Source organism: Lutra lutra, chromosome 16 (genome assembly GCF_902655055.1).
Source record: "Lutra lutra chromosome 16, mLutLut1.2, whole genome shotgun sequence".
In the NCBI taxonomy this organism is placed as follows: Eukaryota; Metazoa; Chordata; class Mammalia; order Carnivora; family Mustelidae; genus Lutra; species Lutra lutra.
Window position 1 is genome coordinate 19,669,828 of NC_062293.1, and position 121,896 is coordinate 19,791,723.

At 49.7% G+C, this 121,896-nt stretch overlaps 10 protein-coding genes and 1 long non-coding RNA gene across 34 annotated transcripts in view; 3 read left to right on the forward strand and 8 right to left on the reverse strand.

Annotated features, from left to right (window-relative positions):
* G6PC1 (glucose-6-phosphatase catalytic subunit 1) overlaps positions 1 to 444 on the reverse strand; it is a 9,754-nt gene extending 9,310 nt beyond the window's left edge. The window contains exon 1 of one of the 2 annotated variants that reach the window (XM_047708609.1): positions 188 to 444. In XM_047708609.1, the coding sequence (XP_047564565.1) occupies positions 188 to 231 (44 nt within the window). In that variant the 5' untranslated portion in view covers positions 232 to 444. Of the gene's footprint in view, positions 1 to 17 lie in introns of both variants that reach the window. The other variant, XM_047708608.1, reaches the window with a different exon arrangement.
* A 161-nt stretch (positions 445 to 605) lies between these two features.
* On the forward strand, positions 606 to 3,632 carry LOC125087873 (uncharacterized). Its single transcript, XR_007123532.1, has 3 exons — positions 606 to 735; positions 2,508 to 2,672; positions 3,421 to 3,632. It is a non-coding gene; the product is annotated as an uncharacterized LOC125087873 (long non-coding RNA).
* An 11,648-nt stretch (positions 3,633 to 15,280) lies between these two features.
* AOC3 (amine oxidase copper containing 3) lies at positions 15,281 to 36,543 on the reverse strand. Of its 6 annotated transcripts, none has more exons than XM_047706943.1 (5): positions 35,277 to 36,543; positions 21,969 to 22,451; positions 17,152 to 17,437; positions 16,294 to 16,423; positions 15,281 to 16,050 (listed from the first exon to the last, which is right to left on the reverse strand). In XM_047706943.1, the coding sequence occupies exons 1-5, from the start codon at positions 36,391 to 36,393 to the stop codon at positions 15,775 to 15,777; spliced, it is 2,292 nt and encodes a 763-aa protein (XP_047562899.1). In that variant the 5' UTR covers positions 36,394 to 36,543; the 3' UTR covers positions 15,281 to 15,774. The 6 variants fall into 6 exon arrangements, 5 of the variants coding, with proteins under 5 accessions (XP_047562899.1, XP_047562898.1, XP_047562902.1 ...); XM_047706942.1 differs by having other exon boundaries at positions 21,969 to 22,365; positions 35,191 to 36,543; XM_047706946.1 differs by lacking the exon at positions 35,277 to 36,543 and adding an exon at positions 24,416 to 24,458 and having other exon boundaries at positions 21,969 to 23,527.
* A 542-nt stretch (positions 36,544 to 37,085) lies between these two features.
* On the reverse strand, positions 37,086 to 43,378 carry AOC2 (amine oxidase copper containing 2). 2 transcript variants are annotated; one of them, XM_047706947.1, is made up of 4 exons: positions 40,548 to 43,378; positions 38,415 to 38,700; positions 38,047 to 38,176; positions 37,086 to 37,725 (listed from the first exon to the last, which is right to left on the reverse strand). In XM_047706947.1, the coding sequence occupies exons 1-4, from the start codon at positions 42,133 to 42,135 to the stop codon at positions 37,459 to 37,461; spliced, it is 2,271 nt and encodes a 756-aa protein (XP_047562903.1). In that variant the 5' UTR covers positions 42,136 to 43,378; the 3' UTR covers positions 37,086 to 37,458. The 2 variants fall into 2 exon arrangements, with proteins under 2 accessions (XP_047562903.1, XP_047562904.1); XM_047706948.1 differs by lacking the exon at positions 37,086 to 37,725 and having other exon boundaries at positions 38,048 to 38,294.
* A 141-nt stretch (positions 43,379 to 43,519) lies between these two features.
* PSME3 (proteasome activator subunit 3) lies at positions 43,520 to 50,386 on the reverse strand. Of its 2 annotated transcripts, none has more exons than XM_047706949.1 (11): positions 50,142 to 50,386; positions 49,411 to 49,443; positions 49,227 to 49,289; positions 48,914 to 49,018; positions 47,749 to 47,797; positions 47,085 to 47,197; positions 46,780 to 46,848; positions 46,558 to 46,625; positions 46,404 to 46,458; positions 46,193 to 46,279; positions 43,520 to 45,309 (listed from the first exon to the last, which is right to left on the reverse strand). In XM_047706949.1, the coding sequence occupies exons 1-11, from the start codon at positions 50,181 to 50,183 to the stop codon at positions 45,229 to 45,231; spliced, it is 765 nt and encodes a 254-aa protein (XP_047562905.1). In that variant the 5' UTR covers positions 50,184 to 50,386; the 3' UTR covers positions 43,520 to 45,228. The 2 variants fall into 2 exon arrangements, with proteins under 2 accessions (XP_047562905.1, XP_047562906.1); XM_047706950.1 differs by lacking the exon at positions 50,142 to 50,386 and adding an exon at positions 49,546 to 49,635.
* A 7,992-nt stretch (positions 50,387 to 58,378) lies between these two features.
* BECN1 (beclin 1) lies at positions 58,379 to 69,520 on the forward strand. 9 transcript variants are annotated; one of them, XM_047706453.1, is made up of 13 exons: positions 58,379 to 58,515; positions 58,784 to 58,912; positions 61,781 to 61,848; positions 62,676 to 62,734; positions 63,162 to 63,230; positions 63,381 to 63,471; positions 63,578 to 63,714; positions 63,870 to 64,064; positions 65,106 to 65,252; positions 66,658 to 66,807; positions 67,321 to 67,381; positions 67,834 to 67,976; positions 68,721 to 69,520. In XM_047706453.1, the coding sequence occupies exons 2-13, from the start codon at positions 58,786 to 58,788 to the stop codon at positions 68,887 to 68,889; spliced, it is 1,416 nt and encodes a 471-aa protein (XP_047562409.1). In that variant the 5' UTR covers positions 58,379 to 58,515; positions 58,784 to 58,785; the 3' UTR covers positions 68,890 to 69,520. The 9 variants fall into 9 exon arrangements, with proteins under 9 accessions (XP_047562409.1, XP_047562411.1, XP_047562414.1 ...); XM_047706454.1 differs by having other exon boundaries at positions 58,383 to 58,548; XM_047706455.1 differs by lacking the exon at positions 63,162 to 63,230.
* On the reverse strand, positions 68,903 to 77,265 carry CNTD1 (cyclin N-terminal domain containing 1). 4 transcript variants are annotated; one of them, XM_047706464.1, is made up of 7 exons: positions 76,915 to 77,265; positions 73,962 to 74,037; positions 73,526 to 73,694; positions 72,434 to 72,560; positions 71,628 to 71,772; positions 70,910 to 71,006; positions 68,903 to 70,334 (listed from the first exon to the last, which is right to left on the reverse strand). In XM_047706464.1, exons 1-7 carry the CDS (start codon positions 77,081 to 77,083, stop codon positions 70,164 to 70,166), a joined length of 954 nt encoding a protein of 317 aa, XP_047562420.1. In that variant the 5' UTR covers positions 77,084 to 77,265; the 3' UTR covers positions 68,903 to 70,163. The 4 variants fall into 4 exon arrangements, with proteins under 4 accessions (XP_047562420.1, XP_047562419.1, XP_047562422.1 ...); XM_047706463.1 differs by having other exon boundaries at positions 72,434 to 72,596; positions 76,915 to 77,263; XM_047706466.1 differs by lacking the exon at positions 76,915 to 77,265 and adding an exon at positions 76,483 to 76,661 and having other exon boundaries at positions 72,434 to 72,596.
* Positions 77,266 to 77,405: 140 nt separating this feature from the next.
* Positions 77,406 to 78,522, forward strand: LOC125086873 (cytochrome c oxidase assembly factor 3 homolog, mitochondrial). The gene is made up of 2 exons (XM_047706470.1): positions 77,406 to 77,660; positions 78,011 to 78,522. The coding sequence occupies exons 1-2, from the start codon at positions 77,447 to 77,449 to the stop codon at positions 78,115 to 78,117; spliced, it is 321 nt and encodes a 106-aa protein (XP_047562426.1). The 5' UTR covers positions 77,406 to 77,446; the 3' UTR covers positions 78,118 to 78,522.
* A 560-nt stretch (positions 78,523 to 79,082) lies between these two features.
* Positions 79,083 to 94,006, reverse strand: WNK4 (WNK lysine deficient protein kinase 4). Of its 5 annotated transcripts, none has more exons than XM_047706450.1 (19): positions 93,233 to 94,006; positions 91,621 to 91,793; positions 90,416 to 90,636; positions 89,910 to 90,067; positions 89,313 to 89,401; positions 89,010 to 89,226; positions 86,501 to 86,768; positions 86,134 to 86,255; positions 85,848 to 85,906; positions 85,633 to 85,750; positions 85,246 to 85,362; positions 82,078 to 82,215; positions 81,471 to 81,524; positions 80,758 to 81,369; positions 80,618 to 80,678; positions 80,107 to 80,512; positions 79,824 to 80,023; positions 79,561 to 79,658; positions 79,083 to 79,453 (listed from the first exon to the last, which is right to left on the reverse strand). In XM_047706450.1, exons 1-19 carry the CDS (start codon positions 93,848 to 93,850, stop codon positions 79,451 to 79,453), a joined length of 3,732 nt encoding a protein of 1,243 aa, XP_047562406.1. In that variant the 5' UTR covers positions 93,851 to 94,006; the 3' UTR covers positions 79,083 to 79,450. The 5 variants fall into 5 exon arrangements, with proteins under 5 accessions (XP_047562406.1, XP_047562407.1, XP_047562405.1 ...); XM_047706451.1 differs by having other exon boundaries at positions 80,758 to 81,365; positions 81,470 to 81,524; XM_047706452.1 differs by having other exon boundaries at positions 79,333 to 79,453; positions 79,603 to 79,658.
* Positions 94,007 to 94,940: 934 nt separating this feature from the next.
* VPS25 (vacuolar protein sorting 25 homolog) lies at positions 94,941 to 99,707 on the reverse strand. The gene is made up of 6 exons (XM_047706469.1): positions 99,556 to 99,707; positions 99,196 to 99,341; positions 98,447 to 98,500; positions 97,857 to 97,945; positions 97,011 to 97,086; positions 94,941 to 95,586 (listed from the first exon to the last, which is right to left on the reverse strand). The coding sequence occupies exons 1-6, from the start codon at positions 99,606 to 99,608 to the stop codon at positions 95,474 to 95,476; spliced, it is 531 nt and encodes a 176-aa protein (XP_047562425.1). The 5' UTR covers positions 99,609 to 99,707; the 3' UTR covers positions 94,941 to 95,473.
* Positions 99,708 to 103,715: 4,008 nt separating this feature from the next.
* On the reverse strand, positions 103,716 to 105,570 carry RAMP2 (receptor activity modifying protein 2). The gene is made up of 4 exons (XM_047706467.1): positions 105,304 to 105,570; positions 104,760 to 104,876; positions 104,288 to 104,396; positions 103,716 to 104,159 (listed from the first exon to the last, which is right to left on the reverse strand). Exons 1-4 carry the CDS (start codon positions 105,401 to 105,403, stop codon positions 103,904 to 103,906), a joined length of 582 nt encoding a protein of 193 aa, XP_047562423.1. The 5' UTR covers positions 105,404 to 105,570; the 3' UTR covers positions 103,716 to 103,903.
* Between the last annotated feature and the right edge of the window lie 16,326 nt (positions 105,571 to 121,896).

The following is a 121,896-nucleotide window of genomic DNA, read 5'->3' on the forward strand; positions in this document are numbered from 1 at the left end:
GTCTGGCTCTTACTCACCACTTAAAGACGAGGTTGAGCCAGTCTCCAATCACCGCTACCCAGAGGAGCTTGATGCCCACAGCTTCACGGAGATGGAACCAGATGGGGAAGAGGACATAGAAGGCATTCCTGAGGTCTGCGATCATGGACACCAAGATGAACCAATCCTGAGAGTCCTGGTAATTCACCTGGAGGTAGTGCGTTGACTGGATCCCAAAGTCATGAAGGGCATTCATTCCTTGCTCCATCCTCACTCCTGACGCCTTGGGCAGCCTTCAGCTGAGCCCTTGCTGCGATGACGGACTTGGTGGTGATTACTCTTCTATCAGCCCGCGCCTTGCCCCTGTTTTTATACACCCTGGATCTGCCCTGCAGGTCAACCCAGCCCTGATCTTTGGACTCAAAAACCACTTTTGTCTAAAATCTATTGATCAAAGGTGCATCACCGGTAGGTTGATGCAAACATGTCCGGGGTGATTTACGTAAAATAGAAAAACGGGCACACAAAAACAGCCTGATCTGCCATGTACTCGGCCGGGCCAATTATTAACTTTGGCACGCTGCTTGGGGTAGGGCTGCCCTCTGGCTCCGAAGCCAGCCCAGGGACCCAGGACAGAGTCTACATCTGCCCTGGTTCTTGTAGAGATTTCCTGTCTGCAAGTGCACTTATTTGAAGACAAAGACAAGTCTTGGTGTTCTAGCTATCATGTTTTAAGAATATTCCTTTTAAAATGTGGTAAGTTCTATCGTCCGGGGAACCATCACCTTGCTGGGCCTCTTTTATCTGCAGAGGGATCTCTGGAGGGCCCCTGGTCTGGGAGCTCAAACCCTCTTCCCACGGTTGTCTCGGTAGCTCTTACGGCCAGGAAATAATCATCTTTGAATGCACTGATTAATTCCCTTAATGTCCTTCAGGTCGGGACCTTTGGGGTTTTAACAGGCAAGTTTAAGCAGTAGAATGAATGTGTGTTCATGCAAAAACAATGTGCTGACTATGTAGTTCTTCGTAAAAACACCAGCAAGCTGGTGACTGGGAACTCCGGAAAGGGCTCCTGTTTTTTTTTTTTTAAATGCCTTTGAATGTAGCTGATATACAATGTTGCATCAGTTTCAGGTGTATAACATAGCAATTGGACATCTCTACACATTGTGCTATGCTTGTCACCATGCAACGTCACTGTGCAACACTGTTTCAATACCATTGACTGTACTCCCTGTGTTGTACCTTTCATCATGGTGACTTATTCATCCCATGAGATCTGGAAGCCTGTATCTCCCACTCTCCTTCCCCCATTTTGCCCCTCCTCCCCGCTTCCTTCCCTCTGGCAACCATCAGTTTATTCTCTGTATTTATTGGTTTGATTCTGCTTTTCATGTTTATTCATTTCTTTCTTTTTTTTTTTTAAGATTCCACATATAAGTGAAATCGTGTGATATATTTGTCTTTCTTAGTCTGACTTATTTCACTCAGCATAATCCCTCCTGGGTCCATCTATGTTGTCACAAATGACAAAAACCTCACCCTTTTTTATGATTGAGTAATATTCCTCTGTGTGTGTGTGTGTGTGTGTGCGCGCGCGCGCGCGTGTGTGTGTCTATTCTTATCTCTATATGGACACCATCTCTTCTTTATCCATTTATCTATGGATAGATGGTTGGTTTGCTTCCATATCTTGGCTATTGTAAATAACGCTGCAATAAACAGAAGAATGTATATATCTTTTTGAACTAGTGTTTTTTTTTTCTTTGGGTAAATGCCCAGAAGTGGATTACTGGGTCATGCAGTAGTTCTAATTTTTAAAAAGATTTTATTTATTGATTTGAGAGAGAGTGAGCAGGGGAGCAGCAGAGGCAGAGGGAGAAGCAGACCCCTTGCTAAGCAGGGAGCCCACCATGGGGCTCGATCCCCAGGACTCCGGGATCATGACCTGAGCCAAAGGCAGACACTTAACCGACTGAACCACCCAGATGCTTCTGGTGTTTCTATTTTTAAATTTTTTGAACAAACTCCATACTGTTTTCCACAGTGATTCTACTAATTCACATTCTCACCAACAGTTCATGAGAGATCCTTCTTCACCACATCCTCGCCAACACTTGTTATTTCTTGTCTTTTTTATTTTAGCCATTCTGACAGGTGTACAGTGATATATGTTTTTAAAAATATTTATTTATAAAAAAAAATAAAAATATTTATTTATTAAGTAAACTCTAAACCCAACATGGGGATCGATCTCACGACCCTGAGATCAAGAGTCATACGCTCCTCTGACTGAGCCAGCCAGGCGCCCTGTAAGGTGATATTTTATTATGGTTTTAATTTGCATCTCCCTGAGGGGTTTGTGCTTTCTTTCATTTGTATTTGGAGATTTTATATATATCTATATACCTAATCTCCAGGAAGTCCATTGCATGGACTTCCTGGAGACTAGATATATAAAGGACAAGGAATAAATAGAAGTAACAGAAACTAAGTTATGAGAAACAATGCTGCCCGCTTTCCTGCAGGAGCCGAAATCATCCTGTAGCCATGCAGAGACCAAAGCCTCACACACCTGGGTCACCTAGACCTCTGAAGGGAGTTGGGGGTGGAATCAGGTGACAGACTAACATTTTCAAAGATCAGAGCTCGTTGGAATAGAGTTTTTCAAAACCTGCTTGGATTTTCCATCGGTAAGTCCATATTGCCTTGTAAGGAGTGGATTGGGGACAAGGAAAAGAAACTCAGAGCTAATGAATGGGTAGCAAAGGTTGACAACATTCCATGCTGGAAATGATTACAATGTCATCCAGGAGGTATGACCTGGAGTCTCACCCCCACCTCCCCTGGGCTCCCACCCAGCTCAAGCTGATTCTAACTGCCCTTGACCACATTGTCTCTGCTGGTCCAAGCAACCCCCTCCCCCCCACTTCTAGGCTAGAGAGCGGCTAATGGTCGGGGAGCTGCCGGTGGGGCTTGTGGTTGGCAGGGTTGTGGAGGGCAGGGCAGTGTTCTGCATTGTCAGGACTGCAAGAGCACGGGTTGGAGGCCCCAACCAAAGAGATGGCCCCTTCCCTCTACTAGATAAGCCCTCCTCAAAAGTATTCAGTAACTATTGTGGTGATCCCTGGGGACTGGAGCTTTTATGGTCTGGGGTGAGTGGAGGGTGAACAGAGCAGATCCTTTAACAAAATATCCAGAGGCCACTGTCTAGGTCTCCACCATGTGCTCGGTAGGTGGGGAACCGGTGGAGAGCCCTATCTTCTGGAAGAACCGCAGGGAGAGGGTTCATGTTGATAGAGACACATGATGGGGCTGATAACCCTTTCGGGGCATACTGGGCAGCCTTCTGGCAGGCTGCCCTCCAGGGAGGGGGACCCTCTTGGAGCAACTGTGTACATCACGAGACCATTTACTCGTCTTTACCTTTCCACCCTCCAGCTCCATCCTGCCGCCTCCAGCAAATTTTTATCGTGTGCAGAAAAGAATGAGGCCCCAAAGGACCCGAGTCTGTTAGAAAGCTGAAGAGAGAAAATTAGAGTTCTCAGATCCTCAAAGGACTTGTGGGTATTTGAGGTGAATATTGTGGACAAAGCATGGGAGTGGCTAGAGATTTGGGTGAGGATCCGATCACTTAGAGACGCGTCTCCCAGAGGCAGCTCCTGTCAGCTTCCCCTTCAAGAAGTTTTCCAGTTTAACTCAACAAACATTTCCTGAGCAAAGCGCCTCGCGCGACTCCCTGAGGATTCAACGTTAAACCCCCATGTTCTCAGGGACCTTGACAATGGGGTGGGGCTGAGAGGCCCGGTCTTCGACAGTTAGGTCAAGTGGACCTTTAAATTAAACTTAATAATAATAAAATAATAAAATAAATTTAAAGCAGAACTTTAAATTAAAGCTGAATCCATTTGTCCAAATATAAATGACTTCTTTTTTATTTTGTCCTCAGTGAAGATGACTCAAGACTTACTAATGCCCTCTGGGGAGATGAAGTATGGGAAGCAATGAAGATGGAAAATTATAGAGGCCCCCCCATTTTTTTTTTTTTTTACAGGTACACTAGCTGGGCACTCCTCGGGCACTTTCTCCACAAACAGAAACTCAAAGGCTTGGGGCTCTTGGTTCGGGAGGAACATTAAGGAACGTTAAGGAAAGGGTCCAGAAAGTACAGTCTGGTCTGTTATTAAGTAAGCACAGCTGGTTCCAGTGTCCTGGTGCCTCCTTCTCCAAGAACAAGTTTGACTCACTCACTCGAACAAGTTTATTTGCCGACAGGAAAGTGAGGAGGAAAAGGAGCCAGAATTTGCCGCACACCTCATCCAAAAATTGCATTTCTTACCAAAAAGAAATTCTGACTTCACCTGCAGCCACGTCCTCTGTTCTGGGTGGGGCTCTGGGTGCTGTTGAAGGAGCTGCCTTGCCTCACTCAGCTGTCATCACCGGAGAGGGTCTTGTCTGCACATGAAAGCAGGCATGCAAAACCCAGCTTGGATCTGGGGCTTTGAGCAGAGTAGATTTCTCTGAAGGATGACAGCTGAAATTGTACAAGATACAGTTTTACTTTTTTTTTTTTTAATTTCTTTATTTGCTTTTTTTTTTTTTTTTTTCCTACCTGGTGATCAGTGGGGGTAAGGTGTTCAGGGGTAGACAGTAGACACTGGCTGGATGGATGACTGTCACCTTTTCGATGAGTGACCCTGTTGATTTTTTACAAAAACAGATTGGGGAAAGCAGGTGGAGGGAGAGGTGGGTTAATCATTGTTAGCCGGTGAAAATGGCTGATTTATCGCTGGCGTGGTGAGAAAGTTCAGCTTCAGGACCTTGAACTGTGCATCTATTGACCAGGTGGGGGGAGCGTGGTTCATGTCTCAGGATGGGCTGGACATTTTGTCCACAGAAAAACCCCGGAGGGCATTTGCTTCACTGTCAACAGTGAACAGCTGCCTGCTCACTACCTTCTCCTTCCACCCCAGGGTCTGCCTTCTACCAACATCAGGTGGACAATGGGAACTTTGACAGGAAGCATGGACAGGCCATCCTTTGCCTCCCCCCACCCCCCATCTTCCTTCACTGTCCTCCCTAGAGAAGCTGTTGTTCCCTCCAGAGAATATCCTGTTTCCACAAATGGTCAACCAGTCCCCTCCCCACCAGATGGTAGACAGTTCTCCTGCTCCTCGTCAACCCTTGGGCAATGCCAAATCACGTGAGCCCTCAGGACACATTCTTGCTGTCAAATTTCATCCTTCCCGCCAGGAGTTAAACTTTGTCCATGGTGCACTGCAGAGGCAGAGGCACGGGAAGTAAGTCTCCAATATAGTGGTTGGAACCATTTGCAAAAAGCTCATTTTCCCCTTCGTTCTGGTCTGTACCCCGGAGGCAAAGAGGGGCTATCCAAGGTGAGACAGGAAATGTGACTCAAGCTAAAGATGCCATCCCTTCCTTGCTTCAATTCAAGGCTTCTTCGAAATTCTTTGAAAGAATTGGGACCGAGGAAAGAAGAAGGGAAACTAAGTCCTGCAGCCGCAGAGCTTAGCCCGGTGGGAGGTGGAGTGAGGTGGGGTCTGCGGGAGTTGGGGGGGTAAAGGTGGGTGTGGGACAGAAGGAGGGTCTTGATTTCCCTTAGAAGATTCTCAGAGACACCCTCAGGCCTCCCGCAGGCGGCCCTGAAGACCACCCCTCCCCCACCGCTATTGCCAGGGTTTAGCAGGAAAATAAAAGATTACAAGGGAAGATGAAAGAGCTGTGTGACCTTGGCTGAGTCACTACAGTCGTCTGGGTTTGACTTTTGTCAACAGTTTTGATGAGACTTGGTGACCGTCACCCTTAGTCCTGTGTTAACACTCCCGAGTCTTTGGTGCTCCCTTGAAAAGTAGCTCCCGTGACGTGGTTCCTGACTTTTAATGACCCAACAGAAGTCAATGATTCATTATTGCTAGAAGGAGAAGATAAATGTACTCATATCTTCTTCATTAAAATATTTTCCAAAGTCCTGTAGTTATGGAGCACCTGGCAGGCTCAGTTGGTGGGGGGGGGGGGGGGCTCTTGATCTCAGGGGTGGATCTGAGCCCTACACTGGGTATAGAGATTACTTAAAAAAAAAAAAAAAGGCAACATAATCACATAGTTTTTAAAAATTCAGAGTTCAGGGCGCCTGGGTGGCTCAGTGGGTTAAGCCTCTGCCTTCGGCTCAGGTCGTGATCTCAGGGTCCTGGGATCGAGCCCCACGTGGGGCTCTCTGCTCAGCGGAGAGCCTGCTTCCTCCTCTCTCTCTGCTTGCCTCTCTGCCTACTTGTGATCTCTGTCTGTCAAATAAATAAAATAAAATCTTTTAAAAAATAAATAAAATAAAATAAAAATAAAAATTCAGAGTTCAAAGGAATATTCAGTGAAGCCGGTTCTTCCTCCCACCTCTGGGCACCTTCCAGATACCAGTATGCAGCCCAGAGCTGCCAGGCATCAGGGGTCCAGGAAGCCCCCTGAGGGTCTCCAGTAGAGGGGAGCTCCCTGCATAGACACTGGAAGCCAGTCCAGATGGAGACTGGAGGAGAGGGGGCAGTTCCCCCTTCCCTTTCCCCCTCTCTTTCTCCCCCAGCTCTGCCCTGCAGTCTTTTAATCAACTCTTTCCTTAATGGCCAGAGCGCTTTTGTCCCAACCAAAACACCACGCTGCACAGCCAGTTATGAGCCCTTCCCTCTTCCGGAGCCCAGCTGGGGGGAGATAATTAGGAAATCAGTAGTCTTGGACCCTTTGAGCCCACACCTTACCCCCTCTGAGAATTCCCCAATGAGGACCACAATGCAGAGAAAGAGGAAGAGGTGAAGCCTGGAATTGTCCTGAAAACAAACAGTGAGGTTTCCCTGCCCCCCAACCCCCACCCCCAAGCCTGCAAAGGGCCAAGGAACTATTCTGAGCTATGAAAACACGGCAGGGCTCTGCTAGGAAGTAAACAGCCGTCTGTCCCGCCAACGCCTGTCTCCTTGGACACGAGTCCTGACACTGCTAGATCTCTGGCCAGCAGGCAGGAGACAGAGGGAGAAAGGCAAGGAGAGTCTTGCATGCCTCCCTCCTCTAGGATGAAAGGTAAAGACAGTGTTTGCTCTATTTTTAGGATTTTAAAGATTTCCTTCACTGTAGTAGGGCTGAAGTGGAAGGAGGGTGACACTGGAGTCCCGGAAGTTCAGGGGATCTCTCCAACCTTGAATTCCAGAAAGCAGGACGCCTGCTGCTCCCTCCTCAGCCCGGTCCAACTTCTGTCTCCTCTGCTCTACTGGGAAGTCCCCATGACCTTCTCACTGTCATATCTGCTGGTTGGCCTTTTCTCATCCTTCTTCCTTGATCTTTTGACTACATCTGACACTTCTGACAGCTGTTTTGAAGGGTTCGCTCTCTTTGTGTTCAGGGTTGCTCCAGCAAGCTCTCCTCTCCTCTCCTCTCTCCTCTTCCTCCTCCCATGGCATGATGTTGGACGCGGCTTGGACACCACTTGGGTGTCCCACACATTCCTCAAATCCACGAGTTCTTTCCAGACCTGTTCCTCCTCTGGACTTTCTTGATTTGTATACACCTCTCTTCTTCCTCCATCCTTTAGACACTGAGCCTGGTAACCTTTGAGTCATCCTTGATGCTGCCTCATTGGGTTCTGACCATATATTTTCTATTCTTGCTGCTCCTTGTCAATCTCTCTGCCTAGACATGTTAGTTAGTCCCTTATTGAATGATCTCCTACTGCCCTTCTCGCTGACAGCCCAAGCCCTCCAATAGACTACTGGCAAAAGAGTCTTCTGACAATACAGTTCTTCTCACTGGTCACCTAAAAAATATCCAGAGGCTCCCCATTGCCTCCAGAATGAAGTTCAAATTCAAGCTTACTCACAATCAGACCCCAGGTTATCTTTCTAGCCTTATATTTCCAATCTCTCCTTCATGGATCTCTCACTCTAGTTCTATATTAGATGGGTTTGGATTTCCCTGATACACCTTGGTTTTCCTAAATTTGCTCTTCCCTTCACCTGGAATACAATTTTCCCCATCCCCTCATGTCCAGATTCTTTTATTTTTTATTTTTTTATTAACATATAATGTATTATTAGCCCCAGGGGTACAGGTCTGTGAATCGCCAGGCTTACACACTTTACAACACTTACCATAGCACATACCTTCCTCAATGTCCATAACCCAACCACCCTCTCGCTACCCCCCTCCCCCTTCATGTCCAGATTCTAACCATGTTCAAGGGCAAACTAATAAAGCCTTCCCAACCCACTAAAGCTCACCCCTCCTCAACTGTAAAGGAACAAACTGACCTGAACTCCCCTAGCACTTCACTGTTCTGATCTTGGGGCACTCCTCATGTTCAAACCTTGCATTACAGTTGTTTTTCCTATGTCTCAACATTTTCCCTGCTGTTCTGAGCCCTGGGGGCCATGAAAACATCTCTTCCAACTTTCAGAACTGAACTCTGAGTGTTTATCATGGTGGCCTATGTAGATGGCTGTGACAGTTCTCAACACGGCCCCCTGTCCTTTTGCATTGTGACTTTGCCTGTCTTCCTATCAACTTGTGAAGTTTACATCTCCATCCTTTGACTCTGGGCTTGATCTCAAGCCTTGACTTGGAAAACCTCTGCTCACTAGGGCTATCCTTTTGGGGCTGGGCCACAAAGGGGAAAAGTCAAGGCTGGTCTGCTGAGACTCACTGCTGTATCATGTGACCTGATGGCCAGGCCCAGCCACCAGACATGTGAGTGACACCAAATTACACCATCCAGCTCCAGTCCTACTGCCAGAGATCTGTGGCTGTGTGAGTGATCCTGGGTGATTCCAGGAGAAGAACTTCCCATCTGAGCCCAGCCCCGATAGCTGACCTATGGAACAAATAACAAATAAAATGGTTTGCTGTTTTAAGTCATTAAGTTTCAGGGCGGTTTTTTTGTTTTGTTTTTTTTGTTTTTTGTTGTTGTTTTTTTTTAATTTTATTTTTTTTATAAACATATATTTTTATCCCCAGGGGTACAAGTCTGCAAATCGCCAGGTTTACACACTTCACAGCACTCACCATAGCACATACCCTCCCCAATATCCATAACCCCACCCCCACTCTCCCAACCCCCCTCCCCCCATCAACCCTCAGTTTGTTTTGTGAGATTAAGAGTCCTTATGGTTTGTCTCCCTCCCAATTGTTTTTTTGGTTTTTTTGTAGGGCGGTTTTTTAATGCAGTAGCAGAAGTGCCCAGTAGATGCTGGTTAATGAACTATGAAATACTGGCTAGTATTCATTGAGCACTTACTATGCATCAAGAACTGGTTTTGGAAAATTACATGGATTAACTCATTGAATCCTCTTAAAAATTCCAAGGTAGGTCTTATTTATTTATTTATTTATTTATTTTTATTTATTTATTTATTTATTTATTTTTATTTGACAGACCGAGATCACAAGTAGGCAGAGAGGCAAGCAGAGAGAGAGGAAGGGAAGCAGGCTCCCTGCTGAGCAGAGAGCCCGATCTGGGGCTTGATCCCAGGACCCTGGGATCATGACCTGAGCCGAAGGCAGAGGCTTCAACCACTGCTTCAACCACTGCGCCACCCAGGCGCCCCCCAAGGTAGATCTTATTACTGTCCCCATCTTACAGGTGTGGAAAGTGAGCTACAGAGAAATTAAATTCCTCTAGGGTGACATTTGCCAGATCCAAATGCCAGCAATCTAGCTCTAGAAACCCCACCATGAACACTATGCCATGTTGTGGAATGAGGAAAACATGAACTCATTGGGGATGTTGCCTCACAAACACCTTTCCCACATGCATGCCCCATTCTACAGCATTTGGGGGGTCAATACTCAGCCTCTGCCTCTAACTCTCCCACCCCATGCTTCTTGGGGTCCATCCCAGGCTCTGGACCTCTCCTGTCTGTTTCAGGAAAAGCCCAGTGTGGAAAACTGATTTCAGATCTGCCAATGTTCACCTACTCAGAAACCTTCTGTGCTATCTCCCCCTCTTTCTGTGACCTTTGCTTGATAATGTTTCCAGCGGTGCAGGTCTCATCTGGAGAGGGAATGCTCAGGCTCAGCGTGTCAGTGTCGCCCTTTGGCCCCATGTCCTGGCCTAACCTGTACGGCCTGGGTGATTTTTCACTTGAAATCCTGGGGCTTTCTTAGATCTTCCTTTCTGAGGTAGTCAAAAAGGAAAAACTGGATATGAAATGGCTTCTTATAAAGCAGAGAATTACTTGACTATAGCAATAGTTATTGTTTGTTCAGATTTCAAGAAAGATGTATTTAAGCACCTGTAATGGGCAGTATGGGTCACCCATAATGCTAGGCACCAGGCCAGTGAGGCCAACAGGACATGGGTCCTGCCCCAGAGAGCTCAGTCTCAGATGGGGAGCGAAGGGAGGATACATGGAGAGAGTGAACTAGAATTCAGCACTGAATCTCTTTGTAGGGTTCTGTCCAAAGTACCAAGGCAACAGGGAGAACAAAGCAACTAGGTTTGCTCGGGGAGTGCTATTTGAGGATGAATAAATGCAGGAAGGAGTAAGGGAGGGGGAAGAGGGAGGAACCAGAGGAAGGAAAGAGGGGGTACAGAGGCACGAGTGGATGGGAATGGACTGGGGAAGGCCACATGGTTGGAGCATCTGGAGTGTGGGACATCAGGATGGCAGGGGGTGCTGAAACTGGTTTGTGAATGATCCCATATGTCTGGCAGAGAGTAAGGAGTTCTGAGGATTTATTTTCACTTTTATTCTTTTAGAGAGGGAGAGAGAGAAAGCGCAGGTGCATGTAAGCTGGGCTGGAGATGCAGAGGGAAAGGGAGAATCTTAAGCAAGCTTAAGATTCCATCCAGTGTGGAGCTTGATGTGAGGCTCCATCTCACAACACTGAGATCATGACCTGAGCCAATATCAAGAGTCTGATCATTAACCAACTGAACCACCCAGGCGCCCCCAAGGAGCTCTGAGGTTCAGCTGGCCAAGGAAAAACTGTAGGAGAAGGGAAGGAAGGTGAGGATTGGCTCACACTGAGTTTCTGCTCTGGAAGTTAGATGTGAAGTCTAGGCAAGGCTGGGTGAGTTGTAGCAGGAGAGTCTGGCTGATGTCTCCAGGACACCCCATGATGGTTTCTTGGTGAATTCACCACAGTCCAAGGGAGGGACCTAAGTCAGAAATCAGATTCATCAGATCACCCAGGGGTGATCTAATTAAGATCTAAATTTATCAAAAGAACACCTGCAGGTGAATCTTCATTTATGGTAACTGTCAAAGCAAAAGCAATTTTTAACAGAATTTTAAAACAGAATATCAATTAGTTCATGTATACAAGAGATATAATTGACTTGCCCATTTTCCTTCCATGACCAAGGTGTGGTGGGAAGCTGGCTCAAGGAGCTGGGAATCAGAATCAGAAGTTGATCATGGGCTACGCTTGACAGTGTCTCATGCCTCCAACCAAGTGGCTAATGTGCCTCCAGGGCTGGACATGCCCGGGCTTGGGCTGGCTCCTCTGCTCTAGACGTGATCAGATTGTCCCACTGGGTTGGATTCACTAATGCTCCTTTCCTGCACCTTTTTTTTTTTTTTTTAAAGATTTTATTTATTTATTTGACAGACGGAGATCAGAAGTAGGCAGGCAGAGAGAGAGAGGAGGAAGCAGGCTCCCTCTCTGCTGAGCAGAGAGCCCAATGCGGGGCTCGATCCCAGGACCCTGGGATCATGACCTGGGCTGAAGGCAGAGGCTTTAACCCACTGAGCCACCCAGGCGCCCCTACTGCACCTTCTGATGAACATATTATTTATATATTTTAGAAACATTCTTTGTAGATCTTTATGTATCAATATTCCTCCGGCAAGCTTAGAACTGAACTGCTGTCCCAGAGTCTTCTCAACCTTGGATACATGTTAAAATCACCATGGGGAAATTTAAGAGCTGCTAATATCTGAGCCTCACCCCCCAGGGACTCTGATGTGATTGGTCTGAGGTACAGCCTGGTATGCAGAGTTTTACAAGTTCCACCAATGATTTAATACACAGTCAAGGTCAAGAGCCTTTGCTTTAAGGCGACTGTGCATATTTCTGTTCTGGTCCATTGCATGTTGATTTTGCTCTTAGAGGGTCACTTACCATGGATCAGGTACCAAGTTCAACAATACTTCTCAAACATCACCTTGTTGAATTCTTTAACCAGGCCTGCCAGGCAGTGAGGAAGTGCAGTGGGATAGGAGAAAGCTGTCAGCTATAATTCCACAAAGGCTTGGGTTCAAGCCCAGCCGCCTGTTTACTAGCCAGATGACTTGGGGCAAGTTACTTAATCCCTTGGAATCTTAGTGTTCTCATCTGTAAAATGGGAGTGATAATAATATCTGCTTCTCAAGGTTGTTGTGAGGCAACAGATGGAAATTACCTCACCTGGGTTGGTCTTCATCATACTGGCTCCATTTCAATGAGAGAAGCAGGAAAGACTGAGACTTCACTTTTCTTGAGGGTGTTTAAGAAAGGGGGAGTCCCCCCCATCATATTCTGGCACACAGATATAAGGTCAAGGAGTATAAGGAACATGCCATGGGCAGATGTCTGGGATAAAAGCCTTAAAATTGATTTCCAGTCACAGAGTCCAGATGTGGGGAGGAAGAGGAAGAATTATATAGAACGTGCAGATACCTGCCTACAGAACCTGAGTGGACCAAACATGGCCAACCATCGGCCATGGGCCAAGTATTGGAGGGGGGACCTGAAGCAGGTGCCACTAAAAGACCAGCTCGTATGGATAGTGTGTGTGTGTGTGGTGGTTGAGGTCCTTTCAGTGGGGTCTGTAGGTCCAACAGTCCCCGGAGACCCACATTCCCAGAGTTCTTTCCCACTCACCAGGTTCCCCCTATAACTCTGACCCTTTGGATCTCTCTGGGGTATTCCTCAGGGTCCGGTTGCTCTTTTTCTTGTAGCTGGAAGCGTGTGTTCCCAGGAAGGTCTTCCAATGAGGCTGCCTCAGGGCTTTTCCTGAGTGCTCCCTGCGCACCCACTCCTTCGGAGTGGCTCAGATTATCTCCTCTGATTCCAGTGGGGAGCCTATTGGTTAGCAGGTGAGCCACAGTAGCAGAGCCCCTCACACAGACCTCAGCCTGGGGACACGTGTCCCCTCTCCCCATTCTTGCAAGAGGAGAAGCAAAGCTGGAACAGCCAAGAAAAGCATTCTTGGCTCCTCCCCGCATTTCCTTGGTGCGGGCTGGGGGGAGCCAAGAGGAGAGCATCTATACCCATCATGGTTTAAATTTTTTCACACAAGAAAACACAAGAAAGCCCAAACAGGGTATTTATCCGGGCTGAGAGGATTAAGAGACACTAAACTGCTGAACTTAGAAACAAAATGGAAGGAAGCATCAGTTTAATTGTCTTAACCAGCTCTGCCTTCACGCCTTCTCCATCTGAGAGATTTCACCATATCCTGCTGCTATTCTTAAATCGAGTGTGGCTCCCATGGCTTTTAGTCTTTGTTTGAAGGTCCCTTTGCCAGAACTTAGTTCCTTTCCAGATTACCTGGTTAAGCCTGGGGGTGTAAGGCCATTCTCAGAACCACAGGATTTCCACGGTGTCTTGGCATTTCTCTCTGCTCTCAAGTTGAGCTGGACCCAAATCTCTGTGCCCTCAATTACCCTCTTGCCATGGCTTGCCCTCCCCTAGGGCTGGTCAGTTGCCTGGCCTTCCTCCTGGGAAAGGAAGCCCCTCTCTTCCTGACCCCACAACCCCGTTTTCTAGAAAAGAGACTGACACAAGTAGGCAAGCTATCCAAGCAGAGGTGTGGACACCACTTTCCCCATGGGTTTCTCTAGTCTGGAGTCCTCTCCCAATCTTACTCTTGCCCCCACACTCTTTTCTGGAAACTCTTCTAGTTCTTATTTATGCTCATCCACAGTATACACCCCAGGAAGGCCAATGGGGATGGGAGGCCCTGGAGGCTGTTGCCTGACCAGGCCAGGCTGGTTCCCACTGGGACACCCCTGGCTCGTTGGCATGCCTGCCCCTGATCAGACGGCACCAGGCCTTAGGGCCAGGCTCTGGATGCTTTCTGGTTCCTATCTTCAGTGACGTTCTGGTCATGGGGGCTGGCTGATGGAACGGAGGCCACTGTCACTCATGGCCCTTAGAACATTCCACCCACAAAACCCCCTGAATTGCTTCTGTCACGTGACCATCCTATCTCAAAAGCATATTCCCTATGGTCTCCATCCATGTCAGGAACTCAGAAGACTATTTGGCAGAGGAGACAGATGACAAGATGACAGGAGGAACATTTTTATTCAGGTACCGAGAGGAGGGAAACGCCAGGGAGCAGAAGCTGAAGTAGGAAGAGGAGGAGGAGGAGGAACTCAGGGAGGAGAAGGAATGTGCTGGAATAAGAAGGCCACAGGCCTGGTGGGGACGCTGCCCTGGTATTCGAGAGAACAGCTGGTCTCTGGAGGCCTCGTCTTCATTCCAGACCCAAGGACAGAGGAGGAGCTGGGAAGGCCCCAGAAGGCTTCTGAATGTTAATGACACTCAACTGTACATCTAAAAATGATCAGTTTTTATAAACTGAAATTTTGTGTAATGTATGTTTTAGTTCAATAAAAAAAAAAAGAAGAAGGGATAAGTAATGGTGCAGTCGTGTTGGGCAATGGTCTGTGATTCCTCAAAAGGTTAAGCCTCAGGCGACTATACGCCTCAGCAGTTCCACGCCCGGGTATGCTGAAGAGAAACGAAAACGTCTGTCCACGCAAGAGCTTGTCCACGAAGGTTCACTGAGGCATTGTCCACGAAGTGGAAACAAGCCATGTGGCCATCAGGGAAAGGATGGATGAACAAAGTGTGGTCTACCCCTGGGGTGGAACGGGACTGAGCCATTAGGGAACGAAAGACAGACACCTGCTCCAACACGTCTGCACCTCAGACACGTGATGCTGATGGAAAGAAGCCAATCACAGAAGGCGACGTACTGTACAAATCTCTTTATACGAGATGTCCAGAATATCAGCAAATTGACAATGACAGAAAGCTGAGTGGTTGCCTAGAGCCGGGAAGGGGTTGGAGGGAAAAGAGAGTGCTAACAGGTCCGAGGTTTCTTTTCTTTCTTTCTTTTTTTTTTTAAGATTTTTATTTATTTGTTTAACAGAGAGAGATTACAAGTAGGCAGAGAGAGAGAGAGAAAGGAGGAAGCAGGCTCCCTGCCAAGCAGAGAGCCCGATGCGGGACTTGATCCCAGGACCCTGAGATTATGACCTGGGCTGAAGGCAGAAGCTTAACCCACTGAGCCACCCAGGCACCCAGATCTGGGGTTTCTTTCTCAGGTGTTGAGAACGCTCTGGAAGTGGATAGGGTGATGGTTGCACAACTTTGTAAATATACTAAAAACCCCTAACTTGTACATGTTTAATGTATATGCGATTTAATGGCATGCAAGTCATATCTTGTTAACAACAAAAAAAGTAAGATTAAAAAACTGTTAGAAGAAACAGGAGTCTTCTGGGAAAAGCTTGGCCATCAGTCCGGGCATCAGCTGGCCATTCTTCTCTCTGGGAAAGGAACCCAGCAGGTCTGGGGTCTCCACCCCTTCCCCAGTGCCAGGCATCACAGGCTCAGGATGCTCCCAGCAGGGAGGGGGTGTCAGGGAGGGCCATAGAGAGGGGGCCTGGGGGGAAGGGGAGGTGGGGAGCTTCCAGGTGGAAGGAAGGAAAAGAGAGCATCAGGCCCCCTGGCCCAGCACCCACTGCTCCTCTCCCCACTGCCTGGCCCTGGGGTCCCTGGCACATTCCCCATCCCGGGGACCCCTTAATTGTGAGAGAAGCCCCCGTGGGAGAAGGCGGGGAGGTCTGGGGCACAGGCAGCAGCCTGGGGAAGGCAAGCCAGGGGGTTGACCTCGCAGGCCCCAGCATCCTGATCCCCCTGGAAATAGACAGAGTCTGCAGACTCGAAGGAGGGGTCCTGATCAAAGAAGTTGTAGGGTCGGAGGAAGAAGCCCACACTGTTCCCCACAGTCACCGTGTTGGGAACGTCTTCCGCGTGTGGGATGTGCAAGAAACCAGCTGTCACCCAGGCCACCAGGTCCTGGCAGAGGAGAAGAAAGAGGATCCTGAGGCCTGGCTTCATAAGGGACAGGCCTGCCTCCTACAGCAGCCGTGGATGTGAGGATTTAGCTCACTAGCCCAGGAAAAAGGTGAAATCACAAAGCTTTCTTTCCCAGTAGGTTCTAAAGACCCCCAAGGAATCCGGCTTAGGAGTGAATGAGGCAGCTCATCCTTGCTCCCCTTCCCTCCTCTTCTTGCCTTCCCCTCCTCCCTCTCAGCTCACCTGCCCTGCGATGGTCTCGTTGTTGATGAAGTCAGCGAAGTCCACGGTGGGAGACCAAGGGTCGTTCAAATTGTAGATGCTGGTGCTGCCGCGCTCCTCTTCCTTCCGCTGGGTCACGGCCAGTTGGTACCTAGGGAGATTGGATTAGAGCATGAGGTGAGCAACCTGTCCTACTGCCCGAAGCCCCACCGAAGAGGGAACACAAAGGGGAAATGAGCACAACAGTCTCATGGTGTCGAGCCTCATTATCATTCTCTGTATACTTGTTCTCTTTCTGTCTCTCTGTCCCACAGAGTTCTGGAGTTTGTTCCATATCCCATATCTCCGACATCCACGGGCGCACCGTTCAGACCTCAGGTGGGAATGGCATCCTCACGCGTCCATCCGGATCTGAGCCTGCACCCTGGATGTGTGCGTGCAGACGAGGCCTGATTCCCATCCTCAGTCCATCCCAGGATGTCGACTGCCTGGGTGTTAGGACAGTATATTCCCTCCGATCCACGTTCTTCTCTTCCTCTTGGTGTTTTCCTCCGACTTTCATTGTGGACATTTTAAACATGCAGAAAAGTTGAAAGAATGGCACAGTGCAGTCCCGTGTGCCCGCAGCCTGGACTCCGCCTTCCACATCTCAGTATGTTTGACTCAGCACGGAACTCTCCATCTCTCCCTCTGTGCAGAGGGCTGGCTTCATTTTGAGCAGCACTAAGATTGTGGCCACAGGAGCGTGTGTTTGTGCGCGTGCATTTGTGACTGTGTATGTGCACGCACACCTGCGGGAGGTTGGGACAATGTAGCTTCTCAGCCACATGGGCCCGTCTTACAGTCCACCTCCTCCAGCTGTGACACCCCACCACTCACCTCCCCCAGCTGAAGGCTCTCTCCAAGGAGCTGTTCTGGGGCAGCGGCTCCCCTGCAAAGCTGAGCACCTGGATGCGGTAACCCCGCGGGTGACCCCACTTGTTGCTGTGGTTGCTGGCCAGGTACACGTAGCGGGGCGGGGCGCCTCCCAGGGGGAAGGAGGCCTGCTCCTCGGTCTCCAGCAGCTTCCGGGTCACCTGCAGCCTCTGCACCTGGTGCTCGGGGCTCCAGGGGACCGCCGTGGGGACATAGGTCATGTCCTCAGCCCAGACCCAGTTCTCCAGTCCTGCAGAGAGGGGTGGGGATGTAGGGGGAGAGGAGGGAAGGCCAGTCATGCAGCTGCCCTGTTCCCTCTGGACTCTGTCCCTTCCCTGCCACTCACCGCCTCAGAGTGGAGCCAAGGAGAAACCCAGGATGGAGTGTGACCCTGCTTCCCTCCCTCTCCCCAAGATATCCCAATCCAGAGATCTGGTGATGGTGTTTCTGCCTGATGTCATTTCTGGGAATAATCTCAGACACCTTGTGACTGGGCCTCCACTGACCTCGTCCCTTTGAGGGCTGGCCAAGAGGATGGTTGCCCTGAGGTTGGAGCAGCCTAGCAGGCCATGTGCAGAGTCTGATTCCTTCTGACCCAAGGAAAGGGTCTGTGGCTCATGAATGAAACCCCATAGCATCACCGGAACTGCTTTATTATGACCATAATAACAGCAGTAGCTCACGTTCATTACCCCTCAAGGAGCTCTGCACTGCAGGGCATTGGTGCTTTACTCATACTGCAACCCTATGAAGGAGGAACTACCCTTGTGCCCATTGTAGAGATGGGAATGTAGGGAATTTAAGTAACGTGTAGGGAATGTAGGGAATTTAAGTAACATGCTCAGGCTTGTCACCAAGTGCAGGAGGTTAGCATTGTGGTGATGCTGGGGACCCCAGTCTCACTCTGGCTCTGCATTGCCACACAGCAGCACACAGAGGAGAGCCACACAGAGTGGGCACACGACACACAGACAGCAGACAGACAAGCCAGAGGGAAGGCAAATCAGAGCCAGGCCCAATGCTGCCGGAGCTTGACGGTGCTTCCTATCGTTTGGGGCTTGGCGAGGAATTAAGAGCAGGGCCAAAGGCAAAGTCTGTTCCTTGAGCTCCGGGAATTTTGAATGATTTTCATTAGAATCTAACTAGGTACCCTTTTGGGAGTCAACTTTGCCCTGAGACCAAAGAGCAGTAAGGAACATAGGCCAAAGTAGAAGTAGACTCTCGCTTTCCTTTTGGGGATTCACTGCCCCCAGTCCACAACACAGGTGACAATGAAAGGCCAACCGTTATTTCTGGAACATCCACACAATGGGCTCATGGGGACCATAATGACAGCAACAATGGTTAATACTTCTCACTACGTGTCAGGCATAGTTCAAAGAGCTTGAAGAGCCATCCTTGCTTAGGTGTGGAGATAGAGAGATGTGCATGTCAGGTAGAATACATAACGCAATTTTCTAGCTAAGTCCAAGGAGCGAGCCTAAAAGCAATGACGGTCCGGTGCTACTGAGCACCCTGGGTGCCCTGGGCTTGGTTTCTAGAGAGCATCCTCCAGTAAAAAGGAGCCAGAGCTCCTTGGAGAAGTGGTTGGATTCCAGGGCTGGAGCAGGGAAAATACAAGCTCAAACTGGAACATCTTGGGGCACCTGGGCGTCTCTCTCTCTCAAATGAATTAAAAAAAAAAAAAAAAAAGGGACATCCCATGGTGCCAAAAAGAAAGAAGCACTCAAAAAAGGATGGCGGCATATCGAAAGGAACAAGAACCAACTGGATGCATCTCCCAATGGCCAATACTGGGATAGTGCAAGGAACAGAATAAATGATACTGCTGGGTTGTAACCCTTAGAATAAAATAAATATCCATGAATCTGTGCAGTTATGAATAATTGCGTATATAAATCAATGTCAATGGAGGATAATTTTTCCTTGCTGAGAATTCTAATTAATTAATTAATGTATAAAGAATAAAGAAAAAAATTTGAAATGATCAGTAGGGAAATGTTGCAGTAATAATTCTTGCAAAAAAAAAAAAAGTCTACCAACAGAGGATAAAAATTAGTAGGCAAGAATTTAAGAAGAAAAGAAATAGGATATTTGTATAGCATCAAAGTAATTGCCCCAGGATATTTATTTTTTTAAGGTTTTTATTTATTTACTTGACAAACAGATCACAGGTAAGCAGAGAGGCAGGCAGAGAGAGTGGGGGAAGCAGGTTTATTTCTGAGCAGAGAGCCCGATGCGGGGCTTAATCCCAAGACCTTGAGATCATGACCTCAGCTGAAGGCAGAGGTTTAACCCACTGAACCACCCAGGCACCCCGCCCCAAGATATTTATTAATTGCAAATGGAAAAATACTAACTTTTAAAAAAAATAGTTTATTTATTGGGGCACCCCCAACACTCCCCTGCTTGTGTTTCTGCTCTCTCTGTCAAATAAATAAATAAATAAAAACTTATTTATTTGACAGAGAGAGCAAAAGCAGGCAGAGTAATAGGCAGAAGGAGAGAGAGAAGCAGGCTCCCTGCCTTGCAGAGATCCCAACATGGGGCTTGACCCCAGGACCCTAGATCATGACCCGAGCTGAAGGCAGATGCTGAACTGACTGAACCACCCAGGTGCCTGGGAAAAGTACTAACTTGTAAAATGGAGAAAGTCAGAAAACGCCATCTTAATCAAGTGCTTGAGGTCAACATCACTGGTAATAAGACATATCAACCTCACATACCTCTTGATATGATGCACTGAGAAGGGCATAATGTTATCTCTCTGGTTTTCTTGCAAAAAAAAAAAAAGTACAATCTCAATCTTATCATGAGAAAATAACAGAGAAACCCAATTTAAGAGCCACCGTACTACATAATGACCAAAATCTTCCCTAATGTGAAGGTCATGGAAGACAAGAAAAGCCCAAGGAGCTGTCTTAGATTGGAGGAAACTAAGGAGAAAAGTCAAATAAAAGCAGTGTGGGATCCTGGATTAGATCCTGGAACAGAAAAAGAAAGTTAATGGAAGAACTAATGAAACTCTAATAGGGTCTGTAATTTAGATAATAGTACTATAATAATATTAATCTCCTGGTTTTGATCACCATACTGCAATTGTATAAGATGTTAACATTAGGGGGAGCTGGGTGAAGGGTATATGGGAACTGGACAATGTTTGCAACTTTTCTTCAGTCATAAAATTATTTCAAAAGAGAAATTGTTTTGGGGGCCCCTGGCTGGCTCAGTCAGAAAAGCATGAGGCTCTCAATCTTGGGGCTGTGAGTTCGAGTCCCATGCTGGGTGTAGAGATTAGGGAAATAAATAAATAAATGTTTTTAAGAGATGTTGCTTTAAAGTACTCATCATTAATCCTCTAGTAGTCTTACTAGGAATGCACTCTTACACCATTTTTACACTTGGGTAAACTGAGGCACAGAGTAGTTAAGCATAACAATGTTTCTATCATACACATTTTTAAAGGCACTCCACATGTTGCCCACTCCTCCATTAGAATGTAAGCCTCTCGAGAGCAGGGTTGTTGTTTCATTTGTTAAATTGCATTAGGGATGTGACTGGCACAAATACCCGTTCATGGGATGCTGGAGTGGCCAGTCGGTTAGGTGTCCGACTCTTGATTTCAGCTCAGGTCATGGTCTCAGGGTCGTGAGATGGAGCCCTGCTTTGGGGTCTGTGCCTGGTGTAGAACCTGCTGAATATTCTCTCTCTTCCTCTGCCCCTCCCCCTGCTCCCTTTCTTAAAAAAAAAAAAAAAAATGCACTCAGTAACTATTTGTTGCTTGCATGAATGATACATTGTTATGTGAAAAAAACAGAAGTGGCAAAATATAGATATGTTATGATCCAATTTTGATAATGAAAATTCAAAATATTTACATCAGTATATGATACTTACAGATAGTATACAATATAACAAATGTTATAATTTATTAAATATTGCAGATGCTATATTTAAAAATATGGAAGAATTTTTTTCTTAAGTATGGGAGAATAACTGATCTGCTAAGAGTGAAAATCTCTGAGGAAACTGACTTTCACTTGTAATCTTTTAATCCTTCAGTGACAATTCTTTTTTTTTATTTTTTATTTTTATTTATTTATTTTTTAAAGATTTTATTTATTTATTTGACAGAGAGATCACAAGTAGGCAGAGAGGCAGGCAGAGAGAGAGGAAGGGAAGCAGGCTCCCCGCTGTGCAGAGAGCCCAATGCGGGGCTCGATCCCAGGACCCTGGGATCATGACCTGAGCCCAAGGCAGTGGCTTAACCCACTGAGCCACCCAGGCGCCCCCTTTTTTTTAAAGATTTTATTTATTTATGTGATATATAGAGAGAGATCACAAGTAGGCAGAGAGGCAGGCAGAGAGAGAGATGGGAAGCAGGCTCCCTGCTGAGCAGAGAGCCCGATGTGGGGCTCGATCCCAGGACCCTGAGATCATGACCTGAGCCGAAGACAGAGGCTTAACCCACTGAGCTACCCAGGCGCCCCTCAGTGACAATTCATTTTTTTTTTTTAAGATTTTATTTATTTATTTGACAGAGAGAGAGCACAAGCAGGTAGACAGGCAGGCAGAGAGAGAGAGGAGAAAGCAGGCTCCCTGCCAAGCAGAGAGGCTGATGCGGGACTCGATCCCAGGACCCTGAGATCATGACCTGAGCCGAAGGCAGAGGCTTAACCCACTTAGCCACCCAGGCGCCCCCTCAGTGACAATTCTTAAAGCAAGACATGGAGACCTCAGTCCCCTCTGCTGGAATCCTTGCTTCCCCAGGGATGTCTTACCTCCTACATCCAGATCCACCTTGAAGTGGGCGCTGTGGGTGTGGACCGTGCCCAGCGTGTGCTCCCCAACCCGGTTCCCATACCTTTGGGCGGCACCAAAGAGGAAGGTTGAGCTGATGTAGCCAGTGGCATGGAGTCGGACCTCTATGGCCCCGTTGGGGTGGAAGATCATATCCCACACGTAGTCATAGTTGAGCATGGTCGACACAGATCTGACCACCAGCACTGTCTCTGCAAGGCCCCCAAAATAGTGGGAGTGGATATCTGAGTGATGTCGCCTCAGGGGGAGGCCCTGGTTCTGTTCAAACACACAAATGGCATCGCGTATTGTCTTGGGGGTGTGTGATTCCAGAAGGAAGTGCCAGTCCACATAGGTGGCCCCATAGGGGCAGTCCACCCCCCGAGTCAGGGTTGAAGAGAAGTGACCCAAGCCAAATCCACCATCTGTGTACCGGCTTCGCAGAGCAGAAGGAGAATTTCCACCATAGACAGCCAAGGCCTCCTGGAGGCTGATCTCATAAGCTAGTCGTTCTCCCCGGAAGCAAATGTCAAAGATCCTGGGGCCACTGAAAGCTCCAAGGCCAAAGGAGAAAGTCCACAATGAGGAGGTCACTCGACTCCCCTGGACACCGAAGCGGGGGCCCTGGGGATAGAACTGCAGAGGAGGCGGTGGACCGGGGGGGCCCTGGGGCTTGAGGGACCAGGACCCACCTGTGCCATTGTCTGGGACCAGCACCACGTTCACCAGGCCAGCCTCAAACTGGTCCTCCAGCTGGGCCAAACTCTCATAGTAGCGGCCTTGAAAGAACACCTTCTGGATGGTCCAGCGGGCAGGGTCCAGAGCCTTGTGGTCTACCAGCAACTCCAACCCCACGGGGTGCAGGAAAAACCCGGCCCCTGAGATGTTGTAGTAGAGACCAAACCAGGTGGCCCGGTCCCCTGACTGTTGACCTCGGGGAGCCGTGTTCATCGTCACCAGGTTCTGTCCTTGGCGTTGGTAGAAGCAGCAGTGGTGGAGGAGGCCGGCAGCCTGGGGCAGCTCTCTGTCGAAGATCAGCCGGTCTATGTCCAGGTACTCTCGGAGCAACACGGGGCGGCGATGGTAGGGGAGGGGGCTCCCGTAACGATCCACCGTCACATCCCGCAGGTAGGAGGGCCGTGGCAGCGGCCCCACCACCAGCTCACTCACGTTGGGCTGGGGCTGTCCGCCAAAGAAGACGATGGCCAGTGCCTCCCGGGCAGGTGGGGGGCTCCCCCTGTCCAGGTGGGCCAGGGCGGCGGCCTTGGGGGGCAGGTGCAGCTCCACCGAGAAGATGCAGTTGTCCGAGGGGCGGGCCTGGGCTGCATCCACCAGGTCTGGCCCTAGCTGCTGGGTCAGGAAGCTCATCACGGCTGTCAGCTCGTCTCGGCTCAGGTCTGCAAACAGCTGGCTCTGGCTGGGGTGTGTCCAGGGCTGGGCACTGTGGGACATGAGGGGGCAGCGGGGAGGCTCGCCGGGTTCACCTTCCCTTTCCACTCCCTTCTCACTCCCACCTTCACCCAAGCCTGTCACCAGCATACTACACAGGGAAAAAATAATGAAGATAGCCATAGTTAAGTCTTGTGGACGGTCCTTAGGCTCCTGAATCATTATGCAGAATGGGAAATACAAAGAGAAAAGACAGGACCTGGGAGCATGATGTCTTTGGGTCTCTGGAGTGTCCTGGTCTCTGAGTAGTGCTGCTGGGCAGGAGGCGAGATGGGCACATTGACGATAAGCCTCCGAGGGCAGATGGAGGTAGGGGTGGAGCTGGACAGGGCCAGGGGTCAGACAAAGCTCGGGAGGTGGAGCTGGAGTAGGAACCTGGACTTTAAGTGGCCCACGTAAGCCTCTGTCCCCTTGTTCCAAATCAAACACTCAGGGTCAGGGTCGGGGAACCAAGCTGGGGGAAGGGTAGGTTTTGGAAATAATACAGCTGGGGGGAGGGAAGAGGAAGAAGAAACGGGAACAGAAAGGGACTGTCCTTGGGTTCTTCCTCCACTCTCCAGGTAGAATCTTTTTCCTCGGTATGAGCTTGCGAGCGAAATGCACCTGCCCACCCCTACCAGCAGGCTCGAGAGTAATGCTGAGAACACAGAGCACCTGGGGGGAGCTGGGAGGCTGAAGTGCGGAGCCAGATCTACAGTGGGGAGGCTCTGAGCACCCTAGATCACTGGAGGGCAGTGCATAGGGTGTGGAGCCAGTCAGAAATTGAGGTGGTGGGGGGCAGGTGCAGAGTGTAACAGAAAACTCCTCGTCTCCCCTTTAAGTCAGAGTGATGGGTCAAGTCAGAGGTCAGGGGGCTTGGCAAACTGGCTGTGGAATTAATTAGAAGCCCACAGCCCTCCACTTCCAGGAAAACATTGCAGAGGCAGAGGGGGAAGCCACCTCCCTTCTTTGCTAGGTAATGGGAGGAGGCCACACTCACCTGGGCAGCCAGGTCCCCAGGGGAACAAGAAGAGACTGAGGGTTCCCCGGAGGGCACGTGCTTCCCTCATCAGCCTGGGGGAGAATCCTTTCCAACATGGACCTGCCCAGGAAGATTTGCCTGGGAAGACATTAGATCAACCCTGCAGGCAGAATATGTTCATCAATGGGAGGTGGTGGGGAAGAGGAAAGATACGACAGCCGAAGGAAACAGAAGGTTCAAGATGTAGAGAAACTCGAAACAGCCCGGCATGGGCAGGAAAGGGCCAAAAGGTCTGTGTATTTGGTGTGAGGCGGGGACAAAATGGGGGGAAGAAGAGATCAGATCAGGAAGTTTTGTGTGGTACGCGTTTCAGGCAAGGTCCTAATTGCGGGTAGACGGTGAGGCATCTCAGAGCTGGGAGAGTTGGCACAGGAGAAAGTGGGTGTGGGTCATCCCCCAGGGCAGATCCCCCCTCCCCATCACTGCCCTAGCAAGGCTGGTCTCGGGGCCGCAGAAAATGAACATAATAGCAGTGACTGCTGTCACCTGAAGACTGGCTGACCACCACCCCCCAGATCCCAGACTACAGTCTTCCCTAACCCTGAAGATGAATTGAATTTCCCGCCAACCAAGTACCAGGGCACCGAGCTTGTTGCCTAACATAGACATAAAGAAACATGACCTTTAATACCTACCCCTGAGTATTGGGGAGCAGAAGCCATACCCAGGGCTCCCATCCACTGAGCAGTAACATGGAGATGAAGGACTAGAGCACTTGCATCAAGACAGGGACAATAGGATTACTACCATGGAGGCAGGAAACAGGCCATGAGACCTTTAGAATATGAGGTACCAGAATCTTTTTGTTTTGTTTTGTTTTTGTTCTTACCACTGGCATTACAAGATACTATTGACTTAAAAAAAAAAAAAAGATTATCTATTTATTTGACAAGAGAGAGCACACACAAGCAGGGGGTAGCGAGAGAGGGAGAAGCAGGCCTCCTGCTGAACAGAGAGTCCAATGTGGGGCTCGATCCCAGGACCCTGGGATCGTGACCTCAGCTGAAGGCAGATGCTTAACTGACTGAGCCACCCAGGTTCCAGATACTGTCAATCTTAAAATTCTTTTGATAATGTTCATGTAAAAATATAGTATCTCATTATTTCATATTTACTGTACTACTAGAGACACTGACCATCTTTTCATATGTTTATTGGCTATCTGTAGATCTTTCGTGAATTGCTTAGTCATATTTTTGTCCTGCGCACAAAGATAAACCATTTATTCTCCTCCCCGTATTACAGGATTTTTTTTCCTTCCGTGACCACAGTTCTTGGTCACGCTGCTTTGAAGAATGAAGAGGTAGACCAGACAAGAGTGGTGGGAGGCAAAGCGAAGTTTATTCGGCGATAGTAAAGTTTATCAAGCGACAGTACAAAGTTACCAAGGAGAGAAAGGACCTGAGAGGGTTGCCCAAGAGGGACCAGGATCTAATGTCGAGGGTTAGCTCTGGCCACAAGGCAGCACGCCAGCCAGGGAGCTTGAATCTGGGCTCTTGGAGAAGTTACTGTCTCAGCTCCCAGCTAAGAACACATCGTTTTGATGGCTGGGGTTTCTCTGACCAGTATTGGCAAGCAGAGGTCAAAAATGTTCGCTCTAGTGAGGTATCGTCAGACCCTCATATGGGAAGGTGGGTCACGATCGGGGAGAGCCCTTTGTCTTGGCTGGTGGGAGAGCTTGAATGTAACAGAGGCCACCCCTGACACCTTCCCTATGTGTCTTGCTGTCACATTGTCCCCTCTGATATCATTTCATTCAAATCTTCCCAGCTGTCAGGTCAAAGACCCTAAAAACTTGCTGAAAAGGTGGCCCTTTTGAAGAATTACTCAGGAGGCAGGACCACAGCCCTGCTCCTCTCCTTGGGTCATATTTCCCTTTGAATAAATGTGGCCCCCGCCTCAATGAATGGGATGAGTTTATCCCTGGGAGCCAGAGTCCACTCCCAGTCTGCAGGCTGAAGACTGGGCCCCAGAATGCTGTGTCTCAGCGGAGTTGCTGCCCCAGAGGCCCTGAGCGGTCAGCCGGGCCCACCTGGTGCGCACAGCTCATGCTCCTCTCAGATCTGCTTTGTAGGGAGATAGCTCTGGCTACAGTGTGGAAGGGCACCTGGGTATGGGACAGACCAGAGACAGAGGGCCAGGATGAGACCAGCGACCTTGAGGACAGAGAAGAAAGCAAGAGTCTGAGATATTTAAGGGCAGGTGTGATGACCGGGTGCCTTATTGGGTGTGGGTAGGTGAGAATGAGCCCAGTATCTTAGGTGACACAAAGGTTTCCTATGACCTGTTGGGCTTTTCACTAGAAAGGATGTACTTGCAGAACAGCAAGTTTAAGGGGGAACAACAAGGTTGAGTTTGAGGTGCTCCTGGGAAGTCCCAGTAGAGATGCCTAGAAATAAGGCGGTTGACTCTGTGTCTGGAGCATAGGAGAGATGTTCTAGAATCCAGATTTGGGCCAACAGCAAGCATTAGCAGTTAAAGTAAGAGAGGCCGAGATTGCCGGCAGAGGACTTTGGGACAGAGAAGACAGGAGACCCAAGACAGAGTCCTGGAAAAAGCCAAAGTTTGGGGCTATGTGGGCTGGTAGGGGAGCAGAGGTAAAGGAACCAGCGTGGAAGATGAGAAGCAGCAAAAACGGATGAGGAGGGGTCAGAATGCGGGGAAGTCAAGGCAGAGAATTTCAAGAAGGGGGTGGGTGATGTTGTCAAATGTCACTGAGCCATCCAGAAAGTAGGCGGCTGGAAAGGCCCATTGATTTTGCATTTAGAAGTCACTGGTGACCTTTGTCAGGGCAGCGTCTGGCTGTGGGCCAGCAGAGGGAGGGCAGTGGGTGGAGGAGTGACTGCGGGAGGAAACTCCTTGGAGGAAGGAGTTTTTGCAAAGGCACAGGCAGAGCAAAGACCTCCCCCCGCCCAGGAGATTCAGGGTCCCTGTGGAAGGCTTGGCAAGATGAGAGTGGAGAAGAACCAGTCAAGAGAGAGGGAGGGAAAATACAAGCAGAAGAGCGGATGGATAACTGAAGGAGAACCTTCTAGAAAGAGCCTGAAGGGCGGGGCTCCCCCTTAACCAGATAAAGAGGCTGTGGAATTACTGAGCCCATCCTCATGGCCAAACCCAGTCAAAGATGCTGTCAGGGGTAGGCAAGGTACTTTCTCTTTTATAGGGGTTTAATTTTTTTTCAAACCCACTTTGCACCATTTAAAGTCTACAGGGATGATCCAACCAATTACCACATAACCATACCAACTTCAGAAGAGCCTGATTGTTGGGTGGGATTTTTCTTCAGCAACTGACTTTCCCAAGCGATCCCATTAAATGAACTATAACGCTCTTCCATTAGGAGGTAATGGGCTGCTTGGAGAAAGCCCAGTCAGGGGCCAGAGATCCCACCTCTCTTTCCCAGCAACCTCAGCAGAAGGTGGGAGGAGGGAGGAACCCAGATGTGGGATTCTGATGGGGGCGCTCTGAAACAGGAGGCCAGACTCCCCAGAGGAGCCCTCCCCGGGGCCCCGGGGCCTGAAATGATGTCCAGGCCACCATCAGTTCTTAATTCTGACACTGCCCATGGTCCGGTCTTCTGTCAACTCCTTTCTTTGTCTCTGGGCAAGAGGGAATGTCCTGAAAGGCAAATCTGACTCTTCCTACTCCCTTGCCCCAAATCCTTTCATGGCTCCACATTTTTCTTTAGGGTAACCGTGGCTTGCAGGAACATGCCTCATCTGTCCCCTGCCTGTCCCTCCAGGCTCTCCTTATAGCCCACATGCCCGGCAATGAACTTGGGTACTTCGATGGTGCTGCTTTGTCACCTCTTGGCCTTTGATCATGCTGTTTCCCCAGCCTAGAAAGTTCTCTCCATTGTCCTCCTTGTCCCCAGTTTAGACATTTTGTCCCACAGGAAGCCTTCCCCAGCCCCTAGGATTGAGTCAGGAGACTCTGCTCTTGGCCTCCTCCCCCTTCCTTGCAGTCCTGACTGCAACTGTCATTTACTAGCCTCGCTCCTCCGAGGACAAAACCTGTGCATCTAATTCACTAACGTATCCTCGTGCCTCGCGTGGGCCTGGTCCTTAGAAGGCACGCTGGACATCTTTGCTGAATGCACGAAGGAATCCTCTTGCACTTGGAGCTGGAACCCTTCACAGGGGAAAGCAGAGGCAGGAGAATACATGTTGTGCCCCTTCCAGAGCATTCTAGTGTCTATGTTCCTAGAGAAGTCCCAGCTATGCCCTCTGAGCTAAGCCTTAGGCTCCCCTCGTCCAGCTTCTCTTAGAGCAAGGAGCCCATGTCCTAGTCTAGCTTTGGGGGCACTGGTTCCTTCAGAACTTAACATGCTTGGTGAGTATACACTCTTGTCACTGGGTCACAAACACGAAGCCAACATTTGAAGCTGGCCTCAGTAGTCAAAGGAAGAGACTGTGTTGGGGAAGGGGGCTGGGGGTCCACCTTGCAGCCATCCTGACCCCCGCTGGGCAGGTGTTCTAACAATCTGCATGTCCCTCCTGCCTCCTCTCATTTGAGGCTGGGGCAGGAGTGGTAGTCCCCCTGGGGAGAAGTAGAGACACAATCACACACAGTCACATTTTCCGACAAAAGCTGGTAAACATGCACACCCACTCACACATAAGACCTCATACAAGCACTCATGTGCTTTGGTGTGGACATGGGTTTCAAGATCATGGGATTCACATGGGAAGGAGTGGGGCGGACACCAGCATTACGTCTCTCCATTTCCCCCAGCTTCCCCCAGCACTGACTGCCCTGCGGCTGGCCATAAGGAGGAGCCACACGAGGTGGAAAATGGATCTGCATGTAACAGAGAAACTACTCAGGTCAGGGAGAGAGGAAGTACAAATTCAGTGTTAGAGTCACAGCTGGCCATGGCATCCATCGCTTTTCTATTCTGTCCCAGTCTCTAGTCCCTCCTCTCCCTCAGTCTGTTCTGTCACTCCTGCTTCCAGCCCAGGCCATGCCGTAACTGAACTGGCCATCCCTGCCCCGTTCTCCTCGCTCCAGTCTTCCTCCCTGGAAGGATCCTAGTTTGGATCCTAGTTTCTCTCCAGCTCTCTGACTTGTCCCCATCCACTGTTTCATTGACCCACAGGTGAGCTTGGGCTTGGAGCAGCTCAGAAGGGAGCAGAAACTTCTGTGACCTACGTAGGACCTCCTTCTGGTCAGGAGCTGAGTGGAATCCCAAATCCTTTTCCAACACTTCACCTCTTGACCTGGCCCAGACTCCCAGACTTCTCCCAGGCAGAAGTCACCTCTCTCCATTACTCCCTATTGTCCCTTATTTTAAGAGACACAGAGAGGAAACGAGAGAGAGACAGAGATGGAGACAGGAAGCAAGAGAGCACAACCGGGGCTTAACATTGTTTTCAGGGATGGACAGGGGTAGGAGAGAGGGCAGGGAAGTTACCAGAGGTTGCATCCGTTTCTCTGGGTCTCAAAAACTTGACCAAACTGAGTCCCTGGGTCCATATTCTCATCCCCTTTACCTCACCCCTACCTTCACCCCTTCCTAAAATACTTGTCAATAATAAACAAACAAACAAACAAAATCGGATCCTGTTTGGGCCCGTTTTTTTATTTATTTTGAACAGGCAATACAGTCACATGGCTCAAAATTCAAAATATACAAAAGGGTATAGAGTGTTAAGTCTTCTCCCTCCCCCATCCCCGCTTCCCAGTTCCCTTCCCCCCAAAACAACAGTCATCACTGGTTTCTTCTGAATATGCATATATAAGTAAATATCTAATTATAGTTTCCTCCTTTCTACCACACGAGGGAGAAGTGTGCCACCCACACTTCCGTGCCTTGCCATTTCACTGGAACATCACTCCCTATTAGTACACACAGAGAGAGCCTTCTTGTTAGAGCTGCACAGCACTGTGTTGTAAGACCATGAGGCAATTTAGTTAATCAGTCCTCTGGGAAAGGATGTTTCTCTGGTTTGCAATCTCTCACTTTGGGCACACCCGCCCCTCACCCAGGGCCCCTGAGACGCCATGGTGGGAGCCACTCCCCATTTCCTTGGCATGGCTACAAGTGGTGGCTCTTGGAGTTCCAAGGTCTCACTGCTTCCCACCCTTGGCGCCCACCTGCCATCTGGGTCTGCTGCTGCGGAGTACATGGGCTCATTCACACCCCTGGCATGAATGACCACTGCTCATTACCCCAGTACCCACACATCCGCCTCAAGGGCTCACTTGAGCTGCTGCTGTGTGGCCCTCCTTTTGCCAGAGGGTGCAAAGCAGGTGAATACAAAGGGGGCGGAGAGATCTTCCATGATGGACAGCCTGCCCCGGGACAGGGGTGGGGTCCACTCTACCTCCAGTTGTAACAGACACAGGGGGACAGACAGGGGCTGTCCTCTGAAACTGACGTCCTTTGCATTTTGAGACTTCCATGGGCAGAGAGCCAGGAGAAGAGACCTACATTAGAAATAAAGACTAGGGGAGCATTGGGACAGAGGAACGTCCTCTGAGGGATGGGAGACAAATCCCAGGCTATAAGAACAAGTAGGAACAGGAAGAGGAGGCAGTAGGCGGGGGAAGGGAGAGGGTGAGGAGGACTTGGATAAGAGGAATGTGGGCTAAGGAACCCCTTCTAGCTCATCCGTGGAGGTGTCGGCCTGGCAGGAACCCTGCCCTGGGGCTTCAAGGGAACTATCCAGGGTTTCTAGGGCACTATTCCCAGTGCAACAACACCATCCTCACCCCCCAAGGGAGGAAGCGAGGAGGCTCGGAGATGGGTTAAAAAGATTTGGGAAAACCAGAAAGCAAAAAAACAGGAGTCTTCTGGGAAAAGCTTGGCCATCCGTCCAGGCATCAGCTGGCCATTCTTCTCTCTGGGAAAGGAACCCAGCAGGTCTGGGGTCAACAAAGCCCAGTTGCATCTCTGCCCCTCCCCCAGTGCCAGGCATCACAGGCTCAGGATGCTCCCAGCAGGGAGGTGGTGTCAGGGAGGGCCATAGAGAGGGTGCCTAGGGGGAAGGGGAGGCGGGGAGCTTCCAGGTGGAAGGAAGGAAAAGAGGGCATCAGGCCCCCTGGCCCAGCACCCACTGCTCCTCTCCCCACTGCCTGGCCCTGAGGCCCCTGGCACACTCCCCATCCCGGGGACCCCTTAATTGTGAGAGAAGCCCCCGTGGGAGAAGGCGGGGAGGTCTGGGACACAGGCAGCAGCCTGAGGAAGGCAAGCCAGGGGGTTGATCTTGCAGGCCCCAGCATCCTGGTCCTCCCGGAAATAGACAGAGTCTGCAGACTCGAAGGAGGGGTCCTGATCAAAGAAGTTGTAGGGTTGGAGGAAGAAGCCCACACTGTTCCCCACAGTCACCGTGTTGGGAACGTCTTCCGCGTGTGGGATGTGCAGGAAACCAGCTGTCACCCAGGCCACCAGGTCCTGGCAGAGGAGAAGAAAGAGGATCCTGAGGCCTGGCTTCGTGAGGGACAGGCCTGCCTCCTACAGCAGCCGTGGATGTGAGGATTTAGCTCACTAGCCCACTTTCCCTCAAAAGGATCTTAAGTCGTTTTTTGTTTGTTTGTTTGTTTTTTTAAAGAAGGTGCCACACCCAGCGTGGAGCCCAACAGTGGAACCCAGCGTGGGCCTTGAACTCACAATGCTGAGATCAAGACCTGAGCTGTGAAAGGATCTTAAGTCTTTAAGCAGTTTTTCCTACCTGCCTAGGAGTCAAAGCCTGGTCAATTTTATATTGGGAGAAACCCCTCCTCCCTGTCCCAACCCGGGCCCTCTACCTCTGACATCTCTCATCACAGCGCCGCTGGCTCACCCACCCCAGAGGGAGGACACCCACAGGCGATTTCAGCTCACCTGTCCCTCACTCTCCTCCACCCCATCTATGACTGAGATGAGGACGGAGTAGGGAGATCAGGGTTTAAGAGGCAGAAAAGGCTGACATTCATAAATGAATCCTTCAGAGGTCAAGCCAGAAAGGAAAGAAGGGTTAGACACAAGAGAGCTCGCCTTTCAGCCCTCCTCGAACCCTGGGGCCTTAGCCAGTGTCTCAGCAAATGAGCTCCCAGCTTGGGAAGTCTCCCTCAGGAGGTAAAGATGTGGGAAGGCAGGAGTCAGCTCTAGGCCTTGGGAGGCCAGACGGTTTCGGGGAACTACAGAGGAGGTGGGGTTCATCTCTGTGCCCTGGTCTCCCTCCCAGGACCCTCCTAGGGTGAGCTGACCTCTCCAGCAATTGTCTCATTGTTGATGAAGTCAGCGAACTCCACGGTGGGGGCCCAAGGGTCATTCTGATTGTAGATGCTGGTGCTGCTGTGCTCCTCTTCCTTCCGCTGGGTCACAGCCAGCTGGTACCTAGGGAGGCACTGGTCAGGCCTCCACGGTCACTAACCCCGTCCTGCTGCCTGATTATGATGATGGAAGGGGGCTGAGTGCATGGACCCCGGGCTTCCCGTCTCATTCACACAATGACTCTGGTGCCCCCCCAGGATGGGTGGGCCAACCTCTTTCCACACCCTTCTGTTCGTCCCCTGGCCATCTCACAGGACAGCCTCTCCCCACACCCAGAATGGGGAAGGGTTCTCCCGCCCAGGCCTTCGCCCGGCACCGGGAACATATGCCCAGAGCTTGCGTTTCGATAACTGGGAAACCCTAATGTAGCTCTCACCTCTGCTCCAGTACAGTTTGAACCGAGCTCCCAACACGCCCTTCCCTCTCATTCCTCCCCCAGCTTCTCTCTGACACCCCATCACTCACCTCCCCCAGCTGAAGGCTCTCTCCAAGGAGCTGTTCTGGGGCAGCGGCTCCCCTGCAAAGCTGAGCACCTGGATGCGGTAACCCCGCGGGTGACCCCACTTGTTGCTGTGGTTGCTGGCCAGGTACACGTAGCGGGGCAGGCCGCCTCCCAGGGGGAAGGAGGCCTGCTCCTCGGTCTCCAGCAGCTTCCGGGTCACCTGCAGCCTCTGCACCTGGTGCTCGGGGCTCCAGGGGACCGCCGTGGGGACATAGGTCATGTCCTCAGCCCAGACCCAGTTCTCCAGTCCTGCAGGGGAGGGATGGAGGTGGGGGGGAGGGAGGGCCAGTCATGCAGCTGCCCTGTTGCCTCTGGACTCTGTCCCCTCCCCGCCACTCACCACCTCAGAGTGGGGCCAAGGAGAAGCCCAGGATGGAGTGTGACCCTGCTTCCCTCCTCCTCCCCAGGATACCTCCGGTCTTTCAGCCAAAGCTGTTGACCTATAAAGTATTTCTTCAGGGACTAATTCACTAACCCTTCACACTGGAGAGGACCAGGCTCAGCCCTGGGAGGCACAGGGGAGTGAAATCCCATCCCCTTCCTCCGGCTCTCACGGAGGCTGTGGACGATAAAGCCCTGAAAGGCGGCCAGTGTGAGAGCAGCACATTCAAGGTCCAAGGTCACAGGAATACAGGTGCAGGCCAGAAAAGGGGGCCTTCCTGGGTGCCTTTCAGGCTTGAAAGATGACCCAGCTTGGCGTTCTAGGAGGGGGTGACACAGGAGGAAAAGCAGGAAGCCTGACTGACCTGTGGCGCTCTGGGGACGGGGAAGGGTGTGGGCCTGGCTAAGGCCACACTGGGGTGGGGGGGTGGGGGAGCTGAAGGGCAGGCTGGAGCTGCGCTCGGAGGGGAAGGGCCTTCTGGGAAAGATGGAGCCAGACGGGGCAGCAAGATGGCAGGGGCGGGCAGGTGGCCCCTGGATCTGAGAGGGAGAAGAGTGGAAGGGGCAGAGAGAAGGCCGGCCCAGCAAGGCTTTGACTAATCTCAGACAGGCCAGAATAAAATGGGTGGTGGACTCAAAGCGAGGAGACGGACTCCAAGACATCATGTGTCTCTCTGTGTGACCACCAACCCCGGGAGCTGTCGGAACATTCCACAGCACCCACTCTACCACCTTGCATTTAAGGGTATGGTACCCAGAAAGACGGGGGCTCACTCCCAGAGGAAACGTATAACCTGGGGCTATATGACCAGTGTGCGTGTGCCAGGGACTTGGCAAGAGGCAAACAGGTCCTCCAAAACCTCGGCGCCACAGGCCAGACACAGAGGAATGAACTACAGAACATGGCCACCTCCCTGAAGTGGGGCCTCTGTGAGAACAAGGGAGGGACGAGGGCAAAGGGGATCTTGTGAGCCCAGATCCTTCCTCCTCCCTGAGCTTTGCCATTTCTCAAGATTTTCTGATGAGGTCACGTGGGGGGAGGGTGGCAGCTCTGTACCCAGCCAGTGAGCTGGGAGCAAAAGAAAATGCAGCAGCCAACCTTCCCGCTCAACTCGTCCTTTCCTGGATAACGTCCACAAACCCCAAAGCAAAGAGATACTTTTTCAGGAATCCTTGCTTCCCCAGGGATGTCTTACCTCCTACATCCAGATCCACCTTGAAGTGGGCGCTGTGGGTGTGGACCGTGCCCAGCGTGTGCTCCCCAACCCGGTTCCCGTACCTTCGGGCGGCACCAAAGAGGAAGGTTGAGCTGATGTAGCCGGTGGCATGGAGTCGGACCTCTATGGCCCCGTTGGGGTGGAAGATCATATCCCACACATAGTCATAGTTGAGCATGGTCGACACAGATCTGACCACCAGCACTGTCTCTGCAAGGCCCCCAAAATAGTGGGAGTGGATATCTGAGTGATGTCGCCTCAGGGGGATGCCCTGGTTCTGTTCAAATACGCAAATGGCATCACGTATTGTCTTGGGGGTGTGTGATTCCAGAAGGAGGTGCCAGTCCACGTAGGTGGCCCCATAGGGGCAATCTACCCCCCGGGTCAGGGGAGTGGAGTACTTGCCCATGCCAAAGCCGCCGTCCATATAGCGGGTCAGCATTGCTGCAGGGGAATTTCCACCATAGACAGCCAAGGCCTCCTGGAGGCTGATCTCATAAGCTAGTCGTTCTCCCCGGAAGCAAATGTCAAAGATCCTGGGGCCACTGAAAACTCCAAGGCCAAAGGAGAAAGTCCACAATGAGGAGGTCACTCGACTCCCCTGGACACCGAAGCGGGGGCCCTGGGGATAGAACTGCAGAGGAGGCGGTGGACCGGGGGGGCCCTGGGGCTTGAGGGACCAGGACCCACCTGTGCCATTGTCTGGGACCAGCACCACGTTCACCAGGCCAGCCTCAAACTGGTCCTCCAGCTGGGCCAAACTCTCATAGTAGCGGCCTTGAAAGAACACCTTCTGGATGGTCCAGCGGGCAGGGTCCAGAGCCTTGTGGTCTACCAGCAACTCCAACCCCACGGGGTGCAGGAAAAACCCGGCCCCTGAGATGTTGTAGTAGAGACCAAACCAGGTGGTCCGGTCCCCTGACTGTAGACCTCGGGGAGCCGTGGTCATCGTCACCAGGTTCTGTCCTTGGCGTTGGTAGAAGCAGCAGTGGTGGAGGAGGCCGGCAGCCTGGGGCAGCTCTCTGTCGAAGATCAGCCGGTCTATGTCCAGGTACTCTCGGAGCAACACGGGGCGGCGATGGTAGGGGAGGGGGCCCCCGTAACGATCCACCGTCACATCCCGCAGGTAGGAGGGCCGTGGCAGCGGCCCCACCACCAGCTCACTCACGTTGGGCTGGGGCTGTCTTCCAAAGAAGACGATGGCCAGTGCCTCCCGGGCAGGTGGGGGGCTCCCCCTGTCCAGGTGGGCCAGGGCGGCGGCCTTGGGGGGCAGGTGCAGCTCCACCGAGAAGATGCAGTTGTCCGAGGGGCGGGCCTGGGCTGCATCCACCAGGCCTGGCCCTAGCTGCTGGGTCAGGAAGCTCATCACAGCTGTCAGCTCGTCTCGGCTCAGGTCTGCAAACAGCTGGCTCTGGCTGGGGTGTGTCCAGGGCTGGGCACTGGGGGACACGGAGGTACAGTGAGGAGCTTGGCCGGGTTCACCCCCATCTCCTCCCCTGCCGGCTAGTAGGACACACACCAAGGCAAAAATGGTGATGACGGCTAGAGCGAGGAGCACCAGAGTGGTCTTCTGGTTCATTGTCCGTGAACCAGAGTAGAGACGTGTGTTCTCGGGTCTGTAGAGTGAGATCTCTCTTATCCTATATGGAGGGGAGGCGGGGGGTGGGGGGCTCTTGGACTCTGGCTGAGGTTCCCAGTGTTCAGCCGCTCAGGATACTGAGGGTGGGGAGGGTGGGAAGGACACGGGAAGGCTGGGGAGGGGGTGGGGCCGGCCAGGCTTGTGGGGCGGGCCTGAAGCAGGACGGCAGTGATTTCCACAGACCTTACATGGCTTTGTCTTCCAGGCTGCAAATCAGACTCAGCTCTCTGGGTCAGGGTTGGAACTGGGGAGAGCTGGGGGAGGCAGCAGGAGAGCGGGGTTTAAAAATAATGCAACTGACCAGTTGAGCCTGGAAAAGCAGCACTGGTAAGGAGCTAGGTCTGCGCAGAGCAGCACTTTGTCCCCCTCACCCCGGCTTCTTCCTCCAACCCCCACCTTCCAGGGCCAGATGTTCCCTTTCCTGTAACTTGGAACTATTGTTCTGCTTCCAAGGAAACCCCCACCCCCAGCCCCGAAGCTTCCCAAGCAGCATTCCTTGGCCTGGTCTGTCCCTCTTGCCCTCTCTTCTTCCCTTGCTAATTTCCTTGGCCAGAGTCCTTAATATTCTCCGGGGGATTCTAGATACTTCCAAAGTCAAATAGAAGAAACACAAGCAATAAAAAAAATCTTGTAGTACCTTTTATTATAAATCACACACACCATCTATTTTTACAAAATTCTACCTATTCTTCCATTCCAATGCACATGCATAAAGAAATGTCTGGTATGATGTTCACCGGATGTGAACACTAGCTATTTCTGAGTGGTAGAATTTGTGGTGTTTCACTTGAATTTTTTAATAATCATATCATTTGTATACATCCATCATTTAAACAAGAGGAACTGGAAATAAGAATTAACTGAAGGGATATATAGGGGTTCAGTGTGGGAGACTCTTTCCTAATGAATGTTAAGAGGGTAGGAGTCAAGGGAGCAGGAAGTGGGAAGAGAGAAAGGTACAAATGTCTCAGCAACTCCCCTCCATGTCCCACTACACCCTTGGGGCTACAAGTCCTGGTAAAAGAAAGGGGGCAGGTCCGGGACACAGGCCGCCAGGTTGGGGATACAGGCCACGGGGTTGACACTGCAGAGCCCAGCATCCTGGCCTTTCTCAAAGTAGACGCTGCCAGGGGAGAAGATGGAGGGATCTTCATCAAAGAAGTTATAGGGTCGGAGCAAGAAGCCAACTCTGTTTCCTAGAGTCACTGTATTGGGGACATCCTCAGCATGGGGGATATGCAGGAAGCTGGCTGTAACCCAAGCGACCAGGTCCTGCGGGAAGAGGGAGAAGCTGAAAGACTCTGGGGAGGCGAAACCCAGAGACCCATCCCTCCTCAGCCACAGTCCCCAACCTCTAGCCTCAGCCTCACTTCCGCCTCCACCCAGCCCCAGGTCCACACAGCAGGCGGGGTGACCTTGTGAGAGGGTGTTCACTGTCCCCTGGACTAATCTCACCTCACGAGGGATGATCTGCATTGGCCCCTGAGTCGGAGAACTGGAAACCTACCATTCCCTCCAACCTACAGTCAGGGGCTGGGCAGCCAAGACGTCAGGCTTCAGTTGCCCTTCTCTTCTGCCTCTAGGGCTACCAACCTCTCCTAAGAGGGTCTCATTGTTGATGAAGTCAGCAAAGGCCATAGTAGGGGTCCAGATGTCATTCTGGTAATAGATGCTGCTGCTCTGTGACTCCTCCTCCTTCCTCCGGGTCACCACGAGCTGGTATCTGACCAGGAATGTTGAAGGAAGGTGGTGTCAGGAAATGTCAGGGGCCATTCTCGGCCTCGAAGTCCTTTGGACCAGGTTCTGTGGGAGAGCATTTCCCATCCCATATCTACTTGGAGCTGAGGGGAGGCACAAGGGTGAATGGTAAACCAAGGGCAGTGAGTTGGGGTCTTCAAGAGCTGGGATCGGGGAAGAGGACCAGTCCTTCCCTACCACCCAGTGCCCGGAACCCTCCTCACCTCCCCCAGCTGAGGGCCCTCTCCATGTCGCTCTCCAGGGGCATGTGTAGGCCGAGGGGGCTGTGGATCTGGATCCGGTACCCGCGCTGGTGACCCCAGGCATTAGTCTGGTTGCCAGCCAGATAAAGGTAGCGGGGAAGGGGCTCTCCCAAGGAAAAAGCTGTGAGGTCCTCCCTTCCGAGGACCTGCCGGGTGAGCTGTGGCCGCTGCAGGTGGTGCTCTGGACTCCAAGGGGCTGCCACAGGTTTAAACACCACATCTTCAGCTACCACCCAGTTTTTCAGCCCTGCCGGGGGAGGGGGGAGAGGAGTTCCACACCAGGTGAGAGAGTCCCTTGTCCTCCCCCACGATGCCCACTGCGCTGGCCTGACAAAGGGCGGCAGAGCTCGTCAGAGAGCACCGTGCTGGGAGCCAGAAGGCCTGGATTCGAGCGCTAGCCCATCCTCTTTGAACCTCGCCCCGTTCAATACAGCTACGACCAGTCACAAGTAGCTAGTTCCATTTGAGAATTCAAGTTTCTCAGTCACACTGGCCACATGGGACTAGTGGCCAACACATCAGACAACGCAGATGGAAAATATCCATCACCGCAGAGCTCTGTTAGCACCGGTCTACCCGGTAGACATTGGGCCGATTCTTTACTTCTCTCTCTCAATCTCTACAGCGGACATAATAAAAGCTGTTCTGTGGCTGAGCTCTGCAAGTGGAAAAGCACACGCAGGTGGCTAGTTACATTCTTGGAACCATGAAAGAGAGATTTGTCTTGGAGAGGCTGGCTGGAAAAACCCAGTCTCCCTCCAGAGTGCCCTGCATCTTCGTCCCAGCTCTGAAACTTTGCTTTCCATCTCCACAAGGTGGGGACCACTTCGATGTTTTGTTGTTTTTGTTTTTTTCCGGGAGTAGATTTAGATTTTATATTGTCTGAAAATTCCCTAGAACTCGATTGCACTTGTAACGTACACCCATCTTCCCCACTTGGCACTTGGCGATGCTCTGCAGGTTTGGGGTGTCAGTGTCTTTAAACAGGACTGATGGTGAAGGCACCCAGCACCCTACAGAGCACGCCCTACTGAGGCCAGCACTTCTGCTGCCTGTCCCTCGAGCTCCACACTCCAGGGATCCAGGACCTGTGACTCAACTTCACTGCCCGAGACAAGGCTCTTTAATGCCAAAAGTGCTGAAGAGAAACTTCAAATCCAAGTCCTATTCCAAATATGTCAAAGAATAATCTAGGTAATAGGTTCATTCGGTCATTCTATTTTCTTAGTTCTCCTCCAACCCCAAACCGCATCTTTATGGTCTAGAGGGCAAGAAACCGTTTAACAAGAAAGATGCGCGGTTACAAAGCATTCTACCTGGGCAGCCACTTGCCCCTTCTCCCCCCATCCTCCTCAGCTTGGCGAGGGTCTGGTAGATTTCTATTTTTCGTTCTGGGTCTAATAGTCCATGATTTGTTTAAATTCATTATTTTGTTCTTGACGAAAATCCGTCAGGAGCAGGAAGTCCTCTCTCTGCTTTGAGGCCCGCTTGAGAAATCCCTTTCTACACTTGCAGCAAGCCTATTGCATGCCTGCTGTGTCCCCGGAGGTCCAGCGGTGAGGACATATGCTGGCAGGGGTGGGACGACCCTCCCCAGGACGACGGTGGGGCCACCATCCTATGTCCTATTTTATGAAATCCTGTGAAGCAACCCTCACTAGCACCCCCCACCCCCATGCCCCAGGACCACCTTTACGCTGAAAACCTCCTTAGGCTGCTTCCTACCTCTGCTCAGGCCCCTGCTTTCCCCTCCTCCACTGTCACCCAGAATCAGGAAGAAAAGTCAAGAGCCCCAAATCCAGCCCCAATTGCCGGGGCAAATTCACTAGCCGCAGAGGCAATCAAGACGAAGGCCGCCTGGCCTGGCCATTGCATTTAAGCCAAGTTTCACAACCACCCCTGCAAGGCGGAGGGTAGATGCCCAGCACGCCCAGGATTTCAGGCCGACTACAGCCGAATACGCTCCAATCAGCCCCTGCTGTTCCAAAGTATGTTGTCGTGCTGGCCTGTGCCCCTCTGCTGCTTCTGGCTCCATCTGGGGGTCTCCCTTCCCTCTGCTCCACCCCGAGTCTCAGTCCTCACCCGAGCACTCACCTGCCACATCCAGGTCCAGCTTGAAGTGGAAGGCATGCGTGTGCACTGCCCCCAGCACTCGATCCCCCACACGGTTTCCGAAGAGGAGGCTCTCCTCACTCCCACTCAGGAAAGCCGTGTTGATATAGCCTGTGGCATGAACCCGCCCTTCCAGCGCCCCATTTGGGTGCAGTACAAAGTCCCAAATGTAGTCATAGTTGCCTACAGATGACACAGACCTGACTACAAGGGCCGAGCCAGCCAAACCACCATAGAAATGACTCTCGAGGTGATTGTGGTGCCTCCGAAGGGGTAGTCCTTGTGCCTCCTCAAATACACACACAGCCCCTGGGAGCAGCTGGACTGTCCCTGTGCCCACTAATATGTGGATGTCCACCATCGTAGACTGATAGGGACAGTCAACGCCCCGAACCAAGCCCCGGCTGTGACGGCCAAGTCCATAGCTGCTATCCAAGTATCTGGTCATCATTGTCTTGGGTGAATCAGCACCATAGACGGATACACACTCCTGGACACTGACTTCGTAGGCCACTCGCTCGCCCTTGAACCGAATATCAAAAATCCTCATGCCACTGAACACCCCATGACCAAAGGTAAATGTCCAGAGGGAGGATGCCACCAGGTTCCCCTGCACACTGTACTGGGAGCCCTGGGGTGAGAACTGAAGAGGGGGGAGAGGACCTGGGGAGGTCCGGGACTTCAAGGATGAAGCCCCATTTGGCAGGGGGAGAGGAACCCTAACCACTTCCAGGCGGCCAGCCTTAAACTCCCATTCCAACTGTCCCAAGTCTGCATAGTAGCGCCCAAGGTAGAAGACCCGTTGGACAGCCCAGCGGGCAGGGTCCAGGGCCCTGTGGTCCAGCAGCAGCTCCAGCCCCACTGGGTGAAGGAAAATCCCAACACCTGAGATGTTATGGTAGAGGGCTATCCAGGTAGCACGATCCCCTGAGCGCAAGCCACTGGGGGTGGCATGTAGAGGTGCCAAAGTAGAGCCATTGTAGTTTAAGACAGAAGCCAGAAAGCCTGGGGCCTTGGGTAGCTCCACCTCCTTCAGATGCTTCCACATCTGGGCAAACTCAGCTCCCAACATGGGGCGGCGGTGGTAGGGGAGGGGGCCCCCGTAACGCTCCACCGTCACATCCCGCAGGTAGGAGGGCCGTGGCAGCGGCCCCACCACCAGCTCACTCACGTTGGGCTGGGGCTGTCCGCCAAAGAAGACGATGGCCAGTGCCTCCCGGGCAGGTGGGGGGCTCCCCCTGTCCAGGTGGGCCAGGGCGGCGGCCTTGGGGGGCAGGTGCAGCTCCACTGAGAAGATGCAGTTGTCCGAGGGGCGGGCCTGGGCTGCATCCACCAGGCCTGGCCCTAGCTGCTGGGTCAGGAAGCTCATCACAGCTGTCAGCTCGTCTCGGCTCAGGTCTGCAAACAGCTGGCTCTGGCTGGGGTGTGTCCAGGGCTGGGCACTGGGGGACACGGAGGGGCAGCGGGGAGGCTGGCTGGAGCCACCTTGGCTGGTCAGCAAGACATAGGCCAGGGCAAAGATGGTAATGAGGGACAGTGCCAGGAATACGAGGACTACCTTGAGATTCATGGTGAATGCGGAGAGCTAAGGAGAGTCCTACCAGCGGCTCCTTCCAGTTACTAACATCAAATCAGGGCTTATATTCAGCAGGATGGATAGGGATGGAGAAAACTCCACCCTGTGGGCTGGACAGGAAATTTCTGACCTTAATTTATATAATTCTGTTCCAATTTTCTGTTCCGTGGTTTGGCTCCAGGCACTCCTTCCACGTGCATAGGCTCTCCCCTGCCCCTGGGCTCCTGGCGGCCGCCCGGCAGGAGTCCTGACTGCTGTCATTCAGACCAGACTAGAGGGCCATGTGGATTAACTCTAAACTCCACCTTGCACTCAGAACAGGTCTGAGGGAGAATGCAAACCTCAGACGCCCAGTTAAGTGCTGTGTGCTGCAGGCAGGCGCCAAAACTATCCATTTCCCTGCCTCCTCGCAGGCACCACCTGCCAATATTCCCACAACCCACCGCCCAGTTCAGCAGTAAGTGCTTGGCCTGCTGCCAGAGGCCAAGTCCTTGCTTGGTATAAGTATCAGGTCTCTTTTAGCTAGTCAGAGGGAAAGGAAAGGTGAGCACCTGGGCTCAGCGGTCAGATCCCTATGCTGTGGGACCTAGAGGAGTTACTTCTCATGAATTTCACTGTCCTCACCCATAAGGGAGGAGTCACCTACCCCAGAGTCATGAAAATTAAATATGGTCATTCACATAAAGCACTTAACAGAGCCCAACACAGGGGAGGCATTCAAAAATTGTTAGCTACTGCTACCGAGCTCTGAAACAGAATACAGCAGACGTTCCTCCACCGTTTCAGACCTTAAATCTCTTTTTGCAGAGAATCAGTGAGGGGATCACTGGGTATCAAAAGGCTACTCTGCAAGGTTGAAGTTGAGGAAGCTTTATTTCAGAGAGAGCTAGAATCCTAGACAGCCCTCCCAAGTCATTGGAAAAACCAAAGCAGGAATCCCTGGCATCTCCTCAAGAAATTTAAGACACTATTCAGTGGGGAGAATTCGTCGAAGGTCAAGAAAGTGAGCTGGTAGGCTGTGCCTCAAACCAGGTGATCCCCCAGCCACGGAACTAGAGCAGCCTCTACTGGCAGTTCCTGGGTATCAACGGGCAGAGGGAGCAAGGCACTGCCATCTGGGCAGGTTAGACAGAAGCAGCTTAGGTTTGGGAAGAGCTAACTTTCACATAATTCAGACTGACCACAAATGAAGGACCCACCCCTGCCTCTAGGTAGGCAGAAGCCTCAGCCTTTCCATTATTTGAGAGAAAAGAGGCAGCTCAACTGGTATAAAAACACCCAATAGGGTGGCTGGAGGTGTACGTGGAGGTGGGGGGTTCCACAGGCACGCACCTGAGTGTGGGCATATCCCCAGCCACCAGAGCATCGCACCAGGGTCTGCAGCTTTAGAAAGAGGTCAAAGTACCTGCATTTTTAATAATTTCTTGACATGGTAAAAGAATTTTACATTACGATCCGAGGGTGATAGAGTGAGAAGGGGCAGCAGGATAATCCAACAAACAAAAAGGGAAACTGAGAAACACATGGTGGGGAGGGGGGGAGGGTTTTAGCTGGAAGGGGATCTGGAGGGTAGGTAGGGGCACTGCCCAACTAAAATGCAATTGGTTTGTTACTGAGTACTATTCATGGGAAGACAGCATCCTGACTCCTTCTCTATAGCATACCGGGAGTAAAAATGATGCAGCTGGGTGGAAATGTGATTGGGGTTAAAGGCAAGAGGAAGACAGGGGAAGAATTAAAGTCCGAAACAGACACAGAGAGAGTCACTGGCAGGCTGACCGCAGATACGGACCCTCCAGTAGCGGCAGAATGAAAGTGGGGCTTTGATGAGGGTTAGAAGAAAAGCTGTAACAAGTGAGAGCTCAGGAAGATTTGAGGAACAGGAGGCAACTCTTCCGTGGTTTTGACTTGCCCAGCGGATTTTCACATACACACAATGCATACACGCAGGTGTGCACACACACACACACACACACACACATATACGCAGGTGCTGCTTTCCTTGGAAGCACAACACTATAAATAAGAGAACTATTTGTCCCACAGGAAAGCCCAGCAGAAGCAGCAGCATCTGGCCTTCACAGCGGCAGACAACCCACCCCGATTTACAACTGGCCTAGAAGAGGCACCCAGGAGTCAGAGGACCAGCCTTTGCAATGACGCCCCCAAAGACCCGAGTCACAGAGGGAGAGGCCGTCCCCCAAATCCTCTGCTTCTCATCTCTCCTCCAATTCATCAGCCTCTGGGCACTGAGAGGCTATATATGTAATAGCAGAACGATGGGCCCCGGTAGGTGAGGACTGACTACTATCAGCTTCTGAATGATGTGTGTGTGACAGAATTCATGGGATGGGGGTGACGGGACACAGGAAAACAACAGATGATGGGATGGGGAAATCAGATGATGGAGTAGGAAGGCATGTGCGTGCATGTCTGTATGTATGTGTCTATCACACACATATATGTATGTGAAAATCCTAGTTATAAAAACATCTCAAGGAGCTAGGGACTTGGCAGAAGGCCTAAGGTGTTTCTTGTCATGATCAGGTTCAAGGTGGGATGTATGCAGATGGGAGACCCTAAGTTATCATCAGGGAAACTGGGGGGAGAATCCAATGTCCCACACAGTGGCAAGAGACACTAACCTTACATCAGAGAGGAGCTGGACAGCATCCCCCAACACCTAGCACTTTCCTTCCAGTTCCCTCAGCTTCTAATCAACTAGTCAACAAAAGGGGGAAAAAAAAAACGACACAAAGCTCAAGACACAGGAGGGCGAGGGCAGGGAGAGAAAACACAAGTTTTCTTGTGCCAACGCCCTGCACACACAAAGCTGGACTGCTCCAGAAATTAGGACATGTCGGGTGTGGGGCATTAGGGAAGGAAATAGAAGAGTTCCTGAGGCCTGAAAAAAGAGGTAAACACGTCACAGAACTACATGAGAGTTTCATTAGACTCTAACTAAAAACAGAGAGAGGTGTGATTACTATTTCCAGCCAGTTTCCCCATCACGATAGTCATGTAACAAACCAAGGCAATGTCGGTCTTGAGCCAGACTCACAGAGTCCCCTGGCCCTGGCCCTGGCCTCAGTACAGTGTCTCTGCATTGCTGCTCCGGGGCCGTTTGATCTTCTCGATATTTTTCAGGATCATGTCATGTAGAGTGACCTGGGAGAAGAGGCCAGGGAATCAAATTTGTTCCACCCCAACCTCCCAAAGAAACCAGATACCCCCACAAAGCCCCAAGCAATCATATGCAGAATCCCAATCTCACTCACTGGAACCCCAGCCCAAAGTGGCTGCCTCTGCTCTCTATCCCCAGCACACCAGGGATCCCTGGGAGCTTCCCAGGCCCCAGGTGTCTAATAACAACTAACATTTGCTGGGCCCCTATCATAACCAACAATTGGTACTGGGTCTTTCAACGTGCTATTTTACTTTTTTTTTTTTTTTTAAAGATTTATTTATTTAAGAGAGAGTGCACGCATGCACATGAGTGAGGGGAGGGGCAGAGGGAGAGAACCTCAAGCAGACTCCAGACTGACTGTGGAGCCCGATGCAGGGCTCAGTCCCACTACGCATTATCATGCCTTGAGCAGAAATCACAAGTTGGATGCTTAATGAACTGCACTACCCAAGTACCCCTACTTCACTCGTTTTTAAAAACCATCTCTGTAAAAAACAAAACAAAACAAAAAAACCCATCTTCATGCCATAGATACGATGTTCCATCTTACAGATGAAAAACCTGAGGTTTAAGGTTCAACAACTTGCTCAAGGCCAGGTTATAGGAAGAATTGGCTCTGAACCCAAGCCTGTCTGACTCCACTGCCCACACCTTCATAACTACACTGCACAGCACTCCCTGCCATCCAGACAGAAAGCCACACACTCTCAATGAGCTCCTAATTCTCAACGCTCAGCTGATGAGAATTTACCCTCTTCATTTTATCCCACTCCATCCTCCATCTCAAACCCCAGGGAGCGGCAAGAGAATGAGAGGCAGGACAAACAGCCAGGGTGACTGTGGGCAGGGGCCAAGGCTACTTACATACTGATTCCTTAGCTCTGATATGATGAGCCGAAGGCTGATATATTCTTTCTCATCAATCTCTGTCACGGTGCGACGATAGTCCTCCTGAAAGGAGGGAGGACAAGGCTAGTTCTCGAGGCCACCCTGTCCATAGGCAGCTCTTGCTGGGAAATGGCCACTCCTCCCTTTCCCTTCCACATCCACCCTCAGACCCCAAACCCTTACTTACCACATGGGGATATTTAGCTATTTTAGAAACCAATTTGGCTCTTGTAATATAATATCTAAAAGGAGAGAGAAGAGGAGGAAGCTGCAGGAGACCCTGGACGGTGCTTGCCACGTCACCAGCCCCCAATTCCTGGGCTAAGCCCAAGAAGCCCTACCTAGATATCTGGTCCAGATAAGATGCAGCTTCACTCTCAACAGTTCTTAGTTCTGCAACTGTCTCCTCCTAAAAAAAAAAAACAAAAAACAAACCCAGGTGTTGAGGTCAAGTCATTTCCATGTCATCCAAAGAGCAGACCAGGGGAAAACAAACAAAGCAGGTTGAAAAGGAGAGTAAGCCTTCTGAACCTTCCTCTCCAGTTTGTATGCAAGCACGTTACCTGAATGGATACCCCGAAGTTGTTCCCATCTTCTATCCTGGGAATCAAGAGCTGTACCCACATTTTGACCTGAAGGGTGAGAGGACCAATATGTACATATGAGGACCTTTGCTTTTTCTGCCAAAGCCATGAAGTATACAGCCCATGCTGCTAGCTAGGACCAGATGCCGGGAACAAGGGAGCCAAGATACTTCATGTGCTAACTCCTCTATCATCTCCACGCTTCCTGCCCCACATCCAACATTTTTCATAGTTCAAACCAGGCTTTTGGGGGTCAGCCCACAGGTCACTAGCCCCTGCCTCACCGTGTTGCATTTCTCAATCAGCAGCCGGATCTCAGGTTTCACTTTCTCAATAATGTCCACTAGCTGCTGGTTGCTTTTTAGCATCCCATTGGGCATCACGAACACCTTGGTTCCTGGCAGGGACATGAAGAAGGTCAAACGACTGGGGTGGAGGGCAGGACATTAACACCCCTACACCCCACATTTCTCTCTCCTTCCCCAGAGCCATGAGATGCTAGGAACTCTGCCTTTTATCTGCCACAATCCTACCTACAAACCATGACCCCACCAACAGAATCAAAAAAAGAAAATGTACGGATTAACAAATGAGTGTCTAAAGTATGCCAAAAGTCTGAAGAACAAGGAAATGAAAATACGCTCTAAAGATTTAATGTACCAACGATTACTGAAGAGAAAATAATGTGGAACTTGGACTTCTGTGAAAAACCTGAAATGTGCAGCCACCTCCAACCTCTCTCCCTTGGCAGTCTGCACTAAGCAAAGCCCTCCCTGTTTACTGGGACATTAGGTTTTGGGTGCTAAATAATGACCATGTTTGGAGAACGCGGGAATGCGAACTCTGGAAAATCAAGTCTGATCTTATTTCCTGATCAGAGACTGCCAGATCAATCCCCCTGCTCAGGGCTGCAAACCAGGGAGTAGGTGGGGTAGGGCTGGCTCTTACCTTGGAAGGCCTCTTCACACTCATCCAACCTTCGCTTCTTGTAAGTGGGCTACGGATAGAGACAGGAATTAGCCTGCTCTTGACACCCATATCCCCATCACAAGTTCCCCTTTGGGTAACTTTGCCCCATAGGTTGTTTTAATTTATACACAATTTTCTAAGCACATACAGGGCTTTAAGGAAAGATTCTTGCCACAAAGCAACTTACGCTCTAGCTGGGAAGATCAACCTTTCAACTGACATATTAAGCACTTGGGGGGAGGGGTGGATACTATAAACAACAGGAAAAATGAACCAGTCAATGAAGGGTGAGGATCATTAAGGGAATAGGTACACATCTTCTGGTTCCACAAAGAAGCACAATATTCAATCAACAAACATGTGCTTAGCACCTGTTATGTGCCAGATATAGAACTAGGTGCTGGGGACACAAAGTTGATTATGACAGCTTCTGCTTTCCAGAATTGCAAGCTCTATCAATGAGACAGTAACTCAAACAACAATACAGTGTTATCACTGTTATTATAAAATGTGGTCATGTAACTGACAAGCACTAGGTGCTAAAGATATGTAACAAAGACAGGGACTACAGTCCAATACACAACAAAAACTGCTCATCCTGTAACAATACTCAAGACACTGACACAGGGGCGCATGGGGGGCTCAAGTCGTTAAGCGTCTGCCTTCGGCTCAGGTCATGATCCTAGGGTCCTGGGATCAAGCCCCGCATCGGGCTCTCTGCTGGGCAGGAAGCCTGCTTTTCCCTCTCCCACTCCCCCAGCTTGCACTCCTTCTCTCACTGTATCTCTCTCTGTCAAATAAATAAAATCTTTAAAAGAAAAAGAAAAATAAGACACTGACATAGGTGAGAAAACTCTTGCTTAGAGCCATAGGGACAGACCAGACAACCTGAGGGAACCTGCAGCTATCAGTCCTATGTGGCACTCACTCTAGGACAGAGTAGCATCAGGTTATACACTTCATGCTATAAATGAAAATCAGGGTCTAAAAGTGGTATACTGGAATCAGCATGTCTGTAAAAGCCCTCATTCCTAGACCCTAATCCCACTGTTACCTCTGTACATGTTCAAATTGACTAGGAAGTAGAGAACAGAGAATAGAGAACTACTGCTTCAGAATACAAAGAAAAATGCAGGACACTCACACCGTCCAGTCCATCGTGGCTATTGGTGAGAAGAATGGGGTCAGGGACTGGGAGATTCATGTCTGAGTGGATCTGAGTTAGGTCATGGATGTTTAGGATTGGTTCCTGAAAGAGAGACACCCACCCCCAAAACAACATTAGTCTTTTCAAAATGAACAAAGAAGTATTTCATTTGAAGGGCAAGAAATAGAGTGTTTTACTGTACAAAACAAAGTAGAATCAACACATGATTTCTCCCATTTGACAGAAAGACCAGAGCCAAAAAAAAAGGGGGGGGGGTGGAATTTGAAAAAAAGAAAAGGGTCTCTCTCACCTTCAAAAAACTATCAAGTTCTAACAACTTCTTTGGGAAAAAATTTGCCACCAAGTCTTCTGCCTAAAGATGAAGGAAAATACACTTCAATTAATAACTGCGGGAAAGTCTCTCTCTATAGATCTCTTCTCTGGGAAATTCCGAACTATCAACCAACGCTTATTTTTCTATTTATTGCACTCACCTCACTTGTGATCCGCTCCCTGAAAGAATCAACCTAAAATTAACAAAGAGAGCAATTCAGTAACAGCAAGTCAGTACCTGGCAACAGGGGTACCGGCAGGATGGGAAAACCCAAATCCAGCTGTCTTCCCCTCACCTTATAATTGTAATGAGAAGCTGAGAGGCCCCCAGACTGTAAATACTTTATCTTTTTGAGGATCCATTTCTCCATCTCAGGAGAGGGAAGGGGGGCTTGAGAGTAGCACCCACCTGTCTTCCCTCTCACCCTCCCTCCCTGAGTCTGAAGCTGTCTGAATTTGAGAGCAAACAAAAGGCAGGTAGACAGGGGAGATATGAGCTCACAAACGTGCCAAGCCCCCATCCAGACCTAGCCTTTGATATCAAGCAGGTCTGACACCAAGGGTAGGGGCAGAGAGAGTAGTAGTAGCATCCGGAGGCGGGGACGTTGCTGAGCTGGGGGACTTCCAGCTGTCACTGGCCTAAAGTGCTGAGTCCACCACGTGTCTGCGGAGGTCTCACCAGGGCTCTCCACCACCAGACGCGGTTCAGAAGGCCACCCTATATTATCCTCTCCCCCGATGCCATCTCCGGGAGTGGGGGGCTGGGCTGAGCTGAGCGGAAGCTCAGAGCTGATGTCCCCAGGGAGACAAAGACGCCATGGGGAGTGGGAAGCCGGTCGGACTGCTTGGGGATCGAAGCGAGGGGTTAGGAGGCCCGGACCGGTGCCGCTACCTTGAGCTTCACTTCCTGATCCACCTTCAGCAACGAGGCCATGGCCGGGCCGGGCCGTGTCCGCTCCACAGGAGACCGGAGGCGCTGTGGGCTCCGGGGAGGGGATCAGAGGGACGGGAAGAATCTCGGCTGTTCTAGGGACGCGGCCGCCCTCGCTGGCTCACTCACTGCTCGCTCGCTCTCTCCCTCCCTCCGTGCCGTCCGCCCGCCCGCCTGCTGCCTGCTGCCTGCTCGCTCTCTCGCTCGCCCTCCCGGCTTTCGCCGCTCACGCCGGAAGTTACGTCACAGCCAATCGCCGGGACCCCGGAGAAGCGCACGTGCCCTGCGCAGCCGCGCTAGGGTCCAGCACTGGACGCTTGGGGCTGGACTCGTATCCCCTGGCTTCTTGTGCCGGGTAAGGGCGAAGTGGGAGGAGGGTGGCAGAAGGTGGTTTGCTGAAAACTGAGCATTAGAGAGACTCGAGTATTGTTTGACCTTCTATTAGCTCGGCGCTCGCCCTCGCCGGGGGGAACCTTCTGAACCGCTGCCGCCTCGGGGACGGGAGGACCACGCCGTCGCGTCCCAGTGACGTCGGCCCGAGGAAGCCGGAGGTCCCGGCGCGGGACTCGGGGCTTCTAGTCTGTGATTTTTGCTGCCTCCTCCCGTCGACCGAAGCCCTAGTGTTAGGATGGAGCCAAACAGAAGTCTAGTCCTGTTGTACCAGGCTTCCCCACCTTTCTCCGCCACTTACTCTCCTAGACTTCGAGACCTCAGAGATTAGCTGCCCGATGGGCAAATTGACACCTAGAGTGGGGCACTGCTTGTCCAAGGCTGCATAGTATTTCCAGTAAACCTGGACCAGAACCCAGATCTCCTGACTTACAGGATAATGCCATATTCTATTTTCCTAATAAGAGGCAGAGACCATAGCTCTTCATTCATCCGGTCTCTTAACATTGGTTATTTCGCGCAATAAAATAGGGGCAGGACCCGGTACTAGGCCCTGGAACAGCATTGTCCCAGAGACTAGAAATACGCGAGGCACTTATGTGAATAAAAATTATCTAGTAGTCACGTTAAAAGGCAAAACAGGTGAAAATAATTTTAATCATAAATTTAACCCGGTTTATCCAAAGATTATCTTTTCGATATGTAATCAATATAAAAATATGGATGAGATCTTACACATTCTTTTCTCAAGCCAAGTCTTTGAAATCGAGTATGGATTTTACACTTATTGTAGATCTCGATTCAGAGGTTCCTCATGTGGTCAGTGACTCCTGTATTGAAAAGCACATCTCAGGCACATGGGTAGCTCAGCCGGTTAAGCCTCTACCTTCCGCTGGGGTCATGATCCCAGGGTGCTGGGGTTGAGTCCTGCATCAGGCTCCTTGCTTAGCAGGGAGTCTGCTTCTCTCTCTGCCTCTGCCTCTTCCCCCTGCTTGTGCTCGCTCTCTCAAAAGAAACAAATAAAATCTTAAAAAAAAAAAATAGAAAAGCACATCTCAGGGAAGTCAAAAGTTAAACAAGACTCAAGTTCTCTGGCCTCCTGGGTCTTAATACTGGCGAAAGACACCAGAAAATAACCTGACAACATAACTGCAAAATTTGATGAATGTTAGGAAATGACTGAGGTAGAGAACACCAGGGGCCTATTTTATTTTTTTTTAAGATTTTATTTATTTGACAGAGATCACAAGTAGGCAGAGAGGCAGGCAGGGGCTGAGGGGAACCAGGCTTCCCACTGAGCAGAGAGCCCAGTGCAGGGCTGGATCCTAGGACCGTGAGACCATGACCTGAGCCGAAGGCAGAGGCTCAACCCACTGAGCCACCCAGGCGCCTCTTTGAATTAAGTAGGAAGGCAGGTTGTCTAATCTACATTTTGGAGTCATTCTTGCTGCTCAGCATTTATCCTGGGAACGCCTCTGTGCTAAGCACAAGGGAAATGGCAGGAATACACAATTAAATAAAGTGCCATTGGGGCGCCTGTGTGGCTCAGTGGGTTAAGGCCTCTGCCTTCACCTCAGATCATGATCCCCGTGTCCTGGGATCGAGCCCCGAATTGGTCTCTCTGCTCAGCAGGGAGCCTGCTTCCCTTCCTCTCTCTCTCTCTCTCTCTCTCTCTCTCTGCCTACTTGTGCTCTCTGCCTGTCAAATAAATAAGATCTTTAAAATAAATAAATTAAGTGCCATTGACTATGGCCTTTGGAATCAGAGACCTGGGTTAATCCTACCTCAGTTCCTTTCTGTGATATTTTTGGGAAATGACTGAAATGCTGGGTCTCAATTCCCTCATCTGTGAAAAGGAATTTTGATTATAAATAAATAGTGTGCAATTCTGTGGACTGTTTGTGAATATTAGAAATCATAAATATGTAAAAAAAAAAAACAAACAACTAACACAGTGTGTGGACACAAGGCAGGGACCAGATAAATAGCAGCTATTGTCAACTAAGTTACCTGTTGGTGCTTAGCATGAAGAGATTACTCCTTACACTATATAATTATTATCATCGCTGCTTCCAAACTCCAGGTCTGTTTCCATTTCTTCAAGACTATATGCAATATAGTCCATATTACCCGTCTTCCTTATTAATGTCTATTAGTTTTCTCTATTTTACCTCTGCTTTCTGTTAACACTTGTACCTACTGTACAGATCAGTGTAAACTCTGATCTGGAAGTTAACTTCAGGAATGCTTTCCCAAATTAACTTCATCCTATCTTAAGTATGTGATTACCCTGCATTTCTTTCAGAATTAATAACTTTAAGTTGAAAACTTCGTATGTTTGTGTTTGTTGAAATATGGCTTTGTTTTCAAATAATTGTGTTTTATTTTTAGGTAGGTTGTAAGACGACAGATACACATTCGTTCTTTATTTTCCTTCCTCCTTCCCTGTCCAAACGTTTTATATAACACTCCACTCATTTATTTATGTATTCAGTGAACAATTGTTGAGGGCCACTACATTTACCAAACTCTATTCATTTCTGGTGCTTGTGAATCAAACGTGATTACTGATGACTGGTACCACTTTAAATTCATGTCCACATGGGTGCACAACACTGCAGAGAACCTATTACTTGTCCCTGACAAGTATACTCTCACACACTCCAAATGACTGTGGTGCTTTCTCATTTCCTTAATCCTGGACAATTCCTCCACCACCACATCCAATTTATGATTTTGGCTGATTCTTCATTGAGAAGACAGAAGCAAATGAGAACTTCCTCTCCCCACTAAGTTTGCCAACCCATAAGTACTTTCTGCCTTTCCTCCTCTTTCATTAAAGGAAAGACCCTGTTCCCATCAAAAACCAACTCTTCGTGCATTGGGTCCCATACACTTCACTTTCTCTAGGTCTCTGCTCCTGTGATTATCCATTTTTTCCCCATGTTAGATTTATCCCTCTCTGTTGGATCATTTCCAAACATGATAGATTTCTCCCATCTTGAGAAAAATGGACCCAGATTCCTCTGTAGCTATCACTCCATTTCTCTGCTCTTCTCCATGCTAAGATTTCTTGAATGATATTATTGTCTCTTACTTTACTTCATCTCCCATTCATTCCAGTCCACTCCAATCAGGCTCTCCCACCCCATGTTCTCACTGAGATAGTTCTTGTTAGGTTACCAGTTGCCATACTGATAGCACCAGGGGTTACCTCTCTTCATCTTGCATTTCTGGGTGGTACACATTAACCACTCCACTTTAAAAAAAAATTTTTTTAAAGATTGTATTTATTTATTTAGAGAGTGTGTGAGCAGGGGAAGGGCCAGAGGGAGAGGGAGAGATACAATCTCAAGCAGACTCGCTACTGAACTTGGAACCCAATATGGGGCTCAATCTCAGAACCCTACCATTATGACCAAAAATCATAGGCCAAAATCAAGGGTTGGACACTTAACTGACTTAGCCACCCAGGCACCCCTAACCACTTATATGGCAAGCTGTTCTTCCAACATTCCTCCAACCTTATTGATGACCTATTCCCTTTGCTGGGTCTTCCTCCACTGCTTACTTCCTAATGGTGGCATGCTCCAGGGCTTAGTCCTACATCCTTTATTATTCTCCTCTTACACTTTCTCCCTAAGAGGTATCACCCATGTTCATAGCTATAAATACCATCTGTATGCAGATGGTTCTAAATTTGTATCTCCAGTCCTGACATCTTCACTGAGCTCCAATTGTCTATTTGACATTCCTATTTGGGTAACGAATAGACATCTGAAGCATGATGAGGCCAAACCAGGATTCTGGATTCTTCCATACACCTGTTATTTTCCTGCCCTTTCTCATATCAGTAAAAGACAACTATCCACTTAGTTGTTCAAACCAACATTGAACTGTCAACCTTGATTCCTCTCTTTCCTTCCTCTTGCCACATCTAATTCATCAGCAGGTCCTGTTAGCTTTACCTGTATAATGCATCCTATATGAGTATGCTTTTCTCCATCTCCTCACTTGTTGTGGCTGTTGTTTGAAGATTTTATTTATTTTATCTTTTTGAGAGAGAGAGAGAAAGAGAGAGAACACAAGCAGGGAGGAGGGGGTGAGGGAAGAGTGGGAGCAGGGAGCCTGATGAGCAGGGAGCCCAATGTGGGGGTTGATCTGGGATCATGACCTGAACGGAAGACAGATGCTTAACCAACTGAGCTACCCAGGTGCCCCTCCACTTCCTCACTTCTTGTCCTAGTGTCCAACTCTTGGTTTCAGCTCTGGTCACGATCTCAGGCTCCATGATCAGTGGGGAATCTGCTTGTCCCTCTCCCTCTGCTCTCCCGCGCTCGTGCTCTCTCTCCCACTCTCTCTCAAATAAATAAATAAAATCTCAAAAATTTTAAATTTCATTTTAATATTTATTTATCCCATGGAAACAACTTTCTAAACAATATAAGTCACTGAGAAAAAAAGCAGATTTGGGGCGCCTGGGTGGCTCAGTTGGTTAAGCAGCTGCCTTCGGCACAGGTCATGATCCTGGAGTCCTGGGATTGAGTCCCGCATTGGGCTCCCTGCTCGGTAGGGAGCCCGCTTCTCCCACTGACCTCTCTCCTCTCATGTTCTCTCTCTCAAACAAATAAATAAAATCTTAAGGAAAAAAAAGCAGATTTGACTTTATAAAAATGTAAAACTTTCACACATCTGGAAAACACCTTAATTAAATAGAAGTTGCATAAATTGATGGAAAATATTAAGAAAAATATTAAGAACCTAGCAGATAAATGAGCAAAAGATGCAAACAAAATTCACAAAAGAGAAACTACAGCAAGCCAATATATACAAGTAACCAATAATGCCAGTGAAAATAACAGGGAAGTGCCATTTTTTTTTTTTTTTGGCCCTTATTCATCAGATATATGATATCTAATACTGGCCAGGATATTGTGAAACAGACTCTCTCATATGCTACTGGGGGGAGAATATAATTATGTGCAACCGCTTTCTAATGCAATTGCTAATGTTAGTCAATAGACATGAAATACCCATGCTCTTTTAATTCAATAATCCCAATTGTGAGACTCTAACACAAGGAAGCAGTCAGCTTTTCATTGCAGCATTATTGTAATCACCCAAACTGGAAACAATGGAAATTTCCAGCAAAGAAGAAATACATTAAAGCCACTCATTTGATGTAACATAATGCAACATATGAGAATGGCAATTACAAAAATTGTGTAGCAAAATGAAAAATATAATATGTAACATTAAATTTTAAAAACAGGATACAAAAATTACATACAGATTATAAATACAAATACAACTGTTAAAGTACACAGGAAAAATACATCTGAATGGAAACCATAAAAGTTACAGTGTGGTGAGATTAAGGGTAACATTATGACACTATTCCCTAACTTCCTGTATTTGTTATTTTATCTTCCTATAGGGGCACCTGGGTCGCTCAGTCAGTTAAGTGACTGCCTTCGGCTCAGGTTATGATCCCAGGGTCTTGAGATCAAGCCCCAAATCAGGCTCCCGGCTCAGCAGGGGGGCCTTCTTCTCCCTCTGCCGCTCCCCCTTCCCGTGCTCGCCTGCTCCTTCTCTGCTAAATAAATAAATACCTTCTTTTAAAAAATCATCTTCCTATAAAGGTTTGATCTTGTAAATGAATTGTAGGCTTATTTAAAAAAAAATCCAGCAGTACAAACTTGCCTTAAGTAGAAGAAAAAGTCTCTGTCCCATTGTCCACGTAACATAGGTCATATCATATGTCATGTTATTTTTTTATACAAATAAAATCATACCATGTATACTGCCTATAATTTTTATTTCGATTGACACCTCTTGGCTCAATTCATGGAGAAACCTCTTAGCTAGTCCCCCTATAGCCACCTTTGCCCTTCTTCTGACTATTATCAAAGTGGCCAAACTGACCAAATAAAAAGCAATTTTAGGGGCGCCTGAGTGGCTCAGTGGGTTAAAGCCTCTGCTTTCGGCTCAGGTCATGGTCCCAGGTTCCTGGGATCGAGCCCCGCATCGAGCCCCACATCGGGCTGTCTGCTTGGCGGGATCCTGCTTCCCTCCTCTGTCTCTGCCTGCCTCTGCCTACTTGTGATCTCTGTCAAAAATATGAACAAAAAATCTTTAAAAAAAAAAAAAGCAATTTTACTTTATTCTTTTTCATGGCTACATAGTACTCTGCTGAATGAATAATACCATAATTTATTTAAACAATCCTCTATGGCTGAAGGACATTGAGCAGTGAACAGTCTTGGACGTATATATTTGTGCACTTGTATATCTATTAGGTAAATTCCTAGAAAGATATTTTATGAGTCAAAGAATATGAACATTTAAGAATTTGATAGATGTTTCCAAACTGACCTCTGAAAAGATTATACTAATTTACATTCCCAGCCGATGTCATTTTAGAGTTTCATGAATGCTCATCAGCATTGAATGTTATCAACTGGTTTAGCCTTTACCAATCTCATAAATCAACAATGCTGCCCCATTTAACTTCCATTGACTTAATTACAAATGAAATGAAACATCTGTTTCTTTATCAATCATTTGTTGTTCTCGAGCTCACTTTTTCATATATTTTGCCCATTTCATAACTGGTCTTTGGTGGTTTTTTTGAATAAAGTTCTGTATTTTGATCGAATAGATCTCTGTATATTGAGGAAACTCACCTGTCTTATGAGCCACAACTATTTTCTACATTTTTCTTCTGTAAATTTTTTTTACAGTGTCATTGACAGTTCAGAAAGCTTTAATTTCTAAAGAGTAGAATTCCATATTTTCCTCTTTGCTTTTGATTTTCATCATACTTAGATCTCCAAGATTATAAAAAATATTCACTAATGCTTTCATCTAGTACCTTTAACTATTGTGTTTTTGATTCTTAAATTTGTGACCAACTTGGAGCTTCTTTCGGCGTAAACAGGGAGGTAGAGATTCAGCTCTCTGCTCTCTACATGGCTGTTTGGATCCAGTCATCACTTATTAAGTAGCTCCTTTCCCCACTGATTTGAAATACGAGCTTTTTTTTTTTTTTTTAAAGATTTTATTTATTTATTTGACAGAGAGAGAGAGATCACAAGTAGGCAGAGAGGAAGGCAGAGAGAGGAGGAAGCAGGCTCACTGCTGAGCAGAGAGCCCGATGCGGGGCTCGATCCTAGGACCCTGAGATCATGACCCGAGCCGAAGGCAGAGGCTTAACCCACTGAGCCACCCGGGCGCCCCTGAAATACGAGCTTTTACAATATACTAAAACCCCTGTAAACTTGGTCTATTCTTGAACTATATTATGTTCCATTGATTGTGGTCTATTCCTGCACCAAGACAAAATATTTTAGTTTTATAATTTCAATAACTGGATATTTGATATCCGAAACGCTTTATTTTCCCTAATAAATAGCTAAAATTTTAAAATATAAAATAGAACAGGATAAAATTTACCTCCTCACCTTCCCCTCCCAAGTGTGTCTACCACTTTTTCAGGGGCATTTGAAAGAGAGCCCAGCTCTCCCAAGGAGAAAGTTTTAAAACTGATACTTCAAGAAGAATTAAAGTAGTTCCGCTCAGAAGTAACAAATCTAAAGAAACGTCACAGAGTTACAGATTGGGTGAGGCTCCTCTTTCTTTTCCAACTCGGTCCTTGCCTCTTCCTCACTACTATTGCCCACCCGCTAACGCCTGCCGCGCTTCCCAGCTCAGCCTCTAGGTGGCGCGGCGGAGCCCGTAAGCAAGTACTGCCCGACCGACCACCCAAGCCACAGCAAGGCGGTCATGACGTCACGTCCGGTCCGGGCGGAAGTCCTCTGCTGGCCGACAGGGAAGTATCAGAAGGCTGTGCTATGGCAGGTCTGGAGGCGTCGCTCCCGGAAAGACCTGACGCCACGGTGCCCCCGCGGTAGACCGACCAGGGTTGCGGGCTCCGAGTCCCGAGGTGACGCTCGGGGGCTGAACCGGGGCTTTAGAAGTGAGCCTGGGAACCCTGACGGCCCCTGTCGAAGCCGCTCCCAGACTCTGGGCTGGTAAACTGGCTTTGCCAGGGCTTTCCCGGAAACGGGTCCGCCTGATATCCGACCGCTGCTACAGGGAATGGCGTGGGCGAGGATTTCCCCCCTTCACTATACCAGCAAGGCAGGTGGTAGCCCCGGACCTAGAGTTCAAGGGCGCTGATTCAATCTAACAACGCCTCTCTACCGCCGCAGGGATGGAGGGGTCTAAAACTTCCAGCAGCACCATGCAAGTGAGCTTCGTGTGCCAGCGTTGCAGCCAGCCCCTGAAACTGGACACGAGCTTCAAGATCCTGGATCGTGTCACCATCCAGGAGCTCACAGGTCAGGGAGACCCTTGAAAAGAGGGTGGTCAAGATCGTGGGAAAAGGGCAGCTTTGGAGCTCTAGGTCTTAAGGTGGCTGTTTTTGTAATCTGCCACAAACTTGCTGTGAACTTAGGAAAGACATTTCATCTCTCGGGCTCCCTGTTTTCTAGTCGGGAGCATGGAGGAGTTCTGACAGTGTGTGCTTCTGAGAGCTTCCTATTTTAAGGAAGGGTCCTTAGTTTTCTGCTCTTACTGTTTCAGAGTAAAGGAATATGTATATATAATAATAAACAATGTTTGTTGAGGCCTTACCATATAATAAGTGCCTTACATGCATTATATCACTTATCCCTGCAACAACTCCAATGGAGGAGTACAGTCATCATTTTACAGTTGAGGAGTTGAGGCTCAGAGAGGTTAAGTGACTTATCTGGTAGCCAACATTAGGTAAATGGAGGAACAGTGTCTTAAAGTCCAAGAAGTGAGATGAAGTTAGAGACAAAACAAAGAAAAGACTGAATAGGTAGTTTAAATAAGCTCTTGGGTCCAGAGTCAGCCTGTTTGGATTTAAATCATACGTGTCATTTACTAGCTGGATGGCTTTTTGCAAGTTACTTTTACTTTTTCAGCCTGGGTTTCTTGGTTTCTTTATCTGCAAAATGTAAAATGACCTTAGGGTAATTGTAAGGATTGGATATGATGAAGAACATAAGTACTTAGGGATATGCTGGGCAAATAGTACTCAAGTGTTAGCTGTTATCATTGCTACCAATTTCTCTTTCTCTTTTTTTTTTTTAAAGATTTTATTTATTTATTTGACAGACAGAGATCACAAGTAGGCAGAGAGGCAGGCAGAGAGAGAGGAGGAAGCAGGCTCCCCCCTGAGCAGAGAGCCCAACATGGGGCTCAATCCCAGGACCCTGGGATCATGACCTGAGGTTAAGGCAGAGGCTTTAACCCACTGAGCCACCCAGGTGCCCCCTAATTTCTCTTTCTGAGTGGAATTAACTCTTTTATATATATATATATATATATATATATATATATATATATATGTATTTTTTTTTTTTTAAGATTTTGTTTATTTATTTGACAGAGATCACAAGTAGGCAGGGAGGTAGGCAGAGAGAGAGGAAGGGAAGCAGGCTCCCTGCAGAGCAGAGACCCTGATGCAGGGCTCGATCCCAGGACCCTGGGATCATGACCTGAGCCAAAGGCAGAGGCTTTAACCCACTGAGCCACCCAGGCGCCCCTCTTTAATATATTTTTAACCTTTCACTACAGAAAATTTCAATCATTCGGTCAAGGGAATAGCATAGTGAACTCCCTCATATCCATCACCCTGCTTCAACGATAGGCCACATTCGCCATTCTTATGTTCTCCATATCTTCAAAAATGACATGCCTTTAAATGTATAAATCTTAGCTGTGCATTTTTGACAAAACGGATACACTCGTGTAACTCAGATCATTGGGATGTAGAAAGGTTTCATCTTTCCAGAAAGTTCCCTCGTATTCCTTCCAAGTTATTCTGGAGGAGAGGAGATGTTAATTTTTGTTATGGAAAACTTCAGAGTATAAAAGGAACCTCACATACCCATCACCTATCCTCGACAATTAATAATGCATATTTAGGGGTGCCTGGGTGGCTCAGTGGGTTAAAGCCTCTGCTTTCGGCTTAGGTCATGATCCCAGGGTCCTGGGATCGAGCCCCATGTCAGGCTTTCTGCTCAGCAGGGAGCCTGCTTCCCCCCCCCTCTCTGCCTGCCTCTCTGCCTGCCTCTCTGCCTACTTGTGATCTCTCTCTGTCAAATAAATAAATAAAATCTTTAAAAAATAATAATAATAATGCATATTTAAATCCTGTTTCATCTATACCCCCATCTATTCCCCTCTCACCCCTAATTATTTTGGAGGAAATCCCAAACATAGAGATACTGTAAATATTTTGGTAAGTATTTTTGAAAGATAAGATGTCTTTTTGTTTTTTATTTTTATTTTTTAGGACACAAAGTTTGCTTTAAATATTTTGGAGGGGAAAGGACACTATACTTCTGCTCAAGAGAAACATTTTTACAGTCTTGAGGTCTTTTATTTTGCTTACATTTATCATGCCATGAATTCATAGGGAATAGGTTCCAGCAGCTCGGGCTCCTTTCCGTTGGTTCTCACAATGTTTGCTTCTCTGGGTGAGGCAGGCTGATGCTTCAGTTGAACCCAAGTACCTTTGTCTTTGACTGCTTTCCTTTTCTGATCATTTTCCGCCACAGCCTTCAGGAAGCTGTCTTGGCTCTTTGAGTGTTTAATATGCTCAACACGTACATTAATTCTCTTAGCAAGAATCTTGCCCTTGTTTGTTTACAACAATGCCAACAGCATGCTGAGTAGCATTGTAGACTCTTCCAGTTTTGCCATGGTAACGTTTTGGGGCAGTCCTTTCTGAACAGCGCCCATTCCCTTGATTCCACTGTATCACCTTTCTTGTAAATTCGCATGTATGTCGCCAAAGGAACAACTCCATGTTTTCTAAAAGACCTAAAGAACATACAGTGGGTACCTCTCCTCTTTCCCTTTGTGTTGGTCATTTTAGCGAATTACTGGAAGATGGCAGTTCTGCTAAGATGTCTTTTTAAAAACACAATTGTGATATTACATTGGGAAAAATTTTTTAAATTCTTTAATCTAAAAAAAAAAATTACTTAACCTGATTTAATGGGGGCAAGGGGAGGAAGACAAAAGGTTTATCTATGTGCAGATGGTACTTAAAGGAAAAGGTGGAGGTGGGAGTGGTGATGAGGCTTTTTTTTTCTCGTTTTCCCATACTTTCATACACACTCCAGCTTTGTTAAGACTCTTTCTAATTCTGATATTTTCCTTGTCCTTAGCTCCATTACTTGCCACTGCCCAGATGAAACCAGGAGAGACCCAAGAGGAAGAGGCTAACCCAGGAGAGGTATGAAACACTGGAATGCATGCCTGGTTTATATCTATTGTCCTAGCTAATTATTAATATCCACTCCTCTCCATTCTCAAAAGTAGCTTAGTTTGGACTAGAATATGATTACTCTAGCCAGAAAGGATCATCAGTATTAGAGAACATGTCATTTTTGTTTATTTAAAGATTTTATTTGAGAGACAGTGCGTGCACATGAGCGGGGGTTGGGGAACGCAGAGGGAGAGGGAGAAGCAGACTTCCCGCTGATCAGGGAGTCCACCTTGGGACCCTATCCCGGGACCCTGAGATCATGACTGTGAGCTGAAGGCAGACACTTAATTACTGAGCCCCCCAGCACCCTAAACATGTCTTTTTTAAACTGTGATAACATCAGTGATAATTTTCTTTGTCAAAGGTAGATGTCTAAGTATTTGATCACACATAAATTATATCAAAGTATCAAAAGCATATAAATTATCTACTTTGTTGTATGCCATGGCAGACTTCATTGCAGTCTGATATGGCTTTTTCCTTGTGTGGTGTTTCAGGGCATTCTTCCCCCTAACTGGGAAGTGTTGAGAAAATGTAAATTTAACTACAATGGAGTATAACAATTGGGAGATGTCTCCCACAAAAAGTCACGTGGGACTTGGGGTTTGTCTGTACCGGGGTCCTCTCTTAGTGCACATATCTGAGGATGGGCTAGGTAATACCTATTTCTTAAGTGTCTGGTTTATCAAGTCCGGCAGTTATCAATCAAGGGTAAAACCAGATAGTTCTGAGGCTGTTTGGGACTCCCACCTCCAAGCTGCCAAAGTTCTAATGCCCTCTTATTTCCTTCCCAGGAGCCATTTCTTGAAACTCGCCAGGATGGTGTCTCTCGCAGATTCATCCCCCCAGCCAGGTGCCTACCACTCCCCAGCCCCCTGTTTCTTGCCAGAGGCCAGTAGAATTTTAATGGAACCCAGAACTGAGACCTGGAGCCAGGTAGTAGAGATAAATCACCTAACCTTTTGGCTCTTCCAGAAAAGATATATTCTCTTATACCTGGCCCAGCCCTTTCCAGTATTGGTTTCCCCTGTAGCCATTCACACAGTGGGAAGGGACAGAGGAAAGTCTGAGGGAGTGAATGATCATAAAAGAGATGGGCTCTTGAAAAGCTTTAGAGTAGCAGGTGTTGTTAGATGTTCAGGTTCTTAGTTGTTGATGCATGTGAAGGCTGCTGGTGAGGGGTATAGGATTTAAAAATGGTCTTTCCTGATTCTCCTTCCTTTTCTGCTGTAGACACACACCCACATGTCAGTTTTTGATGCCCCCTCTCCCCTCCTTAGTCCATCCAGGCCAACCTTCGAGCTGAGTGCCCCTGTGGAAGACCAGCATGGCCTTCCCTTGGGAGAGAGGTACCCTTGGGAGGTCAGTCGGGCTAGGAGTGCGTATGCGCCTTGAGACCCCTCAGCCGGTGCTTGAGAGTCCCTGCCACTGACACAGCAGTCGGTGGAGGAGGCCTCTCTGCTCCCTCATGTGGCCCGTGGGCGGGGGGCTGTCTGCAGGATGATGTCTACCGAAAGTGCCAACAGCTTCACTCTGATCGGGGAGGCATCTGACGGCGGCACCATGGAGAACCTCAGCCGAAGACTGAAGGCAAGTGGGCAGCGTCGCAGCGGCAGGCCTGGCTCCTAGAGCGGGTGGCCTGACAGGTCACGGGCGCCAGGCCCTACCCTGACTCTCCCCCACCCCACCCTTCCAGGTCACTGGGGACCTTTTTGACATCATGTCAGGCCAGACCGATGTGGACCACCCTCTATGTGAGGAATGCACAGATACTCTCTTAGACCAGCTCGACACTCAGCTCAACGTCACCGAAAATGAGTGTCAGAACTACAAGTGAGTGCCTCTAGAGCCGGCGCCGGGAACCCGAGGTCTGGATGCTAGAGCTGTCCCTACGCTGAGACGGCCTGGCTCTGACGCGGGAGCTGTGCTCAGGTAAACAGCATAACGGGCTCCCTGCGGTGAGTATATTCTACCTGTGCGCTCGGCAGGCGCTGTCTGGAGATCTTAGAGCAGATGAACGAGGACGACAGTGAACAGCTACAAATGGAGCTAAAGGAGCTGGCATTGGAGGAGGAGAGGCTGATCCAGGAGCTGGAAGAGGTGGAAAAGAACCGCAAGATGGTGGCGGAAAATCTCGAGAAGGTCCAGGCTGAGGCTGAGAGACTGGACCAGGAGGAAGCTCAGTGAGTGGTCACCCTCTTCCTCTGTCTTCCTGGCCTCGAGGCTCCAGGACAAGTGGCTTCTAACTGAATGTGTCTGTGTACTTTGTAAGCTGCAGTCACCTGTCTTTTGGCAGCTTGTCTGCTCCAGATCTGGAGATTCCCACATTTGACAGAGATCACAAGTAGGCAGAGAGGCAGATAGAGAGAGAGAGAGAGGGGAGGAAGCATGTTCCCCACTGAGCAGAGAGCCCGATGCGGGGCTCGATCCCAGGACCCTGAGATCATGACCTGAGCCAAACCCACTGAGCCACCAAGGTGCCCCTCAGGCCCTGTTTCTTGAGTTCTGTTGAGAGGGTTCTATATGAGGGGGCATGCCCAAGTAAGTGAAAAAAGTGTTTGGGTTAAATAGGGGAGAAACGAGGGTTCTAGTTACATTTCCATTGTGTAGGGAACCGTAAGTCAGCCACCCAATCCGCATCCTGCTATGGAAAGATGAGCTTGGTGGCCTACATTTGTTCTTTCCTAGCCCCAAAATTTCACTGGTGATCCTGCCCTGAGAAAACCCTCTGTCCAGGGGAGGAGACCCAGTGGTGGCACTAACTAAAGTGGGGGAGGTGATGGACAGAGAAAAAATTAATTTTTTCAAAGTTGTGAGCAAGTTCCCTTGGAAATGGTGTATCTAACTCTAAAGGACTGGTAGGTGCATAGAAGTGAGGTTCTGGTAGTTCAGTTACGGTCATTTCAAGGAAAAAGCCACTCGTAACCCCCTCACCTCCCTTCTGTAAAGGATCAGAAATATGAGAAGCGCTTGGCCCGGGTTTAGGAAAGTCCTGTTTTCCTATACCTTTTGCATGTGGGCAGCTGGAATTTGAGACCTTTCTGTCCCTCGTAGGCAGAACAACTAGGGCCTGTATGTTCCTTTGAATGGGATCTGTGCCAAATGGAAAGGATGCTGTAACTAGGTCTCCCCATAACCACCAGACTGAGCTGTTATGCCGGGTGGTGAGAGAGAAGTTTCAGTCCTGAACCAGCAGCCTTCAGTGGCCCCCTTGCTGCTCACAGGTACCAGCGGGAGTACAGTGAATTCAAGCGACAACAGCTGGAGCTGGACGATGAGCTGAAGAGCGTGGAAAACCAGATGCGCTATGCCCAGATGCAGCTGGACAAGCTGAAGAAAACCAATGTCTTCAATGCAACCTTCCACATCTGGTAACGCGGGCTGGAGGGTGAGGAGGGCCAGGGGAGCACTGCACGCCTGCACCTTAGCTGCTGACCGCCAGGCCGGGGTGTCCGCCTCCCACCATGTCGGACTGTACACAGTCACCCCATCCAGGCTGCTCTCGTTCCCTGTGATGGGATAGGCACCTCCGGGGTTGGAACTCTAGAGCTTGGTGACGTCCACTCCCCCAAGGAAAGGAAAAGATCTGAGCCCCGCAGTCCCACGAAAACCTTGTCATCTGCCCAGGTGTTCCCCCTAGGATCACTGATGTATTTATTCGACGTTTTTTCCATTTAACTAGTATCTGTTGGGCATCTTGTACATGGCGGGCACCTTGTTAAGCACCCAAAGGGCAATAGCACACAGCGTGCGTTCTGCCTTCTGGTTGCTTAGAATCTCGTGGAAGGGATGGCTGTGTGATAGCCTGTTGTGATGCGGCGTGGTGACTGTGACCCCCGGGGCGGCGTCAGGGGGAGCTCTGGGGCCGTATAAAGGCACTGGATGCAATTTGGGAAGGCCCCATGGAAAGTTTGCCCCAGGGGAGGTTGATGTTTAAGCTGAGACATGAAGGGAAGCCTGCAGAGGGGGATTGTTCTTGGTGGAGGAACATCATGTGCAAAGAAACAGAGGAACATGGGGGTGGTGAGTCCGGAGACCTGAAAGGAGCTTATTGTGACTGGAGATTGAGTGTGAAGGGGAGAGTGACAGGATATGAAACTGGAGAGTGACCAGTTCTCCAAGGAGCTCGTAGGCCTCATGAAGGGATTTGGGCTTCATCCAAAGGGCAGTGGAAACCGCTGAAGCACTTTAGGCAGGGAGGTGACTTAATTACATTTGCATTTGTGGGTGGTCGCTTTACCTGCGCTGTGGGAAGTGTTGGCGGTGGTGGGGGGGAGAGCAGTGCCAGTGGTAAGGAAACTTGTCAGTAGGCCTCTAAGTGGGAAAAGATAGAGCAGCGGCACTGAGTTTGGAAAAAAGTGGATAGATTGGAGAGATTTAGGAAGTCCAGTCAAGAGGGCTTGGTGTTTTTTGAGGGGAGGGAACAGAGAGGGAGCATTCAGGAATGATGTCCCCCTTTCTACTTTGGCATCTGAGCACAGGCGGAAAGATGACGACTCACGTTTGGATGTGTATTTAAAGTGCCAAGTAGAGGGGCTCCTGGCTGGCTCGGTCGGTAGGTAGAGCACGTGGCTCCTGATCCTGAGGTCATGAGTCCAAGCCCTGCGTTGGGCACGGAGCTTACTGAGTAAATAAAGTGCCCAGTAGAGCTGAGGTATGTGAATGGGGAGATGAGGAGAGAGATTTATGCAAGGGTTTAGGTGCGAGCCGGAAGCCTCAAATTGCTGAGTGTTAAGGTCTCCCTGTGTTTCCCCCCACCCTCCCGCCTTCCTCCAGGCACAGTGGACAGTTTGGCACCATCAATAACTTCCGACTGGGTCGCCTGCCCAGTGTTCCTGTGGAATGGAATGAGATCAATGCCGCCTGGGGTCAGACGGTGTTGCTGCTCCACGCCCTGGCCAATAAGATGGGTCTGAAATTTCAGAGGTAAGAAATGCCCCTCTCTCTTGGGGTGTGGCATGTCCTTGATGTAATCTGTATCTCCAGCGGGGGAGTCCTCTGCTGGGGCAGGAGCTCTTGCTCCCAGCACACTGAGGGTTTTCTGTCTATGGAGACTCTGCTTCTGATCATCCCCCTTACAACAGGGCTCTCTCCACTCAGCCAGCAGTCCTTGAACTGCATGACCAGAGCTATGGTCCCCAGCCCAGCTTCTCCAGAACCTTGTGGTTCCTCAAGCTGTTTTCAGCTTTTGTTTTTTTCAGCCTAAACAAAACCTACATGTTCCAATGAAAGGCCCCCTAGCCAATTATATAATAAATGTAGTTGGCTCAGTAAACCACATATTTTAAACACGGAGTCTATGGGGAGATGAGGGAGAGGGGTGGGAATAATAAAAGTTGTCCTTGGGAGGATGAAGCCTGAAAATCACTGGGTTCTAACATTCCAGTAATCACTTCAGCAGGAGTCCTGTATCCGTCTCCGTGTGCATCTCCATTTTAGGTATCGACTCGTTCCCTATGGAAACCATTCATATCTGGAGTCTCTGACAGACAAATCTAAGGTATTCTGGGAAGCCCCATTCTCACTGGAAGGCAGAATCCTTGTACCTCCTGAGGGAATGGTTTCCTTTTGATAACAGCATTTCTTAGTTTCTTTCTTAGAGGTATCTCATGATCCCATGTCTTGTTCGGGGTCTTGTCTAGGTCAGGATTAGCCCTTTGGGGCCTAGAGACACAAAATAGGTTCTTACAATCTGTTGAAAAGGGCTAAGGGCAGATCAGAGGAGATGTATGCTGGGGTGGGAAAGGGATCACCGTGAGGATCAAGGGTTTTATTTTAATTCATTTCCAGTGATGGTGAAGCAGTTCTTGGTGGCTCGTATTGGCCCAAGTTTACTGTTTTCCAGTGGAATACGGACAGAACACCACTCGAGGGATTGCTAGGCTTGGGAACAATCGCTGGTAGCCGGTCTCAGTGCCACCCCCTTAGCTGGTTCTCTCTCTTCCTGGCCAGGAGCTGCCATTATATTGTTCTGGGGGGTTGCGGTTTTTCTGGGACAACAAGTTTGACCATGCCATGGTGGCTTTCCTGGACTGTGTGCAGCAGTTCAAAGAAGAGGTAGAGAAAGGCGAGACACGTTTTTGTCTTCCTTACAGGTCAGTATCCCCTAATGTGGAATGAACATGGAGTAGGACCAAATTGAGCAGAATTGAAGGGACAGTAAGAATGGAAGCAAAACATAGTGTGTAAATGGTGGGAAAGCAGAAAATGCTGCAGAGTCACATGACTGATGGGCAAAGACGGATTCAACATTCCTAGCAGGACTGAATGTGACCACTTGGTCCCTGAGGAGAAAGAATATTCTCTTCGGGGCTTTGGGGGGATTTTCTTAGCACAGAGGTCAAACCAGTTCTCTAATTCCCGGAAGCTTTTCCCCTTAAGCCCTTGTAAATAAATAAGAATGCTTCTTTTGGTCAAATTTTATAAGAGCCCAGTGATAGACGGAGACCTTAGTTCAAGAGGGTAAGGCCAAGCTGCTTCTGTCACCCCAAAACAAAGCATTTCTTTTCTTCTGCCTCCCTTCTCTCCCCGTGAGTTCAGGGATGCCTAGGAAAACAGTCAGGAGTACTGTAACCCCCACGTACCCTCTGCTGCAGGCTTCTCATTTGTTTGGGTGTGTGTCCTGTCCCTGTACCCCGCAATGACAATGAGGCTCTTGTGACAGCCTTCTTGATGTTTGGCTTTCAAGCAAATCCAAAATACACTATCATTCCTTGCCAGGAGTTCTTTACTAGATAAAATGACGTGAATGGTCCCATGACCCAAGTCCCTGCCCATTTGCCTGAACTGACTTAACTCGAATCTCAGTTACTAATGAGCTCTGCTGTGTCCGTCTGCAGGATGGATGTGGAGAAAGGCAAGATTGAAGACACAGGAGGCAGTGGCGGCTCCTATTCCATCAAAACCCAGTTTAACTCTGAGGAACAGTGGACAAAAGCTCTCAAGTTCATGCTGACGAATCTCAAGTGGGGGCTTGCTTGGGTGTCCTCACAGTTTTATAACAAGTGACTTTTTTTTTTTCTGAGGAAGATAAGTTTGCCTTAAAGGCTTTAAATTTTGTTTTGTTTGCAAAGAGAAAAAAGTATTTTAAATTAAATTCGGGTACTATTAAACAGCACATGTTTACAATACCAAAAAAGAAAAAAAAAATCCACAAAAGCCACTTTATTTTAGGATATCATGTGACAGTTTCCAGAGCTACAACATGCCTTGTACAGCTACCAGCCTTTGTCATAGTTTTGACTCTTAACCCCATACCTCCCTTGCCCCCTTCCCCTCAAAATAATTTAAATTTGCTTTTGTTGTTGTTGTTAATGGAGTTGAATTGAGATTGATGTGTTTTCACTGGGTTTTCTCTCTCTCAACTTCCTGCACTTAAAATATGAACTAGAAACTTCTGTCTGCACTGAGACGACGAGATGTGTGAGACGCACAGTTGGATAATGTGAGAGAGTGACACATCAGCTTTGGTTACCAGGTGGTGTGATCAGAAGCTTGAGATTTAACACTTGTCCTGTCTTGGTTCTCGTGCTGACTGCCTACTCTGCTTTCTGTTAGAAATATGAAATGGTGTTTGATATTGTCTGAGACATTATGCAGAGATTTAATTATTTGTAATAAAAGTTTTAACTGCAGTCTGGTAACTGCCCAGAGGTGTACTGTTGGGCTTTTTTGTTGACTAAGATAGAGTACTTTATATTCTAGGAGTGTTGAGTTCAAGTGCAGTTTGTGGAAATTCTGTCGAAACATGTTTAGAGATGGATTAGTGTTATTCTTAAAAAAGACTCGTGGGGATAGTCAGCTGTAGAGGAAGCCCCATTTGTGTACATCTCAGTGACAGAACAGAGATGTTAAGCTAACTTGAAGGGGAGATAAAGGTTGCCTCCTTGATGATCAGTCAAGGTCACCCAAACAGTCCCGGTTTTCAAGCCCCTGGTTAATACTCATTTTCATGTCTGGTGTCCTCTCTCAATGAAGTGAACAGTTAAGGAAAAGCTATAAATATCTTGTTAAACAAAAACGAACCAACTTCACTAATGTTCTGTCTCCTCCCAGCTCCTTGACATTTTCAGTCTTGATAACGGTGAAAAGGACATGCTTGTCAACTTTAACTCTCTCTCTGGTGCAGAAAAAGGAGCATGAAGTTGGAATACAAAACATAGTTCAAAAAGATACTCGGAACTTCTGTATCCTGAGTCGGAGAGTACACAAAAGGAGGGCTGAGCGCGGTGAGGAAGGCTGTTTATACTTGGTGGGCTGAGCGCACCTGTGTTGGAGGCACCTCATGTGTTAGAGCCAGCGGAGGCCCTCAGAGCTCTGGGCTCCAGGTGGGGAGGAGCCGGCCGCTGTCGGGCAGGAGTGTTGGCTCCCACGCTGTGAGTCAGGATTGCGTAAGAGAGCTCAGCGATGCTTTCCAAGGCAATGCCTGTGATGCTGTGCAAATGCCCCACAACCTACGGAAGGAGACAGACTCCGTATTACTAAATAACCTCACTGTGTTTTAGCGCACAGACAGACACATCCCTTGGCCTGTTCTCTCAAGCCATATGTAAATTTTTTTGTTTCTCTGCATTTGCAGAGAAGATTAAATCCAGATCCCAGTGTTTGCCAATGGCCAGGTGACATTCGGATCCCTTTACCCTGATAGTGTGAGCCTGGAAAGTTTCTGCTAGACATTCCATTCTGCTGGAGATAAGGTCTATGAAATATGAAGATGGCATTGGGGCCTAGACATTGGCTTCTACTGGGGAGCGCATACTTACTGGACCTGACCGTAATAGTGGGTTGTCATCAGAAAGGGAGAGGAACAAGCTGAATGTTACCCTCCATTTCCAGTTCCATAAGGGGAAAACGAGAGGGCTTTTCAGGGCTGCCCTAGTGTTCCCGCCCCCCAAATCCTGCTTACTCATCCTCATGCTGGGTCTTGACTTATTTTTTATAAGTTGTCTTCTCTTTTCCCCTAACCGATGGGAGAATGCTTTCTATTGAGTGCATTCTGACCACACCAGTCCTGCTCAGTGGTGCGCACCTGGCTCCAGCACTCGTGGTTTTGGATGAAAGCACTCGCCGCAATGATTCCTACCGCCAACAGCATGAAGTCTTCCTTCACTGAAACAAACTTTTCCCTGAGTGATTAAAACCATATTAATTTTGGAGCTTGAATGGAACTTGACCTTCCAAATCCGAGGGCCATGGGACTTCACCTATGAGTTGTTTATGTTGATCATCTTGGACTTTTTTAGATATCGAAGGAAATGCCCAAGTGATGGCTAATTGGCCTCCTCCCCCAACCCACCTGGGATCAAAACCTGAGCCTTCTGACTGGTTTATCGGCCTTTGTTGTCCCATCTGCCTCCCTAACACATGTAACTGTGAGCCTTTTTACCAGTCTGACTTTACAGTAATCAAACCCTTTTGTCGAAGTCGCAACCCTGTGACTGTCTTTTTTTCCTAAGCGACTAAAAGGCAGTCCAGTAATCTCAAATCGAAACAGCAGTAAAGGAAGAACTATGAAAGAAAGCATGTTAATTACCTGCAGTCATTTAAATTTAAAAGCAAAATCCTTTCGGGTTTTTGCTGATGGGGCTCAGTCATCTGCATCCAAGCAACGTACTGGGAGTTCATTAAAACCAGTGACCTGTGCAGACTGGATGCCTTATTGGGTAAATTCCATTCCCGTGGTATGTTCTCGAGGTGTGCTTCAAACACTGTTTCTGGAAGGGGCCTACCCGAAGGAGTTGGCTTACCCTTGCAGCTGACTGGGTACAGAGTTTTCAATGGAAGCCCTCAGCAGGCTCTCATATATGGGTTCATGCAGGAGATAGACAAGGTCGAGCAGGGTCAGGCAGGTTGTGTGCAGCTGTGTGGCTGGGACCAAGCAGCCATTGTATCCTAGATGGAGTATGGGCATGGCAAAGAGCGGTAAGTGGGTCCTCTCTGATCACTATCACCGTTGACGTGTGACACAAAGCTCTTGAGCTAATGTTTTCTACTGTAGGAAACCTCTTTAGATGGAGGTCAATTTTTTTTTTTTTTTTTTTTTTTTACAGACAGATCACAAGTAGGCAGAGAGGCAGGTAGAGAGAGAGGGAAGGGGAAAGCAGGCTCCCTGCTGAGCAGAGAGCCCAATGCGGGGCTCGATCCCAGGACCCTGGGATCATGACCCAGGCTGAAGGCAGAGGCTTTAACCCACTGAGCCACCCAGGCGCCCCTAGTTGGAAGTCAATTTTAAAGGATAAAGGGGAAGATAGAGAAATCTCCATCTGCCGTGTACACACAATTAGAATATATTTGCTTGCTCCCCTCTTAATCTCATCCCTCTCTAGAAAATCACCTCGTTGATCCTGTAATAAGAGAGTGCCCAGTGAGACCAGCCAGACGCTGACACCTGAGTCTCCGTCCCTGACAGTTACCAAAGGAACACGGGATTTGGTCATCCCAGGCTTCCTGCCATTTCCCACTGGCCGGTTCTGCCCACTGCTTCCAAAGCCCTGGGCACATGCTTATTGCCTTCTACGAAGATGCCAACCCACACCCCTGACACAGTAGATACCTAACACCTCCAGAAGCATCTCCACATATGCCAGGGGAGTGGGCAGATTGATCTGGAAGTTCAGGGACTTCAAAACATCAAGCTCTGACTCCAGCAGTTCTTCTTTACTGTGCACATACCCTAGAGCCTGGAGGAAATTCAGGACTGTAACGTTGCTGATGATCTGAGCAAAGAAAAACAAAACAGTGAGAGAGAGAGAAGGGTGTCAGACTAAAGGTCACGCATCTTGGCGTAGCATACAAAGCTTTTCAGTCCAGCCCATGCCTTCATCTCGCCATCTCTCTTGGCAGTTGGCCCCTCACGCCCCATGCCTGTCACACAGGATTACTTGCAGTTCCTGAGACCGTCCAGCTCTCCAAGCCTGTACACATGCGGCTTCCTGTGTCTGGATCTCCCTCTCCCTTTCCTCTCTCCCTGCTTTCCTGAACCCCTCTCCCTCTTTCTTAGCATCCACGCCTACCTACCTCCCTTCAAGAAGTCGTTTTCTTTAAATACACTTGCTTGACTTTCCAAGGCCAAGGAGGTACACCATAGCTGTCTGTATTTACACTCATCAGCGCGCGCTCCCACGTTATCTGCCTGCGTGCCTTCTCCCATTGGATAATAAATTCCTTGAGGGTGCTGGCAATATTTTCACTTGTTGTACCCATGGCACCGAGTGCAGCCTCTGGCCACAGAAGACAGTGAATCCTTGTGGCAGGAATGATATTTTACCACACAGGCATCGGGTAGGGGTATGGAAACATTTTATCCCCTATAAATGTAACTGTTTGTCTGTAACACTGATAGGCCTGTTGGCAATTCAGGCACCTTACGTAAACTGTCCTTGAGTCCAAGGGGAGGAAAGGTGACCTGCATAAATGATGGCATCTGTCCAGCAATTACACTTTGGGAACAGAACCGCAGGCTATTAAAGAACTACCTGTGTGTGTGTGTGTGTAGGAGGTGTGCTTATTTAGAAAGCATAATTGCACTCTGGAATTTCTACAGGAGTCATAACACCTAGCTTAGGAGGAGGTTTCTCACAGTCGCCTGCGGACGAGCTGGTTTCTGCTACCACGCAGGTGCCCAGGAGGGACCCCCGCTCCTTACTTTGTAGTGGAAGGAAAGTTTGCTCGCCAGTTGAACACACGACACAAGACGCAGGATAAACTTGCTGGAAAGCTGCTCTTTCAGAGCTTTCCAATTCTGAGGCTCCTTCTTCTCACTCAGCTGGACCGTGGCTTGCCGGTACATATTCTCTGCCTGCTTAACCATAAACCTAGGAGGGAGGGAAGGGGAGAGTAGTCAATCCACACTCACTCAAACTAAAGGAAGTTTGTGCAGCAAGCTCTGCCCTATCTCCAGTCTCCAGTCTCAGTCCCTGGCTGAGAAACTGGACATTTGCAAGCAGTAGAGTGTGCCAAAGCAGGTCTCGTGCTGAAGGGCGACTGTCGTGTTTTTTTTTTTTTCCTTTTTAAGATGTTTTAAGGGTACGTTAGTCCTTCTAAGAGGTACCACTCACACAGGCCTACGCCCAGGGCTTTACCTTTCTAGGATTTCTACAGCCTGGTAGCTCACAGATTTCTCCAGACACCATTGTTCAGACAGGAGAAAAACAAACTCTGCCGAAACAAGAGAGAAGAGACTAATTCACAAGGTGCAACCAAAACCATTCTGTGAACTCCTGGCATTGTGTAAAAGCCATGAGGGGGCCGAGGGAAGAGGGTCAGGGGGTGAGAAAGGGGACTCAAACAACCCAAGCTGAGCTGAGTTCCCTTTCCTGCCAACAAGCAGATCAGAGGCATGAAAAGGAGACTGACTGAACGCCAAAGACAAGGGCTTCCCAAGCCCCCTCAGTGACCCTTGAGCCTTCCTGTGGGTCCCAGCTGATAAAAGCTTGGCCAGCTACACACAAACATACCAGCCTCTACACCATGCTGGGAACCTCCAGCTTCAAGGGAGATTCTTGGATGGATTAAAACCCCTAACCCCTATATTCTGTTTTCAGTGGAATGTTGACAGGAGCAGAAAAAGGCCCTCCTGGAGCTTCAATATTCTTTACAACAGTGTTTGTTTAGTAACCGCCCTCTAGAGAACTCCCATTGCTTTACAAACACGATTCACCTTACAGCTGGACACCATCTCCCTACCACCAGTTTGTTGGGTGAATCTGTGGTGGCTGAACTTCTCCCCAGGAGCAATTTTGTTACTATGGAGTGGCTAGTTTGGAAGAAATATCCCCTAGATCAGGGAACATAGCGCACTTTGGGGGAGGGGGGGCAAAGTCAATGGGAAGGTGGGAAGGGCAAGATACCTTGGCAAGATCTTAGGCTGCCTCTGTTTCTCTTTGGAAGAACAGCCCCAGATAGAATTCTGTTTAGTTTGCAATCTCATTAAGAGGGTGGAAACAAGGGTAAATGTTAGTTCTTAACAAAGGAAGCTCCTGTAGAACTTGGGACTTTTAGCACTGATCAGTAAAGAATTATGCACAGTCGAATGACCATGTGTCTTCAGAGAAAGTTCGACTTTCTCAGGTACATGGAAGTCATGCTAGCACAAAGCTGAACAGTCCGTTTGATGTGTTACACATATGTACAAAACTTTACTGTTACAGAAACTAAAACCCTGCTAGCAGTGGCCAATAAGAAGATTAGCTTAAGCAGTTAAGCAAAATACCCTAAAACACATAATTGTGTGTCATTAGTCCTTATATTTGCTGGAGTTTAGGCTTCCTTTCTGTTTTGTTTGTGAGTATACAGTTGTTTGGTTTTGTTTTGGTTTGGGTCTGAATTATCTGGGCGATTGTTTCTATTTTCTAGTTTAACTCGCCAAGAAAACTGAGGTAGGGTTAGGTGCAATGCAGAACGATTATGCCTCCCCGCCCTACTGGCTCTCCATCCTGCACTAATAAACACATCTATTAACTGAAAGACCCTCCCCTTCTATCCTCTTAAGCTACAGCTCTTTATCTCCCTAGTTTCCATCACTGTTAACCTTCTTGAAAGGCTGGCTTAAACCTGCTGCTTCCATTTCCTCGTGAATTCCCTATTGTTCTGCAGTTTGGCTTCTACTTTTCCCAATTTGCTACAACAATGATCTCAAAGGCCAGCAACTATGTCCAAATTATTAAATAACATCACCCTTTTGCAACCTTTATTCCATCATTCATATCCCTGAGGCATGTGAAATAGCTGACCGTCATCCTTCTGGAAACTCTTGGCTTCCCAAGGTGTCTGGGTTCTGTTCCTTCCTCCCAACCATATTTTTAGTTCCCTTCATGACTCTTCTTCCTACTCCAATTGCCTGAAAACAAAATGTCTCCTAGGGAACATTTTGACCTTGACCTGCTTCTCTTTTCTCCCTCTCAGACTCATTCTCGGCCAGTTTTCAACAGTATCATTATGAAGATAACTCCTAAAACTTTATCTCCAGTTCTGACTTCTCTTCTGACTTATTTTTTAAACAGCTCACCAGAAACCCTACTTTAGATGTTCTACAAGCACTTGAAACTCAGTAGGTCCAAAACCAAATCTGTTACTTTCCCAAACAAAGGTCACGTTTCCTCCTGTTTTTTTTTGTTTTGTTTTGTTTTTTAAATGAATGTGTGTGTTTCTCTTAACAGCACCATATACTCCCATTCTCTTAGGCTCAACCCTTTGGCACAGTCATCTTCGCCTTCTACACCTCTTAAATTCATCCACTGCAGAGCTCCAGATTTTATCTCTGAAATGTTTTTAATCCATCCTCCCTTGTCATTCCGTCTGCCCTGTTGCCTAACTACTGACACAGACTCCTCTGGTCTACCTCCCTCCTCTCTCTCTCTCTACTCCAAACCATTCTTTACATCAGAGCCAACATAATCTTTTTCTAGGGCAAAGGCTAAAGTCACATCACTCCCATATTTGAAAACCTTCAATGCCGTCCTGTTTCCCTAGTAAGCTATGTATAAACTCTTCCCTTTGGCATTCCACACGGAATGTCTCCAAACTTTTCTGGTCTTAATTTCAACTCTTCTTCCACACTCACCCCAAGCTTCTCTATGTCCATGCTTTACTCGGTTATCATACCCTTTTGGTAGAAAAGCTGTCCCCCTCCTCCACCTTCGCCAATCAAAATGTCATCCTTCCTCAAGGTCTACCTGAATTCTTCTTACCCTCACTTCTCCCTATCACTCCTTTCGATTCCCACAAAAGCTTCTTTTATCTGGCATGTCACTTATCTAACCATCCTTGTTGTCAGTTACAGATTTGTTCTAATCTGCATCTCCGTTCTACCCCGCTCTCCCCCAAGTGGTGTGGGTAAGCACTCTGTAGGGGCTGAAGTCAAGGGTGGGGTGCTGCGGGATCTCGTCCGTTACCACATCCCCTGGACCTGGCATCTGGTAGTTACTAACAACACTTATTTGGATGAATAAGGTAAACGGAATCTCCAGGTCGGTGACTCAAAGACGGGTGCCCCCGGTCTCCCATGAAACTCGTTCCCCAGCCCGGCGTCCACACCCACGATCCGGGTCTCCCTGAAGCTGCCCGTCCGGCCGGCAGCCTCCTGCACCGCTTGCTCATTCTGCTGCGCCAGGTGAAGCAGAGCGTCTTCGATTGTCTCTGTGGCGACAGCTCCGAACTGGAAATCACTGAGGGAGGCCAATCTTGACCTCACAGGTCTGTCCATCTTCAGAAGCCTCGGGGGACACCTGGGCGACTCACTGGATCCATAAACCCACCCCCTTAGCTTAGCTGCAGACAGAATCTTTCGCCTTCCGTGTGCTTGTCTTCACCTCAAGGGCGAGGAAAACCCAATGCCCACTGAGGCCTCGAGCCCTCCACAGCCTTTTCCCGCCCCAACGGCCGCGGACCCCTCAGCCAATCAGAATGCTCGGCCGCTTGCCACCTCCCCTTTCGCCCCCACCGCTCTTCCGCTAAGGCGAAGAGCCGCACTCGCATCGGGAAAGAAAACGCGGACTACAACTCCCAGGATCCCCTGCTATTCCCAGCAACCCTCGCGCCCTGGGAGTACAGAGGGCGGAACTGCAACATGGCAGCCCCGGGAGCTGGTGACCCTCTCCATGCAAAGAGCGGAAAGGGCCCTGTGGCTCAGCGCATCGACCCGACTCGGGAGAAGCTGACTCCCGAGCAGCTGCAGTTCATGCGGCAGGTGCAGCTCGCCCAGTGGCAGAAGAGTCTGCCACAGCGGCGGACCCGGAACATCGTGACCGGCCTGGGCATCGGGGCCCTGGTGTTAGCTATTTGTATCCGTCCAGACTGTAGGCTCAGTAGAAGGCATATGGGGACAAGGGAAGGGGAGCAGAGGCGCGTAGTAGGGCAATGTGGGGGTGCTAAAAAGAGCCCGAGCTGTGAAAGTCTTGGCCATTTCTGATGCCGAGCCAAGCGTTTAAGGTACCTTATTTTGTCATTTTAAAATGCTCTTTTAATATGACTTATTAGTAATAACGGAATCGGGGTCAGGGCTCAGAAAAGCAGAGGGCAGAAGATCGAATCACTGATTTGGGAGGGTGAGAGAGTAACAAGGGTGGTGGAGAGAGTCTGGGAAAAGGCAATATGCATACTCCCAAGAGATTTCCTGAACCCACTTTCCCAGATGGCTACACCTTCTACTCCGTGTCCCAGGAGCGTTTCCTAGATGAGCTGGAGGACGAGGCCAAAGCTGCCCGAGCCCGCGCCCTGGCGAGAGCATCAGGACCCTAAACCGGATGGGCACTGCACGTCTCCAACCTGCTGGAACCCCTTCACATGGTGAATGATGCCCCATGACCCTGTAGAAGTCAAAGCCTGCACCCAGCATTGCTGGCCTCAACCTTGGACGATGATTGAGCCCAAGAATTTTTTGCATTTGGCCAGGTCAAGGGAATATTGCCCACTTTACACAGACTGTGTCCAGTCACTGGCCCTTCTTGTATTTTGTTTCTTTGTTTGAGAGTTATACGACCTTGGCTTTTCTCAGGATTTCTGACTTTGTGGTTTTACCCTCTTTACCTCCCAGGGGTTTAGCTGTTGTGGGGGTGGGGGTGGCAGCTCTATGTAATGTTGGAGCCTAAAGTAGGAAAGATGGGAGTTAGGTTGAGAGTAATAAACTGAGTCACCTCTCTTGGAGCCACATGAGTGTGTTAAGGCTGACGAATGACATGACTGTTGGAAAGCTCCACAGGCCATAGCTGCAGCAGTGGTTTTGCCCCAGGGAGCTGTAAATGTTTAACTAGAATTACTTTTTCCGTGAGATCTTTTCCATTTGATTTAAGGGAGAGATCATGGTGGGTCACTGGGCCATGTGAGACTGAACCATGTCTTCGGGGAGGGAAGGTCACTCTTCTGTCCTCTACCCTTAAAAACAATACATCCTTACTCCAACTTTCCTGCCTTTTCCCACTCTGAGAGAGAGGGGTAGATGAAAGATGAGGGACAGTCTTCCTTCTTTTTACACTTGGACCTGCCTCTCTAGGCCTAAGTTGGGGTCTGGATGAGACCTTAGTTTGGTTGAGTGGATCATTGACCTTGAGGTTTCCTCACAAACTGCTGGCAGGAAGTCAGAAGGCTGGAGAGCTGCAAGCCTTGATTCCCATTGTGAGGAGAATCCCTTCTGAATTTTCCCCTGCTGTACCCCACAAGGCTTTACCTCCAGTTCTTAAAGGCACAACAGATACGGTGTCACAGAATCCTAGTTTCCAGCAGTTTTATTGGCTGTTGTGAATTCTAGTGTGAGCACACCCCCTACACTTGCTCAGCTAGAGTGTGCCCTCTAGAAGCATTAGGGCTTGAATGGGATTGCTTAGTGGTTGACTCTGGGCTGGGGAGGTGGAGGCATGAGGATGGTAGGCTGCAGAACTGACACCTACACACAGTAAATAGTTCCCGCATGTTTGGCTCTTCCCTACAATGGAACAGCACTCTCCATGCCCCTTTGGCCTTCTACTCCCTCAGTACTGGGGTCTTCTTGCAGAGTTGTGTTGGTCAGCAGATTCTGAGAGCACAAGCTCCATGGTGGGCCCTGGTGTGGGGGAGACACATGGCTTCTGTTCTGAATTCACTGGAGGGAAAAGAAAAAACACTGAAGAAACCTCCAGGATGGGAGGAGGGTGAAGCTGCAGTCAGCTACCATTCCCTGGGCTCGCCCTCCCTTGGGCCCGCCCTCACCATCCTGCCAACATCCCCGGCGAATGTCACCCCCTTGCTTGCCCGCTGCTCCTGGGAGCCGGTGCTGCTGCCACTCAGAGAGTTCCTTCGCATGATGCCTGGTGCAGGATGGGGAGGGAGAGCACTGAGTGAGGGAAGGGGCCATGGGGAGAGGGGGGCTAGTCCCCCCACACCAAGGGACAGACCCCCAGGGCCTGGAAGAAAGCCAGATCAGTAGGGAAGGGGACCCGGAAAAGATGGGAGCTGGGCCACTGCAGTCTCACCAGGGCCTGGGGGCTCAGAGCGCTGCAGGCTGTTGCGGCGGGAAGTGGGGAAGCTGCCCTTGGAAAGGCGGCGCTGGCGGCTGGACAGCATAGCAGCTGGGGCCACGATACCCGGTGGGGGCTGCTTCCCAAGCCGGCTGTACAAGTCCTCGATTTCCTTCTTCTGCAGTGTCTGTAGGGCCTCCACCTCTGACAAGTGCCTGAGGATACACCAGGAGCATGAGCGCTGGCCACACGCTTTGCTCTCCCGAGTCTACCTCTTGTCCTTCCTCCCCAGACTCACTTCTGCCGAAGACTCTGCAGCTGAGCCCAGAATTCCTCATCCTCCCCACTGCTCTCGGATTCCTCACTGCTCAGGCACAGGCTACTGTATGAGTAGTTCATCCATACTGGGCTGGGATGGCTCTGGGGTGGGGGGCTGCCCCCCACTCGGGGTTCCTTCCCATCGTCCCCTTCCTCAACTCCAGCCCCTAGGCCTTCCGCTGCACGGTCACTCTCAGCCAGAGCCTCTCTGGCCTCCGGCCCACTTCCAGCACTATCCTCTGTGTCTGAGCTCTCCGAGGTCAGCTGAGGGGTTGGAGGCTTCAGGGAACTGGAAAGAGCTGGGAATGCCGGTTGCAGGGGAAGAGGCTCAGCCGGTTCCTTGGATGAAGTCACTTGGAAACGCCCCACAAGCTGCGGCTTTCCCTCTGTAGCATGACAAGGAAGGAGTCATGGAAGGAGGGAGAGAAAGCAGGGGCAGGATATGAAATGAGAATAACGGGCGGGGTAAGGTCCATGATCAGAAGCCTCACCTTCAGAGATGGGCTCGAGTCTGGCTTCACCCAGAAGGGGCCGAGCAGGATTTGGCAGGGCCTACAAAGTGTGGGTCCATGAGGAGGGGCATGATCCAGAACGAAGTGCCCCTAACCACCCCTCTTGGTTTCCTACTCACCTCATTCTCCATCTCAGCCGCTGAAGGTGAAGGCCTATCCTGGCCACAAGGAGCAGCGGGGGGAGGTGGGGGCAGACTGGGTAGGGGAGCAGGGGGGGCTGCAGGAGACTGGGACAGGAGCCCAGGTGAGGGGGACAGCAGGGACTGGGCCACAGTCATCACAGCCAGTGAGAAGGCACTAGCCAGAGAGAGGAGAGGGGCGGCTGTGGTGGAGGGGAGGGGAGATGTGGAAGGGTAGGGGGGAAAGGAAGGAGGAGTCAGAGTGACCTGGGAGCCACTGGGAGAGAAGGCAAGTGGAGAAGGGAGGACAGAGCTCTGCAGAGTATGAGAGGCTGGGTCAGGGACCTGGGTAGCACTGGGGGAGAACGCAAGTGGAGAGCCAGGGGAGTGTGGCGAGAGATTTGAAGACACTTGGGAGAATAGAGAGGGGCTGGAGTATGGGGGAGAAGTGATAGGGAAGATGGGACTTGGGGAAACAGGGGTTCTGGGGGAAAACAGGTTTCCAGGGGAAAATAAGTTTCCAGGAGACAGAGGGGTTCCAGAAGAAGATGAGGAGGTGGAGAAGGCTGCCCAGCTCCTCTGCTCCAGGGAGGTGCAGCTCTGGAGCTCTGCGGGTGAGGAAGGAGTGTTGAGTTCCAGTCCCCCATTCCTTACGCCCTTCCCAGAAGCAATCCCAAGGATTGTGAGAGTAGGGACAGAACTCTGTACATACCACGGGATGGGTCTGGGAGGGGGCCCGAGAGGGCAGGCAATGATGCTGGCTCCTCCTGAGGGAGAGAATGGGGCCCATGGTCACAGTGGGGAAGAGCTGAGTCTTAGATGGGACATTCAGAGCAGGCTTCAGCTAGGACCCATGAACCTCTAGGAGTCCATAAAGGACTTTCAAGGGACTCAAAAGTGTATGTGTTAAAATATTTACAGGTAAAGGAGTATCATGTCTATGATTTACTCTCAAGTGGTTCAGAAAACAGTAATATGTGCACATACATGTAGAGAGGGGAGGGAGGAAGCCAGTGATAAAACTAATGTGACCAAACACTGACAATTGGCAAATCTGGGCAAAGGGTATCTAGGAGTTCTTAGCACAATTCTTGCAACTCCTCTCTGTGTCTGAAATCCTATCAAAATAATGAGTTGAAAAGTATGCATTCAACACATTTTTCTAGAACGAGGGCCCACAGCGTTCACCAGATTCTCAAATGGGGCAAGAGCCATTGTGTTAGGGTCCCAGAGATGAAGGAGTTACAGCCAAGGGCACTGGTGAAGGCAGAGAGGAGTAAGTCTGGAGCAGAGAGGTGGAGGTGACCTGAGGGGTCTGACCTGGGGGCCCAGAGGGTCCTCAGCAGCCTCCACAGGGCCAGTGTCTCTCTTCAACAGGGTCTCCACTCGCTGGATAATCTCCCGAATACGGCTCAGGAAGCCGGTTCGCTCCGAGGGCAGAATGAACTCGTTATACACCTGGCAAGGGGTCAGCAGGAAGGGGAGAGAGGGCTCAGTGATCCCACTTCTCCCTCCCCACTGCGCTGATCTTTAAAAGCCAACCCTTCACCACTGCTCTGCCAACCACCAACTTGCAGTGTAAGAACGACAGCTTGGAGAACAGGAGCTAACATTCCTAGGATGCATTCTACCCCAGATCTTTCCTTCCAGTGTCTTATCTCATTTAATGATGACAATGGCTCCCCAGGCTCTGTATTTACAGCCCCATTTGAGAGTTCAAAGATAACCAATGCTCAAAAAGGTTAAGTTCTGTCTGCCTAAAATCACAAAATTTGCACCCAAATTTGTCTAAAGCCAGAGCCCAAGTTCTCTGCACTGTCCCATCTGCTAAGTAAAAATAAGGCAATGGATGGTAAGTGTAACATTCAATTTCACAAACACTGAGCACACAGTATGTACCAAGCATTATTGTAGGTGAGGAATACAGAGAAGCATAAAACAAGATCCTGACCCCAAGGAAGCCCACAATCTAGTGAAAGGGAGACGTATACATAATATATGGCAAGTCAGCCTGTGGTAGGAAAGGCATTGTGATCAAGGTATAGAGAAAATGGTATCCCAGCAGGAAGAAAGGGAGAGTTAACGGTATAGAGTTTCTGATTTGCAAGATGAAGAGGTCGTGGAGATCTGTTTCACAACAATGTGAATATACTTAACCCCACTGGACTATATATTTAAAAATGGTTAAGATGGCAAATTTTATGTTATATGCTTTTTGCTGCAATTTTTTAAAATGCCATTCCCAAGAGAAAGCAGGTCATGCCATCCAGGAGGATAAGGGAAGCTGGGATGGCTTCACAGGGCTGAGCCTGGAAGGATGAGTGAGAAAGCAACCCTTCACTGAGGACTTATCATGTGTGGATACTTCTTACATAATTTCATTTCTCAAACATCTATCACCTCTCATAAATTATATGCTATATCAGAACATCTTGGCAAAATGAGTATATCATCTACATTACTGAGTGATACAAAGTTTATTAAGGCACAGTACAAAGCTCCAGAAGAGGGCGGGGACTGGAGAAGGTTGCCCTTGAACTCAGGTCTTATGTGAAAGCCCAGCCTTTCCTCAGTTCCATGCTGTTCATCGGGAAGAGAAGAGCAGGGAGAACAGCGTGAGTAGTAGCTCTGAGGCATGAAAGGACCTGGCACATTCACGATGCAGTGAAGACCACAGCAGAGCTGGGAGTGCTGTGGATTTCAAAGGCCATGCTCCAGAACTGGGACCTCACTCTAACCATAGGTGGTTAGCCATTAATGGGGTAGGGCCAAAAAAGCCAGAGCAGATCCAAGCCCCAGGAGAATTCTGCTGCAGAGGAGTGGAGGGTACAATGGTAGGGAAAGAAAAGAGAGCAGAGGACCCTGTGGTCCATCGGGGGGCTCACTTTGGCTGTGTGGGATCTGAGTGGGATTAAAAGCCTGGTGAAAGGAGCCTTTCAAGGCAAGACACCCCTGAGCAGATGGAGACAAAAGTGGAAAGGCACCCAGCCTCTTCAGAGGACCACTCAGAACCCAGTGTGGCTAGAGGGAAGACGATAAGCCTCTGCGCCACGTGGTATTTTGTCTTTGTGCTCGATACAAGGTGAGTGACATGACGAAGGAGAAGCTTTAAAGAGAGTTCCTGAAGCCTGATGCTTCTCTCATTCCCCTCTCTCCTTCACCATTGGCATCCATTGCCCCCACTCCACTGAAAGGTCTCCCACAAAGACCTTCTCCTGACAAAAGCCAGTGTGGTCTTGCCTCAGGCTTCATCCTATGTCACCTCCTTGAAACTCTCTGTTCACTCAGTTTTCACTAACATCTTCAGGGGCTCCTCCAGCCTCTCGGGTTCCACCCCTGTGTCTTCTGGGGACCTACTCCTCCCCATCCCAGAAAAGAGGGTATCTGCTGAGACCCACTCTCAGACCCTCTCTGCCTCTGGCTTTGCAAGCTCATATCCTCTCACTCTCCCTTCTGTACTGGCAACTCCTAGATCCACTTCTGGATCCTAGATCCAGCCCTGCCTGACTGTATCCTGCTCCTAGGGAGGCTCTTGCCTGCCCCTCTGTTATTCAAGCTCATCGTGACCCTTTCCAGATTCCCTCTCCTTTAACGGTCTGCTCCCACTACGACCACTACTATCTTCTCCACGCTACAAGTCACCCATGAAATCCCTTCTTCCTAACCCCCTATCATTTCCACTCAAGTGTTCACTGAGCATCTACTATATGCCCCATATTACATAAAAAAAATGACTGGATTACAGAGTAACGTATTTTCCTGAAACAACTCTCAGATCTACTCCTTTTCTTCTTCCTTTTCCCTATAATCCATTTTCTCCTTGAACCACTTGTAGTTTATCATATTCTTCTGCCAAATGGACTCCCTCCCACCAACCCTCTCCCACTTCCCCTAGCAGAATGGTCTTCTTAAAACCTATTCTCACCATACTACACTCTGTTTAACTCTTCAGACTGTCTCTAATCTGTGCCTCCTCTTCCTGCCCAACCTTGCTTCCACATTTCTTCTCTAGGAACCCTTAGTTCTAGTGACATGGGTTTCTTCATAACCCCCTCGCCCCCCACAAGCCCCACATTCCAAGTCACTCCCTACTTCCATGCCTTTCCATATGCTGTACTTCCTCCAGACTCGCCCTTTCCGGTCTTCACTGCTGTTGTCAAGACCCGGACTAAGTTCTGCCTCTTCCCCCCTGCTGCCCCCAGGCCACCCTTTACCCACAGACACAGGATCACATGTGTAGCGTGTACTTGACCATAGCACTTACGGATACCCTCATGTTATCGGACTGCTCCAGCTGAGGATCTGAAGCTCACGAAATAAATAAAAATCTCCCCCACCTTCCAAGGGCAGAGATGTCTTCAGTGTTCCTGTGCTTTAAAAAACCTTGCTGTTGGGCGGGAGGAAGGGGGAGTTCAGCACCAGGGGACATCAGACGGGAGATTCCTGTCCTGGAGCCAAAGGCTCTGTCCTCCTCTCTCTCCCCCTCACCATGGCAGCTGCAATCTCTTCTGGGCTGTCCCCATCCAGATCGAATCGGAAGGTCACCATCTTGCTATTGTGCGTCTGCAGCTGGCACTCAACCACTCTGTCATTCTGGTCTGAGACCTTCAGATTCAAAGTCAGCAGAGGGGAGGATGTCAGGCCCTCTGTCCTCATCACATATCCCCACCCGACTCCAACCAAGTGACAGTGGGCAGACTGGAATTGAGAGAAGCAGACTCTGTTCCCAAAGCCTGGTATCAGAAACTAGACTGGCTGCCTTTAGGGTACCAGTCACATACTACCCTCGCTTTTTTGGCTGGCCTCCCTTACCCCCCTGGCAGTTTCCATCCTGGTCCTGTAGGTTATTCCCCATCCCCTGTCCCCCTTTCTCACACTAGTGACCCGTAGCCGGGATCGCGGTCTGCGCCGGGGAGTTCTCCCTGGGGGTCTCCTCATGCGTCCCATCCCTTCTCCCACATCACTAAGGCCTGACGCTGCATCCGAGGCATAGCTGGAAAAGGAAAGGAGATAGGAGTGTCAAAGTGGACACTGGGACCCCAAAGTGCCATATGTGTCACTCCAGCACCCCAACTCCTACCAGAACCTACCTGTCTCCTGGGGAAAAGTCACTGCCAGGGCCAGAACGTGGAATGGATAGGGCAAAAGCCTGAAATAGGAAATTTTTTCCGGAGGTCAGAGGATGATAATCGTTGGGGTCCAGGGGGATGGGGTCAAGGGTGCTGGGGCACCAGGCAGAGGGAACTAAGGAAGATGAAGACAGAGTGCAGGACTTCCAGGGACATGGGGCCAGGTCATGGGGTTGGGTTTCACAGGGAGAAAGATAGGTCATAGGCTTGGAATAGCTGGGAGCCCCCCCGAGTGACCCCCTCTCACCGAGGGCAGGCAGAGATGGGACTCAGCAGGGCTGGATGGCACCCCCCCAGGGGGTTGAAAGGCAGGGTCTGAGGCATCCAGGAAGCCAGAGGAGCTGAGGTAGCCATCAGTCTCGCAATCCGCTGGTGGGGGAGGGAGGGGATCAAGAAAAGGGGAAATAAAGGGGAATGGTGGCAGAGCAGGGGGGCTGCCTGAGCAAGGAGGGGCCTGGCACTGTGGGAGTTCCTTTCCAGAAGGAGTTCACAGCTAGATGTGGAAGGCAGGGGAAGTGACGGTGCTGCTGGACCGAACTTCTGGGCAGGGGGCAGAGGCCAAGGGTTCTGGGACCAAGGTCACATCCCAAATCCCCCAGTCCGGGGTGACTTACAGGTGGTAGATGAGTAGCTGGCATGGCGGAAGAGGAAAGGCTGGTGCTGGTCCGCCTCGGGCTCCTCGGGCTCCGGGGGGAAGCCGCTGGGGGGACCACCAGGAGTCATGGGGACAGCTGCTGGTGGAGGTCCTGGTGCAGGGGGGTGGGCCTCCAACTCCCTAGCTTTGCGCAGCTTCTCACGCTTTCGCTGGATGGCAGCAACTCGTTCACGTACTGCGCGGGCCACTGGCTGGTAATCAGCTTCGCAGACTAAACCCAGGGCCACCTGGAGTTAAGAGGGGGAGGAACAAAGTTTGAGGTGAGGACTCTGCTCCAAGACACATCAGGATGCCTTCTTGGGGCCTCTAGAGTATTTCTCCAGGAGAAAGGGCACTAACATTCGTTGATGAGGCATTGTGCCCATTAACCAGCAATCCGTTACATCACCATCATGAAATCCTCCCCGCAACTTGCCAAGGGAGGTCTTAGCTCTGTTTTAGACATAAGGAAAGCTGTGACTAGTTCATGGGTATCTAGTAGGTCAGTTGCACTCAGGGGGGAAAGGGGAACATGTGGCAATATCTGGGGACATTTGTAGTTGTCAAAACTCAGTGTTACTGGCATCTAGTGACCAGAAGCTAGGGATTCTTCTCTACATCTTTACATTCTCTATAGTCCCCTAAAGATGTCACTGGTGTCATCAAGAATCCCTGTAAGTGATGGATCAAGGTCAGATCCCAAGTCAGGTGTGAGCTGTGCTATGGAGACCCACTCTTTCTTATGCCGCATTTCAAACACATTCTCAGTTTCCTGACCCAGACCCACCACAGATGATCCCTACCCTCTTAACTGCCATCTTTCTTTTTCTTTTCTTTTCTTTTTTTTTAAGAATTTTGTTTTTATTTTTTTTATTTTATTTATTTATTTATTTATTTATTTATTAAAGATTTTATTTATTTATTTGACAGAGAGATCATAAGCAGGCAGAGAGGCAGGCAGAGAGAGAGGAGGAAGCAGGCTCCCTGCTGAGCAGAGAGCCCGATGCGGGGCTTGATCCCAGGACCCTGAGATCATGACCTGAGCCGAAGGCAGAGGCTTTAACCCACTGAGCCACCCAGGCGCCCCTCTTTCCTTTTTTCTTTTTTTTAAGGTTTTATTTATTCATTTGAAAGAGAGAACACAGGCAGGGTGAGCAGGAGAGGGAGAAGCGGGCTCCCTGCTGAGCAGGAAGCTTAATGTGGGGCTTGATCCCAGGACCCTGAGATCATGACCTGAGCCAAAGACAGACAGACACTCAATGGGCTGAACCACCCAGGTGCCCCTCAATTGCTATTTTTCTATCAGGAATCTCATACTCGGGCGCCTGGGTAGCTCAGTGGGTTAAGCATCTGCCTTTGGCTCAGGTCATGATCCTGGAGTCCCAGGATTAAGTCCTGCATCAGGCTCCCTCCTTGGCAGGGAGTCTGCTTCTCCCTCTGACCCTTCTCCTTTTCATCCTTTTTCTCTCTCATTCTCTCTCAAATAGATAAGTAAAATCTTAAAAAAAAAAAAAAAAAGAAAGAAAGAAAGAAATCTCAAACTCTCTTCTTGCCTTCCTAAACCAGCTCTCCATCTTCTACCTCCCAGGTATGCCTCTCTTGGTCTGGCAGCTTCTGTTCACCATGTCCTTATTCATCTCAAGGACAAGCTTCGCCGTGCATGTAAGGGAGGTGGGGTGGGGTGCTCTGACTTAAAATCTAAACAACCCAAGTTTAAATCTAGCTCTGCCACTTACTCGCTCAGAACCTTGGACAAGATATTCAACCTCTTAGAGCCCTCCATCTCCTCGTCAGTACATCAGGACAAAATCACTCCACACAGGGTTGGTAACAACACTGACAGGCACGTGGAAGTGCTTGAAGCCATATACAAATGTGGGATTATTAATGAGCTCCAACCACGTGCCATGCACTGTCAGAGACGGAAAAATCAATAGAACACAGTCTCTGCCCTCAAGGAATTTACAGTCTAGTAGAGGAGAAAGACAGGAATGTCCTCTGGTATAAAACAAGACCGATGGTGGTGGGTCCTGTAATGAAAAACCTGTTGAAGTGGAAAGAAGCATTTAATTTTGACTCTAGAGGGAATGGGTTTCCTGAAATTCATGGTTCTGAGCATGGAGGAAGACAGCGGCAAGGGGAGGGGTGGACACAAGGTTGGTGGAGGGTGAAAAGGAGAAAAATAAATAGACAAATTGGAGAGAAGAGCATTCCAGGAAAATTGCATCAGCAGAAAGTAGAGCACTGGAGGAGTGGAGGCTGGAGGACCCAGGGTTTGCTCTGGAAAAGGAAATCTTTCAGGGAGTCTGCACACCGGGTGTGCGTGTGAGTGTGTTAAGATGGGAGGGGCCAGGAGATGCTTACAAAACACTCTGCGAGGGGTGAGCTGGGTGCTTGTCCCACCACCCAGGGACCCCACCCGGGGCCCTCCAGTCGACGCCCACAGCCCCGCCCAAGCTCAGCGGCAGGTCAGTCTGTCCTCTGCTCACCATCTCCTGCGCCACCTCCTCTGCGGCGTCCCGGCCCAGCTGGAACAGGAACTCTATGGCCTGGTTGTCCCGTGGGCGCCCCCCACGCCGCGCGTCCTCCATTCGCAGCCAGAGCTTCAGGCCCGGCTTCTCCCCATCGTCCTCCTCCGCTAGCTCCACGTGCACGCCGCGCTCTTCGCGGAAGAAGGCGTGAGCCAGGAGGTCCTGGATGGTGAACCTGAGGGCGGCGCCGGTGAGCCGAGCCTGGCCGCCGCCCGCCCTCCAAGCCTCCCTAAACACCCACCCTGCGCCCCTCCACCCCACCTCTCGTTCTTATCGGTGCGGATGCAGCCTTCGATGATCTCCTTCACCTCGGGAATCTTCACCTTATAGAAGCTGTTCGGCTTTGTGCCCTGGAGGAAAGGGGTTTGCATGAGGCCTCTGGACCTCTGCGCCCCAGCTCTCTGCTTCCCCCCCACACCCCACCCGAGGCAACAGAGCGTGCAATCGTCAAAGCCCCGCCACAGCTACTAGACGGTTCGATTCCAAATCCCCGTCCCCCCACATATCGACAGTATGACCTTGAACAGGTCTCCCTGAGCCAGTTTTCCCGTTTGTAAAGCGTAGGGCACAGCCGAGGACCTCCCTGCTCACCCTCCGCATGAAAGATCAGAAGTGAAACCGTTTGTAAATTCTAGGGATCGCTACACACATCATTATTCTAAACAGCTAGTACTGGGGAGGGGGGCCGGGGGGCGTGGGGTGGGGGGAGCGTGTGTGCATCCGCTATACTTCGGTGTTTACCAGAGCATCTTTGCGTCTAGCCTGTTTTCTTTAAGGGAAACGGCATTGACCACAGACTGACTGGGCAGGCAAATGGGAGGTGACCTGGAATTTTCTGTCCTCCCCACCCCCTCTCACCGAAGTGACCTTGCGGTAGATCTGCGCGGCATTCTGGCACTCGGAGTAAGGGTACTCTGAGGTGGCCATCTCCAGCATACACATGCCAAATGCGTACACGTCCACAGCCTCATCGTACTTTTCCTCGTACATCTCAGGGGCCATGAACTCCGGGGTCCCTGTAGGATCCACAGTGGGCATCAGGCTACGGAAAATTCCTCTGGCTTCCTCTCTCCTCTTGGGCTACCATCAGCTAGCCAGGGGGTGCCGAAAGGAGCAAACCCCCCCCACACCCCGAGTTCTGGAATACTAGTGAGGACCCTTCCCCACTGTGTGTGTGTTGGGTGGGGGGAGTTGGAGAGGATGCCATAGGACTCCCCATGTTCCCCATGCTCTCCTAATTCCGTGCAACTCAAAGGGCCTTTCTGGGAAGAGAGGGTCCCCGGGGTCTCTTCTGACGTTGTTGGGGAGGGGGAAGTTGGGGAGGGGAGAGGTAGGAATAGCAAGGACTTCCTGGAGGGACGCACCGATCACGCTCTTGGCAAAGGAAGCGCGTTTGAGCGTGGCCAGGCCCAGGTCGCCGATCTTGACCGAACCTGAAGGGCCCGTGATAAAGACGTTGTCGCACTTGAGATCCCGGTGCAGAATGGGGGGTACCCGGGAGTGTAGGAAATGAAGCCCCCGAAGGATCTGGCGGCTCCAGCGCTGAAGGACTCGTGGTTTCATCTCGCGGAACCGCCTCAGGTATCTGGGGGAAAGGCACGTTGCCAGGGTCTCGTCGGGAACACGGAGGCGGAGGCGGGGGAGTGGACCCCGGCTGGGAACTTCCCCGGCTCCCACGGGCACTGCCGCCTACACATCTTCTGCCAGCATTATTCTAGCTCAGGTCCTCACGGCGTTCCAGGGAGAAACTGAGTTGGGGGCGTGGTGGCTAGACGTGAGAGTACAAAAGGGATCCGGTGGTGAACTTGTAGATAGGGCAGCAGGGCAGCAGAGAAGGGGCTGGGGAGCTCGGGAAGAGATGACTAACCGCCTTGGGCATGGGGGAGGGCTTCAGAGTGGAAATAACTTTTGTTTCCTCTTGAAGGATGAGTAGGGGTTCAGGGTGAAAAGGGGAAGGGATGGAGAAAACTTTCCAGGCGGAGGGGACACTGGACTCAAAGGCACGGAGACTGCAACAGGGTGGGGTAGGAGGAGGTGCTGGGAATTCAGTTCCTGTGGAACCTAGGCTCAAGATGAGGCTAGATCCTAAGGAATCTGGGCATAGGCAGAGTGTGGACCTTAACCTGAGAGTGGTGGGAAGCCTTGAAGGAATGGAGAGATTCCCCAGACTGTAGGAAGATAGGGTAGGTTGGAAAGGTGAGGGCAGAGTGGGGGAAGGCCTGTGAGGGCACTGCGGCAGAGCTCCAAACCAGCGAGTGCCAGTGGATGGAACTGGGAAGGCAGAATGGGGAATTATAAGGAGGCCTTGGAGACAGACTGATGGGGGAAGACAGATGCACAGAGTGGAGATAAAGGAGGCATCTGGGGAGATCGAATTTTGGCTGCAACGCTGGGTGGACACTGCCACTCACCCAGGCAGAGATGCAGTAGGGGTGGGTGAGAGGTAGTGAACCCGGTCTGGAACCTAAATCTAGAGTTTGAGGAGCCTGGGAGAAGTTCCAGAAGCAGTGGGGACCTCCCACCAACAGCTCTCCCACCAGCCAACACTACCACCAGGCACAGAGCTCACGTCTTGAGGGTGCCGGAGGTCATGAGTTCGGTCACCAGCACGATGCAAACCTGGCCCCTCAGCACTGACTTCCATGAGTCATAGAAGCGGACGATGTTGGGGTGCTGCAGCCCCTTGAGCATCTCCACTTCCTCGGAGAATCGCTGTCGCTCGGTTCGAGACAGTTTCCGAGTCTGTGGGGTAGGGGATGGGGGTCAAGGTCACAACAGGCCCAGGACTCCCACGGAGAGGAGGAAGGGACACATGGGGAGGAGCTGAGGAGCAGTGAGGGTTGGAGCCCACAGATGAGGCTAGGTCATCACTTGCCCAACGGGCTCTATACCCTGAATTCTCAATCCGCCCCCTTAGGCTGCTGCAAGGACACGCCCATCCTGGGCCTGGGGCCACCCTTGGACCCCCTGCTGGACACAAGGGCCTTTATGCAGCCCGGTCCAGGAGTCCTGAGCTCAATAGCGCCTTTGTGGCCTCCCAGGCCAGCCGTGGGGCGGGAGGGGATGCCTGGGGGCTGGCAGTGGGCAGGCAGCAGGCAGGCAGCAGGCTGACAGCGGGCAGAGAATTGGGGCCTTCAAGGGGGTTGGCCCCAGAAACTGGGAACTGCTAGATCCAGACAGGAGGCAGGAGGGCTGCAGAGGGAGTTACAGAGAAAGATCCAGGACCAGGTGCCAGAAGACCGCCCCCTGCCCCATGGCTGTCCCGCCCACCTCTCTTCCCCACCCCCCATTTGGCTGCCTTTCTGTTCCTGGCTTAGAGCCTGGGGAGCGGCACTGGCAGGCGCAAGGGGTGAGTCCAGTGCCAGGGCTGGAGGGGAGGACCCTTACCCAGGCTTTGCCCCCCAGTTTGAATCCAAAGCTTTTGGCCCAGACTTAACTGGGTTCTTCCCTCAGAAGAAAGAAGGTCCTTCACACCAACATCCCCCTAGAGCCCACTGGGTTCAGTGCCTTTGGGTCTGGGAAGGGAAAGCCCAGGTAGACAGTGAGATGAGGAGCAGGACTGGACTCAGGCCAGGGCTGGAGTACTCTGTCTCCCCCTCCCCCAGCTATGGAGAAATCTAGAAGTCTGACTGCTCCCGAAGGGGCCTGGGAGGGCTGCCGCATCCTGCCACCACCACTCTAAATCTTCTGGAAGTGGAGAGGATCCTGCCCCAGCTCCAAGCCTCCATCATCCCAGCCTCCCACTCGGCAAAGATCCAGAGTGAAAGAGGAGGAGGACCAGGGTCATACTGAGGGTCTCAAGACTAAGAGGAAAGGGAAAGGGAGAGATAGTAACCACTGCAGGAGACTGGTGAGGCCAGTCACCCTTCAGACCTGAACTGACTCCCTAACCGATTTTGCATCCTATCTTTCAACTCTCAGAGCTGAGTATAGAGACTTTAAAGTTAGAACGTCCAAAACCCATAGGGGTGCCACCCTATGCCTCTGCCTCAGTTTATCCTTCTGCAGCCCAGAATCAGCCAGATCCATTGATCATCAGAGCAACGGGGAGTGGGCAGGAGTGTCCCCACCTTTGACAGGAAAGATAGATCTCTCCCTTGCTGCTGTCCCCTAGATTTCTCATCCCAAAACCTCCACAGGGTCCCATCCCGAGGTGCCACAGAGGGGGCACCCAGCCGCACCTGCAGCTCACACCAGGCCACCTCCACCGTGGTGTCGGTGTCCAGCCCTCGATACACCGTCTTGAACGAGCCACGTCCAATCTCGATGTCAAACTTGAGGTATCGGCCGTCTGGGGACGTTGCCACGGCCTGGGTCTCCGTATCCTCCTTTTCCTCCTGCTCCCGCTGCCGCTCCCGAGCCGCGGCTTCGGGGACTGTCGGCGGATCCCGGGACCCCGGGCCTCCTGCAGAGCCCGCGAGCTCCGGACGCGCGGAGTCTGCAGCCTTCACGGGGGCTTCCCCGGTCCACGTGCCCTCGGGGGGCTCTGGACAACTAGGCGGTGGGCTCCTCGCGGGGCCAGGACCAGCAGAGTCCGGAAGAGCGGGGGTCTCCGGAACGGGTGAGGCTGGCTGGGACCAAGAGCTCAGCAGCCCCAAGTCGACTGAGCTGCGGCGGCTGAGACGGGAAGAGCGCGGCCGGGGCTCAGCCTTCCCGGAGAAGCGGCGCACCCGGCGCGGAGGGGGCCCAAGGCGGGGCGGACCGGCGGCGGCGGCGAGAGGCGGCGGGGGCCGCAGGGCTAGGTCGGTCTCCGCCTGGGACATGGGGATCGCAGTCTCGGGGGTCGGGGGTGCTAGCATAAGGAAGGGCCGGCGCCGCAAGGCAGTTAGCCGGGCGGCTGGAGGCGGCGGCCTGACAGGCGGACTGGCCCGGTGCGCTGCGCTCCGACTGAGCTCCCGCGGCCCCCAGTCCCGGTCCCGCCCCCCCGCAGCCCCGCCCCCGGTCCCGCCCCCAGCCCCACCGCCCCCAGGGCCGCCCCCTCCCAGCCGCCCGCCGCGCGCTGAGCGGGGCGCGCAGTCCCTCACCTCAGCCGCCCCGCCCCCGGCCCTCCCAGCCTCCCCGCCTCCCCGCGCGCCCTCCTACAGGCTCATTGCGAGGCTGACAGGGTGCGAGACGGAGGTGTGTCCGCTCGCACTGAGTGCGCAAACCTGCTTGGGGGCGGGGGAGGCACGATGCTGGGTCTGGGAGAGGAAACGTGACCGCGGCTCTCGGGCTCTAAAGAGGGGAGAGGTTCAAGGAAAGGTTACCACCCGCCTGCACGCCCCAGATAAGGTAGCGCCACCCCCTCCTGTTTGTCCGGGGTAGCCCCAGGCCGACAAAACAGAGGTCAGTGGAAAGGTTTGGTTTTCTCCCAAGCTGCTGTCCCTCTGGGCGGCACAGGGATGGGTGTGTGCACCCCAGGGCAAGCCCCTCCCCCAAGCCAGGGACCCGGTCACCCATCCCCTCCACCTCCTACCTTGGCCGCAGCCTGGCCCTGGCCGCAGTAGCCGTTTTTGCTACGTGGGCCCTCCTTCCTCCTCCTTCTGTTTGCCAAAGTTCCCAATAAACCAAAGTCCATATCCGGTCTACACCTCTTCAGCTCCCCTAGGCCTCAACGACCCCACCCAGACCAGAAGGATGGGAGGGAAGGGGAAGCCACTAAGTTACTCCAATTCAGAGAAAGCAAGCAGTCTGTCCCCAAGCTGTGTTCCATCAGCACTCCCCCACACAGCCCACCCAGCAGATGTGAAACCACAGGCGCACTGGAGCCTGCCAGCACTGGAGGACCTTTTCATTTACAAAGGCCATAGGCCTCTTCCCTCTCCTAGGCTGGGATTGACTCAGGGGGCAACGCTTCAAAGCCCTCCCCATGCCCATTCCAGTAGTAACTTCCAACGGCAGGCAGGCAAGTGGGGTTGAGCTTTTTAATATCGTAAATCACATAAATCAGTGTCCAGCCTGGCCTCTCACTGCCAGGCCCCTTCCTGGGCCTCCTATCTTCATATTGCCGGGAAGGCTGCCTGCAGCCAGGGCTTCTCCCATCCCCTAGGAAGGATCCAGCACCAGCCAGAGAGGGGAGGCAATAGCAGCTAAGGGAGTGGGGAAGGGGGAGGGACAGAAGCTTGTGCAGGCGCATGTGTGTATGTACTTACGTGTGTGAACACATGTGGAGTTAAAGGTTTACAGACCCTGCCTGGCTCGGGGACAGTCGAGGATGGGAGAGGAGGTAGGGCAAAGAGAAGCACATCTTTTTTTTCCCTGGCGCCTCAGCCTCACCCTTCCTCAGGGACAGACGCACCGGGTAATTGGGAAACCCATCCCTGGACTGGAGCCCTTTTGAGTCTGGTGGAGTCACAGATCCAGTCTGTGGGGTCACTGGGTCTGTCTCCTTTTGAAAGCCCTGGAAGGGTGGGAGGTAAGAAGTAAAAGGAGACAGGTCTCCGCTAGAAGAACTTGACGCCCCGACCATCGCTGACGGTGATGATCTCAGCCTTGTGCTCCTGCTGTAGGGCCTGCAGAGCCCGAAGTAGGGTTGCTTCGTCCAGCCCATGAAACTCTGGATAGGGAGAGATGGGGATTAGGGACACTCTGCTTCTGTGGGCTCAAGGCCCACGAGGAGCAGAGTCTAGCTGGAAGCTGAGACCCTGAAGCCAAGGGAGACATGTGCCATCGATACTGCTGTGGCTGCTGCCAACCCCTCCTGCAAACTCCTTAGAGTAAGGGCTGAAAGCAAGCCTGAGTCAGCATGAAATGAGAATTCATGCTTATTCTCCCCGTCCAGGTTCTTCTGTCAGACTCAACCCTCACATGTATCCCCCACCCCTGCGCCATGAGTGTCTGATATACAAGAATGACACTACCTGCTTGTGGACCACAGAGTGGGGGACACTGAAGCCTAGGAAGGTCAAGGTCCTTGTCACTGGATTCTGACCCTAGTTGGACCGATCAGGGTCCAACCCTAGTGCTGCCATCAGGAGCACCTGTCCTAACACAAAGAAGTGTAGCCATACCTCTGACCAGGAGACTGTTAAAATCCAGCACAGGTATCTGCCCTTACCTAGTTAAAAGGAACAAAGCTGGGAGCCAAGGGCCAGCTGAGTATGTGAAGATATGGCAAGATACCGCAGGGAGAGGTGAGAAGCAGGTGGCAAGCCCGAACAGGTTCGCACACCTCACCCCCCCTACGGGGGCCTACCTCTTGAGTCAGGGAGCTTGCTTTCTGAGGAAGCCTTTAGCTTTAGCCCAGCATGAGTGGTGGGCTGGGCAAGACTGCAGCACTGAAGTCATGGGGTGATGGTGGGAGTAGCAAGCAGAGGCCTGCAGGGCAGGGGGGAACAGCCAAGAGCTGTAAACTCTGTTATGGCAGCCAGGGCCTGGCACAAAGGGGCGGTGCCCTTTTTTCCCCAGCTGAGATTGGAACTTTTGGTGAGCCTGGGGATCAGAATGTGAAGCCAGAGATAAAAGAGCTAAGAATATATTTACACTATGTAAAAATCAAACAGTATACAAATCCTTGCCTGGCCAGAAACCAAAGTATTTAAAAGGCCTGGGGGTGGGGATGGGGGTATTGGCCCAATCCCTTCAGCTGACGCCCACAAATGCTGAGCCCTCTATAAGTATAAAGGGTGAAAGAAAGGCCTGTGTCAGCAAGGAATGAGATCTTCAGCTTAATCTCCTGCCCCGGTTCCTCATTCAGCATCTACACCAGTAATTCTTAACTTTTCATGGGTCACAGATACCCTTGAAAATCTTTTAATATGGACTCTACCCCTAGAATAATGCACATACAGTCCCAAAGGCAAAATTTGGGGTTATGATGCATATAAATTCAGGTAGTTTAGGGAAACCTTGGACATGGGTTAAGAGGCCTTGTATCATGCAGTATTTGGAATTCAGAGGCAGGGATGGGAAGTCTGACTGTCAAACAAGGACTGGAGAGGCTTCAGATCACAAAACTGGGGGGAAAGGGAGAAGCATTACCCTCATTCTCTGTGTCGTCCCCATTGGTCAGTTCATACAGGGTAAACACGGAGTTGTTCTGGCCACTCCTGGAAACCTATGGACACAGAAAATGGGGGTTGAATAAGGACCTGAAATCCCGGGGAGAAGGTGAGCTCACCAGCTCCACCTATCTGACCCAGGAATGGTACCTATTTCCAAACCAGGGCTCACTGTCACCTCGGCAGGAGTGGCCTAAACACCGCAAACCCCACAGGTGCTATATTTATACATGTACACACATACACGGAACCACTAAAACCACAGGCCTTCACATGTCTGAGCAGTGACCTCTCACTCTGTTTTCCTGTTCAGGAATAGGTGGCATGAGTTTGTTATATTTGGGTTGTTGATGCTTCTTCCCCTCTTCTCTCCCTTGGGAAAGTTTAGGGCTGGTGGTGGCTGTGAATGTGGGGGGAGAGTTTGTCCCCACACCCATACTGGTTCAGAATGTCTCATTCATACGGTGGACAGCCCCAAAGGGTACAGAGGGGGAGGGGCCCCAGGCTTCTTTTTTTTCTCTCTTCCTTCCCTTCCTTTCCTCATTTATCTTCTGTGGCCAGAGACTCCAGCCAACAATAGCACTCATGGTTCCAGCACTGCATTCTCCAAACATGGCCTCATGTAGCCTCTGGCCTCCTGCAGTCAAAGGCAGGGAAGTTCTACACAGCCAGGGAAATTGAGTCACTGAAAGAGGCATGCCTGAAGACCTATACATCCTCTTTCTGCCCCTGCCCACTTTGCTCAGTCTAGACCTGGGAACACCAGGTATCTGCTGAACATAGATACAATTCTCTGCCATGGGTCACCATGGTAGAATAGTCTCACCCACTGATAGATGAGTTTCCCCCATTCTTCTGGCCTTCGCCACATGATCAGGAAGCTAGACTTGTTCTTATCCAACCACTCCAGGTTCCCTGCAAAAAAGATACTTATGAAAGCATCTTATGCTAAGAAGGCACAGAAGGCAAAACCAAGGTGGAACACAGTGGAAGAGACCCAGCTCTCAGGAAGTGAAATCTGTTTTATTACTATCTGCAAGGCACCAATTCTCTTCCTATCTCTCTCCAGGTCTCAGAACACAGATGGAGAGATTTCAGTGGTGAATATCAATAGGGAAAAAAGACCTGGGAATTGGACTACCTATTGTACAGAACACTATGGGTTCCAAGCCAGGGGAGAGAAAAAAGTTGTTAAAAGCAAAGACTTGTGGGGCACCTGGCTGGCACAGCTGGTGGAGTGGGTGACTCTTGATCTCAAGGTTGTGGGTTAGAGCCCCTCATAGGCTATACAGAGTACTTAAAAAAAAAAAAAAAATCTTAAAAAAAAAAAAAAAAAAGGCAAAGTCTTATGGCAATCTGCCCTCAGGAAAAGTCAAGTAGGAGGAAAAATAAGGAAATCTGAGGCCCTGAACCCACCTTTCTTCCTTAGTTCCTCTAATACAACCTGAATTGATTCCACAGGAAGCTTGCCTGGTTTGAAGTTAAGGGAAGGGCACTGATGGACTGAGTTGGGTAGGATAAAAATTCTCAGGGCCAATGTCATGTTGAGAACCACCTGTCCCCTTCCTCTGCCTCCCACACACGTATATGTGCAATTCCCCAACAGGCTATAAATTGGCATTTCCTGGATATTGGGAGGAGGAAGGCAAAGAGCAACTAGTTCAATTAAAGGGAATAGCTTTAAAAATGAACGGTACTACCATCTGTCACCCTCTGTCCTTTCTCCTTCCTTCAGACTTTCTCCACAGATATTTTAGGTATGAATCAGGCAGCAAAAACAAATGACCTTTACTTCCTGGGAGGAAGAGAGTAGGTGGAGAAAATTACCAAAGATAATACCAGAGCTTGAGTTTCACTCAGAAGAGGACAGGAGATTCACAGTCAAAAGGGCTTGGGTTGAAAAGCTTGGGACCTGGCTTCAGGGCAGAGATTCTATGGCACCCAGGTCCTTGTCACTAGCCAGGACAAGGGGGTTTGAGGCTGCATTTGCGTTGGGGTTTGGGGATAAAATGGAAGTCAGCTATAACAAACACACCGGCTCTTTCCCAAGTCCAGTTTGGGTGGGAACCTGCCTACTGTGGGTGAAAGAGGGTATGAAGTCTGGGCATGTGGGAAAGCGTGGAAGTGCATGTGTGTGGGCTGTGGAAGAGCCTGAGGGAGGATACGCTGTAGCTTCACGTTGTTGAAGAGCGGGCTCTCCTGAGCTTCCATCACCGTCATGCTGGATTGTTTGTGCAGGCGGCAGAAGGACAGGACCAGCGAGCACCAGGCGGCCAGCTGCTTCTGCCGAGTGTCCACGTTCGGCTGCAACCTGCCGGGTGAAGGGGGTGGGGCGCAGAATTAGAGGGAGTGAGAGAGCGAGAGGCAGCACTTGCCGGAGGCGCGTCTGGGGGACAAAGTAGGGGACTGGGAGTGGTGGCGACCGGGTCCTTTCTCCCCCTCCCCATTTGAAGCATCAGGGCTGAGCCCGGGGTCTGGGGCAGGGGAGGGAGGCACAGCGGGGCTTCTCGGGGTCTGAGCCTCACGTAAAGAAGGGCGGGAAGCGATACTGCCACGGCCACTCGAAACTCATCGCCATTGTAGTAGCCCAGGAAACCCGGAACGTCCGGGCAAAGGACTTCCGGCCTCCGCTTCCGCACGTCCGGGCAAAAAGCACAGCAGAAAGGTTCCGGACGCCTCTTCGGAGAGGGACGGCCCAACGGAAAGGGTCTCGCTGATCAGCCAGTCCCTTGCCGTTATCCTAAAAATTCTTACCGTTTAGAGCCCCAAGAAGTCTTCTCATTCAGTTCTAGAGAAGGGCAGTGACTTCTCCAAAGCGGCACACTTTGACGGTAGAATTGCCTAGGCTTTTCCCCCCTCTGCTGGGCTTCCTTTAATATTAACATTCGTGTCGGTTGCATTTAACAAACACCTCACAATTCTCCGGTTTCCTCAGTTGCTATGTCCTTCGACTCCGCCATTCCCTGGTCTCCTGCAGCCCCCGTGGGAGCACATTTGTAGTTTTTATCTCTGGAAAAGGTTCGGCTTCCGTGATTCAGAGCTGCCCGCTTTGACCACAGCTCTATAACTCTCACGTCCTCACTTTCCTAGTCTCAAATCTCTGGACCCATTTTGGTCTTATTTGAGTCCTTACCCAGCCTAGACTACCCCATTCTGTCCCCCTTGCTTGTCTACCTGCTGGTCACTTAACAGACCAGGGTTGTTGCTTCCTGCCCCCACGTCCATTCCCCACCCCCCTTCCCCAATTCCTGGGCCGACTGGAATTACTGGAAAAAATCACAGAGCATGCTGGCTGAGCCCCAAGTTCCCTGACTGACTTCACTGCTGGGCTCTCAGTGCAGCCCAGCACTTTTATTGACTCCCTGTCCCATCCCTCCAGGTAACTAACTCTTCAAATGTTTCCACTCATCAAGTCATTCCACCTGTCTCCATCTCCTTTCTGCAGAATGCCCCTCCTATTTTGTGAACTTGAGGTCAAGCATTTGAACTTCCTAATCATTCGACCTCTGTCTGTCACCACACTTTTTTTTTAAAAAAAGATTTTATTTATTTGTCAGAGAGAGAGAGGGAGAGAGAGCAAGCACAGGCAGACAGAATGGCAGGCAGAGGCAGAGGGAGAAGCAGGCTCCCTGATGAGCAAGGAGCCCGATGTGGGACTCGATCCCAGGACGCTGGGATCATGACCTGAGCCGAAGGCAGCTGCTTAACCAGCTGAGCCACCCAGGCGTCCCCTGTCACCACACTTGATTCTTCCCACAAGAATTCCTTTCCACTTCAACTTTTTTTCTTTTGGACTCAAAGGAAGAAGTGTCACTCTTCCTTTATAAGACCAACACTTTGGGATATCTTCTTACCTCTCTTTTCCAGTTGCCTCTATTATGCCTGTGCATAATCTTCCCTCTTTTCCTTTCCTCTATCTCCTCTCCCCTACTTGACAAACATGCTCAGGTCACCCATATTTGAAAATATGTACAGCTTCCTTGACTTTGTCACCCTCTCAATTTCCTATCTGATCTTTAGCCTTTCTCCCACTCAAGTCCATCCTTCATTGTGCACAGTTCCTGATCTACCAAAGTGCCCAACAAATACTTGTTGCATGAATGGATGAACCATTCAATTTATAATGTTCTTTTAAAGGGCACGATTTCCTCTGCTTCCAGGGGACTGCTTTATCCTTGTTCTGCTACTGTCTCTCTGATCTTTATCTTTGTTTCATTGCCCCCCCCCCGTTCTTTAAATGTACATGTTTCAGGGTGCCTCGGTGGCTCAGTGGGTTAAAGCCTCTGCCTTCGGCTCAGGTCATGATCCCAGGATCCTGGGATCGAGCCCCACATCGGGCTCTCTGCTCAGTGGGGAGTCTGCTTCCCCCTCTCTCTCTGTCTGCCTCTCTGCCTACTTGTGATCTCTGTCAAACAAATAAATAAAATCTTAAAAAAAAAAGAAAAAAGGAAAAATATATCTGCATGTTTCCTAAGAACCAAACTCAGCTTTTTTTTTTCCCCCAAAAACGTCTGTCTTGAGAATGTCCATCCTTTTCATGGCTTCACTTTGCATTTCTGTGCAAAACACTAATAAATCTGTATTTCTGCTGCCACCACCACCACCACCCCTCCCATTTATAACTCTCCATGAGACATAAAAGCTTGTTCTATTGGCAGCTCATATCGTACATCCTTTTCTTCTTGCCAGCTCCTCTTCCTAATAGGAATTTTCTATCATTACTTCCATCATTGTCCTAGTAACTCAGATTCAAAGCCTGAGTCAGCCCTAACCTCTCCTCTCCTTCATGTCCAAAGTCCTGCCATTGGAGGGTTCCCTCCCCTGTTTTTAATCATCTCCTTTTTATTTTCTACTTCCTCACTCATCACTTCTTTGGCCCATGTCCTCTTTTTCTCAAGCCTAGGATATTACAGTAATTTCCTAATTCACCTTTTTTTAAAAACTCTCTTCCCTAAGGGGAATGCACTCCATCTTAAGGCCTAGTCATGTACTAACTCCACAATCACCCTCCTGTGATCACACCTCAGCTAGATGTGACCCTTCCTTTTTTTGCACTTAGATAATATTTGGTTTATATCCTTTGCATGACTCTCATCACACACTCCATTGCTTTTGTTTATTTGTGTACATGTGAGCTCCCTTATTAGACGGAAGTCACTGAGAGCAGAAACCAAGGCCTATCTTATTTTTTCAACAAAATATACCATACACAGTATCTTATACTAACATGCCCTTGATGTACATTAGTAAAACACATGAAGGCAAATATGGGCCAAGAAGAGAACAGGTAGGGGCGCCTGGGTGGCTCAGTGGGTTAAAGCCTCTGCCTTCGGCTCAGGTCATGATCCCAGAGTCCTGGGATCGAGTCCCACATCGGGCTCTCTGCTCAGCAGGGAGCCTGCTTCCTCCTCTCTCTCTCTCTCTCTCTCTCTGCCTGCCTCTCTGCCTACTTGTGATCTCTGTCTGTTGAATAAATAAATAAAATCTTAAAAAAAAAAGAGAGAGAGAACAGGTATATCCCCAGGGAAGACCAATGCATTCATGGAAAAAGAGCAAAGGATTATCTCAGGTGAAAGCTCAAAATGCCCAGGAAACAGATATGCCTCTAGAGAGACAGACATGTCCTGAAAGGAGAAGTCTGTCTCCGAGGATGAACAGGTAGATTCTAGGAAGCATACAAATAAATATCTATGGAATGGATTGGCATGTCCCAGCAAATGGATATGCATGTCCTCAGAGAGGTAAATATTTCAGAAAGGAGGGAACGAAAAGTCCCTGAAGAGGCTCCAGGTGCCATAAAGAATAAACAGTTGTCTTATGGAGAACGAAGTTGTTCTCTCGTATTTGTGATGATCTGGAAGAACTGGAGGTGAAGGTCCTCTGGCAAACAACTGTGCCTCACTGTCTGAGGAACATATAAGAGTGTCTATATATGAAATGATGAGTTCAGAGGCTATGTCCCTAGAAAAGTGGGAAGTGTCTTAGGGAAGTATCAGTATGGCTTAGGAAGCTGATAGAAGGATTCAGCTAAGAACTAGTGAGTGCTATGGAGATGACAGATGTCTGATCCCAGGGTCCAGTCTCCTCAGCCTTGAACTTCTTCCAGATCATGTCCTTCTTTTGGCTCTAGTGGACACCAGGGGGCAGTGTGCTGCCAGGCTGTAGGCCCCACCCCCAAGGGTCCAGGACAAAATAGGAGGAGGCCAGGGACCTGGAAGGGGAGTCCTGTGGTGGACTCAGTAAAGTCCCCACTGCCCTTGCCCTCAATCCTGAGGTCCTTAGGGATGGACTCTTTTTGGTCATATCACAGTTCCTATTCCCAGGCTGTGGGAGTAAACTGAGGCATGAAGAAGAGGGAAATTCAGAGCTCTTGGGTGGTCCCCCTTCCTCCTCACAGGAGTCACAGCAGAGATTCCACCCTTGCTCCCCCCCCCCCACCTCCAGAGCTGCTGTCCAGACCGGAAGGGAGTCTCTTTCCTGTATATTTCCTGGTGCTGGGTTTGGATATGGACAGGAAAGGCCCAGCCTTGGGAGGAAGCAGTGGGGGGGTGGAGGGAGGCTTCAGGTGGGGGGAGGGGGATAGTGGGGAGCAGGCAAGTGAACAAAACAGTGCTGCTATCCAGATTCTTCCAGCTCTGCTGCCCAGCCAGAGCTGTGAATGGCAGAAACTCTGGGATGGGGAGAGGACAGTACAAAAAAAATTTTATTTTGAAGATTACAGAACTTGTGCCATGACACCACTGGGTTTCCATTTTCATCAGTCCAAGGATCTGTGGTAGGTGTGGGACTGACAGAAGGAGGCAGGGAGGGGAAGAGAGACCTGGTGGTGGCAGGGAAAAGGAGTAAGATGTCTGTGGAAAAACTCATACCACCCTAGGCCTGGGCTTCACTGTCTTTACTCCTCCACACCACAAGGGTGACGAGGAAGGGGATGAGGCAGATGGGGGCTATGATCATGGCCAGGAGCACATCCTCCGGGGGGTCTGATAAGGTGGGCTGCACAAGGGAGCAGTTGGCAAAGTGGATCTGGTGAGTCTCAAAGATGATCTCTTCTGCCCAGGGATTTGGGAAGCCCAGATGAAATTCTTCTGCAAAATGCTCCAGGCAATACTGTAGGTCGCTATAAGGCCTGGGGGTAAGGGAAGACTACAGTGAGTATGGACTGGGCCAGAGAGGGCAATGCCCCTCACTCACTCAAGGCCCACCCAGGAGGAGGAGGCCCCACCCCTGGCCCAAGCTGCCTGGCACTGCCCCTACCTGCTAATCATGGCCCAGTCACACCAATCCTTGGGGATAGAGTCCATCTCCTCCTTATAAGATTGCCAGCAAAACTGGATAGTCCTCTCATAGCTCTCCATCTTGTCCTCTGTGGGCACAGATTGCTTCACACTGACCACAACCCCGCGCCTCCCCCCAAGCCCTCAGGTCCAGGTATTTCCACTGCTCCTGTCTTCAAACATGGCAAACACCAGGAGAGTCTCAGAAAGTCTTCCAAGGAAAGAGTCTCAGTTCAGAAAAATGTTAATGCCTTCCATGTGCCAGCCCCACGAGAACAGCCACACTCTTTTTCTGGGGTCTTCTAACCCACCGGGGAGGTGAGCCAGCTCAGAGCTGGGGGCGGGTCACGTGGGATGAGAGAGAGAAAGACCACAGGAACCCCAGGAGAGAACAGAAGGGGGTTTAATGCGCTGCCAGTTGGGGTTGCGGGAAAGGGACCCTCCCCACCGACCTGGCTCTCCTCGCTGTCCCAGGTCACCGTCCCAGAGCCTCGGGTACACACCTTCTGGCTTCAAGGGGCTTTCAGTGGGAGGAACCTGAGCCAGGGACTCCTGGGGCTTCAGGACAGCTGTGAACAGAAATGAGAGAGGGAGGTGGGATGGCGGGGATCTAAGCAGTGGAGTCTGGAGGAGGGGTCTGAGACCCTAGGAAGTCAGGGCTACTTTCAGTAGAGGAAAAAGGAATAATCCAGGCCTCCAAGGGGTGCCTCAGTGACTGGAAGAGAGGGCTGATACCAGCTCCCTCCCACTCACATCCAGACCCAAATCCTCCTCCTCTTCCCCAACCCCCAAGACCTCTCCGCGAGGCCCGGACCCTAGGTTCCTCCAAGTGGGAAGCAGCTCTCGCTGAGCCCTCACCGAAGTGGGGCCAGGGACGGCCCGAGGACAGCGCTGACCCTCCCGCACCCAGGGCCCGTTTCTCGTCCCGGCCGTCCAGGCCCCCTCCCCTATGGGCCTCCCGCGCCTCCCACCCGGGCCCCGGGGCGCCGCGCTCACCGCCCAGCAGGAGGAGGAGGCGGAGCGCAGCCGGTCGCCCCGCGCGGGTCGCAGGGAGCCGCGGGCCGCCGGCTGCGCGCTCAGCCCGGAGCGAGGCCATCGCGCCGCGAGCAGGCGAGGAGGGGCGGTGGCGCTGAGCCGGGCCCGGGCGGGGGCGCCTATATCCCCGGCACAAGCCCCAGGAAGCCGCGCCGCTTCCTCGCAAGGGCTGGGACGGCTGCGGCCACGTGGGGGGCGGGGGCGACGCCCGGGGCCGGCAGGCTGGAGGGGGAGTCACAGCCCCACCCGGCCCTGGCGCCCGCCGCTCCTTCTGCCGTGTCGGCGTTGGCCCACTCTCTCTTCTAGCTCACCCTGCGGGGCTGGACAGCTCCCCTCGTAACCCCAGAACCGGGATGCATTTCCTGGGCTCAGCTGCGTGGTGCCCAGGACTCGCCCGGGTCTCGGAGCATCGGCCCCCCGGGACCCTATTGCCCTTTCTCCTCTCGCTGCGGGGGCGAGGAAGGGGGGTTAGCGACCTTGTCTCGCCGACCTGGAGGAGGAAGAAGGGGCTGGGAGTTCAGAGGGCTCTCCACCCGCAGTATCTAAGGCAGAAGGTTGGGGCTGCCCTGGGCCGTGGGGGAAGGGGCGTCTGGAGCTGGACTCACAGTTCCCCTTTCCTGGGAACACCCACTGATATCAGTCCGCCTGCCAAAACTGGGGAGGAGGAGATGAGGGAGCCAGCCCTCCAGAATCAGGAGAAGGCCTGGGGATGGGGCAGAGGGGAAACCAGAGTCCAAATACCTTCCCTTCCAGGCACCTCCTGGGGCCTAGATGCTCAAACCTGGTTGAGGTAAAGGGCAAAAGTAAGATTACTTCATTCCTAGTAAGAAGGTGGCCACAAACGGGATTGGGGGGAGGGGCAAAAGTTAACGATTACTCCATTCCCAAGAAAAAGGTGGCTACTACTCTTCAAGACCAAGGTTGGGAGAAGGGTAGGGTTTAGAAACTGCTATGGGTGACTTCACTCATAAGGTGGGTACATTTTGTTCCTGTTTTACAAGGGAAAAAGCTAAAGCTCAGGAGAAAGAGCCCAGAACTTGAGTTCAGAGGCTCTAAATCCCACTTCTGTCTTCCTGCTCCATAACCAGATAGCCCACAGTGACTTTGGTTACCTGGAGAATGTTTCCCCCCATGTAATATAGGGACATTGTCCTTCTCAATAAGCAGTAGTGAGGATGACACATGAAAGGGCATTGAGCTCACTCAGTGGATGTTTCTTTTTCTTCTTTCTTAAGGACTTGCCTAAGGTCACGCTGCTGGGAAGCAGCAAGGCTGAGCCTGGGGCCCCAGGGACCCTGACTTCTGCCACACCACAGCTGTCTCTGTGTCCTGAGCCAGAGCTTCATTAGCTTGAAGCAGCCGAGCAGCCCAGGAGCTGGTTTGGCTCTGATGCTCGCTTCCAGACACAGCTGTCAGCCCTGAACTTTCCTAAATTACTCCCAGACACTGACCCCTGGACTCAGCTGCTGCTCTTGTCCCAGTTTACTGATTTCTGCCCACCACAAATTATCTTTCGTGATCTCTCTTCTAATCTTCAGCTCAGGGGCTTAGGCTCTTGCACAATGGTCACTGAAAGCCGGTGGTCCTCCTCCATCGCTAGGGTCAAGAGGGTGCCTTAGTAATGCATCTGGAAGAAGAAAGGAGGTGGCCCACTTGGCATGAACCCCAAAGCCCTCCTGGTGATAGTCGTCTTCTGCAATGTGCAGAAAAGAGCCTGACCGCCTCAGAGTCACTTCAGGCCAGCAAACAAATCCATTCGTGTCCTCCCACCCAAGATTGCCCTTTTCAAGAAGGAAACATGGTCAGGAGGGAGATTTCTGGTTGATGAGATGGGAGGGGGACCCATAGAGGGACAGAAAACAAAACTAGCTGCTTCCACTGGGCTGGGGCCAGAAACTCCTGAGCCCACTGTGATTTAGGACTGGGGTTGGGGTCAAGATGAAAATTGACAAAAACAAATGTTGGGTTTTAAATAGGGCAGTATGGTGCCATTGATTAAAAAAAAAAAAAGCAAGCATTTGTTAGGATTCTGAAGGCAGATTTTGTCTCATCTCGGAGCTCAACATTTTCACATGACGTTAGAATCAAAAGGGAAAATATAGGTGACTCAGTATAAAGTTTTATCTTTAGCCTGGAGCTGGGGTTAAGTTTGCAACAGGATGTGGAAACCTCCTATGAGGAGCTTGTTTTAGTCATTGCTGAACTTGGGAGTCTAAATAAATCTTCCTATTGGAGAATCTGGGAATTTTCCCGCCTCCTGATTTTCCTCTTTCCACTTTTCCTTACCAGTTGGATGTTTGTCTCTTTCATGGATCCCTGGGGGCATCCTGGTAACTGGGGTTCAGCTCTTGGGGTCCTTTGGGACTTAAAGAGGACCAGAGACTTCACTTTTCTCTTCTAAGTTGCCATATAGGAGATAGTCCCATGTTCTGCAGTGAGGGGACAGAGAAGGGCTTCATCAGGGACAGAGGCTGGTTTGTTCATGGAAGTCCTGTTTTCCACCCCTAGGGACCCACTCCTCTTCCCTTCCCAAGCCTATTTCTGCCTTAAAATATATACTTTAAAAAGTATATATATATATACTTTTTAATTGCAAGTAACACACAAGTTTATACTCATTGCAAAATATTTAAGTACATTAAACTTTATACCCTCATTCCTTTCTCACTCACTTCCCTAGATTTTTTGGATTTAAAAAAGCATAAATGGGATTTAATATCTCTGTTGTTTGGTGACTTCTTTTTTTACTTAATATGTCTTGGGCTTTCTTTCACATTGGCTATATAGATGTGCTTCTTTCCTTTTAACTGTAGTATAGTGTTATCTGTAGTCTTTGTCTTATATCCAGTGGAGTCTGGTCTTTGTTTCTTACACACCTCCTTTGTCCTCTCTCCCTATCCCACGCCCACTTCTAGTGCTCCAGAAGAGAGGGATCTGTTTCTGGTCCAGCTGGACATTGACCTGAGATTTCTGGCCCCAACCTAGATTGACTTAGGGATAAGGATCCTACTGCCGTGTAAATTTCCCTTCTTCTTACAGGCGAAGGAACATCTTGCCTGAAGTAAGAGGAGAGGTGACTTGATCCCAGGAGTGTCATTTCTAATCTTCAGCTTCCCCCCCTACACACTCACGTACAAATCCAGAACAACATACAGGGGAGTATAAAGCACTGGGGACCTCCTACACAATGAAATTGCATGCAGAGCATCCTGGGATTAGCATCTCTACAATGCAGAGACGTTCACACGTGCTGGCCTCTTCCCCAGCTATCTGCAAAATAAAGAACAGAGCGCAGGAGAGGACGTGGGGGAGAGTCAGGGTCAGGGGAGCCAGAGTCCTGGTTGGGAGGGGCTGATTCTTCCAAGCTGGAGAGAGGAGACGAATTTCTTTAGAGGGCAAGGAGGCAGCAGGGACAACCAGGAGAGCTATAGTCAGGGAGCCAGCTAGCTAAAGGAGTGAAGACAAAGGTGTAGGGACACAACAACTCCATCTCTCTCCATCTCCTCATCTCCAGAATAATGGCACACTCCGTGTGAGGAGCCTGGCCATCTCTCAGAGGCAAGAATGTTGTTGGTTTTTTTTTTTTTAAAGATTTTATTTATTGATTTGACAGAGAGAGGATCACAAGTAGGCAGAGAGGCAGGCAAAGGGGTGGGGGGAAGCAGGCTCCCTGCTGAGCAGAGAGCCCGATGAAGGGCTGAGATTATGACCTGAGCCGAAGGCAGATGCTTAACCCACTTAGCCACCCAGGGGTCCCAAGAATGGTTTTTGGAGAAAACTTTGGCTCTCAAGTTGGTAAAAAGCAGAGAAAATAGTCAAGCCATATTCCTCATCAACTGCCAGGAACCTAATAGTAGCTACCATTTATTACCAATTACTGTGTGATGCACAGTGTGTTCTCTGACACATGTGCTGAATACTTTGCAAGTAATTCTTAAAACCTTACTGCCATAACATCAGAATTATCTTGTTGGTGGGTAAAATGGGGAAACAGAGGTAATATGCCCAAGGCCCCAGAGGTAGTAATTGGCAGTCAGGATCTGAACTCAGGAGTGGTTGATACTAACTAAGCTTCACGTCTTAAGTCTTATGATTTATTATCTCCTTCTCATTCTATATCCAAATACTGATTTCCTACTGGGTCTTGAAAATGGGGTTGAAAGAGGAGAGAAGGATAGAGTTCCTTCCAGGACCAGATAGACCCCTCCAGAAAAAAAAAAAAAGATCTATTTCACCCAACTGTGTATACACAACCTCCTCCTCCCTTCCTTCTCTGACCCAGGCTAGACCATGACATCAGATGGTAGAGGCTGTTTTTCTGAAGGAAAAAAAAAAAAGACCAGATTTATAAGGATGACATTCAGAGAGCATGACTGAAGGGGATCATGGCCAAGTGACCATAGCACACACCCAGCAGTGCTGAGAACACTGCTGGTCCCTCGGCACCTGGGGCTGACTCATGGTTGCTCTCAGGACCCAATGCCAGATGCCAGGGTTGCTTTTACTCTTCCTCCGTTGCTCAGGACTATCTTATGAAACATCCCCGGGAACCCTTCTACCCACTCCCAGCACCCCAAGAGTTTTGATGTTATATAACATGGGGATGCCCCGAGGATGCCTGGCAGTATGCTCAGATTGTTTTGTTTAAAACTCACAACTCTACTAAATTAGGTGCCATAGCAACCACTTTATAGATGAGGAAACTGAGGCTTAGAAAACTTAAGTAATTTGCCCAAACTCATGCAACTCATATTGGCCGACATCCAGATCTTGATGCCAAAGCCTATGAACTTAACCTCTGCTCCACAATACCTGATAGATGTCAACTTGCTAGCCAACCTGCTAGAGAGAACCAGTTAGAAAGGGATGCAGAAGACCAGCCAGAAGGGCAACCAAGTAGAATTGCTCGTGGCACGGGAGGCCTTCTCTCTGTGCAATCCCTCTCCTGACTACGCCTGCTTCGTTTATATACAGTATCTTTTCACATCCTTGTCCCCAAGACCTTAAAGCATTGGGTGGACAATGAAAAACACTCATGATGTTACAAAATAGAATAGTTTCTAGATCATAACATCCAGTGTGTGTTAAGCAAATATGACAGTATGAGTATATGTTTGTTTAACGTGTGTGGTATCTGTGATATGAGCTTAATAATACTACAGAAGACAATATTTTTCTCACCTGCAGAATGGGGATAATAAAAATACTTATAAGTTACAAGATATAAAGCACTTAGAGCAGGATATTATTATTTATGATGATGATAATTCCCATGATTTTAGTGGTTAAGAGCACACACTTTGGAGTCGAGAAGACTTGAGTTTGGATTCCAGCTCCATCTGTATGTGACCCTGCACAAATACTTAACTCTTCTGAACATGTCTTCTTATCTGCAAAATGGGGCTACCAGTGTGTATCTCACTCAGCGGTAAAGATAATGCAAGTCAAGCATTTGACCCAATGTCTGGTGCTAGAAACCCTGTGATAAATGGTATTTACCGTCAAAGTGTGTAACATATATACTTATGACAACTGCATTTCCAAGATATTCTGGGATCCTTCCAGTTCTAAAATTTTGTTCTTTTCATGACACAGCACTCCTTTTATTTAAAAGAATATAGTCTTTGGAGCCAGATAGAATTCCAGCCCTCCTACTAACCAGCCATGTGGCCATGGCCAATGTTCTCAATCTCCCTGAGTCTCAATGACCTTTGTAAAATGGGGCTAACGATGCCCATCTCTTGCAAGGATTACATGACTCATGGTTGCCTGACACCTTGCAAGGATTACAAGAAATAATGTAGATTCACACCCAGTCCAATGTCTAGTGATTACATGAATGTTAAAGATGACTTGTTAAATGTGTAAATAAATGTGATTTATGTTTGTTCCTTTATGTACAGTGGCATGGATATAATCTGTAGATGTATGTAATGTGCTTTTCTGCTCCAAAAGCATCTCTGTAGCCTGGTATCCCATCCTAGCTAGAGTGTTCAAAGGGCCATAGCATTAGCAGTGTGGGACCCTGCTGATAAGCCAGGGAAGAGAGTAGGGGAAGTTGCAGAAACAAGAGGAACTCCCCTTTCCTGTCTGGCTAGGATTTGTTTGTCTTTCACACAGACTGTTCCCTACTGATATGGGGGTCTGTAGAGTGTCCAGCTTTGATTGGCATCTCCAGCACAAAGGGAGTAAGGAACCCCTTACCCTTCAGGAACTGTTTTCCTCTGAACTTACAGAGTCCCAGACACATTTCTCTTTTCTGGCACCAATGGTGAGAACAGCAAGCCATGGAGAGAATCCAGAATCATGATATCAGAACTAGAAGATCTCATAGAAAGGAAGAGGTAGAGGGATGGGGTTCAGAACATGGGTTTGGGGATCAGAATGTCTGGACCCAAATCCTGACCACACCACTTACCAGCTGGGTAACCTTGGGCAAGTTCCAGAATCTCTTTAAAGCCTTAATTTTTTTCAGCTGTAAAATGAGGAAAAGAATATTACTGACTTCATATGAAATGAGGTGATCCATTATAAAGCACTCAGCACGATGCCGGGCACATACTGAATGGACAGAGTTTGAAGGCTATTAACAGTTTTCTAGTTCTGCAGTTTTATAGTTGAAGACCCTGATGGCCAGAAAGGAAGCACAGCTCATTAGCTGTCCACCCGTTCAGGGCTACTTCCCAGGCAAGGCTTTGCCAAAGGCGTTCCCATGAGATCAAGGCCCTGCATTCACTGTGCCAAGGGAGCAAGAATGGGTAGCACCACCCTAGCTGTGGGGTTGGAGCTTTCAGAGTATGTGCAAAGCAAGGCATGAATCCCACCCAAGTAATCCCCAAAAGAGAAAGTCCCTTCCTGCTGGCATTATTTATTTTGTAATTAACAAAGGCTAGGAGGCCCTTTCTCAATTTTGGCTTGGAGGCTCAGAGTTTAAACTTATAACAGCCACGAACAAGAGTTTATTGTGAGCTTGTTCTTACTTGCTGAATTGAATGCGTTATTATGATCCCTGTGCAACTAGGGGTCAAGAGCTAAGTACCTGGGTCAGAAAGCTGTGTTTTCTGAGATCAGGGGACAAAGTGTCCAGGAGTGGAGAGGCTTCAAAAATTGAGCCATGTTTCCAGGCTCAGTAGTGTCCAGACCGCAACTTGATTTGGAGCTGCCTTTGCCTCTAAATGTTCAGGGAGGGGTCTGGCACTTTAGCTGGCCCCACCAAGGCCTGGGCAGCAACCCCAGTTTCTGGTGACCTTCACGCAGGCTTTTAGGTTGTGCTTTGCTTTGTTTGTTGTTTGTTTCTTCACAGCCGGGTGGCCTTTCCCTACTTCTGGGTGGGAACTGGGGGAGGGGGGAGGCGAGAGGGAGGATAGTTTGCTCCCATCTCTGCAGCTGTGTTTACACTTCCCTGTCAGGGACTGTCTGGGGCCCAAGCTTTCCTTGGTTCCATGTGTCCCCTTGGAGAAACGCTATTTGATACCCCTATGGGCTTTACAAAGGAGAGGCAGAATGAGCCCAGGGGTCACCATTCAAAGGGACCTGGAAGGAGGAAGGGAGGAAGGTTGGAAGGGAGAAAGGAATATTGCAGAAAACACTGTTTTGAATTCTGGGAATTATCATCTTCTTCCCTTTCTACCAGTGGCCTGAAGACCAGCAGGGGACAAAAGTACACTTAGAACTCAACAGCCGCAAAAGGAACAGAACACATGACGTGTCATTTCTAATCACTGGATTGAAAAAATCTTGTTTTATGATGGGGATTTGGGTGCACAGAACAGAACAGTCTTCCCCAAGGCTTCACTTGGGGCCAGTGGTCAGATAGAGCAGGTTAAAGCCAATAAGATCATGTTGAAGTACATGCAAATTAAAAAGGATTTAAGAAAATGGTCAAGTAAATAATGCTCTTCTTCTCTGGGGAGCAAGTTGAGCTGGTATTAATCAGTAGTATTGCTGGACTTTTGGCCAAGCCTGGGAGAATGGCTGCCAAGGCAAATCAGGCATCAGGTTACAGAAATTAAACACATAATTTTATTTTTCCACAATAAGGAACTTTCAGAAAAAGAACCAGCCCTATTGGGCTCCTCGGCACACTTTGTCCACAGTTTCGTTCAGCCCCAGAGGCTTCCAAGTTTAAGAGCAAGATGAGCAACTAGAGTCCAGGAGTGACACAGTTATTCCTTTCTCCTATTAACAGCCTGGGGGTGGGGTTGGGAGGAGTGGGGCAGAGGTGATGGTACTGTTTTTCAGAGGTCCAGCTGCCACATTTGCCAACAGTTTTTCTATGAATTTATAGGACAAAAACCTGAAGGGCTGGGAAAAAAAAAGTTTTATAGAGGAAGAGCTGGCCAAACAAGCATTGGCCAATAGTGTGTCATGGACCACAGTCTTTAAGGAAGAGCCTGGTCTCAGAAAAAAGAAAAAAAAAATATTCTCTCCCATCACAATGAGGAAGACCCAGTCAACAAATTTTCGCCAAGAACCCCATGCTTAATGGTGATATGGGAAGTTGCTTTTAAAATCCTCCAGTGATCAAGGATTACCAATGCCCAATTTAGTCCTATGTCAAGTATCATGGTGGATAGGAAAGGGATAACAGCATGGGAGTGAGCATGAAGTGGTACTGGGGTTGAAGCAGGGGGAGATCCAGGAGGGCTGGGAGGCTTAGTGAGGAGGTGGAGCTTGAGCTGGGCTGCATGACTCTGATCTACAACTTTGAGGTAAACCTGGTCACCTTCTTTCCTTTCTGCTTCAAAATATTTCTGTAGCCATATATTCTTTGTTACCATAAAATTTCTTGTATCTTTCCTCTTGTCATTTGGCTTACTCTCCTGAAGCAATGCTATCCCTTCTCATGGTGTTAGCTACCAGCAGTGAGCTGATGGTACCCATATCTCATCCCAGTCTCAGTCCTGACATTCAGATCTTCTGAACATCTCTCCTTAGATAACCCCTTTTTTTTAACCTGCTGCCTCTCTCTCCCTCTTTTTTTTTTTTTAAGATTTTATTTATTTATTTGACAGAGAGAGAGATCACAAGCAGGTAGAGAGAGGGGGAAGCCGGCTCCCCGCTGGGCAGAGAGCCCGATGTGGGGCTCGATCCCAGGACCCTGAATGTGGGAACAATTATTTATGTGGCATAATGATTGTGAAGTTGGTTACACAATGGGATCACTTGGCATTCTCTTAGAACTCTTTTTTTTTTTTTAAAGATTTTATTTATTTATTTGACAGAGAGAGATCACAAGCAGGCAGAGAGGCAGGCAGAGAGAGAGGAGGAAGCAGGCTCCCCGCTGAGCGGAGAGCCCGATGCGGGGCTCGATCCCAGGACCCTGAGATCATGACCTGAGCCGAAGGCAGCGGCCCAACCCACTGAGCCACCCAGGCGCCCCGGCATTCTCTTAGAACTCTTAAAGCCCAGGCCATACCCCAGACCAATTAAACAGCCTCTCTGGAGGTGGGAGGCAGGCATCAATAGTTATTAAAGCTACCCAGGTGATTTAAATGTGAGCCACACTTGAAAACCACTGATCTAGGAGGCAGGGGGAAGGGAAAGGAGTGTTATTGCAAATGGCTAAGTATGAAAGAATATTTGCTTTGATTTGGTAAGCAGATAGAGGCAAGAGAAAAAAAGCACAGCTAAAGTTTCTGATATAAGGAAAAGAACACTAAATCTGGAATCCAGAGACCTGAGTTTAAGACCTGACAGAGAAATTTTTCATCCATGTAAAGCAAGTCTTTTAAGTTCTTTAGGCCAGAATAGTCTTGTGTTTAAAACTAAAATCCTCCCTACCTATTTCATAGTTATAAAGATTATTTGAAAAAATGAATATTACAGGCTTTTGTAATCATGTACTTGGAGACAAATTCAAGGTAATGGTATTTTGCATTTTAAGTTTTATTTTTCTAACTTTATATTTTGAAGTAACTTCAGGTTTACGAAAGAGTTGCCAGTGATAGTTCCCATATATCTGTCAGCCAAGTTCTTCAAATGTTGAGGAAGTACAATTGCCAAAACCAGGAACTGAGATGATAAACTACTTTTAACTCGTCTACAGACCTTATTCTAACATCATCAGTTATCCCACTGGATAACTCCATCAGATATCCCACTCTCCCCCCTTCTTCCCATCCAGGATTCAATCCAGAATCACACATTACATTTAATTGTCCTGTTTCCTTAGTCTCTTCCAGTCTAGAATAGTTCCTCCCTCCCTCCTTCTTTATTCCTTCCTTCCTGTCTGTCTTCCTTCCTTCCTTGTCTGTCTGTCTGTCTTTTTCCTTCTTTCTGATTTTATTTATTTGACGGGAGAGAGAGAGAGAGAGGGAGCAGGGGGAGTGGCAGGCAGAGGGAAAGGGAGAAGCAGACTCTGTGCCCAGGAGGGCGCCAGACCTGAGGTTCCATCCCAGGGAATGGGATGGGATAATGACCTAAGCCTGAGGCAGACGCTTAACCGACTAAGCCACCCAGGTGCCCCTTCACTCTTTCTTTGTTTTTCATGACCATCATACTTTTAAGATGCTGGCCAGTTATCTTGCTGATCACCTCTTATTTTGTATTTGTCTGATGATTCCTTATGATTAAATTAAACTCATCACTAGCGATGTTAACTTTGACCACTTGCTTAAGGCAATGTCTGCCAGCTTTCTGTCCTGTAAAGTTACTTCCCCCCCCCTTTGTAACTTATAGTTATCTTGTGAGGAGTTACTTTAATACAAGGCTATTCATTTGAATCTAAGTGACTGGGAAAACTTTTGACGGAAATAAGGAAGCAAGGCGTAAATAAAGCAAGAAGGATAATTTAGAGCTCGAAGACGGGTGTTTGGAGGTATGGGTAGGTGTGAGGGATCAGCATGAAGGGCTTCCGGGTTGGTTTCAAATGCTGAAGTGAAACGTGGCTTGTCGCCAGCTTGTGAAGATGGAGCAACCTCTAGAGAGGGTCTCCAAGAAGATATCAGTAGCTCTGGGAGCCTCCCGGAGAGCCCACAGCGTCGCCTTGGAAACCGTCGGGCTCGGGCGGCATCACCTGGAACTCCTGAGTTCGGGGTATCGGCGCCAAATGACAGAAGTGCGAAGAAGGAAGCCCAGGTGGCCCTACGGGCGGGGCGCGAGCGGTTCAGTGCGCAGGCGCCGGGAGGAGGCGCGGGGCGGGGCCGCGGCGCGGGGGCGGGGCCGCGGCGCGCAGGCGTCCTAGCGGCGGGTCCCTGCGGCTCGGGATGGAGGGTGAGTGAGTAAACAAGCCTGGGCCGGGTGGTGGGGCCGGGCCTCCGCACCTCGCCACCCGAGGTCTGAGGGAAGGAGAAGCGAAGGGGTCAGAGAATTGGGAGGAAGCGAAGGGGCACACTGCCTGCCTGGCCGGGGGTAGTGGGCCGCCCCCTCCCCGTCGGAGGAGGGCTGGAGGAAAGGGGGAGACGGGACGAGCGAGCCCCCGGCGAGGACCGCGTCTTAGGCGGGGAGGGCGGGCGGTGTGTCCGGGAGGAGGAGCGGCGGGGGCGGGCCCGGGGATGGGGACTCCCGTTGGAGGGCGGGGTGGGCTGGGTGGGCGGGAGCCCCAGAGCGGAGAGGGCGCGGGTGGGCGGTGGCACCTGCGGGGGGCCCTTAGCTAGGTGGACTCCCAGGGACTTGGGGCTGTGCAGGGGGAGGGTTAGACGCGGGGGCTGTTTGTGATGACCTTGGGGCGGGGGGGTGTTGAGGAAGGGGTGGCAGTAAAAACTGGGCTGGGACCAAGGTGAGGCGAGAGAGGTTCCTGGGCGCAAAATGAAAGGGGAGCTCACTCTCGGGGTCCAGCGGGTGCAGAGTGCCTCTTCAGTTTCTGCGCGCTGGGCGCTTCGCACGCTTCTCCCCAGTGCCGGCCCCGAGTAGCAGGCTGGCTGCTTCTCTCTAAATTTGGTCTCGCGCCAATCCTTGCCCACCCCAGGACTCTTCTGGGGATCGAGGGATAGAAAGGGAAGCGCCTTGAAGCAAAGGCAAGGTGTTGTATTTGGGACATGGCAGTCAGGAAATGCGGGGCAAACTTACTTCTTAACTGAAGACATTGTTTCGAAGGGAAGGGATGTAGAAGGATGTTAGTGCCCCGGTGGAATATGGAGAGTGGGCTTTTGATAGGTGGCATGTAGGATTGTAAATGGGGTAGCTGGGTGTCGAGCCTAGCGATAGAGGGGCGCGGATGAGGGTGAGCCGAGCCCGACGAACAACTGGGTGTGTGCAAAGACAGGCGTGGAAAGTGTGGTCTCTTCCTCCACGGTTACTGCTGTGATGTCTTTGAAGAGAAGTCCCACCCCCCAGCGCAGCTTTTAAGTTTAGGAAACCGGCGCTGAAGGAAGTTCCAGCCGGAGAAGGTGTTAACTCTATCATAGGTTTCTGTAAGAGCTTGTCTATTTTAAGGCTTGGAATCCCCAGGGCTGAGATGGTATGGCAGTGATAAAAGAGATTACTTACTTAACACAGAAGATGGTGTATGTTCGGAGTTGAGTACTTTTTTTTTTTTCTTTTAAGCACACTTAGAGGAAAGGACCATCTATACAAATGTAATAATACTGTTATGATGAGTGTGTGTCTCGTAGCCACTATGAATTAACTCTCTGGAGGAGAGCATGTTTGCCTGTTTTATTCACTGATATACCCTAAGCACGTAAAACAGGGCCAGGCACATGGTTAGGTGCTCAGTACATATTTGTGGAATAAACGAATAGTGGGTAGATCTATGGAACTTGGACTCCAGAAGTCTGGATCCTAGTTCTGCTACTAACAGGCAGAGTACTTTTAGACCAATTGTGGAACTTGATGCTAAAGCACAGCCTTAAAACTCCCTGAAGTGGAAATGACCAATTCACTATGGCGTTACTTTTTTTTTTTTTTAAGATTTTTATTTATTTATTTGACATAGAGATCACAAGTAGGCAGAGAGGCAGGCAGAGAGAGAGAGGAGGAAGCAGGCTCCCTACTGAGCAGAGAGCCCGATGCAGGGCTCCATACTAGGACCCTGAGATCATGATCTGAGCCGAAGGCAGAGGCTTTAACACACTGAGCCACCCAGGCGCCCCACTATGGTGTTACTTTAATTCTCTTTGAAAAAGCAATAGGATAAGGACCCTCGGATTAAACAATGAAATTTTACTCCCAAGAAGACTTTTGTGAGAAGGGGAAAGTGAGAAAATGTGGTCAGACTTGTTTACCTTATACTTAGTTGCCTTTCAACTAGCATGCCTTTTAAAAAACAATTTAAAATCAATTTTGTCTAATTCTTGAGATAGAAAGTTTAGTTTCCTTAGTTCTGTGGGTAACAGTTCCTGCCCTTGCTTTCTGCCTAATTGAAACATGTAACACTTCATTTATTAAGTGTATCTTTTTATTGTCTTGGAGTAAATGTAAAAAGTTTCTACTTGTTGACTAGCAACTTCCCAAAAAGATTTGAGGCAACAACACTAAAAACATATTACATTTTCTACATACAATAGTTAAAAACTAAAAAGAAAAGAGAAAAAAACTATATGAAGAGAAGGATTAGGATTGAGTGGAGGTGGGGGGAGGTTTAAAAAGGAAAAACTAGGGGCACCTGGGTGGCTCAGTGGGTTAAGCCGCTGCCTTCCGCTCAGGTCATGATCTCAGGGTCCTGGGATCGAGTCCCACATCGGGCTCTCTGCTCAGCAAGAAGCCTGCTTCCCTCTCTCTCTCTCTCTCTCTCTGCCTTCCTCTCCGTCTACTTGTGATCTCTGTCAAATAAATAAATAAAATCTTAAAAAAAAAAAAAAGAAAGAAAGAGCAGTTTGTAGCAGAAGTTTTAAAAAAAAAAAAAAAAGGAAAAACTACTCTTAGGGAATGCCTCCATTCCAGAAAGTCCCTAGCTTTTTTTTTTTTTCTTAATTTGTGCAAACATAATATTTGAATATTGGTTCCTTCCTACCTCTTTACTCCATCAGCCTGTCATTTGGGACCTCAGTGCTCCAAACCTTAAAGTCGTGAATGGATAGTTGGGGTTTAGTGCCTCTTGTGTGTTGTGTTCTCTGACACACTTGCCTTAATACTTTGATTTGAAATGGAATAACTAAAAAGTCTTTTTATTAAATGATAATGAGCAATCACTAAAGATTAGGCTTTGTACTAATGTAGTACAAAACCAGCAACGGTAAGGTTCTAGCCTGTTAGGGCACTGCTTTAGCTCTTCTAAGTCAGCACTTTCTGATGGGTCTCCTAAAGACTAATCCTGCTTTGAATTTTATCACCATTGTCTCCAGTGCAAATGATCTGATTCTCTTAATCAAGCAATGGTAAAATTAAAAATACAAAAATAATGCTATAATTTTCTTTTAAATGGAAATTCAGGATCAGAGCTTCCCATTAGTAAGGTTCTTTCTACATGCGGAGTGCCCAAAAGCTCAAACTAACAACAAATGTAAATACCTTGGAGACGTGGGAGGGTATAAATTAAGGATGTACTTAAAAATCCTAATTGCGGGACGCCTGGGTGGCTCAGTTGGTTAAGCGGCTGCCTTCGGCTCAGGTCATGATCCCAGCGTCGTGGGATCGAGTCCCGCATCGGGCTCCTTGCTTGGCGGGGAGCCTGCTTCTGCCTCTGCCTGCCATTCTGTCTGCCTGTGCTCGCTCGCTCTCCTCTCTCTCTGACAAATAAATAAAATCTTTAAAAAAAAAAAATCCTAATTGCAGGGTCTGTCAGGCTGTGTACTTAGCCACAGAGTTGATGTTAATGGAACATTGATGAAATTGGTGATCACCAAAATGACTCAATTGTGTGTTTCTAGAGCTCTTTGCAGAGGTAGGGTCATCACTATTATTTGTGTTTCAACTCCAGCGTGAGCTAAAAAGGAAAGAATGAGATGGAAAATTTAAAAATCTGTAGTGCCATCTGCCTCTGAAGCCTTACTTAGCCTGCTGTTTGATAAAATTACTTGTTGTAAAGTAGTAAAGATATTGAACGTGCCCCAAAGAGAAGCTCTTTGTGCAAAGGGGTCACTTTATGTGCGTGAAAGAACTTCATAGTCTGGAACTTTCGTATTCTGATCTTAACCTCTCTACATTTAAGAATATTGTTCTTTAAATGTCTTATCTCCGAACATTTCAATAAGGTTTTCCCATTTCCAACTAGTGACAGACTATATTCCAGTTTTAGCCTTTGAAACATATTGAGATCCAATTTTCTGGGGAAAGATTTCCATTTTTACAAGCTTTCTTTTTTTGGTGGAGATTTCACATGTAAATAAGGTAGTTTTGGGGTTTTTTAAAGATTTATTTATTTTGTGTGTGTGTGTGGGGGGAGAATCTCAAGCAGACTCCCTTCTGAGCACAAAATCCGACAGAGGTCTCAATCCCACAACCCTGAGATCACGACCTGAGCGGAAATCAGGAGCCAGTCCCTTAACTAACTGAGCCATCCAGGTACCCCAATAAGGTAGTTCTTGTTTCCAATTATCAATTAAAAAAAAACACTTAATTTTTTAGAACAGTTTTAAATTTACAAAAAATTATAAGGCTAGTAGAAGGAGTTTCTATAGATTCCATATCCAGTTTCCCTTATTATCAACATCTTACATTAGCATACAGGTAACATTTTTTTTACAGTTAATGAACCAGTATTGATCATTCTACTATTATTCATGTGAAGTCGCTCAGAGTTTTTTTTCTTAGATTTTATTTATTTATTTGAGAGCGAGATCATGAGCAGGGGGAAGGGGTAAAAGGAGAAGTAGACTCCCTACTGAGCAGGGAGCCCAATGTGGGACTCGATCCCAGGACCCTGGGATGATGACCTGAGCCAAAGGCAGTTGCTTAACCTACTGAGCTGCCCGGGCACTCTCACTCACAGTTTTTTTAAAAAGGTGGAATTGCCTACTGATCTAAAAGAATATATTATTTATTTATTTATTTGTCAGAGAGAGAGAGAAAGGACAAACAGGGGGAGCAGCAGGCAGAGGGAGAAGCAGGCTCCCTGCTGAGCAAGGAGCCGGATGTGGGACTTGATTTGAGGACCATGGAATCATGGCTGACAGAGCCACCTGGGTGTCCTTTCCTACTGATTTTTTAAAAAGATTTATTTATTTGAGAGATTTATTTATTTGAGAGAGAGAAAGCAGGGAGGAAGGGCAGAGGGACAGCGAATTTTAAGCGGATTCTGAACTGGGCATGGAACCCAGCATGGGAATGGATCTCATGACCCTGAGATCACGAGCTGAGCTGAAACCAAAAGTCCGACATTTAACCCTACTGTACCACCCAGGCACCCCTGACTACTGATTTTATAAGTAAAGGTCTCTAGAAAATTACTGGATTGGTGTATCATCAAGAAAGACTTATTTTTTTCTTTAATCAGCTTTACTGAAGTGAAAATTTACATATGATAAATTCACATTTTATGTATACAATTTAGCGAGTTTTCGTAAATGTGCATAGCCATCTAACCATCACCACAGCCATGGTATAGAATACTTTCAGAGTCCCCAAAAAGTTACTTTATGCTTCTTTCCATGGACTCACTCTCCCCAGCCTCAGCCCCTGGCAAGCACTGATCTGCCTGCTGTCACTGTAGATTTGCCCTTTGTAAAATCATTC

Coding starts and splice junctions, on each gene's coding strand:
- AOC3 (XM_047706943.1), bottom strand. CDS start 36,393: ATGAACCAGAAGACCACTCTGGTGCTCCTCGCTCTAGCCGTCATCACC. Junction 17,438..21,968: donor GGTGGATCTGGATGTAGGAG/GTAAGACATCCC, acceptor CCCTCTCTGCAG/GACTGGAGAACTGGGTCTGG. Junction 16,424..17,151: donor AGAGCCTTCAGCTGGGGGAG/GTGAGTGGTGGG, acceptor CAATCTCCCTAG/GTACCAACTGGCCGTGACCC.
- AOC2 (XM_047706947.1), bottom strand. CDS start 42,135: ATGAATCTCAAGGTAGTCCTCGTATTCCTGGCACTGTCCCTCATTACC. Junction 38,177..38,414: donor AGGGCCCTCAGCTGGGGGAG/GTGAGGAGGGTT, acceptor ATTCCTGGTCAG/ATACCAGCTCGTGGTGACCC. Junction 37,726..38,046: donor ATGAGACCCTCTTAGGAGAG/GTTGGTAGCCCT, acceptor CTCTTCCCGCAG/GACCTGGTCGCTTGGGTTAC.
- PSME3 (XM_047706950.1), bottom strand. CDS start 49,620: ATGGAGAAATGGATCCTCAAAAAGATAAAGTATTTACAGTCTGGGGGC. Junction 49,290..49,410: donor GGGAGCGGATCACAAGTGAG/GTGAGTGCAATA, acceptor CTTCATCTTTAG/GCAGAAGACTTGGTGGCAAA. Junction 47,198..47,748: donor GTGTGAAGAGGCCTTCCAAG/GTAAGAGCCAGC, acceptor TGTCCCTGCCAG/GAACCAAGGTGTTCGTGATG.
- BECN1 (XM_047706453.1), top strand. CDS start 58,786: ATGGAGGGGTCTAAAACTTCCAGCAGCACCATGCAAGTGAGCTTCGTG. Junction 66,808..67,320: donor ATGGGTCTGAAATTTCAGAG/GTAAGAAATGCC, acceptor TCTCCATTTTAG/GTATCGACTCGTTCCCTATG. Junction 67,382..67,833: donor CTCTGACAGACAAATCTAAG/GTATTCTGGGAA, acceptor CTTCCTGGCCAG/GAGCTGCCATTATATTGTTC.
- CNTD1 (XM_047706463.1), bottom strand. CDS start 77,083: ATGGACAGACCTGTGAGGTCAAGATTGGCCTCCCTCAGTGATTTCCAG. Junction 73,695..73,961: donor GCTGTAGAAATCCTAGAAAG/GTAAAGCCCTGG, acceptor CCTCCCTCCTAG/GTTTATGGTTAAGCAGGCAG. Junction 72,597..73,525: donor AACTTTCCTTCCACTACAAA/GTAAGGAGCGGG, acceptor TTCTTTGCTCAG/ATCATCAGCAACGTTACAGT.
- LOC125086873 (XM_047706470.1), top strand. CDS start 77,447: ATGGCAGCCCCGGGAGCTGGTGACCCTCTCCATGCAAAGAGCGGAAAG. Junction 77,661..78,010: donor GGCCCTGGTGTTAGCTATTT/GTATCCGTCCAG, acceptor CCACTTTCCCAG/ATGGCTACACCTTCTACTCC.
- WNK4 (XM_047706448.1), bottom strand. CDS start 93,850: ATGCTAGCACCCCCGACCCCCGAGACTGCGATCCCCATGTCCCAGGCG. Junction 91,794..93,232: donor TGGCCTGGTGTGAGCTGCAG/GTGCGGCTGGGT, acceptor CCTACCCCACAG/ACTCGGAAACTGTCTCGAAC. Junction 89,402..89,909: donor TCTACCGCAAGGTCACTTCG/GTGAGAGGGGGT, acceptor CCTTTCCTCCAG/GGCACAAAGCCGAACAGCTT.
- VPS25 (XM_047706469.1), bottom strand. CDS start 99,608: ATGGCGATGAGTTTCGAGTGGCCGTGGCAGTATCGCTTCCCGCCCTTC. Junction 99,342..99,555: donor CGCTTCCCGCCCTTCTTTAC/GTGAGGCTCAGA, acceptor TTCACCCGGCAG/GTTGCAGCCGAACGTGGACA. Junction 98,501..99,195: donor CAACAACGTGAAGCTACAGC/GTATCCTCCCTC, acceptor ACTTCAAACCAG/GCAAGCTTCCTGTGGAATCA.
- RAMP2 (XM_047706467.1), bottom strand. CDS start 105,403: ATGGCCTCGCTCCGGGCTGAGCGCGCAGCCGGCGGCCCGCGGCTCCCT. Junction 104,877..105,303: donor CCTCCTCCTCCTGCTGGGCG/GTGAGCGCGGCG, acceptor TTCTGTTCACAG/CTGTCCTGAAGCCCCAGGAG. Junction 104,160..104,287: donor GACTGGGCCATGATTAGCAG/GTAGGGGCAGTG, acceptor CCTTACCCCCAG/GCCTTATAGCGACCTACAGT.